General features: G+C 37.7%; 2 protein-coding genes and 2 long non-coding RNA genes across 5 annotated transcripts; 2 read left to right on the top strand and 2 right to left on the bottom strand.

Moving 5' to 3' along the window:
- Positions 1-904: 904 nt before the first annotated feature.
- Positions 905-1722, bottom strand: LOC122216683. Its single transcript, XR_006201043.1, has 2 exons — positions 1556-1722; positions 905-1028 (listed from the first exon to the last, which is right to left on the bottom strand). It is a non-coding gene; the product is annotated as an uncharacterized LOC122216683 (long non-coding RNA).
- A 111-nt stretch (positions 1723-1833) lies between these two features.
- On the top strand, positions 1834-67837 carry SRFBP1 (serum response factor binding protein 1). The gene is made up of 8 exons (XM_042933811.1): positions 1834-1988; positions 12238-12326; positions 13360-13432; positions 50355-50426; positions 60694-60775; positions 61560-62268; positions 63968-63996; positions 67586-67837. Exons 1-8 carry the CDS (start codon positions 1953-1955, stop codon positions 67768-67770), a joined length of 1275 nt encoding a protein of 424 aa, XP_042789745.1. The 5' UTR covers positions 1834-1952; the 3' UTR covers positions 67771-67837.
- Positions 67838-73742: 5905 nt separating this feature from the next.
- LOC122216743 lies at positions 73743-77557 on the top strand. Its single transcript, XR_006201091.1, has 3 exons — positions 73743-73837; positions 74960-75103; positions 77427-77557. It is a non-coding gene; the product is annotated as an uncharacterized LOC122216743 (long non-coding RNA).
- Positions 77558-91140: 13583 nt separating this feature from the next.
- LOX (lysyl oxidase) lies at positions 91141-106050 on the bottom strand. Of its 2 annotated transcripts, XM_042933812.1 has the most exons (7): positions 105332-106050; positions 104862-104970; positions 103115-103252; positions 101247-101403; positions 98310-98405; positions 97336-97451; positions 91141-93302 (listed from the first exon to the last, which is right to left on the bottom strand). In XM_042933812.1, exons 1-7 carry the CDS (start codon positions 105954-105956, stop codon positions 93296-93298), a joined length of 1248 nt encoding a protein of 415 aa, XP_042789746.1. In that variant the 5' UTR covers positions 105957-106050; the 3' UTR covers positions 91141-93295. The 2 variants fall into 2 exon arrangements, with proteins under 2 accessions (XP_042789746.1, XP_042789748.1); XM_042933814.1 differs by lacking the exon at positions 91141-93302 and having other exon boundaries at positions 97332-97451.
- Between the last annotated feature and the right edge of the window lie 38129 nt (positions 106051-144179).

Genomic DNA, 144179 nt, shown 5'->3' on the forward strand with positions numbered 1-144179 from the left:
GAAAACACTACAGGGCCTTTAAGAACTACAGACAAACTTCATATTAAGAATACATTTTCTGAATTATTATGGAATCATAAAAACACCTTGTCCCAAGTTAAAATACATATTTTCCATAAAGCTCTACACTTATCTTTAAGATGCCCTTTCCTATGTACTTATGCATGGAGTGCCTACTACCTACCGAGGTTGAAGAAGCCATTACATTCCAGGAGTTCAGCTTTAAGAAAGAGAAACAGATGACTAAGGAGACAATTACAATTTAGTGTATGGCTTATTAATGGCAAAACTACCTTTGTGCAACATTATTCAAAGAGGAAGTCAACCATCAATGATTTGTGCCCAAATCATACAATAAACTAAAAAAAGAAGAAAAAAAAACAACCACAATACAAGTCTGAGTTAATGTAATTTGAATACAGAATCATCAGTTAAGAGCACAGACTCTGGACACAGCTGTCTTTTTTGGACAGAGGCGCCTAAGGAGGCCTAGCTTAAATGTTCTTTCATCAGTCTTAAAATTGTCAATTTTATCTGTGAATTTGAGTTTTGTAAGTGAAGTCCAGTGTGACAATGAAACATATCTCAAGGGTTTAGTCCTGGGTCATTTTTGGTCTTGCCTCCCACATATTCCAGTTGGATTCTCCGGCTTCCCACTTTCCTGCCTCTGCTCAGCAACTGCTGCCATCTTGTTACAAAACACGCATCCTACCCTGAGTCCTGGGGTACAGGTCCCAGGCACCTGTAAAGGTCTGCACTAGATTCACCAATATGCCTGTGCTTGACAGAACACTACATTACATACCAAATAAAAACAAAGGACAGGTCAAGAAACACCATTCAAGAAATGAAAAAAACAAAAACAAAAACACCTTTTTCCTACTTTTTCAATGAGGGGTCTTACATTTTCATTTTGCACTGGGCTCCGCAGATTTATGTAACCATTCCCTCAGTCCTGTGGCAGTGGTTGGCCCCAGCTAGGAAACTATGGGTAAGACCCTTGGCTCCTCCGAAGTCAGTTTCCACATCTGTAAAATAAGAATAGTTCCTATCTCATCGCATGTCTGTATTTTGGAGATAATTCATGTAAAGCTTTTGCCCCAGCCTCTGACCCATTTTAATGATCAATACTACCAGGTGTTAAGTATTAATTCAAAGATTATCTAATTCAGATTTACTCCTTAATGTCTCTTCAACCTGCAGGCAAATACTTCAAAACAGTCATTCCCTTAGGCAGTTGCAAACGTGCTTTTAAAGTTTTCCTCAAATGTTCAATTATTTGTTTCCTTTTCTAAAGGGAAAAATCTATTTAAATCTACTTAAACAGTTATTACTATTATTATATTAGTATTAAATCTATTTAAACGTTCGTTACCTAAATTCAAACCTTATTACAGTGTGCAGAAAAAATAGGTCCACGCTTCAGCTATAGTATGAGCCTGGGGGGCGGGGGGGGCGTTGGGGAGAGCTGCATCTAATTAGGGCTCCTTGTGAGAAGCGCAAGAATGTTCACAAACCCCAGATAAAAATTCGGTGCAAAAATTGGTCACTCAACTGTTCCTTTCATAAAACGTCTTTTCACTCCCCACTGGGACACAAAAACAAGGTCTTTAACAGCCGAGCCAAGTCTACCAACAAATATAATAAAATAAATAAGCATCTTAAAAAACTCCCAAATTTGCCAACAGTTAGAGCCTCCTCTAAGCCACCTGCGCAGGCTCGGTTTCCATAGGAACGTGCAGTTCCGGCGCGTAGCACTTCACTCCGGAAGTCGTTCCACTCACTTCCGTTCTGTCCCTGAAAGAGTCAATCTCCCTTCTCCTCAAGCGTCGTTGCGGAAGGTTGGTCGGTGAGTTTTGGGCCACAGAGCGTGCCGTAGAGGGGCGTGGCGACGCAACAGCGATTTGATTCGCAGAGTTCACGTGCTAGTCGCAGCGCTTCTTGAACCCACCATGGCTCAACAGGGGAGTCTAAACCTCAATAACGAGGTAGGCGCCGAGGTCTGGGAACTTGTGGGACTGCCCTTTAGTACCCTCCCTCCCCCCACGAACGGGTCTTTGGGTCTTTCTGACAGGCGCGTGGTCTCCTGGGGGCGAGGGTAAGGAGTGCGGCTGAAGGAGCCGCTGGGTGGGCCCAGGCAGGTTTACCGGAACTCGGAGCCTGGTCACAGTAACTTCCCTTCACGGTTCCGAGGTGGCTGAAGCAAGAGACCTGTCTCTTGCCCTTGGGCCCCATGAATTTTTATCTCTGAGACGTTGGGAGTATCATTTAATCTTTATGGTAACTGTCCGCGTTTGTAAAACGAAGCTCTTGATCCTACTTTCTTCGCAAGGATGTTGTGAGCAATTAATTGGAATATGGGAAGTGTTTGCACGGTGCTGGACAGCTAGTAAACTCTCATTAAGCATTACCTGCCTTTTATCGGGTGCTGAAAGTGAAGGCGGGAGGTTAAGAACTATAGCTTATACTAAGAGATTGCTGATCTACAGTGAGATCGTGTCGTTTGTAAGGAGGTACACTCAATACCACGTTTCTTATTGCAACTACTGTCCCATTTCTCTCCTTTCATTTACAGCAAAATTTTTTAAAAAGTTGTTTGTACTTGCTGTCGCTAACTCCTCTTCTCTCGTTCTCTCTTAAATTCAGTCTGAAACCAGGTATTTGCTCTTATCACTGCTAACATATCGTGTCTGTGTCACTAGGCTACCATTTCTAGCGCTATCCCCTTTCCAGTTTCTGGTTCTATTTAAGGAATCATAAGACATCTGAAGATTTAAAGTAAGCTGGAGAAGCAAGAATCAAATGAGGACCTCCCAGCTAATGCAAAGGAGGTTTTTTTTTCCTGTATTCAGTGGCTCTGTGTTTGCTATGAGCATGATCTACTGTTCACCTTGCACAGTTGTGTGTAGACATACTTTCTATTTTCAGGCAACCTGTAGGTTGCAACTCAGATAGGAAAGGGTAAGCAGCACCCGCCTATGGTATAGAATAATGCCCAGAAAGACAAGTAGTGCAGAAAAGTTTCCAAAGAACGCTAAATGAAGTGATCATTCTTTGTCTTTAAGGATCTTAGACTGGCATTGCAGTCAGTGATTCACTGAAAGGAAAAAGGCATTCCAGGCAAAAGGACTGGTGTAAACCAAAAAGGGATGGTAGTAGGGACCCCCTTGGGTAGTATAGGGCTAGGTAACTCTCCATTGATGAGAACGTGTGGATGAAGTAGGAAATTAAACTAAAATATATTACATACTGCCCTACTTCCAGGTTAATGAGTCTAGATTTCACTTGGCAGTGGAGTACAGATACATTGAAGGGGGAAATCCTGAAGATCTTAGCATATATTTGTAAACATACATTATAATTTAAAATAAATGGGAGGGAAAATTTACAAAGGGAAAAACAAGCATAGAGTTGTCCGTATAAAAATGGCAAAATATCCTGAAATTTAAGAAAGACAGCCAATTACAAAATATATATATATATATATATATATATATATATATATATATAGCAAATACAACAGATAAATGGCTAATGTCATTACTGTTAAATAGGAGTTAGGAGAAACCGTCTCATAGAAAATTGGTAAAAGAAATGAAATAACTCCTCCAAGGAAGAAATGTATCAGAAAAAGAGTTCACTATCTTAATCCATTACTTTTTCGTTACCGTCCCATCCCAGTCCAAGTTATATCTCTGACCAGAACTGCTTACTAGCCTTCCAACTATTTTCCCTTGATTCTTCTCTCCCTCTAGTCTGATCTCCATAGTGCAGCTAGAGTGAGTGCTCGCTTCAAAATAGAAATCTAATCCCATGATTCCCTTGCTTACAGCCTATTTGATGGCTTCCTGTTGCTTTTGGTAAAAACCTGCCTAAACAAGACCAGTCCCCTCTCCCCCTTCTAGTACACCACTGCCTCCCACCCCACACCCCACTTCAGCCTCACTGGCCTTCCTCTACTAGGAAGCGTCGCACTCTTAGTCCTCCTTTGGGCGTATTCTCCCTTGTACCCAAAACTCCTTTTCTTCTCATTAGTCCATTTCATATTTCTACTTTACTTGTTATTTTCTCAGGAAAACTGAGTTTGACTTTATCCTTTTATCCCTTCTATAAGCGTTTGTAACTCCATTTACTTTTTAGCTCTTACAATAGTTGCTTAGGGTATATGTGTGTGAATGTGAGAGAGGTTTCTTATTTCCTCCATTTATCTGGAAGTTTTTTGCTCACCATCATATCTTCACTACCCATCTGTTCAGTGAGTAACTCGAGCCATCATTTTTATGCTTCTTAATAACTTAGATTAGCTCTCCCTAACTGAGATTTAGGAATTCAGGGATCCAATAACTGCCTGAAATTATATGTAAATTGGTGTTTATATGTGTGTCTCTGGGGGGGGGGGGGGGGGAAGTTCACAGGTTTCAACAGATTCTCTCTCTTTTTTTTAACTTTACTTATTTTGAGAGAGAGAATGTGCGAGCAGGGGAATGACAGGGTTAGAGAGAATCCCAAGCAGGCTCCATGCTGTCAGCCTGGAGCCTGACACAGAAATGAATCCCATGAACTGTGGGATCATAACCTAAGCCAAAACCAAGAGTCAGACGGTTAACTGAGCCACGCACACACCCAGATTCTCAAATGTTTATAAATCTCTGGTATTATTTTTGTGATATTGATACTCATTATCTGTGCAAAATTTTTAAGGCTTTTTCTTTTAATAAATTATGTGGCCATCTAATTTATAGCATGTTTAATTTTCCAAAATATCTTTTGTGAAAATAAAAAGCCTGCCTGCACAGGCACCTATTGTACTGACTTTCATTGTCTTCTACCCTTAATGTTTTTATTCTTTTCAAAAATTTTCCAAGGAGAAAAGCTGACATTTATAGACGACTTCCTGATTCTCAGTTCTTAAAATAATGTTTATTCTTCTTAAGTATGTAAAATCTTCCCTTTTTAATTTTACCTCTATTTTTCTTTTAAAAAATCACTTTATACTTCACTTTATGATTATTTATTACATGTTTTATCTTGACCTGTACTTTATGTGGAGTTCAAAGTGAGACTATCTAACTGACTTCTTATAGCAGCTTCCCTGACTTGAAGCATAGTACCTAGTTTGTACAGTTAACAATGAGTAAATAGTGTTGGGCAGAGGACAGTATGGATAGCTCAACCTGAGGTACTTCATGTTCACATGAACGATGGAAATCTCCTAACTGTAGACTTTTTTTTCCTCCCTCTCCATTGAACTAGAGAAAGGATGCACAATTGGAAACAATGCCCTAGCATGTAGTAAGTACACAATTTGCAAAACTAGTGCTGGATTTGCTCCAGTCATCTCTTTCTTTAGGCAGCAGTGACATGCACAATCAGAATTAGGAGGTGAAACGATCTCATTATGAACTTTAATTCCATAGGGGGGCCAAGGGCCTTTATGTGAAACAGACATTATTTTGTTTCTGATAGCACATTACCAAGAAGCTCATTAGAAAATTGCTTTCTACCTCCTCTTAGATCCTAAACGTGAAACAGAATTGCCAGAGAACAAAGTGATTTGTCTCCACGTATTGTAAAAGATAAAAATGTCAAGAACCGTGTTTGTATGTGCTTTTGAAGTTGCAAAGCTTCTATTTCGTAATTGAGTGTGTAGTCCTTTTTAATATTTTTTACTGAAATAGTAAATGAGGGTCTGTCCAAAAGAAGGAACTGTTTTCTGTTCTGTTGTTAAACTATTCTGAGAAGTTGTGCTAGGTGGCAGCATATGCTCAATGATTAAGTTATAATCACCAAGTATTCTAGAATTTTTAAATTGTTGCTTGTCAAAAATAAAAAAGTATAATTCAACAGTAAATTATCCAAGCGGCCAAATTAGAAGTCCTCTGTATAATTAATACCATAATAACTAATAATAAGTTATCATATCATAATTAATTGTATCAAATATGAAATTGTTCAGTCATATGGAAAATGACATAACAAATGTCCCTATAATCTCATTGTTGTGTTTAGCAAGTATCAATGTTTTGCCATATTCTAATGCTTAATTCCACTACCTTCTTCTCTGTTTCAGAAGTAATTATTATTCTTTCAGTGTTATTTTATTATCTATATGTTTAATTTAGTAGCATATTTACCAGCATGTATTATGTTATGTGTACCCACAGTACACGTATATGTTGTATATTTTTATACTTTACGTGTGTTACTGTATTAATGCAGTGTCATACCACATGTATTGTTCTAAAAATTACTTTTCATCACTTTTAGAGTTTACTCCTAATTATACTTGCATATGTCCTGCATTGATTTAGAATACCACATTGTTTGTGCTTTATTTATATGTATTATTTTATGTCTAATGTAGCATTTTATAGGAAGGCTGCTGTGAACGGTCCTGTGCGTAGCCATTTCCTATTGTTGGAGATGTATCCTCTGGATAGATTTCCTAGAAATAGCATTTTTATCAGGTGTTGCCAGAGTTCCCTCCAGAAGGAGTACACCAGTTTGTAGTCCTCTATCAATAGCACGTGAGAGTGCCTATTTCCTAACAGCCTCATGGACATGATGTGCCATGATTGTGTGTGTGTGTGTCACGGTCTGATAGATGTGTAATGAAACACAGGTATGCTCAGATTTTTCTTAGCACTGCAAGCTCCCCTAGAGCAATACAAGGTCTAAGGAGCAATTGTTTTCTAATAACTATGGGATTTTGTTATAGGTTAATTTAAATGCATGACAAAGTCAATGAATTACCAAAAGACGCTGGCTAGTAGTCTGGTTCTCAGATAGCTAACAAGGGTCAATTCAGAGTAGTATTTACTTTTATCTTGGGACCGTAGTTTGCTCTCAGCTTTATATATCAGAAACTTGGTATCCTTGTCACCCCAAAAGTATAGCTCACTCTTTCAAAAGCAAATTCACATTAACCATAGCTTATAAGAGTCTGTATAAGTGAGAAAGCTAGTTTATTAAATGCATCTAATGTAGGACAGTAATGCTTACATTGCAAAAGATTCTTTCACTGCTGACCTCCACTGGCTGCACACAGTTCATTGTTGGGCTCTGATACATGTGTCCCCATAATTCAGTTATTCCAGTACAAATTGTATTACTCGTCTCTGAACTGGGTAATCTTCTTTGGAATCTCCTTGAATGAGACACTGCTAGCTTTTGCTCTTTGTGACTCCCTTTCCTTTGTTTATGTTGATTCTTCCCCATGTGCCCACATGTCTTTCCTCAAGCAGGTGTATTAGCTTTCCACTTAATTTAGTTATGATCTTATTTTTGTACTGTCTACCCAAGAGTTGACCCAAGTTACGTTAATGTGTTAAGATTTTACCAGGTTAACTGAGAGCATCCATATGCCTAAGTTCTCATTGACACCTCACTTTGAGCATATGCATCAGATATGTGTGTGTGTGTGTGTGTGTGTGTGTGTGTGTCCTTTTCTTCTGCTCTTACAAATTAAATACATTCTTTTGCTGCTTGGAAGCCCTCAGCTTGGATTTGGCAGTCTTGCTGGTCATGACCTACAGATTTGTCCTTCAGTTTCTTTCTTCAAGCTCTTTCCTTTTACTTTTTCTCCTTTTTATTTCTTCTTTGTCAACACATTTCATTTCCATTATTATGCCTCTGTTTTCTCCTTGTTGTCTTTACTTCTCTTTCCTTCCTTCCCTCCCAGACAGTATCATACTTATTTCACATTTCTAGCAGTGATAGTTCTGTTTGCTTTGGGTTGGGAAACCCAAGAACATTGCCCTTAAGTAGTGCATTGGCCTTCTGACAGTATTGAATGTTTTAGGACTATTTGTTGACTTGTGGGTTTTCTGTCAACCAACTTCATAATTCCTAGGTGCAAATGAATTTTGCATTTGTAACTAAGAGGCTCATGGTACCTGTTTGTCACTTTTGCAAAAATAAAGTTAAGTGCTTGAAGAAAATGAAGTGCTTGAGGCAAGCAGTTGTGAGAAAAATAAAATTATAATTCCATTGTTACATAAAATGAATGTACTTAGTTTTCTAATATAGTAATGACATTTTTTTATAGCTTCCACAGAAATCCTGGAAAAGTCAATACGTTAGAGAAGCATTTTTTGGTTTTGACATGAAGCTACACACGTAAAGCATTCCCTTTTCATTTAGAATTCCCTAATGCAGTAATGACGAACATAGTACTTCTTAAATTGGAGTTTTAAAATTGGCATCTAGCTTTCCCATGGTCGGAACATAACTGAGGACCAACTCTGCTTACTGTAGTTTCTTAGTTACGTTTGGCTCACAGCGGATAGCAAAAGAGCATATAATCACTTCATGCAACTTCAGGGTGCAGCAATTAGAAACAGTTGTTAATATATTTTAATGCATAATTTGTCACTCACTATCGATTTATAAAGGACTTTCAAAAAAAATATATCCTAAACTCCCACTTTGCTGTTTATGAAATGTAAGCTTTTCTCACTTAAACCTGGTCTAAATGGCTTTTTATTTGTACAAGTAAATTTTTTTTTTTCAATCTAACTTCAAAATAAATTCCAAAGAGGTTAGCATATCTAGTGGGAAAAAAACCTGATTACTCTGCACTTTGTTAATATATTATACATATGAAACAGTGAATGAACAAGTGAGTATTGTAGACTTTCTGGTCATTTATTTAACACATGTTTATTGAAAACTTACACTATACCATCACTATGTTAGCTGTTAAGACGTAATGTTGACTAAAACCAGACACTTGATCCTTATGGAATTTATAACCTGGGAAGAAGACAAATTAGATTGTAATCAGATTACAAGTAAAATATTAAACTTAAAATAATGGTCATGATAAGTTCTAGTAGCACTCTTTAAGTGTTTATATAGGCGTATTGTGACCCACTTAAGAAAGCCAGAAAAGATTTTACTGAGAAATGACAGTTGAGCCAAAATCAGAAGGATAAGAAAGAGCATGCCTACCAGAGGAAACAGCAAGTGTAAAGGCTTGGTAATAGGTGGGAGCATGGTGAGGACCAAGGAATAAAAGAAAGCCCGTGTGCCATCCTAAGATAAATTGGAAGCCACTGAAGAGAATAAAGTAAAGGTCTGTCATCAGATCTCTGTGTTAAAAAAATGTATTCTAAGTTGTGAATAACTGATTGGACAGAGGCAAGAATGGATGTAGAGAAACCAGTTAGCAGTAACTCAGCCAGGAGAGCTAGGAGGTCAAGATAGGGGGAAAAGCAGTACAGTTTGAGATATAATTAGGAGATAAAATTAACCCAACTTGGTAACAGATTCATTGTGAGGGATTTAGAAAAGAGAACTACTTATAACGAGCCCGGGGTTTATAATTGAACAAAAGGATTGTTCTTTTCCATGAAATATGAAACAACAAAAAGAATCCATTTGGGGGTGAAGAACATGAGTTTAAATGTAAGTTGTAGATGAGTTTAAGCATGCTTAAAAGGAACTGTCAAGTAGAGAGTTGAACACTTAGGTCTGGAGCTAAAAGAAATCTGAGCTGAAGGCAGAAATTATTGAGTCACCGTTGTTTAGTTGGCAAATTACAATATACATAGGTAAGATCACTTAGGGCTAACAAGTATATTGTGAAAAGAAGAATTGGTTTAGGATTCCTTTGAACTTTATGACTGGTTTAAAGTGGATGAGCCTTCAAAGAAGACCAAGGTGGAGTGGCTAGAGATGATGGAGGAAACCCAGGAGAGTATTCTGTTATGGAAAGCAAGGGGAAAGTGTTCCAAGAAGGAGAAAGTGGTCAACAGTGTCAAATGCTTCTGAGACTTCAAGTGAAATGAAGCCTGAAACATTTCCGTTGGATTTGAGGGACTTTTAAAAATCATCGGTGTCTTTTGTGACAGCTCTTAGTGGAATAATGGGGATGGAAATCCAACTGAAATTATGTGATATTCAGAGGTGGAGATAGGGAGTTTGAACCTGTCTGAAAGCTTGGCTCTGAGGCATTTGTAGAGAGAAGGTACTCCTAGTGATCTTCATAGTGAGGATGTTTTGTCTGTCTTGTCTCTAGTGAAAATGAGTCAAGCTTGAATAAAAATTAATAGAAACAAAACAATTAATGGAAACATCCATGTAAGAGATTGACAGAGTTAGAGTAAAGGGACAGTCTATAGTAAAGGTTCTAAGAAGGCAGAAAAGATGAGATCCAAAACACAACTAGAACATTACCATCAGATGCTGTGTAGGGGAATTTCTTACATTGTAACTTTATGAATAGAGGATAATTTGCATTCATGGTGGTAGGTGGTAGAAAGATGATGGATCCCATCTGATGTTCGTCTTCTCTAGGAAATTGGAAAAGAGAGAGGAAGAGGAAGGTCTCTTGTTTTAGAGAGCAGAGGTTTAAAATAGTCATTGTGGAAGGAATTAATCAAAAACGTAGGATAGGAGTTAAGAGTATTGGGCCCATTTCAGTTTAGTTGTGATGAATTTAAAGTAGATAGAATGTATTTCCCAGCTATTGGGGTGCTGTGATAAAGAACTCAGGATATTGTTTTCATCCAGGATTAACTAGAGGGATTGCTAAAAGGAGGGATAGGGGAGTTTCAGGTATTCACAAGTGTTGATGATGCATATGACTTGAATAAAAGGAAAGTTTAAAAGAAGAGGACTAATCATATGAGAGAATGTATAGGGGTCAGTGAACTGGTGGTTACAATGAAGTAAAAAATGGTTGTAGTGGTTAGACTTGAAAAAGGAAGTTAATAGACATTGTGGTCTTAGTGTGGAGTATTTGAATTAATGGGTGCTGAGATAGAATAGTTTAGGTCATAAAGAGGAAATGAAGAAGTAAGGATATAATAATGGCTAGGTTGTAACATGGACATCTACGTCACCTGGAATGGTGGAAAATGTTAGGGCAGAAATAAATTGTTAAGTTGGTTGCCAGTATTTTCAAGGAATAAGCAGGTGAGTTGTATTGAGGGTAAGAGAATAGCCAAATGCAAGAGCCTTGAAGAGACAGGATTATGTTGATATTGTTATTTCAGTAAGGAGAATTTGAGGGATTGTATGTGCCAGGCATTCTTTCAAGGACCAGAAAGCATCATGTAAGTCCCACAAGGCCCCTGTCCTCTTGGGAGTGCCCAGAGCATTGAAAATGATGGCCACTTGGGGTGCCAGGGTGGCTCAGTCGGTTAAGCATCCGACTTCGGCCCAGGTCATGATCTCACAGTTCATGAGTTTGAGCCCTGCGTCCTCCGTGCTGACAGCTCAGAGCCAGGAGCCTGCTTTGGATTCTGTGTCTCATTCTCTCTCTGCCCCTTCCCCACGTGTGCTCTGTTTCTCTCTCTCTTTCAAAAATAAATAAACGTTAAAATTAAAAATAAAAAGATGGCCATGTGAATAAATAGAGACAGTTCACTGAAATAGATGCTGCCTACAAAGTTTACTAGGGATGCAAACGTCAGACGGGTTATCTCTATCTGAAGAAGTCATTGGAAATTTTCTCAGGAAAGATTTTATCTGAACTGAATTTTATTTAGTTCTTAAAGTGGAGAAGGGAAGAAGGGCATTATAAGGAATGATATATGACTCCTAATAATGATAGACGAAATACAAACTCAGAATGATAGCATCGTGTTGTACTAAGTACTGTTATAACATGTAGTTCTTCATTATTAGAATATTTCCATTTCTTGGCTGATCTTTCTGTTGTTTCATTCTTAGAGTTCAACACTCCTCTCTAATAGGATGATTTAAAGCATCTGTCAGTGTGCGTGCGTGTGCGCATGCCCCTTGTGTTTTTCACATCTCTTTTAAAGTTATGCTTGAAATTTGTTACTGGAAACAAATGCAAGGGATGCTGCATAAATAAGGAAAATGTTACCACTTTCACACGTTTGTTTTTGGTAATAGGAACACTCAGTAAATTAAATTCCTACCATTATAGGTGAAGCTCTGTTTTAAACCCAAGGGTACCAAGATGAATATGATGCTCTCCCATCTCAGGGAGCTCAAAACACAAGTGCAGTATTAAAATACTAATCACCGAGAATGCTGTGACTTTTTAAAAAATTGTAACTCATTTCTCTTAAGCCCTCAGACACATTTTTAGAATGTTGATTTATTGCTTCAGTGTTGATGGAACAAGTTGGATTTCATCTAACTGCTTAAAAATTCAGTTAGAGTGACTAGACTTAATCTCTAATATTAAGATTCAAAATAAAGTGTGTTTCTCCTTGAGTGAAAAGGATACCTTTCTAATTTTGGTTTCATTCCTCAAAGGTTGTGAAGATGAGAAAAGATGTGAAGAGAATCCGAGTGCTGGTTATCCGAAAACTTGTCAGAAGCGTTGGCAGACTCAAGTCAAAAAAGTTAGTCATTTGAAGTCATGGTCCTATGACTAATGAAATGTCAGAAGTTGTTTTTATTCAATATTTAGAAAATCTGAGGGTGGGACCTGGAGGAATAATTAAGTATCTTACTCATGCAGCACTTTTTTTTTTATACGGAGAGGGGGTCTGAGTGGGATACAGTGTGCTATGTCAGCACATCCTCACGTGGTCTGGGCCACGTTTGTTTAAGATACACGATGAATTCTGCTGTTCTTGCAGAGCTCTCGTTTTGGAAGCCTTTGCAGAGTGAAAGTCCTTCAGAGTTACTTACGTGTTTTATGTTATTAGAAGTTATTTTAAGATGTTTGATGTCGTTTAATAAATCTGGTAATACCTTGAATCAGTAATAAAAATTTTATAGCACTTTATCCATTGAATTGCTACATAAGTTGAAATCTTTAGAACCTTGTGGAAGTCTTTATCAAAGCATTGTTTTCCATCAGTTTTTTAATATTTTGAAACCTCATTGTCACTAATATTAAAGTAAATGTGTTACTTTTAGTTTTTACTCATTAAGCATGAATAGTCTTCAGATATTTTGCTCCTGCTTAATTTTTTGTTCTATCATAAATAACCTTTTACTCTGATATAATCAGGTATTTCTCTTTCTGTATTCCTTTTATTGCAGAGAATAAAATTTTGTTGAATATAATTGTATCCAAACTTTAATGGTAGCTCATTAGCCTATGTTATGTTAAATGCAGTGTGCTGTTAATCATTTGATTAAAAAATATTATTTCGCCTTTCCATTAAGGAGTTAAAAGGCATACTGTCTCTCAGTAGTAATAGTCATTAATATAATGCCAGATAATGCTTATAATTTGCCAAAAACTTGGGTTTGTTGATGGAATCGGGATATGTGTTATGCAGTGGATGTTCAGGACAATGCAGGATAATAGTGCTTGTTATTTAAAGACTTTTGGTGCTCTTCTAGAAAAAATGAAGACTTATTATGATGTGAGTCTAAAATAAATGCTTTTCCTGGCTGTACATTTTCATGTAATTTTTACAGGGGTACTGAAGATGCACTGTTAAAAAACCAGAGACGGGCACAACGATTGCTTGAAGAAATTCATGCAATGAAGGTCAGGCCTTGTGTGAGTGTGAATATACACGTGTGTTTCCATGTCTCCTCTCAGCCTGCTGTGTGTGTGTGTGTGTGTTGTTATTTGAATATTATTGCTGTTTGAGACTTATTTTTATGGGTCTCTTTGCTGAAGAATGTAGCACATTTACAAAATTGTATGTTTAAGCTTACATTTTTCCATGTTTTTTACTGAAGTTGTTAAAGCATTAGAATAATTTGCATCGAAACTCTGCCAAACTAAACTCATCTATGTTTAATAATGCCTCATGCCTAAGATTTTTATTTTTACCCAAACTACACACATCAAGTCCACGTTAAGTTCTAGAATTAAAGCGTTTATGCTGTTCGGTAATGCGGATGGTGATGTTGGTGGCTGACATCATGCTTTGCCTATTGCCAATTCAATAAATTTTTGTGTGGTGGTGTCAGCATTTTATTCAGCTCTGTAGTAACTTGAAATAAAATTAGTGTTGGACCAAAATGATCCGTATTTTTGTTTCTTTCAGCCAGACTCTTCACTAGCATAATTTTTAGGTCTTCTCACTGCTCTTACTTTGTGGAAACTTTCATTTACCAAATGACATACTATTAAATGTCTGGGAGACTGTTTTATTGCAGAACTTAAAAACAACATTTGGTACCAGCAATTATCTTAATTGCAGGGTCATTTTGCATGTATGTTTGACTATTACGTTTTGGTATATCTTCCAAGTTTTGAGATAGATAAAAGAGCAAGAGATTTCTCTAACAGTATTCTAATTGAGTTAGGTCATCAAAGCTTCTCACCATTTTTTCCTTTTGAAGGGATTGTAAAGTGTTTTATAACAAAGTTATCACAGTTAATCTGACTAGAAATAAAGGTAGGACATGATTCTCCTTTGGTGTGAATTATGTTTTTTGTGGGGTAATTTTATTTATGTTCACAGGTCTACAAAAATCATGGAATTCATTTGATACATCTTTCCTTTCTCGTAGTTTTAATCCCCGTTTTATCAAGACATTCAGTCAAAATATTCTGTATGTGACTCCTAATTATTGTTTGTCTGACTATGGATTACACATCACATAGGCCTTTCCATAGACCTTTTTTTTTTTTCCTGTGAAATTCCTATGAGAAATAAAATCTTTCGACATTTTTGTTTTGAGTGTAACACTGAGATAGGAAATTATGATTTATCCCATTTTCTCTTTCACTTTCTCTTAACCAAGGTCCTTACTAAATTACATTCCTTACCTAAATTTTTCCCTGTAATTTCTTCCAAATAGTCATTTTTGCAGTCCTAGATTATTGAGATGCTTTGAACTACTGTATAACTGCTGATTTTATTTTACCCTGGAAAGGATGTTTTGTATACAATAAGCCTATATGTGGTGTATGAAGTTTGAGATTAAAATATATTCATTAATTTTCCCTTCTGTAGCTCTCAATGATAAATTTAGTTTAGTTAATTAAAAAGAAAAGGCCTATTTGGTCTGCATGTGAAAGTTGTTTTCTGTTATTCTTAAACCTCATCAGCAATAGGAAATCAGGCCCAGTGATAATTAAAGTTTATAGGTTTACAGAATTGCTGTGTCATGACCTTGTGTGTTTGTTTTCCTAGATTATATAAGACCGCTATGGAATTGTTGGCTCATAGAAAGCTAAAAGTTATCACCTGTATGTTCTTTGTATTTGTAAAATTAATAGTGTATATATTCTTTGAATTCTTGGTTCTAGTGGTCTAGATTGGTTACTCTGACATCAACTTCTTTCATAATGCTGCTTAAAAACTGGATTACATTTAAATTTAAAAAACAGACTAAAAAGTGTACTAGAAAGACTGTATGCTTTCCTTACATTGAAATTTCTCGCTCCGGATTCTTCTACACAATCAGTGTACTTTTCTAAAAGAAGCAAGTCGTAGAGGACTTTTCAAAACTGAAAGGTCATCTGTGATTTCTTAAGGAAATGTTCATCATCTACATGGAAGTATCAAAGAAATAGCTACAAAACAGAAAACTTACAGTCTCAATTAAATTTGGAGAAAACCCTCTACATAATTGTTTTTCCAGATGAATTTTTTCTTTAGCTCCTATACCACTACATTTTTATAGACTTGTTCATGACATATCGTCCTATACTTGCCTTCTATGATAATAGGGTATTTTGTTGCAAGCTGACTTCCTCAAGAAGAAAACCTGAGATATTTTTAGAAATGGGAGTTTGCGTTTTCTGGCCAAGAAAAAAAAAAAAAAAAGTCCTGATCTTTATGTTACTTCAAAATCATAGGTTCTAATTTTATAGACTGTAATGTATGAATACCAGGTCTTTGCTGTCTTTGCTAATAGTATTCATACTTTTAAAACTTTGATGTAAGTACTGTCTTCTGAAACAGCTCCTTTTTCTTTGGAAGTTAAAGTAGCTTATTAACTTTTACAGATTCTTGTTAGCTAGCCAGAGAAGGAGATAGTAAAATTAAGACATAACATGCAGCCAACCAAAATGCTCAAGGAATTCCTTCTTAAGTAATAAAGGTAATGACTGGCTTTTACTGAGCATTTAGTATGTGCCAGGTACTGTATTGTGTATTTTATATTCATGATTTAATGAAGTTGACATGATTATTGTCTCAGTCTTACAGAATACAAAATTGAGGCTTAGAGAAATTAAGCAGGTTGACCAAGGTCACACAGCTATTAGAGGATGGGCTTCCTAACTATTTTGAAGTGAATGGAGGTAGCTTCTTGATGGTGCTGCCTCAGTAAGTTAAGAATTTCCTGAAATACATCTAGATTCTGCTCTCCCAGATGAGATAATATAATAAACACGGTAGCTGTCCTCTAGAGGATTAAGGCCCAAAGACGTGCAACATGTTTTCCGTTTCCTTGATTCCTCCCAGCTAAATATGTTCAGTTACCTGTGTCTGCATGTCTTTTCTTACTTGTTTCTCACTGAGGCTGTTACTCTTCCCCGTGCCAAGTATTCCTGGACACTGAGAACTTGCACGTTCTAGGAGACCTTATCCGGCCTGCTGCCCTTACTTCTCTGTTTTAAAACTTTCTAATTTTGTTTCATCCCCTATTTTTTACATGTTCAGGGCTCTTACTCAAAGCAGCCTTTGAGCTGGCATCAGCTGTTAGGATCGCCTTGTCTCTGGCTCCTTCATAGCCTGTTTCTAAGTGGTTGTCATTGTGGACCACAGATAGGAAAAATGTGTAGATTATGATAATATTTATGTCATATCATTTGAATTTCACCGCAACTCTGTAAATTAGGCATATTCCTATTTCAAAGGACACGTTGAGAAGAGTTCTGGGCTACATACACCCACTCAATTGCAGGCTTATCATCATATATTTTCATGTGTTAAAATTTTGTGATATTTCTGGTTATGTTTGCTTTTTAAAAATTGGTGGAGAAATCTCGTGTACTTAGGTTTTAGTTAAAGTTTTCTTCTGTGAATGCTTAAAAAGAAATTTTGCCATAGGATAAAAGATGCCTTATGTTTCCTGTAAGTATACTGTGTTAACTATTTTTATCAAATCAATAGAACAGTTCACTTATTCTAACATTTTACTTTTTATTTAAATTCATCTTAGATCATAATTATTTTTGATGTTTTCATCTTTTGCTTATAAGCCAGTACAAAGAATCAATCAGACACATATTAAAGATCTTACCAACCATCCAACTTTACTAATAGTTGCAAGGATATGCAGTCAGAAGGCACATATCTGGAACAAGGAGAGATATCTGGAACTCTGGGCGATGCCCCATGTCCGTCCTTTCTACGTCAGGCAGGCACTTTCTGGCCCAGAATAGATGAGGTCTTTAAATGAGGAAGTGTAGTTATTACCTCATAGCAGAGAGCACATAGATTTTGAAACTTGTCCGTTCTATTCCCCAGGGTTGTATAGTTTAAGTGATTTTCTCCAGTGGGCCATGCCTCATAAGTCTGTAGATTTTTGAGTTTGTTTACTGTAAGCATCCTTAACAGGGGACATCCTACTAAGAGCATTCCTCATGTAAAGATTTTCCTCTTAACAAAAATCACTAATCTGTTTACCGGAGGACCAGTTAACAGTATATTATTATTAACAAGTACATTAAACTCCTTTACCTACTTTTCTTAGAGTTTCTTTCTGATAAAGTGAATGGATCCCGGGACAACTGCTTTAATTCTTCCCGGATTTGTAATAGTCTTTTGGCTTCCTTTGTTTGTGCTTCCCTCCACCTGTTGGGAGAATGTTTCAAACCTATAGAAAAATTGTGATTGTGCAGTATAATAAGAATAATGCTACATTGTGTCATATCCATGTTTATTGGTGATGTTGAGTTCTAATCATTTGGTTTGGATGTTGTCTCAATTTCTCCATTTTAAAGGCACCTTTTTCTGTTTGCAATTATTAAGTAAATTTGTGAAATTACAAGTTTGAGACAATATGAATATCTTATAGTCTTTCACCCAGTGATAGATGTTCTGTGGCTAAATCAGTCAACGGTTTTTTATTGTTTCTGTTTCTCTGCTGAGATTTTTTTCTCTGATAAAATTGTAATTCACTGAGGGGAGTTTTTACAAATATATGCAGGTATGTATCATTGAGGTTATTGATAATAGCCATTTTTGCCTCTGGAGAATGCAGGTGTTTCTGTTTTTTGGTTCTTCATATGAGGATTTTACCCTGGACATAATAGAGGTCAGATAGTAGAGATTCTGGGTTTGATTGGTTTTCTGCAAAGAGTGGTTGTATTAGCAGTTAATTTTTTTGGTTAGGCTTTATCCACAAACTTTGTTTCTTAGATAGCAGCTCCACCTCAGTTCAGGTCTTTTCTGCTTCAGTGACCTGCTTGAAACTGGCTCTTCCACATGTTCCCCTGCCACTGCTCTTGAACCGTAACCATGCAGACTGCAGTTAGCCTTGGGCCGTACTCTGAAGAGTATACTTTGAAGAGAATGTATTTATTTGTAAAGCTTCCCATCTTTACGTTAGCTTAGTCAGCTTCCACTCCCTATCCATATTTCTGCTTTCATTTACTCCCTATTACCTTCAGGCAGGGTTTTTTCTAGCATGTCCAAGCTTTATGGCTGTTGCTGGGGGAAGTGAGGGACAAGGGAGTTAACTGTATGATCTGTTAGTATCTTAGTCTCCTACCCAGAAATGAAGGTATCCAAAGCTGGAAGTAACTGTAACTAGCTAAGGAAAGAGACCTGAGCACTCCAAGACAATGTAGATTTACATCTTAGAGAGATGAGGAAGAATAAGTCAAAGAGACTGAGAAAGGATAGCCATAGGAGGAGAAAGAACCAAGAGAGTTTGATATCTGGGAAACCAAAAGACTTGTTCAACAAGGGAGTGATCATCTAGGTGTCTTTGTTAGCAGTGGTAGTGGTTGTGTTTTCAAAGTTAGCAGTATCATTTTCAGTGTGCAAACTCCATTATTTGATGATGATTATTGAGGAGTTTTTTAAGTTATAGTTCTTCTGCGGCCTAGCCTACTTTGCAGAACCATGCTGATCGCAACAAAATGGGTTTTGTTCTTACTCCTGCGATCCTGAGTATGCCTTTCCTCCTCCCTGTCCCCATCCTGTTTTGTACCTATAAAAAGATGTCTGACAACTCTGAAGGCTGAATTTGTTTCAAAGCCCTGTTTTTCTTCAGTTCTGAAACCTAGAAGCTGCAGACATTGGCCCAAGCATGGAAGAGGTATAGTGTTTCTCTTTCTCATTTACTTCCCAGATTCCTTGAATATGTGTGCCTTATGATCTTTTATGGCTCCGGGGTCTGCAACAATCCATACTGTGACTTGAAAGTAACTTTCATAAATCTGTACTTTTTATTAGGTTATTTTTCTGTAGTGCATTAAGGAAATCAAGTAATAAATGATTTCTTGAAACCTTTAGGTTAACTTTAAAGATCCCCAATAAAAACTCAGCATGGTATTCATTCATAAAAGGGAGAGAAGTAACACTCTTCTCCAAAACAGTTTCGCCATCCAGGCACCGATGAGAACAGTTCCACCTGCGGGACTGTTTAATTTTTCTCCTTTATTCCTACTTGTCCCATCATATTTTTGCTTCTTTTTCCCTTGTTTGCTTTTCTTTTTTACGGTAGCTCCTGGTAGTATCTGTTCTGGTGGACACTTTATTGAATAGATAGCTTATAAAATAGGTGAACAGGGAGACTGAACGAAGTCAGATTCAGTGGCTCTTGCACTAAGGTAAATCTGAAAAGCATCTGTTGCTGGAGAGGACATCAGTCATGAACAAGCAGTCTTATCCTGCTGAGCTGAGTAGGTTTTTTCTTTCGATGCTTCTGCCTACTTTTTCGTTAGAATGTAGTAAGAGTTTTTCCACCCCTGTCCTTAGGCCAAAAGAAAAAAAAGTAAGGATAAATTGATAACTAAAAAATGGAGATCTAAGTTGTAGAGTTCAACTATAATTCATGTGATGAACTTGGACCTCTCTCTAGGCTTCCGTTTTGCAACCATCAAATGAAGAAGATCAAATGGATTAAGCTTTCAAAAAGTCATTTCTTGCTCCCACATTCTTTTCTTTTATATGAATTTGCTTACTCGCAACTTTTACTTTCCTGTCTCTTTCAGGCATGAGCAAGAGTGCCTTTATAGCTTCATACTGAGATAGTATTTAGATTTTGAAGTAGTGTAATAATTGGAATTTCTCTTTTAATTACAGAGCAGCAGTTGACATGTTTTGACATGTTGTCATGATACTACTTACACCCCTTAGATACCTATTTTACTAAATCAGCAATTCCTTATTTTATATTTTTGGTAGAGTAAGGCCTTTCTAGACATTTACCCTTTTAACATCTAATTTTTTGTGATGGTAATAATTGTTTTAGATACAATCTTCCTTGTACTTTGGTATTTAAAAAGTGACATGTGGTGATTCTAAAATTTATTATAGGTCTTTGTTTCTTCAGAAACTAACTCCAGACTGATAGTTTGTTCTCATTGGTCTTGAGGGGGAAGTTGTTTTTGTTGTTTTTTGTTTTTTGTTTTTTTCCACTTTCTATTCAGGACCCATCCCTCTTAATTTGCCATGTCCCTTTTGTCTCTTTTATTACTTATGCCTTTTTTCACCAATAGCTTCAAACTCTCCCTCTTTCTGTTTGTTCCTCAGCTAATAAACTTGTTTAGTCTGTGCCTGAACACCCATCATCCTCCTTTAACTGCCCCTCAGTGTCTTCTTTTCCCCTTATTAGAATAACATCTTTGTTCCTACTAGTATAGCCTCTGTGACCTTGACCTCCTCAGTTCACATTCCCCTGGTAGCCACTGAGTTTCGCTCCTCCCTGTTCCTCCGTTTCTTTGAGTAGCATTAACTCTTATCTGTATATTGGCCCTCCCCTTCAGTTCTTTCTTTCTTTTTTTTTTAAATTTTTTAAAATGTTTATTTTTACGAGAGAGAGAGAGAGAGAAAGAAAGAGCGCACGCGCACAAGCAGGGGAGCGGCAAAGAGAGAGGAAGACACAGAATCTGAAGCAGCCTCCAGGCTCTGAGCTGTTAGCACAGAGCCTGACAAGGGGCGGGAACCCATGAGCCATAAGACCATGTCCTGAGCAGAAGTCAGATGCTTAACCAACTGAGCCACCCAGATGCCCCTCCCCTTCAGTTCTTTCTTTAGCTTCTCACACGGCATCCTGTAACCCAGCTGCTTGCAAGTTGAACTACGATCACTATTCTGGACACTATAATCTCTCTTTGATGCAAATCTTTCGTATAAGATATGCACGCTTATATTAGCTCCACTTAGGTATTTGTGCATGCACTTGAAATTCAACATTGTACATGACTCACAGAGCTAAGCTACAAAGGCCTTTTGTTAGGATTGTGGAGTTTCTTAAGAAGCCTAAGGGCAAGAACGCAGTTTCTTGCTGGGGACTATAGTCAGAATGTAGAGAGCTCTTAGAAACTCAGCTGGTGGAGTGCCTGAGTGGCTCAGTCAGTTAAGCATCCGACTTCAGCTCAGGTCATGATCTTGTGGTTTGCGAATTGGAGCCCTGCATCAGGCTTTGTGCTCGCTGCTCAGAGCCTGGAGCCAGCTTTAGATTCTGTGTCACCCCTCTCTCTGCCCCTCCCATTGTCATGCTCTGTCTCTCAGTAATGAATAAACATTAAAAAAAAAAAAAGAAAAGAAACTCAGCTGGTTCTTACACATGTTTCCTTCTTGCCCCTTTTGCCTCCATTTTTTGCTCGTCTCTGCTTTTCCTCATTTTCCATCCCTTCACCCACTTGTCCCGTTGTTCTCCCTCCCCTTCTCTCTGACTCTCCAGACAGCTTTCACTTGTACCATAGAGAAGAGATGGTGGCTGACCAGATAGTCTAAAAGATGTCAGTATATGAATATTGACCCTAACATTTTATGACTCACCATGACTCTCTTATTCAGGTATTCTCTTCTGTTCCTGATTTTGGTTTTGACACTGTTCATCTAGTTTCCTAAGCCAGAAATCTAGGAATCCTTTTGCATTCCCTTCTCCCTTAGTTACCTGCTGCTCCCAAATCTTGTCCTTTGTCAAATCTGTTGTCTCTTTTAAGTATGTAACCACTTTTAGCTTGGGTGCTTATTCTTTCTCACCTTGACTTCCTGCATCTGGTCTCACCTCCTTCAAATCACATTTTTCACTGTGATCAGTGACCTCTCTAAAATGCCGATGTGATCAGGAGTCTCCGGTGTGGCACACAAGGCCCTGTGTGATCTGAACTCTGGCTCCACTTCTCCTCTTCCTCTCCCTTCCATGTACCCCATACTTCTTGTGCCAGCTCTACCAAATCCCAGACGTATCAGTCCATTTCATGCCTCCTTGCTGTTGATCAGGCTTTTTATATATTCTCTGTCCTGAATAGACTTATTCTCTTCTTTAACACCTAGTTCTTAGGTTCCTTGCTTTTGGAAACAGTCTCTCATACCACCACTCTGACCCCAGAATTATTCACCACCTCCTCCATACAGCCCCCTTACCTTGTATGTATTTCTTCTGTTGCATAGCAGTACATTCTCCTTTCATGCCATTCCTACTACTTAGACCTTAAGAAAATTAGCGGTTTAGGGCACCTAGCTGGCTCACTCAGTTAAGCATCTGACTCTTGATTTCTGCTCAGTTCATGATCTCACAGTTGGTGAGTTGGAGCCCCACGTCAGGCTCTGCACTGACAGCATGGAGCCTGCTTGGTATTCTCTCTTCTCCCTCTCTCTGCTCCTCCCCCACTTGTGCATTCACACATTCTCTCTCTCAAAAATAAATAAACATTTAAAAAAATAGCTATCAGTCCTTAAGGAAAAAAAGAAGAAAATTGGTGGTTTTATTCAGTTCTCTCTGTTCCCACACCTACTAATGTGTGAGGTACATAGTGGATGTTGCCTAGCTAGCTGACTGAGTGAATTTTAAGCATACTTTTTTACTTTTATTGGGTTGCTCTGTGTCTTTGTAGACAAGTAGAACACTCACCCGTTATTGAGAACAGTCTAAAATCGTAGAGTCGTTTTTAGTGTTAAATATCAGCAACAGAAGATGAATAGGCTCTTCATTTCACAGTCACCTTAGCCGTTGCTCTTGGACCATTTTCCATCTAATTTAATTTTTTTTAAGCCAGAATTTATATTGCTTCCAAGGCAGTGTAGGATGCCTTGTATACCCAACTTGTGGTATTTGAAATGATAAACAGGAAGTCATAGCGGTATTTTAAAAGATCAGTATATACCGCTCCCCTCACACTCATGGAACAGCGTTTAGAAACAGATCATGACATTGGAATTTCAGTTTGCTTCCTGGCATGTGGTTTCTGCAGCTTTAAGCCAGCTTTCTGAGTAAGTCATATTCCGGAAACCCTTAACAGTATTGCATTATTAAGCTGTGTTGATAGGAAGATAGTGTATCAAGTCTCTGGTGGCCTTAACAGATTTTATTTTTATCTTTTAAGTAAGAGTATTTGTGGCAAATAAAAGTGGTGCCCATCCTCACTTTGAACCTGCTTACTTCTGCTTGAAAACGGAGGATAAGTTAGAGGTTCTTGTTGGCAAAAGTGATGAATATGTGATTATCATTTACTGAGTCACTCTACACACCTAATTTAAAAAAAACTGATTTTGGAATTGCTTCATTCGAGATCAGCCTAGTTCAAAGGCTCCTGAGTGGATAAACAGGATTTAGGAGTAGGAAGTAAAAAAGGAGTATCCCATGACCTTTTAAAAAATATTTCTTATTTTTGTATTGTTTTTATTTAATTTTTTAAGTTTTGTAATTCTGGAAATTTGAACTTACAACCTTGGCAGAACATTCTTACTAACTGTGAAAGTACCCAAAGCCCTTTTCAACTATTAATTTTAAAAATTTGGACAACCAATAGTACTATCATAATTCCAGTACGAAATAATGTGGTGTTTGAGAAAAGAGGCAAATATTACAACATACTTTGTTGGAAACACACAATGGAAGAGAACAGGCCCTAGAGAAAAGCAACAATAAGAAGAGTAAATAACGGGTCTTGCAAAATAGGATTTTCTTTTTTATTTAACTGAACGTCACCTGAAGTTTGGTTAAATGGAGACAAATCACATCCAAACGTTTACACTCCTAAACTTGAACACATCTCCAACTTTGCTAGATTTCTATCGCAGTGCAAACCTTGTATTCTTTTTGTTCTTTCCTACGTGTTAGAATAACTGGTATTAGGGTCTCGGCTCCTCAAAGAATTACTATTTTATGATCACAAGAGAAAGTATTATTTTAGCTTTTTTTCTTGAATATGAAGAATTTTATTTTGTGTTCTCTACTTGCCACTAAATTATGTAAGCTGTGTAGTCTTCTAAGAAATAACAGTAATTCTAAGGGGAGTGATTGTTTCAATTGAAAATGCTTCTTTAGAAATTACAATAAAAATATATAGTTTACTTCCCCCCCCCTTTTTTATAAACACTGCCCAAACCCTTTATAGGGTGTTCCATTTTATGTACTGGTGAGAAGGAGGAGAGGGAAATACTCACTTTTCTAATTATTGATATCTGTTAAAACTCTGTATTAAAATAGAACTTGTAGGTTTGGGTTTAGTTAACCAATAAAAATTATTCTTCTGTTCATCACAATGTAAGATAGCATCCCAGTTTATTAATGATCATTTACCTTAAGATCCATAAAATTTGTAAATTTTACAATAAATTCTGTATTACGTGCTCAGGTTAGTTAAATAAATTTTGATTGGGAACCTCCTACTGTGTATGTAGATGGATGGATTTCTTCTGTCAGGGGACCTACTGTTCTGTGGGAAACAAGCAATAAGCGTAAGCGTCTGTTTAGGATACATACTCTTCCAGTATTGTAACTACAGAGTTGTAGAAGTACAGAAAGGGATCAGTTAATTTAATTACTTATAGGACTTAGGAAAGACCTTACTGAATGGGGGACACTGAGTTGCAGCTCTAAGAATAGATAGGATTCTGGTTTGGAAAAGGCCATCTAGGTAAAGAGAGCACATTGAGTACAAAGTATACAGGCCTAAAAGTACATGGTGTGATTTGGGACGAGTATTCAGTTCTGTCTTTTATAGTATTTTGCCAGTTGAATTGCAGCTTTTTCTTTGTATGTCACCTTTTTTGAGGATAAGACCTTACCCAGTGCTAGTGCACTAATTGGCAAAAAGCAGACGTTCAGCCAAGGACTTCTTGAGTGAATTAATGTCCTGGATGGAATATGGGGTGAATGGAGTCACAGACAGTTGAAGATAGTAATCACAGTGGTAGATGAAGTTACTTTTTAAAGCTGTTTAGGAAACGTGGATGGCCAAAGGTTTTTAAGTAATCATATTTGTTTTCTGGCAAGACCAATCTGAAGGACCACGGAAGATTGATTTAGAGGGAAAAGACATTGAAGACTAGCTAACTAGACAGAAAGCAATGACTGACTTCATTTTTTCATGTACATTTACTTAACATGTCTTTACACAAGGTCTTATGCCATGTGATTCATTGTTCCTGCTCTGCAAAAATCTTAACCCTGTCAGAGAAAGGATCTGGGACACACAGTTCTAAAAACAGGCTGTAAGTTACAATGGGTGGTTTGAAATTTTTTAAAGAGCAAGAGATTGCTTTTAGCTAGAAGGTTTCCTGGGAAAGCTGACAGTTTAATACAAAATATTAATGTTACTTATTAAACAAATTGATTATTTCTTTAATATTCTTTAATTGAAGGATAGATAGCAGGATACAATGCAACAACTTCATATCCCAGACTTACTTATTTCTAGCACAAGGAAGCTCACCTTGGGATGTAAGAGCACCGCTGCTCATAAGCAATGTAATAATAATGTTAGTTAGTTGTGGAGCACCTACCCCGCGCCAGGAAGCACTTTGCTGCAGCCTACATGTAGTATCTCTCATCTTCGCAGTATCTCTCCAAGGTTCCTCTTGAGCTCCTCCATTTTACTGATGTGGGAACCAGGGTTTAAGGGATAATTGCTCTGTTCAAAGTCACACACCCTTGATAAAACCAGAATTCAATCCAAATCTGTCAGAACTGGTAGTCCATGTGTTAACACTTTACTAACCTAACCCCCTAAAAGTATTAAATATATAATTTTATCAAGAATGACTACGTATGGTAGAGAAATGTGCTTGTGCATTATAGTTTGAATGATCAATGTTAATAGAAAAGGGAAAGTAAAGATGAGATATCATCATTGCCTCTTGGGGGAAAAAGTTTGGATCGGTTCATATTTTGACCTAATTAGAGTAGTTGGGCCTTCCTAAGGATACAGAGTGCCTCAATATCTATAAAAGGTCTTGTGTGTGATTTTAACATTCAGAAATATTATCTGGAAGCTAAAGACCAAAATAATTCCCTTGAGACCGTGAGTTAGTAACAATGATTCGGTTAAATGGGAAAAAAATTCCCATTTCTTGCCAAATTTGGTAGTATAAAAACATTGAGTGTAACACGACTCCAGTATTAATTGGTATAGGCTTTTTAAACTGTTAACACATAATTAAGAAATGAATATGGATTTCATTATCATGTGCCCTTGAAAAAGATTACAGAAACTTGAGGATTCTAGGGAAAATACTTTGAAGGAATTTTATAATAACAAATAGTTTGACTTCGTTGGGAGTTTGAAAAATTTTCTCTCATTCTTTTAAAAACCACTCTTTTAATACATTCCTATATTCCTTCTAGCACAGCTGTATATCTTAGTCATAACTCCGAAATTACAGGAAAATGCTGGCTCAATCACCTCATGTAATTTCCCTAAGTCTTTCTGATGAATTCTCAAGGTGATTCACTGTTGGGGAGGGAAGAGGGGGGGTGGAATGTGCTATAGACCTATGTAATTGTCTATTGAGTTTGAGGTTTTCTTTGTTTCTGGTTATGGTTGGGCAAGGAAAACTAGCATGAAATATTTTCGGAGTAAAAAAGCAAATACAGTATGTTCATACCACACTGTAATTTTGTCCTCTTTTTCTCTGATGTACTGAGTAATAACACGTACTATCTATAAACCTCTCACTTTTACTGATTATTTTTGTTCTTAACACGTTATCCTGAGAAGACATAAAAATTAAGTGGTTCTAAGTATTTCATTTACTCCTTATAAATTGACCACGATATGTTCTTTTAAACAAAGGAAAAAGAGTAAACCTTTCTCCCCAACGCCAGCCATTTTGTTAGAAAAAAATCTCTACAGTGAAAAAATCTGCCTCCTCGGGCTTGTTAGAATGCAGAAGTGCTCTTGGTAGAATCTTCAGGTTGATGTAAATGCTGGACCTTATCTCTGACTATCTCTGGACATGTTAGAAGTGAGTAATTTTATGTGTTAGGAAGAGTTTAGATTTTTTTTTCTTTTTGTCTTAAAAGATATATCCCATTTTGATTGCTTGGGTTAAACAAGCAATTTTGTCTTGTTTTCTAAAACGTATTTCTGCTGTGAGAGCTAGGACTAGGTAATGACAGGATGGTTTTGGAGTTTCATTTGGCTAAATTATTTGATACTTACTGTTAAGTGAAATGCAAGTCTTAGAAATACTGAATTATATCAATTGTTTTAGTGTTTGCTCCCTGAGATTGTAGTTATTTTTGTATCAGTAATTTTTTTTCCTATCTTGATGAAAATAATTTATAGTAGAAAGATGTATGCAGTTTAATTTTGAGAATATGAAGATGTAATTTTAAACATGAAAGTCAACTTGGAACTGAAGTGAGACAGTACTATTTGTAGACATTTAGTAATTCTTTAACTGGCTGCCAGCAGAAAACCTGACACTAGTAAAATTTCCCAGTAGTAAGACTGATTTATTTTATTGTATCACTCTCCTGCTCAGGAGCCTAAATTAGCTTCCTCTGGTCTCCCACACCAAGTCTAATTCCTCATAGGTATTAAAAGCTTTTTTGTCACTTGGCCTTTCTCATATTGAGCAGCTTTCTCTTTCATCTCTATTTCTGTCTGCATATAACAGTCACCATTATATTTCCCACATGTACTTGGTGCATTCCTGTTTTTATGACTCTAGCTCCGAAAAGGCAACAGTCATCACCACCTCACACACACTCTTAGAAAACTAGAGTGAATCATTGTCACAGCCTTCACCAACCTCACAAACAGTGGTTTGGTTGGGGGAGGCAGGGGATAAATGCATGAAGATTCATGCCTGGGGAAATAATATCATAATGGATGGGAAATATGTACAATTTGAGAACAGTCCCACAGCCATTTGTATCTTTCTGTTGTTCCCACCATTGAGAAGTACAGTCCTAACCAGAAGTTGCCCTGCTTAACTTCATCTTCATGCACAAAAGTACTTAGCTAAGGAGTTTTTAACAGTGTGGTGCATTGTATCTTCCTTTGTGTTATCAGTTCAGGTCATTTGGATGTTACTTTGAAAATTAAACTCTCTTTTTGGTTGGCTTTTATTAAAAAAAATTTTTTTTTAACATTTATTCATTTTTGAGAGACAGAGAGAGACAGAGTGCGAGTCAAGGAGGAGCAGAGAGAGGGAGACACAGAACCCAAAGCAGGCCCCAGGCTCTGAGCTGTCAGCACAGAGCCTGACGTGGGGCTCAAACTCACGGACCGCGAGATCATGCCCTGAGCCGAAGTCAGACACTCAACCAACTGAGCCACCCAGGCGCCCCTATTTTTTTTAATTGAAGTATAGTTGACATACAACATTCTGTTCATTTCACGTATACAACATAGAGATTCAACATTTGTACACATTATAAAATGATCACTGTGGTAAATCTAGTTATTTTTTTGTCATCACACAAACTTATTACAAGTTTATTGACTATATTTCCTATGTTATACTTTTCTTCCCTGTGACTTCCTTATTGTATAACGGAAAGTCATAGCTATTAGTCTCCCTCACCTATTTCACCCATCCTTCCACTACTCCCCTCCCCTGTAGCAACCAGCAGCTTATTCTCAGGATTGATGATTCTGTTTCTGTTTTGCGTGTTCATTTAGCAGGTTTTTTAGATTCCACGTATGAGTGAAGTCATACGGTATTTGTCCTTCTTGGTCTGACTTATTTCACATAGCATGATACCATGTAGGTCCATCCATGTTGTCTCATACACATCACGTCTCCTTTATCCATTTGTCCATCAGTAGATACCTAGGTTGCTTCCATATCTGGTTATTGTAAATGATACTGCAGTGAACTTAGGGTGCATGTGACTTTTCAAATTAGTGTTTTCATTTTCTTAGCAGAATTGCCAGAAGTGGAATTGCTGGATCATGTGGTAGTTCTATTTTTTTTTTTTTTTTTTTTTTTTGAGGATGCTGTTTTCCACAGTGGCTGCACCAGTTTACATGTTCACCAAGAGTACATGAGGGTTTCCTTCTCTTCATATCCTCATCAACACTTGTTATTTTATTTATTTATTTATTTTTCTTGATAATAGCTAATCTGACAGGTATGGTGTAGTATCTCATTGTAGTTTGTCATTTCCCTGATGGTTAATGATTTTGAGCATCTTTTTAATGTACCTATTGGCCATCTATAGGTCTTCTTTGGAAAAAAAAAACATCTATTCAGGTCCTCCACCTGCTTTTAAATTAGAGGATTGATTTTTTTTTTTAATATTGAGTTTTAGGAGTTCTTTCTAATTTGCATTTTAAACCCTTATCATGTATGTCATTTGTGAGTGTCTTCTTCCATTGTGTAGGTTGCCTTTTTGTTTTGTTAATGATTTCCCTTGCTAAGCAAAAGCTTTTTGGTTTGCTATAGTCCTTGTTTCTTTATCTTTGCTTTTGTTTTTCTGGCCTATAGGCTGATCCCAAAAAATATTGGTGAAACCATTGTCCAAGAGCTTACTGCCTATGTTTTATTCTAGGGTTTGAGGTCTTAACATTTAGGGCTTGAATGCATTTTGAGTTTTGGTTTTGTTTGGTTTTGTTTGTGGTGGAAGGAAATGGTCCATTTTCATTCTTTTGCATGTAGCTGCCCGATTTTCCCAGCATTTATGGAAGAGACTGCCTCTTTCCCATTGTACATTCTTGTGTACTTTGTTATAGATTAATTGACCATACAGCATGGGTTTATTTCTGGGCTCTCTATTCTTTTTCCATTGGTTAAGTGTTTTTTGTGCCAGAACCATACTATTTTGATTACTATAGCTTTGTAGTATTGTTTGACATCTGGAAGTGTGATACCTCCTGCTTTTTGTTTTTACTCAAGATTGCTTTGGCTACTTGGGGTCTTTTGTGGTTCCATACAAATTTTAGAAATATTTGTTTTAGTTCTCTGAAATATGTGATTGGTATTTGGATAAGGATTACATTGAATCAGTGAATTGCTTTGGGTAGTATAGACATTTTAACAGTATTAATTCTTCCAGTCATGAGCATGGTATAACTTTCCTTTCATTTGTGCCATCTTCCATTTTTTTCATCAGTGTCTTATAGTTTTCAGAGAAGGTCTTTCATCTCTTTGGTTGAATTTAATCTTAGATATTTTACTCTTTTGGTGTAATTGCGATTGTTTTGTTAGTTTTTCTTTCTGATAGCTTGTTATTAGTGTGTAGAAATGCAACGGACTTTTTATACGGGCCTACCTCGTTTTATTGTGCTTCACTTTATTGCATTTCACAGATACTGCATCTTTTACTAATTGAAGGTTTGTGGTAACCCTGTGTTGAGCAAGCTTATTGGCACCATTTTCCAATAGCATTTTCTCACTTCACATCTCTGTGCCACATGTTGATAATTCTTGCAATATTTCAAACTTTTTCATTATTATATTTGTTATGGTGATCTGTGTTCAGTGAATATGACTTGCTGAAAGCTCAGATAATGGTTAGCATTTTTTAGCAACATTTTTTTTAAAATTAAGGAATGTACATTGTATTTTAGACATAATACTATTAGACACTTAATAGATCATTTGATTTCCTTTATTGTGATATTAATTTTATGTCAGTTGTCTAGAACCAGACCCACAATATCTCCAAGGTATGCCCATATTGATTATTGTATTCTACAACTTTACTGATTTCATTCAGTAGCATTATTTATATCAGACAAAATAGATTTTAAAACAAAGACTGTAAGAAGAGAAAAAAGGGTATTACCAAATGATGAAGGGATCAACCCAACAAGAAGATAGAACACTTGTAAATATTTATGCACCCAACATAGGAGCACCTAAATATATAAAGCAAATATTAACAGACACCAAGGGGGAATTTGATATTGACAATAATAAGGTAATAGTAGGGGACTTTAATAACCCACTTACATCAATGAATAAATCATCCAGACGGAAAATTAATAAGAAAACACTGGCCTAGAATGACACATTAGACCAGATGGACTTAATAGATAAATCAGAACATTCCATCCAAAAACAGCAGAGTTCACATTCTTCACAAGTGCACATTGAACATTCTCCAGTACAGATCGTATGTTAGGCCACAAAGCAAGTCTCAATTAATTCAAGAAAAATCATATCAAGCATCTTTTTCAACCACAGTAGTATGAAAGTAGAAATCAAATACAAGAAGAAAACTGGAGAAAACACAAATGTATAGAGACTAAACAACATGCTACTAAACAACAAGTGGGTCAGCCAAGAAGCCGAAGAGGAAATCAAAATACACCTTCAGACAAATGAAAATAGAAACACAATGCTCCAAAATCAATAGGATGCAAGAAAAGCAGTTCTGAGAGGGAAGTTTATAGCAATACAGGCCTACCTGAAGAAACAGGAAAATCTCAAAACAAGCTAACCTTACACTTAAAGTACCTAGAGAAAGAACAAAGCCTAGAGTTAGTCGAAGGAAGGAAATAATAAGGATCAGAGTGGAAGTAAACAAAATAGAGACTTAAAAAAAAAAACACAGTAGAAAAGATTAAAGAAACTAAGAGGTGTTTCTTTGTTTTGTTTTGTTTTGTTTTTTTAGTGTTTGCTTATTTTTGAGTGAGAGGCAGAGTGCACATGGGGGAGGAGCAGAGAGAGGGAGGGATACAGAATCTGAAGCAGGCTCCAGGGTCAGAGCTGTCAGCACAGACCCTGACACCAGCCTCACACTCCTGAACCACAAGATCATGATGTGAGCCAAAGTCTAATGCTTAACCAACTGAACCACCCAGGCACCCCAAGAAGTGTTTTCCTTCAAAAGATAAGCAAAATGGGTAAGTCGTTACAAAGAGTCCTCAAAAAAAAGGGACAGCCCCCAATAAATAAAATCGAAAATCAAAGAGAAGAAGTTAAAGCACATAGCACAGAAATACAAAGATCATAAGACTGTTTTGAATAATTCTGTGCCAACAAATTAGATAACCTATAGGAAATGGATAGATTCCTAGAAACCTACAATCTTCCAACACTGAATCAGGAAGATACTTAATATCTCAACAGACCAGTTGGTAGTAATGAAATGAATCAGTTATCAAAAAACCCCCTACAAACAGAAGTCCTGGAACAGATGGCTTCACAATTCTAAACATTTAAAGAAGAGTTAATTCCTTTTTTCCTCAAACTATTCTAAACAATTGAAGAGAAAGGAACTTTTCCAAAGTCATTCTACAAGTCCAGCATTACCCTGATAGACCAGACAAAAAGACACTACAAAAAAAACACACAAACTTAACAGGACAGTGTCCCTGATGAACAAAGATGCAAAAATCCTCAATTCAAAATATTAGGAAACTAAATTTAACAGTACAGTGAAAGGATCATATATCATGGTCAAGTGGGATTTATTCCGAGGATGAAAGGGTGGTTCAGTATCTGTAAACCATTCAGCATGATACACTACATAAGTAAAATGAAGAATAAAGATTATGGTTATCTCAAGAGATACAGAAAAAGCATTTGACAAATTCAGCATCCCCTTATGATAAAAACTCTCAGTGAAGAGGGTAAAGAGGAAACGTGCTTGAACATAATGAAGGCCATGTGTGACAAATCCACAGCCAACACACCCAGTGATGAAAGTTTGAAACCTTTCCCTCTAAAATCATGAACACAACAAGGATGCCCACATTCACCACTTTTATTAAACAATACTAGAAGTCCTAGCCATGACAGACGAGAAAAAGAAAAGAAGGGCCTCCAAATGGGAAAGGAAAAAATAAAACTCTCATTGTTTATTGTTGTCTTATACTACACATGGAAAACGTTGAAGTCCCCAATCTTTGTTTTAAAGTCTGTTTTATCTCATACAAGTTTTGTTCCCCCAGCTTTCTTTTCATTTCTGTTTGTGTAGATTATCGTTTTCCATCCCTTCACTCAGAAGTGAGTCTCTCCTAGGCAGCTTATAGGTAGGTGTTATTTTTTTTTTATCCATTTATTCATCCTCTGTCTTTGGTTGGAGCATTTAGTCTGTTTACATGTAAAATAATTATTGGTAGGAAAATAAATAAATAAGGTAATTATTGATAGGTATGTACTAACAATAATATTGTATTTGGTTGCCTTTTCACTCAGTGCCTGATATTCTGCACAATAGAAAACTCAGTAATATGTTTAAATATTCATATGCATATCTGTTATAAATAGGTTTTTAAAGAGGCTATAGCAAAGAACATTAAATTTTCTTTTTTTTTTTTTTTTTTTTTTTTTTTTTAGTTTTTATTTATTTATTTTGAGAGACCACATGAGTGGGGAGGGCAGAGAGAGAGAGACAGACAGAGAGAATATTCCAAGCAGGCTCCACATAGCCAGCACAGAGCCCAGCATGGGGCTCAAACTCACTGTGAGATCATGACCTGAGCTGAATTCAAGAGTTGGAGGACTAACATACTGAGCCACCCAGGCACCCCAAACCATTACATTTTTCTAATCAGAATGAAGATAAGTCTTTATCAAAGTTGTTTGTGAATTTTCTAGTTTCCTGTTTTTTATCCTTTATCTAACGTTAATGCTTTAGACTTTGTTGTTAGTTAATTTTTCATTTCAGGTTTAAGAATTTGAATTTCAAAATAAATTTGGCAGTGTGTTCATAACTTTTAAGATGTGGAAAAATATAATTAAAAAAAAACAACAAAGCCATTTGTGTCATTTCCTGAAATGTTTAACAAGTTGGGTTGATACGTTTTTGTACTCTCGTCTGTGTGTTTCATCTTAAAACTGGAAATATTTCCTATATGACTGCTGTGGGGATTAAATAAAATATGCAACATCAGTCTTCCTATCATAGTACTCTTTTAATATTTTTTTAAGATTTTTTAAAAATTTTTTTAATATATGAAATTTATTGTCACATTGGTTTCCATCAACACCCAGTGCTCATCCCAAAAGGTGCCCTCCTCAATACCCATCACCCACCCTTCCCTCCCTCCCACCCCACATCAACCCTCAGTTTGTTCTCAGTTTTTAAGAGTCTCTTATGCTTTGTAAGATTTTGAATCTGTAGTTTTTTACTCTATATAAATGACAACGAAATGTTTAAATTTTAAAAACTTGTTTTTTGTAGAGAGACAAAGACAGCATGAGTTGGGGAGAGGGACAGAGGGACAGGCGGGAGAGAGATGTACAACACGGAGACCAATGTGGGGCTCAGTCTCACAATCCCAGGATCATGACTTGAGCCAAAATCAAGAGTCAGATGCTCAATCGCCTGAGCCTGAGCCACCCACGCGCCCCTAGAGAAAATATTTAAGATAGCTGTTGCCTTTAATAGCCTTTTGTAAAGTTATGCTAAAACTATTCAGTGACAGTGTTCTTGAACAGAGATCTCTTAGAAATCCACTATACTACACAATCCATCATCATTGTCCACGTTGCGTCGTGACTTTAGACCAGAAGCTGAAATCATTCTTATTAATTTAGTTAGTACTGCAGGATTTAAAAAAAAAAAAAATTACCTAATATTATTTAGTCCTGTAATTTGCCAGAAAATTTCGCATACTTTTATAATGTCCTATCTGGGCTATTCTTACGACCAAGGCTCTTTATTTCAGGTCAACAGTAATACATTAGGTCTCTGCTTTTTTATGCCAGATGCTCTGCTACTGTATACAAATGTAGGAATTAATATGTTTGCCCTTGAGAAGTGTATAAAGAGAGAGATGGACATATGAACAGAATTTCAGTACAATGTACAAAACACTCATAGATGTATCAGAGGAGGGCCATTTAATATAGCTTTGCGGATTCAAGGAAGGCTTTCTGTAGCATGAAGCTGAGCCTTTAAAAGGTGACTGACTGTGACTTCACAAGTAATAAAATGTAGATTTAAATTTATATTGCTTTATTCTTAGTTTGAAAAGGTTGTGAAGGAAGTACTTAGAGAACCAAGAAATACAGTTTTTAGATTATTTTTCTAGTTTTCTTACAAGAAGTTCTGTGTTAAGTTCGATATTTATAGTCACATCTCAATGTGGGCAAGAGTAAAAATTAACTGGTGGGTTTTTTTTTTTAATTTTTTTAAAATATTTTATTTATTTTTGAGAGAGAGAGACAGAGTACGAGTGGGGGAGGGGCAGAAAGAGAGAGAGAGACAGAGTCTGAGGCAGGCCCCAGGCTCTGAGTTGTCAGCACAGAGTCCGACGTGGGACTCGAACTCATAAACTGTGAGATCGTGACCTGAGCCAAAGTCAGATGCTTAACTGACTGAGCCACCCAGGCACCCCATTTTTTTTTTATTTAGAAAAATAAGAAGTAGTAAACTTGAATGAAAGACATAGTTATTAAGTGTACTCTCTGCCATAGTTCCTGAATAGGGACAGTGTTTGCTGGCAGGTCTGGATTGTGCTATATACCCAATAGTGAGATAACAAAGATCTTTCTTTAACAATTCATAATACCTAGCAAGCATGTATAGCTTAAGTAAGTATTTTTTTAGCGTTTACCACATGCCATGTGATTTTCTAGGCTCCTGTGATACATCTGAGGGGGGGAAATTTAGACAGAGTTTCCTAATCTTTCATAACTTCTTTTTTGGGAGAATTGAGGAAGGCAACGTATTTTTTTTCTTCCAAATTTTTATTTAAATTCCAGTTAATACACAGTGTAATATTAGTTTCATGTTTAGAATTTAGTGATTCAACCCTTACATACAATACCCGGTGCACCTCACAACAAGTGCCCTCCTTAATCCTCATCACCTTTTTCATCCATCCCCCCACCCACTTCTCCTGTCATAACCATCAGTTGTCTATAGTTAAGGGTATGTGTCTTAGTCCTTGTCTCTTTTTTTCCCCCCGCTATGGTCACTTGCTTTGTTTCTTAAATTCCACATATGAGTGAAATCATATGGTATTTGTCTTTCTCTGACTTATTTCACATAGAATAATACTCTGTTCTCCATTCATGTTGTTGCAAATGGCAAGATTTCATTCTTTTTTATGGCCGACTAATATTCCATTGTGTATATATACTACAACTTTATCCATTCCTCAGTCGATGAACATTTGGACTCTTTCCATAATTTGGCTATTGTTGATGCTGCTGTAAACATCAGGGTGCATGTATCCCTTTGAATCAGTGTTTTTGTATTCTTTGGATAAATACCTAGTAGTGCAATTACTGGATCAAAGGACAATAGGTATTTTTAACTTTTTGAGGAACCTCCATACTGTTTGCTACAGTGACTGCACCAGTTTGCATTCTCACAAGCATTGTGAGAGGGTTCCCCTGTCTCCACATCCTTGCCAATACATGTTGTTTCCTGTGTTGTTAATTTTAGCTATTCTGACAGGTGTGAGGTGATATTGTAGTTTTGATTTGTATTTCTCTGATGGTGAGTGATGTCGAGCATCTTTTCATGTGTCTGTTGGCCAAGGGAAGACAACATATTAAGTTAATTATATATCATGCTAATAGATAATGTGCAATGGAAAAAACAGAGTAAAGTAGGAAGGATTAGGAGAGATGATGTGAAGTAGCAGTTTGATAAATGAGTCTGGGGTGCAGAAGAGATTTGGATTAGAGATAGTGACTTTGGGGAGTTGTTGACATTTATGTGATATTTCAAGTCAGGAGACTGGATGAAATCACTAAATACTAAATACTAGTGAATAGAAAATTACCAAGTACAGAATCTTGGTCCACTCTTAAGCCAGAGAGGAGAAGGGGAACTAGCAAAGGAGGCTAAGATAGAACAGCCTAGACTGTGGGTCCTCTAAGTCAAATGAAATTAAGGAGAAGGAGGAATTAATGTGTTAAAAGCTGGTGATTGTCAAGTAGGGGAAGAGCCAGATGGTACTGATACGCTGAGTAAGAGGAGTACTGAGATCTGTTCATGAGATTGAGCAACATGGAAGCCATTGGTGACTTTCACAAAAATATGCATAGGGGAATAATTGGGGGCAGAAGCCTACTTGCAATGGATTTAAGATAAAGAGCTTTTGGAGATAACTAGAGTTACAGTTATATGGTTCCCTAAAGGCTAGATTTCCCCAGGATTCTTCTGATAATTACCACCTGTCTCAGTTTAATTTTTAATACGGCATCATGTCACTCCCACATGTGTTCTGTTTTGAACAACAAATTATGCGGTCACTGGGTTTATGATCTCTTGCTGTCATTGTTTTATTTGACACCCAAGTTTGACCAGTAGTATCCCTTCTAAGCTGGCTATGTGACTTTTGAGAGAATCATTGTCTTTTTGAGAGAATCTGATTAGTTCTTCCTTTTCTGGCATAACAAAATGTTGTAGGGATTATACATTTCATATTTCCAATCTATAATCAGCCATTTCTCTAAGAAGCCCTGCTTCATTTCAGTGGCATTTAGAAACCAAGAGTTGAAACATGGATAGATTTTAACTGGAGACCAAGGGAGTGTAAAAGGTAGGTGACCGATGGCAGAAAGGCATTCCACAAATAAAAACTGAAAAAGCAGACAGTTACTAAAGATACTGACACTGGAGGAGGTAAAATTTTTGTAAATGTTATGTAAAGCTGGATGGCCTATGAGACCCTTCATAGTATATAATTGTATATACTATTACTGTATATATTATATATTGTTATATAATATAATAATTATACTATATACACTATGTAGTATATATAGTATATAATATATATTTATACTATATATATAATTATATATTCTATAGTATAATTATATATACTATATAGTATATAATAATACATATAGGAAAGATACATGGAAACCAGATAATGAAAGAGTTTGAATATAAGACTGAAGGTCTTTGTCTTTGTTCTGTATTCAGCATATTGACACAATGGGCCTTGGAAGTTGTTCGGCCTGGAGGCTGGAAACCCAGTTAGGCTGTTACAATACACATAATCCATAATGAAATCCTGAACCTATGGGTAGTCAGAAAGAGGGGACCAAATTCAACAGAATTACAGGAGAGAAAGTAAAAGGCGGGGAGGGTAGGAACATAACAGAAGCATGACGAAGAGGCCCACAGTGTCAGATTACTCTAAGCTGTCTCATCTGAGTAGCAGAGGCTGGAGATGCCATTAATTGCAGTCGGGAACACAGGAATAGGTGAAGGAGGAAGATGGAGATATTTTATTTGGAAAAAATCCTTTGGCAGTATGATGACAGAGTATACCTTATTGAAGTTCCATCTGGTAGAAATGTATTTAGGAAACAGTAGAACAATATTTAGGAACAGAGTTTTTTGTTGTCACTGAAGGGTAACCATAATGAGATTTCCATCTGGAAAAGCATGAAGATTTGGATGTCAGTAGCTCTCACGGGTTATTTCAGATTCTCTATTTCAGAGAAATGCGTTTCTTTCCTCATTTCCAAATAGACAAAAAAAAAAAAAAATCTTTAAGAATTCAGACTTCTCTTGTCACCCTTTAATTCCTTGTGTCCAGTATTAGCCCCTCATAAGCTAAACATACTCCAATTTTAATCACATTTTGGAGAATACAAACATATTTTGTATTTTATTAAGTTAAAAGCCCAACTTTAATGAGAGCCTCTTGGAATTAAAAATGTCAGCATGGTTACTGCGTCCAAGTTATTTTTGTCTTGACTCAGTCTCCCTCCCCACAGCCTGATACAGAACAGTTTGGATGCAAACATACTTTCTCCCTTGAGTGAGAGACAACACTACACTGGTTATCTAGTTTTGAGTCAGTATACTCAGTACTCTGGAGAGAACAAAGACAAGGAGATAGCCAAATAGTCAAAATTGGGATTACCTAATTCCAGTTACATTTGCTATTTTGAATATAAGCAAAGCAGTAGCATGCAGCATAGTCTGGAATAAAGGAACTGGAATATTCTGGTGAATCTTATTGGTGGATGACTACTTTTAATGTAGGAAACTTGAGCAACTTTAGTTGAATGTGATTAGGAAAGAATGAAAACAATTTCTAATATATCACCACTGACAGGATATGGCAAAAAGCAAACTGTGGGGATTCCACGCTTAGCTCTATTGTAATTCTTTGAATGGATCTCTTAAACTTTCTTGGATTATCATTTCTTCTTAGGCTCATTGATTCACTAGCATTCATAATAAGAGAAGCTGTTATGCTCAGTTACAGATTATTACTGTTCAAGGATATCAATTAAGATCAACAAAAGGAAAAGGCACATGAGGGGAAAGTCCAGAAGACACCAGGCATAAGCTTGTAGCCTGCATCCTCTCCCAGTGTAGTCACATGGTCACACTCCCAGCAATGTTGTGTGACAACACTTGCAAAGAGTTGCCAACCAGGAAACCTCACTTGAGTCATGGTGCCCACATTGTTGGGAGCCAGTCACGTAGGCATGAATTAATCTGCATGACTGTCCTCCTCAACTGCTAAGACTTAAGCCTCCCAGAGCAAAGACATAGCCACCATCAATCACATAAACTATCTGATCACATTGGTTCTATGTGTACATATCCAAGCGCTCTGAACTCATCCCAAAGAGCTAGTCAGTGGCCAGTCCTGAGGATAAACCTTTCTCAGTTACATGAAGTTTGAGCATCCCAGGTCTGCTGAGTTAGCCCTTTCCTGCATGGGGGTAGAATTATTCATTAGCTTAAGTCTCTTATATTTCCAGTGTTTTAAGGAATGGATTGCTAACTACTCTCATATAAATTGTATAGAATTTAATGCTTTATTTAATGTTTAAAATGGTTTGGATAATTCTATTTGAAAGCTTAAATAAAAGAAATTATACTGATGCTAGAAAATAAAGCTGGATTGAATGTCTAACAGTAAAAGAAGGTGTGTCTTGCACAAGTCAACACAGAGCCCTGCTCCCCTGACGAATGAACTCCCAAGTGAATAAACTCCAAGATTTTCAAACTTCAGTAATTTTAAGGAAACCTAAGGAAAAGAAACTACTTAAGCCCAGTTTCAGAAGCTAAGTTTAGTTAGTATTTGATTAGTAAATCACTGATCATTTTTGTTTCTCTTGTGTTGGTGATAAATTTAAAGACCTTTTTTTTTTCAAAAAATGAAAACCCTTCATAGGATTTCTGTACTGTTGAGTAAAATTGCTCAAGTTTTGCTTGTCTAATTTAGTGTGAGTCTTTCTTGCACTCATTTTAAAGTTGTTTAGTGCAGTATTCCGTATTTAGCACCTGCAGTATAACTGTGGTATCTTCATTTTCCCATTATTTATCCGTGATCCGTGGTTTTCTAGTTGAGAATGGTTTCATTTGTGGTTTTTTGTTTTTTCTTTTGTCTTTTGTAACGTTTTTCCTTTTTTTTGGGGGGGGGGGTCATTTAATGTGTTAGGCCATACTTATTTGACTCAGAAATGTTCAAAACGTTTTCCTAAATTGAAATATATCTAGGTATTTTTTCCCTAAGTCTGTAGCATATGACTTTGATACAAAATCAAATTTCCATATGGAGTAATGGATTTTGTTCTTTTGAAATTGTAGAATATTTGAGATGATTATATTCAATCTAAAATAAAGACCTTTTTAAATTTTTTTCTCATCGTTTTTAATGTTTTTATTTATTTTTGAGAAGAGAGAGACAGAGCATGAGCGAGGAAGGGGAGAGAGGAAGAGGGAGACACAGAATCTGAAGCAGGCTTCAGGCTCTGAGGTGTCAGCACAGAGCCCGATACGGAGCTCAAACTCACAAGCCGTGAGATCATGACCTGAGCTGAAGTTGGACGCTTAACCAACTGAGCTACCCAGGTGCCCGGACCTTTTTAAAATTTAAGAGAAATACTTTTCTCTGCAAAAAGGCTTTGGAATTTATTTTGTATGAAAGAAAGCTAAGTGTTCCTTTCTGGTTAGTCATTTTATATAGAATTAACCCCATACACTAGAAATATCGTAGTGCAAAATTATCATACAAGCCCTGAACTGGTGTGTTTTCTTTCAATTTCTAATGAATATTTTTTTCACCATGTTCATGTGTGGTGCGTGCAGGGACCAGATAACCTTTCAACACCAAGTACATATAAAATACATTACTTAGCTGCTATGTAAAATATCTGTTGCTGGGTGTAAAAATGGATCTTAGTTTTACAGTTGGTATGAAATCTTTTCTCAGAAAGAATATAAATCTTTTAGCTGGCTTATTAGCTAAGGTAGTTTCCCACCCATTCATAATATGATATGTAGGTTTCAATGAGTCCCTAAGTCATATTTTACCTTCTCCTATTCTCCCAGTTATTTGTTCTTACCTTTGCTTCATAAAGAAAATGCCCACACGTGCAACTGAAACTTTATTCGCAAATCCTGAATTGGCCATTTCTATTGATAAGAGATTTTACTGACCTCCTTTAGATTTTCTCTTTTCTCACTAACAAATAGGCATTTTAAATTTCTTTACTCTGGTCCAGTCCTTTCAACAAATGTCTTATACTGGAATCTAGGGGCAAAGATGTGTAAGACACTTTTCTTAACCTGGAAGAACCTTACACTCTGTGTTTTTCATTCCTTTTTTATATCAGGAAAATGGAAGGCAGAGGTTAATATAAGCATAACTTATTCGGTGACTGTTTTGTATAATGCCTAAAACCATTTCGTTTGGACTAGATAGCTTACTACCTGGCCATGTTAAAGTTTGCTTCCTTCTTATGTTCTTGAAGCAGAACTGTTCCCAACAAGCTGGTTAGAATGTACTTTCACTTCTGAATAGTTAGCCAAAAAGCTGGAATTGTCTCATCTCTTTATTGTTCAAGCCTCTAAATATCATTTGTACTTTCAGAGCTCTCTACTTTTTTAACTAAATTAAGGCTTTTTGGAGTTTTATCCCCAAACCTTGCAATTTCACTTGTTTTTCAAACTTTTGTGGGGAGCCATTCATTTATAACAAAGAGAGTAGATGTATTGTCAGGTAAGACACACCACAGCGGAAAATCCTAAAAATTACCCATCATCCAAAGCATTCTTTGAAAATTGTCAATTACTTCAAATTTTAAATAAATAAATAAATAAATAAATAAATAAATAAATAAATTCCCTATCTTCGCAATTAAAATCACTGATCTAGTGGACCTTAGTGGAATTTGCTATAGCAACTGGCTTTCATAATCCATTTGAAGTGTAATTCATTCTTAAAATATGACTAAAATCATATGGCCAAATTACAACCTATTTAGTTTTTCATACAATCCAAGAAAAATGAAAATGTTGTTTAAAACTTCTCACTTTAAAAATGTATTAGAGGGGACTCTTGAATGGCTCGGTCATTTGGGCATCAGACTCTTGATTTCTCTCAGGTCATGATCTCAGGATTCCTTGGTTCAAGCCCTGTATTGGGCTCTGCACTCCCAGCATGGTGCCTGCTTAGAATTCTTTGTCTCCCTCTCTCTGCCCCTCCCCTGCTTGCACTGTCTTTCCTTCTCTCTGTCTCAAAGTAAATAAACAGTTTTAATAAATAAATAAATAAATAAATAAATAAATAAATAAATGTATATTAGATATTCTGAGTCAGAAAGTACATAAATCTAGAATTTAGAGCAATGAGAGACAGTTTGTGAGTTTTGAAAGTTTAACATGAACTTCCCAAGTAAACTCCACAACACACTCTGAGAAGGATGCAAAAAGGTTATGGGTTAAATTTCCTCTTACCATGCTGAAGGGAATACTAACATTTGAGGTGCTATCTATCCATTTGTGATACTACATCAAGAAGAGTCTTATTTAAAAGGCAGTGCCTGATTTCTTGTGAATAAACATATGGGAAGGGAGGATAACTTCATAATATAATATTTAATGGTGTTTTTGCATGGTCTAGAAAGACATTGGATTTATTAGATTCTCCGTGCCTACTTACGATAGCACTAAACCGAAATTTTAGTTTGGGTACAGCATCCCTACCCATATAGGTTTGCTATTTAAACATGATTTAAAAGTTTTGTATGAACTATAACTTGGGAGGTAGCATTCCCTATGTTGTCATGTGGTTACATTTAAAACTAAGGCAATAACCAACTTGGCTCCAAGAGTGAGTATTGTCATAAGGAAAGGTTAAGCCATCCATATTGCATCTTAATTTACTTTGGTAATTTCATAACTTGGTATTAAGATACTTAATTCTGGGCATTATTTATGGTACATTGTGCTTGTCCAAATAATACAGCGTAATGAATTACTTTGTAATATGAAGATTGGTAGGAGATAGAAAGTTTGTTAGTTTCCTAGTGCTGCTGTACAAATTATCACAGATTTGATGGCTTAAAACAAGAAGGATATTTTATCCTAGAGTTCTAAAAGTCAGAAGTCTTAAAACAAGGTTGTCAGCAGGGCTGTATGCCTTCTGGAGACCCTAAAGAATCATTTTGCTGCCGTCTTCAGCTTTTACAAGCCACTTGCCTTCCTGCCCTCATGGCCCCTTCCTCCATCTTCAAGGCATGTTTGGGAAGCCATTCAGCCTAGTACAGAATGTGTAAATAATAGGTGCTTATGTTGTAAAACTAGGGGTTTATTATAACCCTAATTTGTGTTTGCGGGTTGTACTATCAAAGATACAAATGTAAACAGTTGTCCTTCTTCATTCTGAGAATATGCTCCGTACTTAATAGTCAATTTTCAAAGGTGTTATATTCCTAAAAAGCTCCCTTAGTTTTGATTGCAGCATTTGTTAAGTTTATTGTCTACTATGTGTCTGGGGCCTTTGATATTTTGCAAAACAATGGATAAGATAAAAAGCAGGTACTCTGGTTCTTGCTGTTTGAGTAATAAACTGTCCTTTGTTTCTGGCCCAGGAGTTTTGTGTCTACTGCTGTCATCCATCAGACTATGCCAGGCTAACCTGTTAACTTTCAAGGAGGGTAAATTCTCAGACCCTTCACAGATCTTGATAATGGCTGTTGTTTATAATTAGCCCAAAAAATGCCCAGTCTTTTTTAGTGGCAACATTTCTTTAAATATATTCAACATTGTTAAATTCAGATCAACTTCAGTCTGTACTTCTCTTTTAAGTGTATTGTGTTTATTTTTTTTTTAATTTTTTTTTTTTTAACGTTTATTTTTGAGACAGAGAGAGACAGAGCATGAACGGGGGAGGGTCAGAGAGAGAGGGAGACAGAGAATCTGAAACAGGCTCCAGGCTCTGAGCAGTCAGCACAGAGCGCGACACGGGGCTTGAACTCATGGACCGCGAGATCGTGACCTGAGCTGAAGTCGGACGCTTAACCGACTGAGCCACCCAGGCGCCCCGTATTGTGTTTATTTTGAACCTTTGTAACATTTTCCCTGTAGTAGTTCTGAAAGACCACAGAAGTTGCCAAAATTACCTACTGGGATTGCTCAGCACCTCACATTTATTAAAAAACATTTATTTTTTTGTGTTGAAAAGTACATCAAACACAGCTTATAGAAATCATTACTGCTTCATTTAAAACTAGAAGGTTCTTACACAGTAGCAGGTTCTTATGATGTTCAAATGGTCATATGACATTGGAAACCATGAAATACGGTTTACTTTTGTGTTAGTTTTCACATGAATGCTTTTAAATATGGTGAAGATCTTTTGGATTACATCATAGAAGCAATAAAATAAGTAGTGATCTAGTAGAAGCACTAATTAATTGGTCTTACCACAAAATAACTATAGGACCTTGGACAAATCACATGATTTAATTGGGTCTTCTTTTCCCTTTGATAAAGAATTGAACAAAGATAATTTGGGTTCCTTTTAGTTTATTTAGCATTTGTTCATTTATTTTCGTACCTTATTTTTATTTATATAGTTGTTTTAACAATAAAAACCACTTTAGGAGTGCCTGTGTGGCTCAGTTGGTTAAGCGTCTGACTTCCGCTCAGGTCAGTCTCACGGTTCATCAGTTCAAGGCTCGCTTCGAGTGAACTCAAGCCCCACTTCAGGTTCTGCGCTGACAGAATGGAACCTGCATGGAATTCTCTGTCTCTCTCCCTCCCTCTCTCTGCCCCTTGCTTATTACTCTTTCACTCATGCCCTCTCTCAAAACTAAATACATTTTTAAAAGATTCAGGAATCCTCATTTCATTAAAAAAAAAAAAAAAGAATAAAAACTACTTCCTATAAATTCCAAAATATAGTGTTTCCTTATTAATTTTCAGAAACCCTGAAATTTCTGTTTATATTTTCCCTTTCTGAAGAGTTGTTTGAGGATTTTGTTGTTTTTTAAAAAATTCCTGGTAGGAGAGCTTTTTTGTTTATAGGTTGATTTTCTTTAATTCCTACTTCTTCATTGTGATCAGGGAGTATTCATATTTTGCTTGATAATACTTACTTTACTTTGACTTAATATTTGATCAATTGTTTAATGTTCCATGTATGCTTGAGAAGGTATAATTTGTATTATAAGAGCATAATGTTCGTAACAAATCCATAAGACAGATAGATATACCTTATTAGGTTAAGACTTTCTAATGCCTTTTTCCTCTTATTTTGAGATCTGTTGAATGGAGAGTGTTGTGTGAAAGTCTTCTGTTAGTAACGTATTTCTATTTCTCCATATCCTGTAGTTTTCTGTTTGTCTTGTTTCATTTTTTCTTTTTTTTTTTTTTTAATGTTTATTTATTTTTGAGACAGAGAGAGACAGAGCATGAACGGATGAGGGTCAGAGAGAGAAGAAGACACAGAATCTGAAACAGGCTCCAGGCTCTGAGCTGTCAGCACAGAGCCCGACGCGGGGCTCGAACTCACGGACCGCGAGATCATGACCTGAGCCAAAGTTAGGCACTTAACCGACTGAGCCACCCAGGCGCCCCATTTTTTGTCTTTATCTAAATTATTTTTTATCTGATACATGATCTCAACTCTTGTTTTCTAATTGTTTCTATTTGCCTCATGTATCTTTGCAAATTCCTTTATTTTTAGCGTTTTTGAATAACATTTTTGTGTGTCTCATATATATGGCGTAGACTTAGGTTTTGCTTTTTGATCTAGTCTGGACATCTTTTCCTTCTAGTAGGTACATTAAACTAATTCACATTAAAATATACTCCTTGTGTTCTCAACTCTGTCATATAATATTTTACATTCTAATTATTGGGTATTCTATGTTGTATTTGTCTAGATGTCTCTTTTTGCAATGTTTAAGAATTTTGTGGTATTTAGAAAGATACATATTTTTGTTCCATGGTTTATTTATCTTTGTATTTACATATTTTATATAGTGCCCTTACTTTCCCATTTTCTTATGTAATATTTTACTTTTCAGTCCATTTTAAACCCTGTCCTTTGACTCCTGCATATTACCTAAACAGTAGTCAATGAGTGATCTTATTCTACTCTTCCTTTCTCTCCTATTTTTTCAACTGCATTTTCATCTTACTTAGATTATGTCAAGTTTACCTTCAATTCTTTATCCTGTGCCCCCATATTTGTTTTCATTATAGCTCGGCAAATAGATACTCATCATCAGTCCTTCTACCAAAGTTATCTCTTGTTGGCCAAAGCTTTTCCTCTTGAAGATTCCTCTGGAGAGGCAGATGTGTGCAACATTCTCTGAATTTTTGCAGGTTCAAAACTTTTTCCTGTAGACTTGATACTTGTAGAGCAGCTTGACTAGGTATAAAATCCTTGGCTTGAACCTGCTTACCTTGAAAATGCTTCTCTGAACTCACTTTGAATATTATTCTTGATAACAACCTTTATTTTCTTACTCTTAAACTAAATTGTTATTTTTGCCTCCAGTCTCTGAAGATTTTTTTCTTTGTTTTTAATGTCTAATGGCTTTACAAAGATAGGTTGCATTATTGATCATTGCAACTCATTTTAGCTTTTCTGTTTTTTAAGTTTTCTATTGTTTGTTTTCCCAGATTTTTAGAATCACAGTTTTAAGTATTGGTTTCTTTCATTGTTTTGTTTTTCATCTTCAGAGATATCAATTATAGATATGTGGGATCCTCCTTTGCTGTTTTCTTTATCTCATTTTCATTTTCTTGGTAGTTTTCTTGACTTTCTTCAAAAATTATTTTTCTTTTTTTAATGTTTATTTATTTTTGAGACAGAGCATGAGAAGGAGTGGGGCACAGAGAGAAAGGGCAGAGGCTCCGAAGAGAGCTGTGCACAGACAGCAGAAAGCCCGATGAAGGCCTTGAACTTACGAACTGTGAGATCATGACTTGAGTTGAAGTCGGGCACTCAACCAACTGAGCCTCCCAGGTTTTGGTTTTTGTTTTTAAGTTTATTTATTTATTTGGACAGAGAGAGCATGCAAGCAGGGAAAGCGCAGAGGGAGGGGGAAGCAGGCACTATGCTATCAGCTCACAGCCAGCATGAGGCCCGAACTCATTGAAACTGTGAGATTATGACCTGAGCTGAAATCAAGGGTTGGATGACGCTCAACCAGCTGCACCACCTAACTGCCCCAGTTGATTTTCTTCAAGATGCTTTATTGAATTTTTCTTTGAATCTGTTCTCCATCTCTGAGATGTTTTATTTTTCTTTTCTTTTTATTTCCTAAACTTTATCAGCTGTTCATGTATTTCTTTGTTCTGCCTGTTTCTGTTCTTAGTGTCTTAATTTCTAATTTTGCATATTTTTTGTATAAATCCAAATGTTTGTTTGAGACTCCCTAATACAGTTTGGAGGGTGTTTACAGTTTTTGTTTGTTTCATAATTTTAGGAGAGAATCTATGAAATAAAGTGTTTTTATTTACATTTTCTGTTTTCTTCTTTCCTTAATTTTATATGAATTTAATTTTTTTTGAAATCCTAGCCATCTGGATCCACCATATATCATTTTTTTAATGAATGTTGATAAGGAGGAATTAGTTTACCTGTCTTTTCTTTTGTCTCCAAAGGGCCCTTAATTTCTCTCTCTTTCCTCCTTTACCTTCATCATTATATCTGAAAGGAGGAACAAAGCCCCTATTTATCTGATTCTGTGCCTGCTTCTTGAGGCCCCTGCCTTCAGAACCACTTGATTTCAAGTCCTCCCTTGTAGCCACTGCTATAAATTACCAAGTCTCAGTCTTGTATCCATTTTGACTCTCTGTAGTTTTTGTTTTCTAGTGGTGCTTTTTGTCTGTCATTCGTGTATGTCCTTCACTCACGTTTTTTTTTCTCCCAGTGTCTTCTTAATCTTGTATTCCCTGGCTTTTTGTGTGCACAAGATTGTGATGCAGTGAGTGCTCTGTTGAATTTGGTGTTAAGTTTCTCAACTTGATGTTTTGAAGTTTCCGTTATCCTGTATCTCCTAATAATGAAGAAGGCATGGTTCTTGTAGTCCTTGTTGAATTTATTCTTTAGGAAGGAGTATGTGGATGGTTTGAGATTTAGGCAACATCATTCCCTTCTGGAAGCATTATGTTCATATTTGCAATAAAATTTAACTGATTCACTCTTTAGAATGACTTTTTCACTTACAGAGTAGAAAAAAGTACTTAGAGCCAGCCATTGACAAAAGCAGGGCAAGTCTTAAGATTTGGATTTTTTTTTTTAGCTGTACTGTAAATAATTTTACTGACGTTAAACTACCTCGGGGAAGCTAATCTTTCATATTAATTCATCAGTTCCTGAAGGCGTATTATGTATACATACACACACACACACACACACACACACACACACACACTTAAAAGTAAGAGTCTTTTTATGCTGTTTATATAGATTTTTTAAATATTTATATTAGTGTACAGTCATATTAGTGTATATACAATAAGAATGAATATTCTCAGAAACCGTGCTTTCTAATCTTTATGACATTGGATCATAATTATCAATATTTAATTTTTTTTCCATTTTCCTCTTTCCAAAAACATAGTTTTACACAGCTCTTTAATATAGAATATGTGGACATTTTTCAGGAGATACACAAGTCAGTACGTACAAGGATATCATTCTGCTCCTATTTATTAAAAGATAAAAATCAGAAAATATGTCCAATAATAAAAGTTTGGTTAAACAAATAAGGACAGTGATGTAAGAGAATGGGAAAAAAAAAAAGGATAAACATTTGCCCTGTCATTAGATGATAAAGCTAGCTCACAAAATGCTATGGTTCTATTTTTATTTAAAATATAAATTAAATCATTTTCGTGTAATAGTACCTACACAGTTTTTACCATATCACACACGTCTACCTCACTGTCAGTCAATGTTGTTTTAAAACCAACTAGCTGATTTTTTATTTAGCTGTCTTCTCAACAATATTATGAAAAAAAAATATGCAAATGTTCACTGTATTTTTTCCTGCACAATAGAATAACTTGATAGCTGTTAAGAGAAACTTCATTTTTGTATGGTCTAAAGTCACCCTTTGTTACTTAGTGAAATGTATATCAAACTTAAATTCTCTTAAAGAAGCATGTAGTAGAGTGTGTAATAGAATTGTAACCATGTAAATAAACAGTGCTAGTAATTTTACTTATTTTTTCTCTGCTTTTCTGTTTTTCAATTTTCTAAAATAAACTCTTTGCATAATATAAAAGTATTGTGTTGGTTAGATTTTTTAATAAATAATTAAAATTAAGTATTTCTCTATAAAGATTTACATTTTGATATAAAATGATATAATTGCCTATGTCCTGAAATGTCATTGAAATAAGTAATTTCTTTGAATCTTGAAATCTTTTTTTTTTTTTTAATTTTTCTTTTTTAACGTTTATTTATTTTTGAGACAGAGAGAGACAGAGCATGAATAGGGTAGGGGCAGAGAGAGAGGGAGACACAGAATCGGAAGCAGGCTCCGGGCTGAGCCATCAGCCCAGAGCCTGACGCGGGGCTCGAACTCATGGACCGTGAGATCATGACCTGAGCTGAAGTCAGACGCTTAACCGACTGAGCCACCCAGGCGCCCTGAATCTTGAAATCTTAAATTAACATTTTGAATTATTTTAATCTTATTTCAGTTAAAGAGTTTTTATTATGCTAGAGATTTCTTGGCACATTGAATTTTCTGGCTTCCTTGGAATCTGAGTGTAATTATCTTAGGAGGATTAGCTCTTAAATTCCTTTTTCTGTGGTTTTTCAGAGTATGATAATTTATTACTATGATAGGAGTTATTCTTGTCTAAAAACTAAGAACTTATTTAATATCAAATTTCTTAAAAGCAAAACATGGGAAGGAATGTACCTCATAATAATTAGTAATGAATGATGCTTTAAAATTAGATTCATAACTAAAATTACTTTATTTTTTTTATAGGAATTGAAACCTGATATAGTAACTAAATCTGCTCTCGGTGATGATATCAACTTCGAAAAAATCTGCAAAAAGGTATATCTATAATTGGTTGACTTTCTTTTTCTTGTCACCCTTTTCCTTGAAGAGAAAACTTACCAACCAGCCAGTTACTATTAATGTATGATGATTTTTCCCCACTTGAGCTCCAATATTGCCACTAAAAAAATATTTTATGGTAATTTATGAATACTACTTTGCTTGTAACATCACGCCTTCAAAGTCCTCAAAGGTATGTTGAACTTAAAATGTGGCATTTATGTGAGACAATTAGTCTCTTATTCTTACTAATGAGTACAAAGAGTATTTTTATTTTTTTCCAAGTAATTTTTGTTACTAATTTATTTAATCAACATATTTACTGCTCTGTGAAAGATTATTTTTACCCCTGTTTTTACAAATGAGGAAACGGAAGATCAGAAAGCATGGAGTGAGCTGAGTCAAGGAGACTACTGTTATGTGGCACAGTTAGGACTGCAAACCAGTTCTGCTCCGTACTATTCCCCCCCCCCCCCCCCCCCCCGCTTTCTCTTTCCCTTCCTGTTTCCCCTTTTTCATTTCCACTCACTCTGTAGTGTCTACATATAAGAGTTCCAACCTGAAAACAGATTTTGGATTAATTGATGTTTTTGTGTTTTTCTATTTTCACTTTCATTGGCATTTGTTCTAACCCGTATTGCTTCTTGTTTCATGCATTTGTGTTCATTTTGCTCTTTTTCTAGTTTCTTAATGTGGAAACTTCAGGCCCTGATTTTAGACCTTTCCTCTTCTGTAACAGAAGCACGTTGTGCTATAAAGTTACCTCTAAGCACTCTTTTACCTGCACCCTTAAATTTGGTATGTTGTATTCTCGTCTTCTTTGAGTTCAAAGAACTCAATTTTTCAAAGAACTTAATTTTCCTTTGAAACTTAATCTTTGACCTGTGGTTTAATTCTAAGTGTATTGTTTAGTTTCTGAGCAATTAGGGGATCTTCTAGGTATCTTTTCATTACTGTTCCCTTTATGATCCATGAGCACATTTTCTCTGATTTTTATTTGTGTTATGGTTGAGAACGTGCCTTACCTTGGTGAATATTTCCTGTGCACTTGAAAACGATATGTTTTCTCTTGGGATCAGTGTCCTAAAATGTCAGGTAGGTCACTTTAGTTGTTGGTGTTGTTCAGGTGATTTCTTTCTTTACTGATTTTCTGCCTACTTGTTTTATTGAGTGCCAAGAGACACGTGTTGGAATCTCCAACTATGAATGTCAATTTGCCCACTGACTTCTCTACAATTGGTATGAGACATGTCAAATTTTAAAGCATTTTTTTAAAAAATGTTTATTTATTTTGAGAGAGAGAGAGTGCACACACAGATGGGGTAGGGATAGAGAGAGAGACAGAGAGAGAGGGAGAGGGAATCCCAAGCAGGCTCCATGCTCAGCACAGAGCACTACACAGAGCTTGATCCCATGACCATGAGATCATGACCTAAGCCAAAATCAAGAGCTGGACTGAGCCACCCAGGCACCCCTGAATTTTAAAGCATTTTAAGATGGTAAGAACATAAAAGAGTTTTGTTTGTTTGAAGGGAGGGAGAGTTTGTTGTTGTTGTCATTGTCCAACATTAACCAAAAAAAAAAAAAACACTTAAGTCTTGAATGTGGTTTTACAACAGCCTATTTTGTAGCAGCATAATTTTACAGTAATTTTTCATAGGATTTTATTCATGAAGAGAAGGAAAAAATATGACCCTATTATGGTTTTAAACTGTAGTTTGGTCTGTATCTCAGGCATAATGGTGACATACATGTTAAATAGAATAGTGATAACTGTAAAAATATCATAGAATGTATTTTTGTTTTGAGAGTTTAAAAAAATAATCTTTTAAGATTTTACTGAAATAAATTTTTCGAACTTTCTGGATGCTAAATTTGAATTCTAGAAGTATTTCATTAATGTTTCACTTACGGTGAGACTAAAAAGCAATGTAGTATCCTAATAATAACGTTTCCATTTAAACTCTTAACAGTAAAACTTGGCAGTATTTGAAAATACCCACGATAAAAAAATCCAATGTTTGTATTTTTTTTTTTTTTTAAATCTTCCTAGCCTGATTGTTTTCACTTTGGAAGGTTAATATTAGTACACGTGTCATGTACATTTTTTAGGAGTGCCTGGGTGGCTCAGTCAGTTAAGCGTCCGATTTTTTATTTCTGCTAGGTCATGATCTCATGGTTTGCTGGATCAAGCCCCATATCGGGCTCTGCACTGACAGCACGGTGCCTGCTTGAGATTCTCTCTCTCTCTCTCTCTCTCTCTCTCTCTCTCTCTCTGCCTACCCCTGCTCACACATGTGCGCGTTTTCTCAAAAAATAAATATTTTTTTTAAAGCACATCAGTTTTTTAGAGTATCTTCTACGTACAACCCTTTGTTCAGCTTTTCCATTGTGTGAAATATCTTTTGTCCAAAAAATGAGGAAACAAATGTCTATGTTAGCTTATCATTGTTACTTTGTATAAGTAAAATCATTTGCATAGGACCATATTTGTAGTCATGAGATTTTTAATAGCAGTTCAGGTAAAAAGTTTAGGATCTCACTGTGAAGTGTCAAGTGAAACCTGATTATATTTTTGCCCTGTTAGTACCTTCCTCCAAACAAAGGAAGGGAGGATGGGAAGGTAGAGAGGAAGGGAGGAAAAATTGTTTTATTTCATCAAAGTTCTTGACGGAATCCTGCAGGGATTTAAAGCCAAGGGAGACTGCCCTGCTTTAGAAACCATTTCAGATTCCTCCCAAGCTATTTGATTTCACCTGTTCTGTTAGTATTTTATTTCATTTGTGATGTTCTTCCACTGGATTTGGTTCTTGTGTATGAAAATTTGCTAATTTTCTATAAAATGAGGCAGATAGCAGTGTTGTGGAGGGAGGACTGATTGTTCTTCAGTGTGTCATAGAAAAGCTACTCATGGGGCGCCTGGGTGGCTTGGTCGGTTAAGCATCTGACTTCGGCTCAGGTCATGATCTCACGGTCTTTGAGTTCGAGCCCCGCATCGGGCTCTGTGCTGACAGCTCAGAGCCTGGAGCCTGTTTCAGATTCTGTGTCTCCCTCTCTCTCTGCTCCTCCCCTGTTCATGCTCTGTCTCTCTCAGTCTCAAAAATAAATAAACATTAAAAAAAAAAAAAAAAAAAAAAAGAAAAGCTGCTCAGTGGAAGATAACCTCACAGAAATGAAGTCTGTTACCTAGAGCTCTGCACATTTGAGGCTGTCTGATGAGCAGAGCAGAGCAAACTAATGTGTGTAATATCTTACAACTTGCACAGTTCTTCCATATACAGTCTTATCTCAATTGATCTTACAACAGTGATCTCATGTGGAAAGCATTCAGGTGTGTATATGTGCACACACATGGGTTTGTGTGTGTGTGTGTGTGTAGTCGTAATAGTGAAATGCAGAAAAGGGGTGGAAAGGTTAAGTAGGCAGTTAATATGTATATGATGAAATTTTAAAGCTAGAGAGTTGAAGGATGATAATTCTGACATTTCCAGACAGCTGGTGCCAGAATTTCAGGAGCTTCTCAATTAAAAACATCTGTTGCTTGCAAAGCCATCAGCCGGGCAGTGTGGAATATAGGAAGGGAATAGGAGACACAGAGTATTTTCTAGAGGAATATGTCATCTTCTGGGGAGTAAAAGATAGTTATAGTAAACAACCACAGGATAAGGGGAAGCAAATTAATATCTGTTAACATCTACTAGTTGCCTGACTCATTAGATGCTTTTTATATATTAGCTTTCTCTGGGAAGATGATAATAATTCCATTTAACAAATGAGACACAGGGGCCCAGAAGGGTCAAAAATACCCCTATAGTCAGTCATTAGCAGATGGCAGGTCCAAGGTCTAAACCCTGGTCCTGCCCATAAAACAAAAGTTTAAGAGAAAATGCTGGAATGGGTCCCCTGTCGGTCAGACTACATCTTGGAAACATGGTGTCCTAGGTTTTATACAACCTGAACAAATCTAGAAAGGTCTCCCGTTGCCTTAAGTGTGGACTCAGAGCCTTAGGTTGCCACAGTTCTTCTGAATCAGCTGAAAGGACTGGTTCATATTACCTCCCTAGATATTTTTAATAAATACAAACATTCATATATCTTTAGGTAAAACCTAGAATTGAAATTAAGTCTAATTAATGTCAGAAACATACCAGCATTCTACTTCTACCACTGCATTAAGAGTCCGTTTGTTCTAGGCAGCATTTCACAGGAATGAATAGTGCATGTAAGAGAGCTTTTTCATTTTTAGACTGTTGTTTATATTCACATGTACATTCTCAAAATTCCTTTCAGAATTGAACACCAAATGCTTGTGTTCATAATAAATACCCAGATGCCAAAATAAAATTTTTCCATAAAAAGATGAGGTGTTTTCCCTTTTTTTATGTAATTTATTTGAAATGGAAGAATCTGGAGGTGTGTGAAAACCACAGTTTCCTGAGAATTTTCCATGGCAAATGTTGTGTCAGTGTTAAATAAGGAAAGCTGTGGTTCCTTCACACATCCTCTAATATTGTGAAGGCTTTTTTCATGCAGGTGTAAAAACTGTTCATAGAGAATACGTAGCATTTTAAGCTTCACAATAAATGAGTTCATTTAAATTTAAGGTATATGACTGAATTTCTTCTATAAACCACCATAACATTTTTCATCTCTCCAAGGAGGTTTATCACATTCACTTATTTTGTACATTATTGTCTTAACCTTTGAAATTAGGGCAAGATTGTGAGCCTCGGAAGAGGATGTTTGTGTCCTTAATGTGTAAGTCCGTGCTTTCACATATTGAGGCATGTTTATATAAATGTAAGTATCAGTAAATATAAAGAGGGAAAACGTAAGTGAGGCAGAAAGGTGACCAGTAACAAAATAAGGAGGGGTAAAGGATTTGAAGGGTCTCATGGCAGCTTCTGCCCTGCTTGTTCTTGTGAGCTCTTACACCTCCCCCAGTGTCCTCAGCAGAATGGAGACCTGGCGGCTTGCAGCGGAGACCCAGGGCACTGCCAGCGCCACGAACCTGCACCCACTCAGTTCACAAGCCTCTTTGTTCATAATTATGTTTGATTCCTTTCCAGAAAGCTTGGAGGGGGCTTGAAGGGGAGTCACAGAATGAGAGAAAAGTGATCTCACATACTTTAGAAGAAAACTGATAGAGAATACTAGACTGAGTTCAGAAACTGGACTGTGAGTTTAGCTTCTTCCCAACTTGCTGGGTAATCTTGAAATCAAGTCAGGACTGTTTAGTCTAATTATTGGGTAAAATCATTGGTCTGTATTCCCTTTACCTCTTGTTAAAATTTGAATTCAAAAACATTGAATGAATTCAAATTGCTGTATTAAGAATAAACTTCAAAAGAAGTTTAAAATGTTAAATTTGGCATTGTTTCCTTAGAAATAAAGTTTATTTAAATGGTTGTTTTCGCTTATAAAAGGTGATATTTTTAACTAAGACTTTTTTAAAATCAAATATTTTAAGAAATACATGTGTCACATTTTTTATTGGTCTAACTGAAATCCTTAGTATTGATAAAGCATGTAAGTATGTATATGCCATTAACAGTTTTTCGGTTTGCCCTTTTTCCCAGTTAGAATTCTACTCCCCAAATCATAAGCTACTCAGATTTGCAAATTAGTAACAGACCATCAAGAACAGATCTAAATTAATTAAAAACAACTGGCAACTAAATGTAAGGAAGTTTGAAGGACTAGATGTACCTTAAGGAGATCTGTACAATGCATTCTTTTTACAAAGATTGCTGGTCAGCAAAGGGAAGAAGCTTAAATTTCTAGGAGTTTCTGCATTCTGGCTACTGTTGATTTGCCATTAGTTGCATGGCTTTAGACAGGGCACTATCTCTGGCTCTGCTTTTTTTTTGTTTTGTTTTGTTTGTGTTTGTTTGTTGTGTTTTTTCATTTCTCTAATAAACTCTTCCAGATCAAACATTCTGGTAATGCATTTTCAACCCCTTCCAAAGTCCTTTTTGTGTCAGATCTAAAAATGACAGGGCTGATCCTCTCAGTGTTCAATTTCATTTTGCCAGAAAAATGAAATGTTTTGTGCACCTTCACATACTCACCAAGATTTTCATGAAATTTCTACACTGTATTATCTCTTGATGTTTAAGTATTCTTAAATAGCTTTGACATTTTTTCAGATTTCAGTAGAACAGGAGTACTTTGTTCTCTAAGATATTTGGTGGTGGTGTTAAGTAGCTGACCTTATCAAAATTTCCAGTTTATAAAAATTAGAAGTAATAAGGACATGTTGAAATGTATATTTGCAGATATCATAGTGCACAAAGTAGGTTTGTCACATTAACTACAAGACAGTGTTATTGTTAAATAGATTTACAGCTAAATGAATGAGAATTTGAGGAACTATTTCTTTTCTTTTTGTCTACAGATGCTGATATAGTAACTTTAAATACTTTGGTAAATTTTTTTTTTATTTTTTGTTTCTAGTTTTATTGAGATATAATTGACATATAGCAAACATTGTGTAAGTTTAAGTTCTACAATTGATGGTTTGATACACATATATATTGTGAAAGATCACCATAATAAGGTTAATTAATTAACACATCTATTACCTTATATAATTAAATTTTTTTGTGTGGTGAAAACATTTAAGATTTACTCTTTCAGAAACTTGCAAGTATATAATAAAGTATAGTTATGTATAATCACCTGGTGAGTATTGGATCTCTAGATGTTCATCTTTTAACTGGAGGTTTGTACCCTTTGACCGAAGTCTCCCCCTCCACCACTTTTCCTGCACCACTAACACCAGTCTCTGGCAACCAACAATCTGGTCTTGTCTCTGTGAGTTTGGGTATTTTTAAATTCCACCTATAAGTCCTACTATGCAGTATTTGTCTTTCTCTGTCTGATTTATTTCACTCATTGTAATGCCAACCAGGTTCATCCACATTGTTGCAAATGGAAGAACTTTCTTCTTTCTCATGGCTAAATAATATTCAGTTGTGTATATATATGTGTATATATATATGTATATACTTACATATATATGTATATAGACACCACATTTTCTTTATTCACTCCATTTATCAGTGGACTCCTGGTTGTTCCCATGTCTTGTCTATCATGAATAATACTTCATTGAACACAGCATCTCTCTGAGATAACTGACTTCATTTGCTTCTATTTTTAATTTGTTTAGGAGCCTCCTCTGTTTTCCCTAGTGTCTGTACTAGTTTTATTCTCACCAGCAGTGTGCCAGGGTTCCCTTTTCTCCTCATGCTCACCAACACTTGTTAGCTCTTTTGTTTTTGATACTAGCCATTCTGACAGGTATGAGATGATCTCTCATCGGGGTTTTGGGTGATTTGCATTTCCCCAGAGATTAGTAATGTTGAGCTTCCTCTCATGTACCTGTTGGCCATTTCTTACTTGGAAAAGTATCTGTTCAAGTCCTCTGCCCATTTTTAAATCAGATTTTATTTTTATTTGGTTTTATTTATTTGCTGTTGAGTTGTATAAGTTCCTTCCATATTTTGGATTTTAGCTCCTCATCTGAGATATGGTTTGCAAATATTTTCTCCCATTCTGTAGATTGCCTTTACACTTGGTTGACTGTTTTTTATGTTTCGCAGCCAGTTTGTAGTTTGATCTTACCCCACTAGTTTATTTTTGCTTTTGGTGCTTGTGCCGTTGGTATCACATCCAAAAAAAGTTATTGCCACAACCAGTGTCATGGAATTTTTTTCCCTACGTGTTCTTCTAGGAGTTTTACAGTTTCACTTCTCACATTTCATTCTTCTTAGTCCAGTTTAAGTTAATTTTTGTGAGTGGTAAGATATGGGTCTCGTTTCATTCTTTGGCATATGAATATCCAGTTTTTCTAATACTGTTTATTTAAAAGACTGTCTTTTCTCCTATCATGTATTCTTGACTCCCTCATCAAATAGCAGTTTACTGTACATGCAAATGTTTATTTCTGGGTTCTCCTTTCTATTCCATTAGTCTATGGGTCTATTTTTATTTTAATACCATACTATTTTATTACTAAAAGTTGGTACTATAGTCTGAGATTAGGAAGCATAATGCCTCCAGCTTTGTTCTTCTTTCTCAAGATTGCTCTGGCTATTCGGGGTCTTTTGTGGTTTCATACAAATTGTAGGATTTTTTTTTATTTCTATGAAAAATGCCATTGGCATTTTTATAGGGATTGCATTGAATTTATAGGTAGTTTTGGAACTACGGATATTTTAACAATACTAATTTTTCCAATCTATAATTACAGATACCTTTACAATTATTTGCAACCTCTTTGATTCGTGTTATTAAAGTCTTACCAAGTTTTAAGTGTAAAGATCTTTCACTTCCTTTGTTGTATTTATTCCTAAGTATTTTATCATTTTTTATGATACTGTAAATAGGATTGTTTTCTTTATTTTCCTTTTAGCTATTTCATAGAAAAGCAACTGATTCTTGTACATTGCCTGTTTAAGTCCTTCAAACACAGTTGACTTCAAACTGCCATCATCTTGCACATACTAATGTGCTCATAAGTTTGTATTACTAAGGGAAAAAAAAGCTTTATATTGGTCCATTAACAATGAAGAGTAAATTTAAAATAAAGACATTTGAGGCTGACAGCTCTACGTGACACCCTAGTGAAATGTATTCACTTGTTTTATGAGATGTTTATCGAATCCAGCCTGTTACCAGTTACCGATCCAAGCACTATGTCTGTAGCAATGAGGAAAACAAAGCCCCTGCCTCACAGATTGGAAAATACCTTCACTGACATGCAGTGCTAAGTGATGTGAAGTAAATAAAGAATTATGGCAAGTGTTGTGTTAGTTCAGATAACATTTGAGCAGATATATGAATAATACGAGATGATCAGCCATGTATATATTTGGGAGTATACCATTCCAGGTAGAGAAGAGCTTATAATGGAATAGCCTAAGCATCAGAAGGCAGTAAAGCTTGAAGAAGAAGAGATAAGGACATACCATCATCTGGTTACCTTTTAAAAACTCACTGTGATGCTATATGGAAAATCAGGTGTAGGGGAGCAAGTGACCAGGTTTGAGGATATTTCGTTGGTGCTGCAGGTGAGAGGTGTCAGTGAATTGGTCAAAAGTCTTAACAGCAGAAGTGGTGAGAAGTGACTGGCCCTGAATCTATTTTGCATTTGGAACTATAGGATTTGCTAAAGGAATAATTGTGAGCCGTGAAGGAAGGAGAAATGTGATAGAAGAATTCTTAAAGTTTTAGTTCTGAACAACCAGCAAAATTGAAATTACATACAGTAAGATAGGAAAGACTGAAGAAGTAGCTTTGGGAAGGATATCAAAGAATTCTCTTTTAATATGTCAAGCAGGAGGTTCATACAGGAGCCTCAATCTCAAGTTAGAGTAGCAGTTAGAAATTTGGAAGTTGTCAGCCTACAGATGATATTCAAAGAAATTATCCCAAATCATTGGTTTTTCTAAATTCATAAATATATTAACTATTATATATAATCAGCTTCCATTCAGGCATCATCAAGTTTATGAAGTGTTGGCTATCAGCCAAGCACTGGTAGAACATTCTGAGAGTACAGTAGAGATATTCAGACATTCAAAATACAGATATTTAACATCAGATAATTTCTATATCTCTGTTAACTGGAATTTCAAACATTACAATATTTTGAATCACCCAGCTTAGTACTAATATGTTATTTGGTTCTTTCATATTGATTTAGTCTATTTTTAACTAGATTTTTAAGCTCTTTGAAAGCAGGAGCTCCCCCCCCCCCCCCCCCAATCACACAGGATGCCTACCACAGTTCTGGAAATATACTAAGACCACAAAGAATATTTGTTAATGGATGACATGATAATTTTTTTAAGTTTATTTGTTTTGAGAAAGAGAGTATGAGTGGAGGAGGGGCAGAGAGAGAGAGAATCCCAAACAGGCTCTGCACTGACAGCACAGAGCCTAACCCTGGGCTCGATCTCACAGACCATGAGATCATGACCTGAGCCAAAAGCAAGAGTCTGCTGCTTAACCAGCTGAGCCACCAAGGTGTTCCTGATTAGATGATTTAATTGTTCAGGGCAGTATTATTTTTGTCACCATGAGCTTTATTTTTTCTTCATCATGGATTATACAAGTGATTTATCTAATGAGAATACTGACAAATTCCTGTTACCTAGCTCTTCGTTTTAAAAAAAATTACGATAGATTTTCTTTTATTCACTTCTTAATAGTACTATCTGGCTTTTATTCCCATGTTTATTATTTCAATTTGCAGCCTGATTCTACTGCAACTGAAAGAGCAATTGCTAGACTAGCAGTGCATCCTCTTCTGACGAAAAAAATAGATGTGCTAAAAGGTATGAATTAAATGACTTTTAAGCCATGTACCTAAATGCACTTGGGTATATGATTCTGAATAAATGGCTATTGATTTATTTATTCTATGGGTTTTTTTTTTTTCATTTTGAGGACCTTTTATAAATATCTCCTTCAAATATTTTTAAATGTGGTAAGGTGCCTGATAATATGGAAGTTATCTGATGTCTAATGAAAAATTAAATCTGTATTTTTTCCTAAATTCTAATATATAAATATGTATGTATTTATATATATAACATATATTCATGGTAAATTTGAATACAATTGGTTTGCTAAATATTAATGTAATTCATAATATTACTTTTGATGTGGCCACGTACTCACATAATTTTCATTATTATAAAATGCGTTGAAAGAATTAAATGTTGTCACAGATTAGAAGATATTTATTTTTATGTTTGAAAGCACAATTTATAATGTGCCACAATCATATCAACACAATTTTGCTAAAGAAATTGAAGTGGCCATTTTATTTTTCTTATTTGTATTCAGTGAAGTTTCCACTATTTTTCATAACTCCAAGGCCTGAAAGGATGGTTAATTTTAGAGTTTTAAATTGAATACCTCTGAGCATTTCTTCTCAGTTTGGTTTTTAAAGTCACTAGAGTTCTTCTGTGGGTTCAGATCTATCATATATATTTAATGTAATTGCAGTTCTCCTCTTAAGTATATCCAAATAGTTGAAGAAATACTGTACTGAAACAGTTATGTTTTATTATCTGTTTTAATGCTGAAACAAGTCATGTGCTATTTCTTTTGCAGCTGCTGTCAAAGCTTTTAAAGATGCAAGACAAAATGTTGTTGAAATTAACTCATCAAAGAATGCTTCAGTAGAAAATCATTCCAAGGACACTTTGTGTTCAAATGATGATGCCAGTAAGTTACAGCATGAAGGAACTATTGTCAGTGAGCAAAAAGAGAAAGAAGCCAAAATATTGGCAAAGAAACCAAGAAATTCAAAAGAAAAAATAACCAAGATGGAACATGGACCCAATGCTGTAGACATTCCAGATTCTCCATCAAAGCCTTCTGAAAGGGATTCTGTAGTTCCGTCTGAACCGCGGAAGACACCTGCTGACCCAAAAATGAAAACAATAAGTAAAACTAAAAAAAGGAAAGGGTCCGATAGCTCCCTTGGTGATAATAGTGATGGAGAAGAATTACAGGAAGAAGAAAAGGAGTATTTTGATGATAGCACAGAAGAAAGGTTTTACAAACAGTCTTCAATGTCTGAGGATAGTGACAGTGGTGATGACTTCTTCATTGGGAAAGTCAGACGGACACGAAAGAAGGAAAGTAGTTGCCATTCTTCAGTTAAGGAACAAAACCCCCCCAAAAAAGTGTTACCTGAAGAAGATCTACTTGAAACCCATCAGAATATAAGAAAAGACAAAAACCCGCCAAGTACAGAATCAAGGAAGTTTGAGTCAGTGTTTTTCCATTCTTTATCTGGATCTAAAATCTCCAGAAGGTAAGAGTATTTTTTCTATCCTAAAATAATTATTAGTTCTTAATTTTTTTAAAGATAAGAAATATCTGCACATCCTAACTACGACAGAATCTCTCCCATACATACATGTAGTTTATAGAACACATCCTTTGTTTAGACTTGGCCCTTTTGAATGTTATATTCGGATCATATTTACAAATACACATATGGGAGGGTGCCTGGGTGACTCAGTTGGCTGAGCATCTGACTCACTTTCAACTCAGGTCATGATATCACACATGGTTCTGGGTTCAAGCCCCATGTTGGGCTCTGCGCTGACTGGAGCCTGCTTGAGATTCTCTGTCTCTTTGCCTCTCTCTGCCCTGCTTGTCCTCTCTCTCTCAAGATAAATAAATAAACTTTAAAAAAAAGGGGGACATCTTAAAATAAAAATTTTAAAAATACCTAAATGGCAGTGCCACATTTATCCTGTAGCCAGGTAATTTGTCCAGCTAATTTAAGTTTATCCCTTAGATGACCAAAGTCTTCAAACTTTGAATTTGCTTTTGATGAAAACCTTTTGAAAACGTCTCACATATCTTACTCTTTAAATAGAACTTTCTGAAAAGAACAGTGGGCTTTGGGGCACCTGGGTGGCTCATTCGGTTAAGCATCCGACTTCGGCTCAGATCATGATCTCACAGTTTGTGGGTCGAGCCCCGTGTCGGGCTCTGGGCTGACAGCTCAGAGCCTGGAGGCTCTTTCCGATTCTGTGTCTCCCTCTCTCTCTGCCCCTCCCCTGTTCACGCTCTGTCTCTGTCTCAAAAATAAATAAACATTAAAAAAAAAAGAAAAAAAAAAAAGAAAAAAAAAAAGAACAGTGGGCTTTGTTTTTGACAACCCAGAGCCATCATTATTTTAAACATCAGTCTTTTTCTTATGAAATGTTTGCTCTCACTGAGCTTCTCCGGACTCCTATGTATTTGGTAATGTTGCTGCCTCTGTCCCTGCTATTCACCACCACTTTCCACAGCTCTCCTGTGATAAGTCAGTAAGTTTAATTTCATTTGTAATTCTAATCTGGTAGGAGATAGCTTCACACAGTTAGCTTATTTCTTCAGTAACAGCTATTTTCTTCAGAAAATTGTTTTTGTAAAGTCAAGGATAATTTTTAATAGAACAGAAACTTGTGATGTTAACATTTTCCAGGGCAGTAAGTGTAGAAAGACACACAACCATATTTGGAACCTTAAAATTAATTAAAATCGTTTTTATGTGTCCCAAACCTGCCTCACAAGGCTCCATTTCTTTTCTCACTTGAGAATAACATACCGTTATCCCTTCCATCTCTCACAAAATGTAAATCTTAATTTTTGTTACATGTGACTCTTTCCTGCTTTATGAAGACTTTCGAAATTTTTTGTCTGGATGGTCTTCAAGAGTGGAGACAGTACATATGTAACCAAGATAGGATATTTTATGACCAGAAGTCCCTGTAAGAAAGTGGGGTGAGAAGGAAATTCACATGTTTCTGTTGTAATATTGGTTGTAAATACTGATTGTAAAATCAAACTTTGATATAGCTAAAACTTGGGGGGGGTTATCATTTTTTTATTGATTGGGGGGATGAGGGAGTGCGATAGTCCTTTGAGTTTTATCCCTAGTTTATTTTATTTTATCTTTGTAAAGTTATTTATCTTTTTAAAGTCCTAATGGTCTTTTCTTCTTTTGGAAATTACAGAGAACAGGCTCCAAAAAGCAAAACCCCAGGTATGTATTACTGGCTTCCTGCCCTTTCTATACAGTTAACTGATACTTTTCCAGAATGGAAGGATAAAAACTCCGGGTTGCTTAATAGTCTGAATGAATTATGTACCCACAGAAAGGGGAACAGAACATATTCTAATTATCAGTGTGATTTTTAAATTGTAATTGGTTTTTCTGTTGTTGTTGTTATTACCTATCTGTGCCAGGAGGAAAGGTGTAAATAAAACTTACCAGGACATATTGGCTCTATTTGATTTCTCTTGAACTGAGATACGTTATGTCTTAGCACCATACCATTAAATATTCAGTAACAAGTATGTTACTTTCTGGGTTAAGAGTAAAATCAAAGTATTTTCACGTTAATTCATAACAAGTCAAATTAAATATATTTGGGTAGTCTCATTTCTATACTTAATCCCCGACTCTCACTGGCTTAAAATAATGAAAATCTATTTTTCACTCACATCACAGTCCACTGTGAATTGACAGAGGGGCTGTGTTTCATAGAGTAATTCAAGGATCAGGCTCCTTTCATCTCGTAGCTCCTTCCTCCTGCAGTTTCCTTTTGGCCAGCAGAAGGGAAGAAGTACATGGAGAATTGTGCACGAGGTTTTCATGGGCCAGGCCAGAAAGTGGCAGGAATCAGTTACACTCACAATTCATTAGCCACAATTCAATTATATGGTGCCATTTAGCCACAGGGGAGCTAAGAAACGTTGTCTAATTGTGTGGTTAGGAGGAAAAAAGAAAGTGGAATTTCTTAAACACGTCCCTCACCGGATGTGAGAGATTCCATTTCACTGCCCCTCCCCCAAACAGAGCACACTTCTCTCCTTCCCAGGGAATCCACCTCAGAGTCCCAGCCCAGCATCATCCATCCCCTGGATGAGGCGGTACTTTCCATCCGGTTTCCTGGATGGGACTGCCCCAAGTTTGGTGGCCTGGCCACTTAAACACAGACTGCCCGTCCCCAGCTCATAACCAAATATTTAGTGGCAGATCAGGGACAAGGTAACCACAATATAAACTTCCAGTCAGTTAAGAGAGAATTGGGAGGCATATAACATGTCTACCACTACTGAGCAAAAATTGTAGAGGAGCTGGAGGAACTTCCTTATCCATTGTTCTTCCTGGCTTCTGACTGTCTTCTTGGGAGGTTTTTGTTCTATGGCCACACCTGAAGCAGACATTTGGTATAATTTCCTTGGGGGCTGCACCAAGTGACTGGTAAAAACATATGGTCCTGGAGACCGTTCAGAGTCTTTAACATTCAAGAGAGTTTTTTCAGCCCAGACTTAGGGTTTCTCTCACAACACAGGTCCCTCCAAAACTTAGTGGATTTCTGACTTCTTCATTTCCCGTTAGTCCATCCATGAGCTAGTCACCACACCACCAATTTTTTCCTAGAGCAAGTTGTCAAACTTGCTTTCTTTATGTTTGAGGGTATTTTTTCCCCACCCCAAGCATCATTCCATGTGTCTGCTGTGTTGAGACTCTCAGGTTTGGTTGAGAAGGCCATACTCTACTCTTAACTTTGCTCTGGGGCTGAATCTCCAGAGGCCTTTACTGCTTAAAATCTTAGTCTCCCGTCTAACTTTCAAAGTCCAAAGGCTTTTCTTAACCTTAAGTTAGTTCCCAGATACCTGGATTCTCTGTTGCTTTCAGTTTCTGTCTGTGAGCTGGCCAGTTCTTTCCTGGACGCTGCTCTTTTTTGTAGTCTGTTGCCAAAGAGCCATCAGTACACTAATTCTTTTATTCTTTCCCACCACCTACCCTGGTGTTGGGAACTCCATAGGCATACAGCCTGCCTCCCAGGTTCTCACTTGGCAACAGTGAGAATGGCCACAGTTCTGCCCATTTCATTGGCATGGGAGATGTGCCCACTTTTCAGCCTCGGGTATCCATTTCCTTACCACCTACCACTGAACGGCCGAGCCAGTGCCAAATGCACATGTTGTGATGGCTGCATCCTCCTTCCGAGTGGCACTTTGCTCTTATTCGTAGCAGACTGGCTGCTGTAGCAAGCAGCCACCAAATCGTGGTGATTGAATTCTCATTCGTCACAGCCTTTGTGCTCTTTGCAGCCTCCTTCCATCTCGTGCCTCTGGGATTTCTCTGTGCTCTCTGGGAGCAGAGAGAGAGAAAGAGATTAAAGGATCGAATGTGAGGTTTTTCTGATCAGACCTTTTGTTCACATGTCTTTGGCTATAACTCAGCTTCATGGCCTCATCTAGCTGTGGTCAGGATGGGGAATGCATCCTGGCTGTGCACCCAGGAGGAAAAGAAAAGTAGGTCTGACAGACACGTGGCATCTGCCTCATTTACCTTGTATTCAGACACAGAGTAACTGTAAACTGCAGGCACCCCCCACATTTTCCCAGTGAGGAGACCCAAGTGGAAGGGCTTTTGTTTTTTCGCTTAGCTTATATATTTATAGAATTTAATTTATAATGTGTTTACACCTACAAATATACTTTACCTAATTATCTAAAATATATATTAGTTTAGAATACTGCCTTATTTAAATCTCATTTTTTATGAAGCAGTTTCTTTTAACATTTAAACTCTTTGTTCTTCATCACTAGAGCCACTCTGAGTATTATATCAGATTTTTAGACCACATGTGATTTGTGTAGCATGCAGGACGTTTTGAATTCTGTGTACAATAAATGTTTTGGAAATGTTGTCCCAAACTGTGTGCGTTTGTGTAATGTTACGACATTTACTTTTTAAGGAGATCTTGAGAACGCTTTTGACAGTGAATGATATCTAAGTTGCAGTGGAGAAATTACACTTCCCATGTACTACTTAAAATCTCTGTTACATTTTTGTCTCCCTTTCCCCCACCCTCATTCTATAAACATGCATTAATTCATGTCTTTTCTGGCTGATGGGTTTCTCACAAATGCTACTTTCTTGTTCAAAATAATGTAGTTTTAAGTATCTTATAATTTAAGAGGATGTAAGGACTAGAAGCAACTTGCCACCCTTGTATCTGGTGGATAATTTTATGATTGAAAAAGAGCTTTGTCTTAAATTGGAGTGAATTTAGTAATTTATCTCATAATAATTTTATGTTCAATAACAAGGCAGTGGAATCAATCAGTAGCCCTTTAAAAATTCATCTCTCCTCCCATCACCATGGTCAGATCGAGTATTTTAGTAAATACATGTGAATTTTCTGGCTACATCATACACAGATATCCTAAACTAATGATGTTCCTTTGAAAATATAAGATGCTCTTTTCTTTTTTTTCTTTTTCTTTTTTTTTTTCTTGGCCTTCCATGTTGTCTGCATTGTTTCCTTTCTTAAACTGTTTCCTCAATGCAAATAAGACAGCACAACATACATGAGGAGATACACAATAAACATCTGTTTAAAATATTAGAAGGCATGTGTCCCGAAATTGCCTATTCATATGTATATTACAATTTCAAACTATTCCTGTTAGACTTAGATTTTAAATTGTGGTATATTCCATTGAAGTAAAATTAAATTCCTTCTTTAAACGCTGATGTGAGAAAATGAAATGTCTTTCTCTTGTATGGTCTTTAAGCATTTAGTTTTCACAATTTTGCTTTCTCCTCCCAGGTTTTCGGCAAAGTGAACTTCAGCTCAAGAATCCGTTTAATAAGAGTGCACAGAGAGGACTTGAAAATACAAAACAGCAGTCACAGCTGCCTCTTCATCCTTCATGGGAAGCAAGCAGGAGGCGGAAAGAACAGCAATCTAAAATTGCTGTGTTTCAGGGGAAAAAAATTACATTTGATGATTGATTAGGACTTCTTTCTGTGAACCAGCCTGTTATTAAAGTTATGTTTACATAAGCCGTGCACAAATCAAGTACATACTTAAATTGTTTCTTAATAATATACCCGCACTCTTCCCTCTGTGCAAGAATTCTGAGATCACAACTCTCTCGGTCTTGGTCATGTGCACTTATCATGAAGTGAATATGACAAGTGTAGCTCTTGTTTCTTGCCTTGAAAATGAATGTTTAGGAGATATATTTTACAGTGGAAAATATGAGGAAATTATAGTTATTTAAAATAGATCATCTTTCCTAAGAGTTATTCTTAGCAAAACTAAGTTAACTTTTATTATGGGTATGAAGACAATAAATTATAAAAATAAATGTTAATTTTTATTATACTTTTAATGATTTGTGATCTCTTTGACTTTTAAAATAAGTTCCCAGTTTTTGATTTCTGAATTTTATCTCTAGTTTTTAGGAAACATACGTGTTTTAGTGTAGCAACATGACCAAAAAATTGGTTATATATGTCACTGCATAGAAATACTTGTTTATATCAAGAATGTATAACATGTAGTTACTTTAATGTGCTTTTATAGAAACATTTTTTTTTGTGGAATCATGGATGGGAATTTATTTATAAGGACAAATTCTGAAGGAGGTATGATTGAAGGAGCATTTCCAGAGAACTGAATGAGGTTATGAGATGCCTCACAGGGGAAGGGACTACTCTCGCTATACAGTACTGTTATTTCAAAGGAAGACAGGATTTTGAAACTCCTTTCAAATGTTTCACTTTGGCTTCTCTGGAAGAAATTAAAGGTTCTTGGTTAACTAACTAAAGATAAGGAAATTCCTTGTTGCTGTTAATGGCAGGAAAAGGCCTCTGGTTAGCAGAAATTCATAAGCTCTGGAGAGTCATTTCTGTCATTTTCAAGAGCTTAAGAATTTAGATAACTAAAGCAATGGAATTCAAGAGAGTATACAGAAAGAAAATTGTTTTTTGCTGTTGAATGCAAAATTTACTTTCCCTGCTTTAAAAATTTTATTTTGAGATGTCAATTATATAAAATTAAAATTAATTTCCATTGAAATTTTAATTATGAAAAATTATTACAGGAAAGGTGAAAGAAAAATGTGTCCATGCCTACCCAGGTTTAGCCAAATTGTGACTTGGAGAGTACTGTCCTCCAGACCACCAAGTCTGCCCTAGACTTCTTATCCTACTGCAAGGAATTAGGGCCCAGCTACAGGGTTAGAGGGAAGAGCCCACACAAGACACAAGACCACTGTCACTTCCGATACTTCTGACACTTCTGCAGGTTTGGAGGTGGGGGTTGTGGGGGAAGGGTTCCCCAAACACCCTTAGGTTCAAAAATTTGCTACAAAACTCCCAGAACTAACTGAAACCTACACACACACACACACACACACACACACACACACACACACACTGAAACCTATTCAGAGTTACTGTTTATTACAGGGAAAGGGTACAAATTAGAACCTCTCAAAGGAAGAGATGCATAGGACCATGTCTGTGAGGGTTCTAACTAACACAAAGCTTCTGTTGTCCTCAGGACACTTTACCATCCTGGCATCAGTGTGCTTAGAGTTTGGCCAGTGTTAGAAGCTCACTCAAGTTTTGGTGTCCAGAATTTTTGTGGTGGCTGCAATATGTAAGCATGATCAGTTGATTGCCCAAATGATTGTAGCTAGCTGCTGCCCTAAACAAAGAGACTTCTATCAGGTATTCCTCAGATTACCTCCAAGAAGCCAAGTGGCAAAGGCAGTTCTCTCTTTGGGCAAAGCCAAATTCTTTACTGCACAATATTCTTCACCCAGGTTCTCCAAACAGTAACATTACCACATTTGCTTTATCCGTGGCTCTCCTCCTCCTCCTCCTCCTCCTCCTCCTCCTCCTCCTCCTCCTCCTCCTCTTCTCTTCTCCCCCCCTCTCTTTGCCATTGGTTTTGTTATAATATTTCATTTGTCTTCTTATCACGTTCAGGTTTTTCTCTACTTCCTTGAACACGTGGGACGTTAATAGCTGTTTTAATGATCTTGTCTGCAGTGGCTCTCAGTTTTGGGGAGTTTTACCCTTAGGGAACATTTCACAACATCTGCGATATTTTGTGTTACATCTAGTGAATATAGGCCGGGGATGCTAGTGAACATTCTACTTTGTATACAGCAAGAAATTATCCATCCCAAAATGTCAGCAGTGCCAAGATTGAGAAATCTTGGCCTAGGGTTCATTTGGCTCCACTCCAGAGGCATTCCCTTTCTGAGCATCCTGCCTGATGCTTTGTCTTTTATTTAGCAAATCCTTTTGTTATATCTGGTGAGATGAGAACACAAACTACACCTGGCCCTTTGTAGGTTGTTTCACAAACTCCTTTCTGGTGAATTTTTTCCTGGCCTTGGCAGATTCCTCATACATTGCACAGATCAGTCTTAAGCCATAGGCTTGACAGGGTCCTGCCAAAGATCTCCAGAGCACTTGTTTTCTGTTCATCTCCTTCTTCTCTAGTATTTTGCTTCAAATTCTAGTCACAGTAGTCTATGTAAACTCCGAACTCTGTCTCTTCAGTAAGGCCACTGAGCTATTCTAGGGTTCCTTCCCTCAGCAGTGTAGTTGGAAACTCCATGCAATGAGCTAAAGCGCTCAACTGGTTTGTTTTCTTTCTCTGAGTTATTACTATATCGTACTGCCTTTTGTCCATTGTCTGAAAACCTAAGTTTTATATATTTTATCCAGTCTTCTAGTCATTTAATGTAGAATGGCCAGTCTGATTCCTATTACTATATAATGGTCAGCATTAGAAATCCATTGTTTATTTTGATGTTCAAATTGTCCTTAATTTGGCCAGTCGGAGCCTACTCAGGCTGTCTTGTGTCCTTTTGCTATCTAACAGTGAGAAAGATGGTTCTCCTTATCCACAGTATATTTACTTATTTTCTCAACCCTAGAATACACAGAAGTTAGTTTCAAAATTGCTAACTGATGCCTCTGCAAAATACAAGTCTGCTAGCCAAAGTTCAGTATAGTTTTAGAGTTCTTTTTTCTTTAGCTCAAGGACAAATGGTCTCAAAACGAAGTTTGAAAGTTACCCGAAATGATGTCAGCAAAAATGGTGGAGTAAAGACATACCGGAATTCTCTCCCTAAAAAGCAGTGAGAAAACTATATTGTCAGAATCAACCTGTTCTGAACTATGGAGTTAGCCACAGGTTGACTGCAATCCAGGGAGTATTTTTCAGGAAAGGATGCATCTTGATAGGAACAGTGATCTTTGTGACATTTTAACTTGCCCTATTTTCAACTTCTCACTCCTCAGATCCTTGATAGTTTTGAGAACCAGCAGCTCACAATCATAGTGAAAACCAGCACCCTGGCAGCCACTAGAGGAAGAAGAACAGGGTTGGACCTGCTTCAAAGATACATTCACTGAGAACTGTCATTATTTGACCAGTGTGGTTATCCACTGGAAGACCCCACTTGCAAGTCTGTCTTGACCAAGAACTTGCTCAGTGTGAAAAGCCTGTTCTCCTGATGTCACTTATCAAAAACTATCAGAGGTAATTGTTTAACATCACATCTGCCTAAGGCAGTGAATAACAGTTGAGACAAATGCGTTTATCAAAAAGCTTAAAAGGAAATCTGGAGAATTCAGTATCCTTAGGGACTTTGATAAGTTTTGACATTTCTTGGAATTAAGCAAGTCATGTGCATGCATAGGGCTGTGTCTTTGTTCAGGAAAGAGCTGAGAAGGTGCTAAGCTCTTAACTTCTAGCTGACCTTGAGGTTCTACTCAAGCAGGAAATGAAGGCTCAGGTGGAATTGTCCACTTCCTGGCTAAGTGCTGAAGGTGTGCCCCCGTACACACACACAGAGCCTCTCAGCAAAATTGGAGAAGTGTTGATTCCAGCATTGAAGGAAATCTCTGTCCAGTTATTAGTGTACCACTAAACTAATGAAGCAGAAACTTCAGTGGCCATACACAACAAAGAATCCAGACTTGACAGTTTCACAAAAGTACATTTAAACGACAACAAAAAACAGGAACAACAAGCCCTAGGGAGAGAGGAATATCTGATTTTTAGATTTGCACCATTATATTACTTAAAATGACCAGTTTTCTAAAATACTAGAAGACCTGCAGAAACAAAGTATGCCCCATATACGGAGAAATAAAAGCAAACAAACTGTTCCCCAAGAGGCCCAGACTTCAGAATTATTCAACAAAGACATTAAATAAACCATTTTGAGATGTACAAAGAACCAAAGGAAACAATGTTTAAAAAACTAAAATAAAATCTGAGAACACAGTCTCACCATATAGAGAATATCAACAATGAGATAGAAATTATAAGAGAAAAAAAAATTAGGAATTGAAAAGTACAGTAAATGATACGGAAAATTCAACATAAGTGGCCAATAGCAGATTGGAGCAGGCAGAAGAAATATTTGGTGAAGCTAAAGATTGGTCAATTTTTTTCCTATTTAAAAAAAAAAAAAAAACAATGACAATGAACAGATATTCAAAGATGTGTGGAATACCATCAAGTGTACCAACAAGCATAATGAGAGTCTCATGTGAACTGCCTTTTCACTAATAGCTGTAGACCTTAAAAGAATTGAAAAATGTTCAAACAAAAAGTAAAACATGAATGTTCATAAAACATTATTCATAATAGCCGGAAAGAAACAACCCAAAAACCATCAACAGATGACTGGATAACAATAGTAGTATGTGTATGTATATATATACACACACACACACACACACACACACACACCATGGAATACTACTCAGCCATAGAAAGGAATGAAGTATTGATATATACCTTGACTTGAATGAACTTTGAAAACATTGGGTTAAGAAAGAAGCCAAACAAAAACATGGTTCCACTTACATGAAATATCCAAAATAGGTAAATCCATAGGGACCAAAGTAAATTAGTGATTACAAAGGGCTAGGGGAGGGAGGAGTAGTGACTGAATGACCGCTAATGGATATGGAGGCATTCTTTTTTGGGTTGGCGAATGTGTTCTGTAATTGGATGGTGGTGTTGGTTGCACAATTTTGTGAATATACAAAAATCCACTGAATTATGTGCTTTAAGAGAATGAATATATGGTATGTGAATTATATTTAATTTTTAGAGTAATAACAGTAAAAAGTGACCTGGGTTAGTGCATTTTCCATGCCTTCCTTCCATGTAGTAAGTACATCATTTGAAATGAACTTTAGTTCACATGTTTCTGATGTATTTTCCTTAAAGGATTTTTCTTCCATCCTTGGTAATTTTACTTTATTTTTTCTTCATGTGTGTGAAACATGAACATTGTTCCATAGTCAGAGGTGCACAAAATGGTATACTCTGAGAGATGGTGGCAACTCCTCTTTCCAATTGTTTCTTTTCTTTTTACCCAATTCCCACCCATTCCCTCTAGATAATCCATCTCATTAGTCCCTGGTGTATCCTTTCTGTGTTTCTCTTTGCACAGATGAATAAATGTGTATGTATTTATTTCTCCTTTTTTAATGCAGAAGTTAACACTCCTAGACGATTTTATAAACTACTTTTTTCATTTAAAAATATATCCTGAAGGATAGCTGGGTAGCTCAGTTCATTGAGCCTCCAACTCTTGATTTAGGCTCAGGTCATGATCCCAATGTCGTGGGACTGAGCCCCACGTCGGGCTTGGCGCTGAGCATGGAGCCTGCTTAAGATTCTCTCTCCCTCTCTGCCCCTCTCCCCTACTCACACTCTTTTTTCTAAAATAAAAACAAATAAAATAATTAATTAAAATGTATCCTGGAAATCACTGCAAATTTGTCCATAAAGATTTTCCTTATTTAAAACAAAGAACAACAACTAAAAGAAACTTTCTAGTACCCCATTAGGTAGACTTGTCAATTTATTCAACCACTCATCTATGTTTGGGTGTACAAGTTATTTTCCCTGTCTTGCAGTTACAAAAAATATTGCAAAGAAAATACAAACAACGGTATATGTTTTCATATTATTGGAGTTCTCTCTTTGGGATTTATTCCTAGAGTGGAAATGTTATGTCAGAAGGTAAGTGCATATGTAGTTTTGTTTGAAAATTGCCAATTTTCCAACATGAAGGTTGTGCTTCAGTACAAGAGAGAGGCCTGTTTCTTCACAACTTCTCCATTGTGGTTTTACTATGTATTTTCTTATGGGTATAGTTGGATACTTTTTTCAAAATTGTTAAATACTTTATACATCAGGTTTTGTGAATTTTTTTCATGTCTTGTCCTTTTTTCTACTAGTGAGTTTTGTTTTTGACTTTTCCCCATAATTTTTAAGATTTATTTATATATTACATACACTAGCCCTTTATCTCTTAACGGGTATTGCAAGTATTTTTTCCCAGTTTGTTAACTCTTCTGATTTTGTGTTATTTACTTTGTTTTTCTGTCAAAGTTGTTTTTCTGTCACTTACTGTATGTAGTCAGATATTTCAGTTTCTCCTTTTATTTCATTTTTGCATATGCGCTTGAAATCATGGAAAATCTTTCCCTATTGTTTGCTTCCTACTTGATCTGATGTCAGTGTTGCTATCCCTGCGTTTTTAGTGTTCCCATTTTCCTGGAATACATTTGTCCATCCCTTTATTTTTAGCCTTTCTGAATCATTCTGTTTTATGTGTGTTTCTTCAGTACAGTATATAGTTAGGTCTTCATGAGCTAAGCTCAAAATCTTAACACTTAATAGGCAAATTCAACCCATGCACATTTGTTGATAAGGCAAATACGTTTGCTTTCAATTCTGTCATCTTCTACTGTAATTATCATACTTATTATTTTACTTTCTCTTCAAACTAATTTCTATTAAAAAATTAGTTTTGTGTTTAGCAAGATTAATATTTCTGTTCTAGTGGTTACACCTTAATGCCCATTGTCACATTTTTTTATTCACTGTGTTGCCCATGTTCTATTTCACTGTCTAAATTAACCTTTAATGAGCTTATTCTAACTTCCCTCATCTCATCTCCATTCACCTCCCATTTCTGGTTGCATTATTTTTACTTAATTGGAACCTACAATGCATGATATAGAGCATTATCGTATAACATTACTCTGCTTCTGAGATTAGTTTTAATCTTAGATTTTCAATGAAGTGCTAGAGTTTTCCAAGTCATTTTTTGTTTGGATTGGGTTTATTCTCTAATAGATTCCTCAAGAAAGGACTCATGGAAAGAATTCTTCAAGTTCTTGATGTTCGAAATTTTTTGTGGTTTTCATATGTTAAAGGATTATGGGTGGATCCACTGATTCTGCAGCTCTTTGTGGCAGCAAAACTCTTCTTGCATCTTTGGTGAGTCTTGTTTGGAAGACTTTTTTTGCCCCACCCCCATGTAGGATATCTATCTCATAGTCTGGGCACACATTAGCTTCCTTACTCTTACCAGAGATACAGGTTTTTTTCTTTCTTTTTCATTTACCGTTCCCCAACCCACGGTGAGTTTTTACCTGTGCCCTCTTGACAGTATCTGATGACCTTACAGTGACCTATAGTGACAAGCTTTTTTCAGTAGGGAGCAAGAGTCCTTGTGGGCATTTGTGTCCTGCTGCAGTACCCTCTCCTTTCAGGCTTGTACCATCAATGAAAACTTTTTCTCCACTCTGTTCCCCATCTGAATCCTGAGTGCCCAGTGTAGGCCCATGGAATCCCCATATTCTGCAAATGTATTAACATACGTAAATAGAGGTCTTTTTTCCTCTAGTACTCTTTATAGGTTTATGTTATATTTAGCCTTTAGTTTGTCTGGAACTTACCCCTACGTATTCTGACAGATTGGTATGCTCCTTAATTAAATCAGTTAGTACGCAACCAACCTGTATTTCTCAGCATCACTTGAAGTTAGGTTGAGGTCCTGTGACTTAAGAATTGCTTAGTGGAATGTGTGTGGAAATTTTGTAAACCACTTCCAGGTCCAGCCCACAAACTCCTCTTCTGTCCTCCACTCTTCTTGTGTCCACCCGCTGGATGTCAATTCCCAGCAAGACACTAGAAGACACCATTTTTAAAATGAAGGAATAGCCATCAGCCTAGGAACCTAAGTAGCTATGAGAATTCTAGTCCTCTACTTATTCCTCCACTTAGGCCGATTGGATTTAAGTTATATAACAAACACCTATCGTGTTCAATCAGCAAAAATTAGAGATTTCGATAGAGATTTTGATAGAATAAGTATCATTACTCTCAGAAATGGCTGGTGGAAGGAGGGTGCTACTGTAAAAATAAAATAAAAATAATTCCAAAGTACTGTACATGGCATTGCCCCCACAGACAAGACGGAAACTAATATCCAGTATTAGAAAATGAGGTTTGTGTAATGCAATGACAAAACAGTTTTTAGAAAGGTCATTTACAATTACTTGGAATTTGAACCTGAGCCCTTGATCCCATAGCTCTAGGGAAAGGCTAGAAAATGTAATGTTGACTTTTATGACCTGCATTTATCATTGTGATAGAAAACAAGAGATGGGATGTGACAGTAGCCTGTTAGCCTGCAAGGACAGAAAAACAAAAAGTAATAGGATGAAAAAGCCATTGCTTCTAGTCCCAAAGGACAAGAGATTATGCACAAAAATCCATTAAGACTTCTGGCTACAGCACAGATCTGAGTAACAGTGGCATTTCCTCCTAAGGATGATAGCTTTAAGACGGGGCAGAGGAGGGGGAAAGTAAGTCAACCTTGAGAATTATATTTAGGAAAGAGCTTTGAAAGTGCTATGGGCTTATGCAGCTGAATAGATCCCCTTTCTCTCAAAAACAATAACCTGCTTATTTGTAATGCCAAAAAAAAAAAAAAATTGCAAGCCTGGACTTGACCAGCTTTTGGATGTTCTGTCATTAAAAGTATTTTAGGGCTCCTACACTTGTTCAGGGAAGATATGGGTTACAAAACTTTAAAGTCCTCCAAGGAGAGTCAGTCCCCATCATGTATCTCGAATGTGCTAATAGACAAAAAACCTGCTAAAGAGTAGATTCAGAGCTATGAAGAATGTTGAACAAGTAGCTCCTCCCAGGTAGCCAAGTTGAAATCAAGGATATGTTCTTAATGCTGGAATAGGGGGAACTAAAAATTCCTGCCAGAAGTTTTTTGTAACTACTATAGACCAGTGCCTTCTGTGTGTCTCTGCTATACCTTATACCAGATGTAGTTTTTATTACAAGTTTATCCTTGTTTCATCATAGTATGTTGGGCCAGGTGGCAGTAAAGACATTTCTGTAACTGTGTTGTTTGTGCAAGTATCACTGAAGATCAAGGAGCCATATCCAGAGCTGATGGAAAGAACCATGCCATCATTCAGAGATCTTGCACTTGAAGCTGTTTGCAGTAACTGGATAGAACTTTGGGTTGTCTCCCTTGAAAAAAGAAAAAGAAAGAAAGAAATGTGTTCCAGTTGTGGTAGAGGATACTTGGTAACCAGAAAGATGTACTGTGTCAAACCTAAGTGCTCACTTCATCTACTTTGTTTCCTTAGGTACCTGGCTAACTTCCATTTGCCAGCCTATTGCAGTGAGGCAAATGTTAGCCAATGGAATGTGGGTAAAAATTATTACATGATGTTCACCTCCCCACAAAATGTTCCAGGCAGTCTTCCACATTTCTTCCCTTGTTTTCCAGCAGGGTGCTGACATCTTGGGCACCCTTGCAGGATCGCTTTTGAAGATGAAGTTTCCATCAGCCAGGGTCTTTGCATGACTGCATGGAAGAGATAACCTGAACTTCATCCAGCCACCTATTGAACTTCATATGAGCAAGAAGTGAGTGAGTATTTGTTTAAGTCATTGAGATGTAGGATGTGTATCTGTTACTCAGCTAGGGTTATTTTGATACATGTATAATAAGTGGTGGTGATCTAACTATTCTGTTTTTCTAATATGAATATGAATTCTATTTTTGAGTAGTTGGGCCACCCTTTCACTACTCATTTGAAATGTCACCTTATAATTACAGAACTGCTCCTAGCTCCTAGCTCTCTTTTATCTATCTCTCCGATCCAGTATTACACCCTAAATTATTATAGCTGAATGGATAAAGAATTTGTGGTATATATACACCGGAATATTACTCACCCATAAAAAGGAATGAAATCTTGCCATTTGCAACGACGTGGATGGAGCTAGTGAGTATTATGCTAAGCAAAATAAGTTAGTCGGAGAAAGACAAATAGCATATGATTTCAGTCATAGGTGGAATTTAAGAAACAAGACAAATGATCATAGGGGGGAAAAGAGAGACACAAACCAAGAAACAGATTCTTAACTAGAGGGAACAAACTGAAGGTTACCAAGGGGGCAGTGGGTGGGGGGATGGGTGAAATAGGCAATGGGGATTAAGGAGTGCACTTGTGATGAGCACCTGGTGTTACCGTAGGTAAGTGTTGAGTCACTAAATTCTGCACCTGAAACTAATAATTACACTGCATGTTAACTAACTGCAATTTAAATAGAAACTTAAAAAAAAATCAAAATCAAAAAAAGCATTACTACAATAAATATTTTAAAAATTATTATAGCTTTATATTTTCCCTAGATACTCAATACCCTGGTTTAATCATTGATCTTTTTTTCTTAAAATTTTCTTAGCTCTTCTCAGGCCTTTTCTTTACAAACAGATTTTAAAAGTAGCTAGTAAATTTTATTTTCAAAAATTATGTTGGAATATTAATTTTGATTACTCTGAGAAATTGTGACTTGGGAAGTACACAGGTTCTCTTTATTCTCTAGTTGCATAAAATGATAGGTCTGTTTCCATGAATGGGCCTAAATTCTAGACTTGTAGAAGAAATGATACATACAGGAACATGTTCAGTAGCCTAAGTATGACGTCATCATGCAGAAATTAAGTAGCCTTAAGTCAGACACTGGAATGTTGTTTGTACTTTGAACATGTGTTTCTCTTCAAGGGAAAACTTGTTTTGAAAGAAAGTCATTCTCCATGTTGTTTTCAGGATTAAATTAAAAGGATGTTTTTTAGTAAAGACAGCCAAAACTTAGAGGGTGAGTGAAGGAAGGAAGGTTATTTGTGTTTATTTTTAAACTAAGCATGGTATAAAAATTCAGTGTTTAGCTTAACTCCCCCTATCATGGACCAAAGTTCATAGTCCTCACATATACCAACAACAACCAACTTATTTGTGTCTTAAATAGATGTGGACTAGTTCTGAATTTTGTATTTTCATTGTTGGCACCAGTTGTGAAGAAGGAGAGGTTTTTCAGGCCCTATCAAATTTTTCAGATTTTGTAAGTGCTATAATTGCACGATTAATGCATAGGATTTACTTTATTTGGTGCTTGCATTTGTTTTCTCCACTTTGAGATTGGTCCATCCGTCAGTATTTCAGGTCTCTGCTCAGATGTCATTCTGTCAGGGAGAGCTTCTCTGACCTGCCTTTGAAAACATCAACTGGTTATTCCAGCCTCCTCACTTGATTTTTCTTCTTTGACTTCCACCACGTTAAAGCTATACTTATATAGCTGTCAGCCTCCCCACCTTTGTGAGTGCAAAGACTTTGTTTTCTTCTCTGTCATGTTCCAGACTTGACCAGTGCTTAGTATATAGTAGGTGCTCAGTTAGAGATTTGCCTTTTGAATACATATGCTATAAATATATGAATAAATACTAGTTTGAATAAATAATCATGGCTATATACAAGTTTCCTCAGTTTATTAATGACTCCTGTAATTGACTAGCTGCAGCTCCCAGTTAGGAATCTATTAGAGGAACCCGAGTAAGAGATAGGATGGCTTGGACTTGGGCAGTAACAATGGGGAATGAAAATGGGAGAGAAGGTAATGTCTGATTATAGAGGAGAAGGTATGAATTAATCTATGAAAAGTATGAGACTAACTGAAGTCAGAAACCAGTATGAATTCTGGGCAGCCTTAGGAGCCCGTTTGACGTCCATTGTCATTAATTTGAAGTCAGAGAAATTAGCACAGCCATTTGAATCTTCATTTCTGTGACCTGTTTTTTGGCCATAATTATTTGCGCCTGGTAGTATTTTTTGTTTCTGACTTGTAGGAGCTCTACATATGTTCAGGAAATAAGCCCTTTGTCTATCGTGATTTGCAAAAAACAAAAACAAAAACAAAAAAACAAAATTCATCTTATCGTTTGTCTCTTGACTTTGATTTTTTCCCAAACAGTATATGATTTTACTCATGTTTTAAATTTTATTAATGTTATAAATGGTTTATTCATGTTGTAAATTCTTTAACCTTCTAACTGGTTATGGTGGGTGTATGGGAAGACTGTGAATTTCTGTATATCATTAGTTTCCTCAGCCACCTTATCGAACTCTCACTGTTTTTCATAGTTATCCCATCATTTCGCTTCCATTTTTCCAGGCTCAGAATTATATCATTTTAAGATAGTGATCATTTACTTGCTCTTAGTTTTTGTAACACTCTTTCTCTTGCCTAACTGGAATGTCCAGTACTTCCAGGACAACATAAAATAATAGCCCTGAGAGTGGACCTCCTCTCTGTTCCCGACATTAATGGGAATACTTCCAGTGCTGCCTATTTAGATGCAGGTAGATATGTCTTAAGGTGTTAAGAACCATTCCTCTTACTTAGGTGTATTTTTGTAAATCAAGAGTAGATGTTGAATTTTATCAAACACCTTCAAGCCATTTATGAAAATGTTCTATGTGATTTTAGTGGATAGAATAAGTCTGAAAAAATATTTCAGCCTGGTGTATTTTGACAGCTTTCCCTATGTTTTCTATGTTAATTTTTTTAGATTTTCACCTGAACTCAATTTATATATACATTTTTTTAAGTAACCATTTTATTCATGACATATTTTATTTACAGAGCTAAACAGTGTAATCTCTGATTTTTAAAATGACCTCTGCACATTTGGGGTAATTCACCATCAGCCTTTAAAAATAGAATGGCCAGTTATTTTACCAATAAATTGGCTTTCTTTAGAAATAGCAGAAGAATTGCACTTCGGCACATGCAAGCTATGGCAAACCATAGGCAAGTCCAGAGATCAAAGGAAAGGAATGTTACTTTATAGAGAAAAGGAGAAAATTGGGAGGCGCTACTTTGTACACAAGTCCGTTGGAGGGAAGTGAGAATTCAGGAGGGTGATGGCTTCTCATTGACTCAGTTGCAGTACTTTCTTATTGTCTGAACGTGTTGCTGGTTGAGGAGAAATCCTTCCTCTCTCCTGCTGGAGCAGTACTGGAGGCTTCTTCCTGTGGGGAACCCAAGGGGGTGAGAGCTCCCCCTTCTGTCCTCCGATGGCACCTTAAATGAGGTTTCTTCTTTGACTCAGTTTCACAATTCTTTTGTCTTATTTTGCATATCTGCTTTATACTTTCTAGATTAATGGTGTACATAAGTAAGATACATAGTTTTCTCTTTGTGCTCTCTTTTAACCATATCCCACAGACTCTGATACATCACGATTTCTCTGCTACTGGTTTTCTCTCTCCTGTTTTTCAGTTGCTTTTCAAATGTGTTTTTGTTTTGTTTGTTTTGTTTTGTTTTGTTTTGTTTTCCCCATTTTCCTTCTCTGCTATTTTGGAATTTCTTTTGGTAACTACTCTTTAACTTTTAAAGTGAATCTTTTCTTAAAATCTAAATTAATTTCATTAAGCCTACCAGAACGACACATGGGCCTCATAGATTTAGTCCACTTTGTTTTATCTTGCATGTATTTGTGTCAAATATTTTAGCTCTGCCTTTTGATTTTTAGCTAGAATTAGACAATATCAATATTGTTTTATTCAGTATTTATGTAGATCTCACATGCTTACCAGATTCTTTGTTCATCATTTTTCTTCGTTTCCAATGTTATTTCTAGTATTATTAACTACTTCCTTAAGTACATATTTTTCAACCTTGTACAAGTGAGGATCTATCACTAGTAAGCTTTCTAACTTTTTGTCTGTCAAAATAATGTCTTTATTTTAATCTCTTTCTCAACGATAGTCTAGTAGAGGAACTAATCTTGGCTAGTTATCTTCTTCCGCTACTATGAAAATATATCATTTGTTTTCTGACGTAGTTTCTATTGAGAAGATGGCTGTCAATCACATTGTCATCCCTTTTAGGCAATTTTGTGTGTCAGTGATTCTTTGATAATATGAAATATTTGTATCTTTTAATAGAGGTTATCTTTATGATAGTAATTTTATATGCTCTACTCAGTACTCTGTTGCTTTAGAGCAGGTGTCAACAAACGTTTTTGGCCGCTTTGGAGCTTATCTCTGACAGCTACCTGACTTTGCTGTTGTAGCACAAAAGCAGCCATACATAATATGTAAACAAATGACTGTATTTCATTAAATTTTATCTGCCAAAACAGGTGGTGGTATGCCTGAGTTAGCCACTGGTTCTTATGTTTCGACCCCTGCTTTTGACAGTCTATTCTGAATAATGATTACATTAATATATTTCTTCTTCCTTTCAGCATCCTTTCCACCACTGCTGGATATGAGTTTAGGGTTTGTTTATGTTAATAAATCTCAGAATAGACAGATGGATATATTTATCAGCTTTAAATTACATATTTTAACCCACACTATGAAAATATAAAGAAGTAGCAAACGCATCTTTTCTTTCCCATCCCTTCTCAACCTTAGTTAATTGTGCCATTTTAACCATAAGGTTTAGAGCATTTACATTCTGTTCTGTCACCCTATCTTTGTCGGTCAGGTGACTTGTTGAAGGTCACATAGCAAGTAAGTGGTTGAAACCAGGATACTAGGTGAACTTGGATAGCCTGTGTTGTTAACTACATCATGCTGCCATGTTTTTTCTGAAGCTTCGCTAATCTTGATACCTAACAAAAATTATGGGGGGTTGAGAGGAGCCAAATCATCTATAAATGTGGATGTGAAAATGTCAAACCTGCAAACCAAGTTCTCTATATTTTTTAAAGTTGTTCAACATTATCATGGTTAATTCAATTCAAATGTTATTGAATTTAATTAAAAACATCACTCCAGTAAGACCAATAAAAAAATCTTTTTTCATCCCAGTAAAAAACTGGAAGACTCACTAATCTATCCCATTTCTAAGCAAAGCACTTAAAAATTTAGGAATAGAGGATAACTCATCAACATGAAAACAGGTATCTTAGACTGATAGGCAATATTGTATTTAATGAAGAAATATTAAAAGTTAGAAACATAACAAGGATGGCTATTATTATATTGTTACTACATTTCTATTTAACATTGTACTGAAAGCTGAAGCCAGTACAGTTTGAAATAAAAGAAAAATGATAGGTGCAGCTAACTTGAAAGGAAGAAATAGAATTAATATTGGTTTTTACTACCGCCTCATTATAGGATTTTATTCAGTTCCAATGTGACTGTGGTTACAGTCAGAGTTTGGTATGGTTTGTTGTTTTAACGCCCTCATCTTCATACGAAGGATCCAAGTTCCCTTATTCCTTTTCTTCAGGAGAACCCACGGCTGTCCAGGATTACTGAGTGACCGGTTATTCGTAGGGGAAAAATCAGAAAATCTTTCATTTTGTCCCTGAACCTCTGAAACTTTTTGTTCTTCTTCCTTCTGACTATTTCCTTCTCCGTGTTGACTTCCACTCTACCCTCCCTCTGACTCTTTTTTCCCCTTCCCGTTTTATCTGTTCTTTTGGGGACAGAGAAAACAGCCCCCCAAGTGTGCCTGAAAGAACTCATCTGGCACTTTAGGGCTAAGGTTTGTTTTGAATCTTGTCTGCTGAGTGAATATGAATTGGGAGTAGAGAAATGACCCATTAAGTGTAAATGAGAGAGAAAAAAGGATAAGAAATACTCTGAACAGAACAAAATAAACACTAAGACGTAGTTCTGCCCCATTTGCAAATAGGAGTCTCTACATAGCACGTAGGGTTCTTCGACAAGCACTCAGTGAGTATTAGCTATTCTTGCAAAACTCATCTGGCTGCCAATAATCACTTCTAACCATTATCAATATTTTAGTTACTTTTCTTATAATTAAAATTTTTTGGAGAAAGTATATTTCAATCCATCTAGCTTAGGACCAAGAACTCACTACCATTTGGCAAAGGACACCATGATTATCAAGGCCATGTGGGGGAGGTATTATTACCCCAGAAGGAATTAAGGTGCTCATTTATTTTAAAAGCAAGAACACACACACACGTGCACACACACACACACACACACACACGCAGAAACACAAGGTGTTAACCATGAAAGAGTAACCTCCAGTGCAAGTCTAATAAGAGAGCATGCATATACGTGAATCTATAAAGAAGGTGTTTACCTTAAGCAGTAGAGAAGTAAAACTCCTGCGTGTTCAGAGCACAAGTACTTTACTCTTGCAGAGAGAAGAGGTGTAAGGGGAATGGACATTTGTCTAGCTTGGCTAGAAGGGAAATGCACATAAATGGTAGGGTATACAACCGATGAAGTGGGGAATTGGGGCCAGATAAAGGCAGGTCTTGAATGTTGTTAGGGTTCTTGCGATTTAGTTAATAGGAAATTGAGAAACCAAATTTAAAACTGAAAAGTCTGAGGAAGAAGAAAGCTATGGACTTGTGTAGAGATTTAAAGCATGTAATATATCCAACCTGCCAAGTGTCCTTAGCTTTCTTGCATTTCCAGTAACTGACCTCTCTGAAAATGTTCTAGGTCAAAGTTTTCCCATGATATTTCAGATCAACAGATCATTTGTGTAAGGTTAAAATTACACTTGACAATAATGGGGGAAAAATACACACGCACGATAAAAACAGCTCCAAAAACAACGTTTTGGCTTTGCTTGTGAAAGAACACAGCACCTTAAATGTCTTTCATAAGGTTCCAAAATTATCTCAAATTACAAAAAGGAGGGGGGAAAAAAAGGTCAGTTATCAAGTTTCATGTTAAATGTTATTTAATTTAATAAAGTACATTAATGAAAGGAACAAGTAGTTCATTTCAAATGAGAGACCATACGTGCCATTATGGAATTCTCTCAGCTCTTCAGAAAAAGTTACTGATTCTGGTCATTTGATAATAGATCTAGCAGTGATCATTAATGGCTGCTAAAATGAGTGCGTGAAAACATGGCGGGGAATTTTACAGTGGATGCATCAGACAACACTGAATCCCCAGATCATTCTTACCATCACAAAAAGAGAGACGGCCGGGGACATCCTGGGCTTCCTCATGGGATGCAGTTGTGTGGGGCACACTACCACCTGTCAAGTCTTCTTGCTCCCCCAGATCAAACCCAGCCCCTATCTGGTCACTCCTCCAGAATTTTTATAGGATATACAAAGAACAAAGGAGTGGATTAAATGACACCACCAGGATACAGTCGACAAAATCTAGAATGTAGAAAATTCTGAGAGGATAGGTATCCTATAAAAATCCCTATTTTTTCATACATATTAATAGGAAGACAAAGGAAAAATGATAAAAAAGATGTTTAAAAAGAAAGACTAAAAACAGATTATAATCAAATTCAATGTGTGGTCCTTCTTTGATCCTGATTTAAATAAACCAACTCAAAAAAAAAAAAAAAAAAGAAACAAGTCATGAGACAGTGTTTGAAGTTTGAATACTAACTCGATTTTTTCATGATATTAGAGAACTGTGAGAAATGGGTATTTTTTATTAATGGCAACGAACTTAAATGATTTCCATTAAAACAGGATGGACATATTGATTTTGAGTAAAGGTCCAAAATATTCTGATAGGGTAAAGTCCCAAGTCTTGGATTTTTTTTCTTCCTTGCATTTTCAAATGAGACCAGTGTCTGAGGTTAAAGTACTCACACTGGCCTCTTGTTGATCACTGAGAAAGAATCCCTGAGGACCCCCTGTAGCTAAATTGTGAAATCCTGTGCATGAGGAGAGAGAAACGGAGAGTATGTCATTTTTTTCCACAGAATATTCTCCTGAGAAAATTGGGGAGGTGGGGGTAGGGAATAAAGCTATGTGTGCCTCACGCCTGATAAGCCTTCTCAAACTCTGAAACAATAACAGGATAACTCCCTGTGGACTAAAAAGCATCCCTGGTCAGCCTGGACCTTGGACACAATCTTGGCTTGGTAGGGAATTTTCCAGAGAGCAGGTTGCCTAAATTAGGGAAGAAGCCACACCATGTGTGTGTTTTTGTTCCCATCCCTCTGACCTCATCTCCTTAGATCTCTGATCTGCAAAGCAAATGTAGCTGAACCACCGATGCTCTTGGAATCAGGTTCAGAAACCTCTGGGATGAGCTGTCACACCTTTGCACCACCCCCGCCTCTCCAGCATCAACCACACGTCAGTTTTTCTATATCCTGGATTAAAAAGAATGAATGGGGTGACTATTGAGAGATAGATGAGCATAGTTCACTGCTAGTTACTGTCACCCAAGGCTCTCAATACCACTGCAGTTATTCCAGAACACTGGTATGTTGCCGCGCTTTTTTCTGAGTTTTCCCTCTGACTTTTTTCCACCACTGAACTGTACCCATGCTACAGGGACTGTAAATGTGTTAAAAGCACAATGTAACTAATAGAAATAAAGAGTGCAATGCCCTCTCCCCAAGGTACTGCTTCCAGAGACAGCCTCTCACTGATGCTCAATGATTAACAAGAAAATAGAAGGATGGGAGAGGGGTCATTGGAAATGGGTAGCACCTGGGGGAGCAAAACCTTAAAAGAATGGCTTTTCCTCTTGTTCTTTTCCTGTTTTATCTTTGACTCCACCCTCCTTTTTGCAACCCCACTGTGTTTGGATAGGAAGGAACTAAAGTCTTCTCACTTGTAAGGATAAGCCTCCCTCCTGAAATGTCCTACTAAGACTTCATGAAACACAGAAGGTGGGGTGAAAGTGAACAGGTTGTTTAGACCTGCCAGTAGGGGAGGAAGGGCAGTGTTGAAAGGGAGAGCAGGACAGCACTGTTTCCTTCTGGAGGAAAAATCAGCCCTTAGATACTGATAATATGGGATTGTCTTTGCAGAAATCAGTTGAATGACTAGCTGGAAGAAAAGGTCATGAGTTGGACCATATAGATGTTGATTTTGTTAATCTTTTTGTTAGACATAAATAGGGTGGCTTGCTGGCTCCCAGTAAACTTCTCATTGACAGTACCCATAATAATTCACCCCTGCCTCTGGAGCAATCATTTTCTTTTCCCTCACTTTCCTTTCACACCCACGCATAAAGCCAAAATGCAGTCATGTGCTTGGATGGGAGCAGCCGGTCTCTTGCCTGACGATTCATCCTTGACTTTGGTGATTGAATAAGAAAGAGCACTTGACTCAACCTAGACCTGTCATAATATTCACATGACTGAGTCTGAGCTTAGGAAATACCTTCCCCAGATTTTCAAACTTGAGCTACAGGTTATTGATATTTTCTTTCTGATCAGCGAGCCAGGTAGTTGTGCACCCAGATTTGTATCCGTAGGCAAGAAGGTTTCCATCCTCATGAAGAAACTAAAACCGAGAGCCTGAAGTTGACATATAAATAAACAGAGAACAGGCAGTAAGAATGTGGCCTTGATGGTGTTTGATTTCCTGATAACAGCTGCTCCTTCAGCAAACCCTAACTTTGCTTTTCCTCTTTTTGGTTACATGAGCCTATGAATTCCTTTTTGGACTAAGCAAGTTGGAGATCTGTTTCTGTTACCAGAAACCAAAGGGCACTAAAACAAAAATGAAGTGATCACAACTACCAGATTGTTTATTTATCCATGAATGTTACCTCCAGCAGCACCCTAGCTATAGATTCTCATAAAAGGTTTTTTTTTCCCTAATACCATCCCTCTAAAAAGATAATGTCATTGTAATAACTAAAAATGGTTGACTTGGATGTTTGCTGTGGTATAATTCACTAGTTTGCAAATAACTCGTTGGTAACATTGGCTCCAGATATCTGCATTCGTTCAATAAAGATAAGTGCAATGAAGATCCAATATTATTTGAACCGTTTGCAAAAAGGAGTTGTTTCTGACCCGTCTCTACCATTATATTTGTCCTTAGTCCTTGGTACATACAGTTGTCATGACCGCTGAGTTGACTTGGTCTGTAAAGTTACTGAAAACTAGCAGTGTTCTAACAGTCCATATTCTTGGTCATTGTATTGATGGTTCATTCACTTTTTGGTTTGTGACTTTTCTCTCTCTCTCTCTCTCCAGATTTGGTGCCTGTTACCCATAGTTAAGCAGTGAATTATTGGCAGCAAATTATAAATATATGCATATATCCTTCCAAGTCATTCATTCCCAATCCTGTTTTTCCCTGTCCTTGTTGAGAAATATTAAGATTTACTTGAAATTTACTTAAATGATGCTATCACATATGAAATTATTTCAACTATACAAAATGAATGAACCATGAAGAAAATGATTAATTCGCCCTGAATGCTATAAACAACTAATATCTGGGAGAGGAGAGATTTTAATGAGGAGTATCTAAAGCATTCAAATTATTGGACAGATAGGAAAGATGTATGTTTCCTTCTAAAACAGAACATGGTTTAGAGACTGAAATGATGATCTCCACTGAAAGGATCCTATTTAACCATTAGGTTTTTAGAAAGCAAGGCAAGCAATGAATTTGTGGGTTTTAAGTGTTTCTGTGTCCCACAGTCCAAATACTATCACTATCATATATTTGTTTTTTGTTTTTGTTTTTGTTTTTTATTATTATATGAAATTTATTGTCAAATTCGTTTCCATACAACACCCAGTTCTCATCCCAAAAGATGCCCTCTTCAATTTGTTTTAATTAATTAATAAATTATCTCATTTTTATGAACTGGTAATTACTTAGTATGTCATATGCCAGAGTTGTCCAAGATAAATGGCTTAACAGAATAACAAGTGCTGTTTAAAAAAAACCAAAAAACAAAACTTTTGTGGCAAAACAAATGTGAGAAATACTGGATAACACAGACAAATTGATTTCTTTACTGCAGGATCTCTGAGACTCTTTAATATGCTAATATGTATTGGGAATCTCCACCATAGAGATAACATCTCCCATATCTATTTTTCTATGTGATTCTTTCTGAGTAACAGTATCTTGCAAAATTAGAATTCTTCTATACATGCTTTAAGTGGTTATTCAACCTCTCTGTTAATCCTCTACTAATACCTGTGGCAAGGATTAGAAATATTAATAAATGAGTGTCATAAGACAGGCACCTTTTCTAACACAAGGAAAGGTCCACTCTCCCCTGTCTTTGTTTCATGAGCTTTTGGTTGAATGAAGAGTACTCAAAACACTGACCACTGATGAGATAAGAGAAATCATATTTTTATTAATAATGAAAGTGTGTTCAGATACTTTGCCTTGAGCAAGCAAGGGAAGCATGAAATTTGTGGTGTCACTGAGAACAGACTACTCAGGTCTGCAACCTGCTGGCCACAAGCCTACATCCATTTTACCTGCAAGAGCTCATTAAAGGTGAATTGTGAGTTGATTTTGCAAATTGTCCCTCCAAAGCACTTGTCCACACTTTGGTGCCTGTTTGTCCTTCCAGGTTATCAGCTCCCAGGCTAATCTGATACACCTTTAGATAAGACATCTGTGATAGCAATGATTCTCTTTATATAAATAATTTGTAGCTTGAGTTGGATAAGTCCCCTAGCAGTATATATATGCTCATGTATATTTCTTATAAATCAGAGTGTGGTTGTTCTCATAATGCCTGCTGTGCATCCTTAGAGAGGTTAGGATCAATTCATGTGCAAGTTTCTTTTTAAAACATCAGCTACATTTTTATCCATCAGAAACAAGTTTCAAGCCATGTGAGCTCGTTAAACAATTTGTTAATACAAAAGGCAACTAAGCAAAACCACCAGCCATAGTCATGGTTTTAAGATTTTAACCTAAAATGAAAATCATATCATTTATTTGTATTTAACAACAAATGACCACTATAGACACTTGAAATCATTTATTCAAGGCATTTTTACATAATCTTGCAATCATAGTATAGGCATATAATAAAAGAATGTGAGAATGTAAAGAAGAATATAAAGCCAGTGTCTGGGCATTTAAAATAAAAGCTCTTTAAAAAAGTTACAGATGTTTTACAAATAGGATTCCTGAAAAATTTGGAAGAAACTAAAACTTCATCAAAAACATTACAATACCAAATCACATGTCATTTAGTTCATAGCAAGCAGTTATATATTAATTAAATGTTTCTATCTTGTGAGCTAAGACTTAATACATTTTACATTCAAGTTGAAATATTTCAGCACCATTCTGGTTTGAAGGATAAATGAAATGCTTTAAGTGTTCAAAAGTGGCCCAGGCCTTTGGGTAGTTGGGAATGAGATAGAGCTGTTGATTGAATATGCTGATTGTGAATATGAATTCTGAACATAAAAAATCCAGAAAAGGGGCAATTTTTACTTATCAGTTACTATATAGTTAATACCAAAACAAGGTATTTTTAAATTACATTTTCACACAGTTTGCTAAAGATGAATTCTCAGTGCCATGATCATTTTAGTGGACTGCATTTCCTTCAGAATCTGAATGTTACGAATGTTTGTAAGTGTGATTATCCTATGAGATTTCACAGAGAAAAAAATTGTTCATTATTACAAACAAAACATAGTGAATAATTAGATGATAGAAATTGTGGATAAAATTACTATGTAAAAATATAAAGATTTCCTGGAAACAGGCAATGGATTCTTGTGGATACTTGTGGATTCGTATGTTATAGTACTGTTGGGAGACTGAATCCTAGCCTCAAAGGTCAAGACATCTTTAATGCAGACTGCAGTCTAAATAATTATGAGGCTACTAACATGGCATATGGAAGGAGTCAATAAGTTATTTTCTTATTTAGTCCTTTTTTTCAGAGTCTTTATTAGTTGAAAAGCCAATCTCTTTCCAGCACTCCACATTCTTGGGATTATTTCTATCTCCTTTTTAAAAAATATTTTATTTGGAGTTTGGTAAGGCTGGATTATGTTTTTTGTTTAAATTTTATTAATGAATAACTTTGACCAGCTAATCACTATATGTGAATTTTTGTGGTTATTCAGAGACAAGATCCCTTGAGGTTCAAAAATATTGAGTGTTAAATCAATACTTATGAGTTATTCGGGAGTGTTTAAGGGTAATGGGAGGAAGGAATATTTACATAAGGAATAAGCAAGAAAGTTTAGCTTCCTAATTGAAACTTTTTTTTTCTCAAAATCAACCAAATAGTAGGCTTTATATTTAAGAGGCAGACATTTCAAGGATTGAAAACATAGTTTTAATTATTAGTAACACATACATGCATATAGCTATTTATTTTAACTTATTTTTTTAAAATAAAATATGGTCATGAAAAATAATAGTGCTAAAAAAAGAAAAATTTCAGACATGTACTTATAGTTGTTAAAAATGAAATAAAGTGGACCTAAAGGGAGATAATGACATTTTTAATACTTCTTGAGGTTAGGGGACAGTTGTTGTTTTTTAATATCCCAAGGCCTAGCATGTAAGCACCTGGCATGTAATTAGGCCCTTGAATGATGATGGATGGACAGACAGATGGAAAGCTCCATGAATGATAGTAAATGTCTTCTCATATGTGTTCAAAGGCCATGCTATAATTTTTACAAGGATAAGAATCTCAATGGCCTTAATCTGTAGATGCCAGTCTGGCTCAGTATTAATACTGACAGTAGTTTTGTTGTGTTTTTTTTTTTAAGCAAGTATATTAAAATATCTCTATTAGAAAAGATAATAATTTGAAAGGATCACTCTACAGTCTTAAAACTAAAAAACGCAACATAAGGCAAAGAGGTACATCAAAGAAGCTATTCCGTAGCTCAGATACTAGCTCAGTAAAAGTTCTGGGTCTCTATCAAGCCGCATTCTCTGTTGGTAAGCGTGTGCCCTGGTAGAGGAGGATCACATCGGCGCCTGGACGATGGTCCATCTCTAGCCCCTCTTGCCACGCTAGGCACTAGTGAGTAGGGAACGATTCTTAGTAGTTGGTGTTGACTTTACGAGTCTATGACGTATGATATACGTGACATAACAGTGAGGGATGCCACCTCACTTTTAAATTCTACCAAACATGTCCTGGCACTGGAAATCCCTTGCTTGAGATTTTAATACTGGTTCATGTAGGAAGACTTCTGCCTGAGCACCACTAACTTAAAAGTGTCATTTGATTTCTCTCTGCACCTTTTGGATCTAGGGGGGAAAAAAAGGAATCTTCCAAATTTTGTTGTGGCACATGGTTTCACAGTTTGAAAATAAAATCACAGCTGTCTCATGGTGCAGCACAGCCCTTCGTTGTACAGAAAGTATTCTCTTTCCCTTATTCACCAACCCCTCAAGTATGTAGTGTTACATGCTTTGCTAATTTGGTTTACACTTCAGACACACAAGAAAAAAAAAATGTATGATTGATTCCTGGATGACCTGATAATGTTCCTATATCCAGATATGATGTTTTCTATTCTGGATAATTAAAAAAAATTTTTTTTAGCATTCTTCATTTTAAAGCATTCTTCATTTTCTACATTAAAAAAATGTAGAAAAGTTGAAAATCCTAAGATGTTTTTCATCAATTTTTTTTAAAGTATTTGAGAGACAGTTGTGGTTTTGGGGACTTGTTTGTATGATTTTTATGTCAACAAGGAAAATATTTTTAGCTAATAGGTCCATATACTTAAATGCATACATAGTATCTCTGAATGTATCACATCTATCATCAGAATGACTTCCCATTCACACAGTCGTCCTCCGTATACCAGTCCCCAGAATGGTGATTCTAAGAATGCCACTTAAAAGGTCTCTGCCCATAGGAAAATTAAAGAATTGAGGCAGCAACAGTGAATGTCAGACAGGAGTTGGGCAGCTCAGTTACTTAATTTGTTCCAAAACAAAGCTGACTTAAGTCAGAATGAAATGGTACACTTAAACAGAAAGACAGGAGTTTACTAATTTTAAAATGTAAACATAAATTTTATATAGGGATGTAACTATCTGAATACATATGTTGCCATTTCTCTGCTATATGATAATATTTCTTGACACCAATGGTAATATGTTTGGTCCTTCCTCAGCACCAGATGTGTCCGTATCTATTCGCACAGTAGGAACCTCCTTTCTAAACGGATCTATGCTAAGACATATACAAGCCAGTTATTGCTATGGTTTACTGAAGTTTCAGCACTTAAGAAAATTCTCAGTTCATAGTAATTTTGGCTCATTCACTGAAATGTTATTTTCACTTTTACACTGTAATTTCTGAAGGAGCCTAAGAAATTTGGATTTCCTTGAAAGGGCCACGTGTACATCTACAGAATGGAAACACTGTGTTCATTCGCAAGGTAATACAAATAATAATATTAAAAATGTCCCAAATAATGCCAATTTAAATGTCCAAAATCCAGTTATGTGCTTGGGTGTAAAAGAGTCCAAAAAAAAAATTCTTTTGTTGTTTTCTGTTCTGTTTTTGAAAATATATAAGTCCTACTGAAGTTAATCTATTTTTTCCCACTTGAGAACACCAGGCACTGATTTATCCATTGGGAGTTTTGGCTTGCTTTCTAATACCTAGATTAAGAAAACAAAATAAGACAAGTTATTAACTTGATAATATTATGAATGAGTACAGTAGACACGTTTAAAGTTGACCCTTAAAAAAAAAAAAAATCTGTAGCAGTTTCTCTCCACCTAAGCAACAGTCACCGTATGAAGTTACCCATGAATACACTCTTTTAATACTGATTTGAAGGAGGTGACTTTGTTAGTAGCTTTGTTAATAGAAAGTGTATGTCTGGTATCTACAGACTTGATGTGTAGAGGTAAAAGAAACAGCCTGTAAAAGAACGGAGAGTAAAGCAGGCCTTATGGGACCAGAAGCCCTGCCCAGATGAGTTCACTCCAGGGAGCAAGTACAGTGTGTCCACCTAGACGCAGGGTCTTGGCCTCTGCACTGTCCCACGTTACTCCTCTCTCAGCACAGTTTTGGATGTAGAATGATGCATTCATAGGCAGATACAGGGTCAAAGCCAATCAATGAAATACAGTATTTATACTATGATCACAGATCCCCACATAAAGAAAATAAGCAGTCTTAAGTCACAGACCGTCAATTTCCAGATACTAAGTTTTGTGAGTGGAGAACTTAATCACAGTATCATAAAACTGAACTGGGCCACAGTCACTGGGTCCATACATTTTGTTTACAGTGAGGACAATGAGGGAGAGAGGCTATATCAAAGGCATACCCTGTCTTACTGGGTAGTTTTTACACACCAATGGAATACTCTCCAGTGTTTGATTAGCATGAAAAACAATCTGTGAACCGAGAGATGGTATGTCTTTAAAGAGTTAAAAACAGTAGGGATTCCTGGGTGGTGGCTCAGTCAGTTAAGTGTCTGACTCTTGATTTTCATTCAGGTCATGATCTCATGGTTCATGAGATTTAGCCCACATCAGACTCTGTGCTTGGGATTCTCTCTGCCCCTCCCTGCTTGTGAATGTGCATGCATGCATGAACTCTCTCTCCCAGTCTCACTCACTCTCTCTCTCTCTCAAAATAAACATTTTTTAAAAATCATTTTTTTAAAAGTTAAAAAAGTACTATAACATTACCAAGGGAATCAGGTGCAGTGCCACTTACAAGCCACCAGACTGACCCCATGGCTTTAGGCAAGTTACACTTCTTGATCAAGGAACTTCAAAGACTCCCCATGGCCTTCAGAATGAAGTTCAAACTTTCTGGCTTCCTCTTCAGTGATCCCTTTGATCTGGTCCCAATTTAGCATCCTTTTAGCCCAGTTCTTAACCCCATGAAACACATGCCTTAGCCACAGAAGAAGACTTGGTTTTCCAAATCTGAACCTACAGTTTCTTCCTGCCATGGGGGGGACCACTGATATTAACTCCTCTTGGCATGCCCTTCCCCAACTGCCCCCTGCAGCTCAGTCCTCTTCAACCTTCAAGGCCTAGTTCAAATTCTTTCCTAAAGCCAGTCCTGAATCTCAGCTAGAGAAGATGGCTCCTTCCTCTGAATGCTTATCCCTAGCAAGGGAGACCAGAAGCAAAAGTCCTAACAAAGGAGGCAGGCATCATTCATCTGAAGGCAAGGCTTCCTCTCTCGAGTCAAGGTCTCTGCACATCTCCCATTATTATCCACCCCTTGAGAAGTACCATCTTGTTATCTGATTACATATCACTGTAGATCATTTCACCTTCTCACATTTCCATCTATCTGATCAATACTACTTATTAAAATTTTACCTCAACCAGTCTTGCACTTTAGTTACAGTCAATGACAACTGGTTTAAAAAAAGAAAGAAAGAAAGAAAGAAAGAAAGAAAGAAAGAAAGAAAGAAAGAAAGAGAAAAATAAAACAACTCTGTGCTAGAGCAATATAAAGGTTTTTTTATTTGTTTCAAACACCTGGCGATAACCAATTCAATAGATTCTACTGATGAAAATCAAGACACACTCTGTGCTACAACAGTCACATCTCCAGACCCATTCTTAGCACAAGGTCAGCCTTTGTACCTGCAAAGTCACCTGGCTTGTAGCAGAGATCCTTCTGTTTCCCTGCATTTTATTTTACCCCTTGTGGAATTTTCAGAGTGTAGCTCTCCTACAGTTCTATGTGTCTTTCTCTGAGCCTCTCAATTCCACATCCTAAATTCCCTGAAAGAGAGGGTCATTTCTCTACTATCCAAGCATTGAATGAGAGGCTACTTGGTGGCAGGTTTGTACCTGGGTATATACAGTGATGGACAAGAGACTGCGTCCCAGCCATAACGGGACAGATAGGAGACAGACATTACACAGCAGATTCACATGTAAAGTAATTGAGAATTCCTGTCATACAGTTCCAAGGGCACACAGTAAAGGGTTAGAAACCGTATTTATCTTTGCATTAGTCTTTAATAGCTAGTTTAGGACCTCAGTGAATCCACAGTGCAAAAGCAAGAATGCCAACAAATAGAGAATGAGTGAATAAGGAATCATAAAAATTGAGAGAAATTAATTAATGTATGCATTTTACGCTATTTTAGTTTAGCTTAAATTACACTGATGTGGGGGCACCTGGGTGGCTCAGTTGGTTAAGAGTCCGACTTTGGCTCAGGTCATAATCACACGGTTCATGAGTGAGTTCAAGCACTGCATTGGGCTCTGCTGACATCTCAGACCTGGAGCCTGCTTCAGATTCTGTGTCTCCCTCTCTCTCTGCCCCTACCCCAGTGCTCTGTCTCTCTCTCTCAAAAATAAGCATATTTTTTTTCCTTTTAATTACACTGGTGTGCTAAGGATTTTCAGTTATCCTTTGATGAACTCCATACAATATGGGCCATACGCCCAGCCAGGTTTTCTGCACTGTGGGCATGTTCCCAAGAATACATTTGATTATCTTTTCTCGGTGCCGTCCTTGTGCCGTCCTAGGCTGCATGTATCTGTAAAGCCGTGGTGCCATTTGTAAAGCACAGGCTCGACTCCCTTACAGAATAAGGAAAGGGCTCCCTCTCAGGTGAATACAGCCTGAGCCACAGCGCACGGCCCAGAGCATGGAAAGTGGGCTGCTCTGAACCCCGCACCTCCTCTGGCCAGGAGCCCAGGTGTGGGGGAAAGCCTGCACAACTGGGTTTGGGTAGGTCTGGGAAATCCCACAAACCACAGACTTACGTGGGGCCAACCAACCACTGTCCTGGGCTGTGTATCAAGGAGAAAGGGGTATTAAGTGTGGGTTTGCAGTGCAGTTCTGTGACATGTTTCTACCGTGGCCCAGTGGCACTGGTGCCTCTCCCACCTGGACACTTTCAGTATCATTCCAACAGTGTTTGTATGATTGGGAATGTAGCACTCCCAGGTCGCACAGGTGATGGTTCGGGTCCTTAAGCCAGTACCGCCAGAGCAGGCAGGGCTTAAGGGATCGCGCAGGGCAGAGACCAGCAGGCCAAACTCCCTAACCTTCCTTCAGTTACTTTCATCACAGCACCACCCCTGTTAATATTTATGTGCTGGGAGTCCCTCTGAGCTTGCATTCAAAGAAGAGTTTCGGGGCTAGGAAAAGTGTGCAGGAACTTCCACACACGCCTCCCTTCCTAGGATATTTCTCTAGTAATTGTGGTTTTAGAACTCAAATTTGTAAAATCTTGGTTTTGTACAGAACAGGCGGTCTGACCTCTTCGGTGGAGTACTTTAAGGCAGTGATTTCCAAAATGTACTTTAAAGAACTCTAGGAATTTCTTCAGGGCTGCTTCATGGACTCTGGTGAAGATTGAGGAAATCCAACTGTTTGGGATCCCCCAAGGTCACCCACACTGCATATGGCCTGTTTTACATATTCATCCGCCCCAGGGGCTTTGCGGGTAAACAGTCTGTTCTGTGTGTATATCCTGTCCTGCAAACTCAGCTTTAGGATGATAAAAACCAGAGGACATCTGCCCTCCCCCTTCTCCACCATCATTAAAGGAAGATCAGCTCTAATCACGGGATAGCACAGACTGCTTTCCAGGCAAGCTGCAGTAGTAGTAGAAAGAGACACATGTATAACGCCTGTCAGTGCGCTAAAACGCTTTGAGAACAGAATCAACTAAGCTAGGCAGTTAGGACTCACGGTGAAATTGTGCAGCCCGAGGCATACGCATGGTGTCCCGTGTAGCGGATTTCACAGCGCACGACATTGTTAGAATAGTCTGATTCCGGCACCAGGTAGCTGGGGTTCACGCTGACCTAGGCAATGTAAATATCATCCGTGTTTCAGATTTCATCAGCAGTGTTTGCTGGTTAATAGCTTCCTATTTCCACAAGGCTACAACAAGGAAATGCGTCAACTTCATCAAGCAGGGCGGGGGGTTAAAAAGTGAGGCAAGTGGTCAAACTCTGGAGAAGTTACAGAAGGCGGCCATATATTTTTCACTGAAGTTCTTAAAATAACTTTTTCATATACGTATGTTGGTTTAGAAATATTTCCGTATGCCTAGGTGGCTCAGTTGGTTAAGGGTCAGACTTTGGGGCTCAGGGTTCCAGCCCCATGTTGGGTTCTGTGCTGACAGCTCAGAGGCTGGAGGCTGCTTTGGATTCTGTCTCCCACTCCCCTGCTCACTCGCTTTTGCTCCCTCTCTCTCTCTCTCTTGCCTCTTTCAAAAATAAACATTTAAAAAAAATATTTTGGGGTGCCTGGGTGGCTCAGTTGATTAATCGTCCAACTCTTGATTTCCACTTAGGTCATGGTCTCACAGTTTGTGAGTTTAAGTCCCACATCAGGCTTTGTGCTGATAGTGTGGAGCCTGCTTGGGACCCTCTCACTCTCACTCTCTCTCTCTCTCTCTCTCTCCCTCTCCCCCTCCCTCCCTCCTCCTCTCTCCCTCTGTCTCCCTCTGTCTCTCTCTGCCCCTACCAGAATATCTGTCTCTCTCTCAAATAAACTTCAAAAAAAAAAAAAAAAAAAACACTTTTTAAAGAAATAGTCCTATGAGATATATAATTGTTTGCAGGGTTGTGATTATTTAACATTGGCTTCAGAAGGGGAGGTCCATTGAGTTGCAATCAAAATAAATTGCAGGTTTCTATTTTCAAAGGTCTCTCTACCTTTAGAATGTAGTTTCCAGGCTTTACATCTGTAATATCAATCCATTGGCAGTCTATGTCTGCATTATAGGTATCATAGCAGCCAGGACTCAACCCCTAGAAGAAAAAAAAATTTAAAGATTATTTAAAAAGATGGCATAAGGTTAGAACATGTTAAAGAATGTGCTTAGTAGTTGCAAATTAAATTTTAAGTGCGTACTTACTTAAGAGTTTGACATAAAGCTACACTTCTATCACATTTCCTTTGAGAAGTATATATTACCCAGCCTTATAGAACCTCCAGCTAAAAAAACACAGGACTAATATAAGTAGTAGTACATCTAGCTTCTTGCACGTTTCATCAGTTACCAGTGATAAATACACTCTAAGTGACAGGACAGGCCTCCACCAAAATTCTAGAATATCACCAGTTCAGGGATAAAGGCCATGTAATAATCCCCTTAACTCACACAACCTCAGCTCAACTAGCCTTTCCAGTCTCTCTTGGAATTACCCTCCTTCACTCTGAGTGCCTGGATTTTATAGTGTTTGTGCTCTCATGCTCTACATTATAATTGTACTGTATAACAATTTATCTCACTAGAGATTAGAAGCTCCTTTAGGGTGGTGTCTATGTTGCATTTTTGAGTAGCTAACATTTATGAAGTATGTATCATGTGCCAGGACCAATCTTAAACATGTTACATCTATAAATTCAATGTTCACAACTACAGGAGTACAGGAGCTGTTATTATCCCCATTTTACAGATGAGGAACATGAGGCACTGTAAGGTCAATTAAGTCACTCAAGGATATATAGCTGGTAAGTGGCTGAGATGGTTTTGAGTTTAGGCATTCAGGAGTCCAGGATCCCTATTCTTAACCAGCACATTATTTATTCTCTCTCTCTCTCTGTCTCTCTCTCTCCCTCCCTCTCTCTCACATTGTCACTGAAATATTTTATTAAATTAAAGGGATGAATGTATGCCTCAATGAATGAATACCACATCACTCGAGTTGCTAAGATAATCACTTCAATGAGGAAATGAGTGCCTTCTACCGGCCTGGAGGAGGAGAATTCCAATAAGGTACAGTCCTTGATCTCCAGAATGTTACAGTCTAGGGAAATCTGTTCAAATTGGAGTCCATAGGTATATTCTTGATGCGATTAGCCCCTTCTTGAGGAAATTTAACTGTTATATTTTCATCCGAATACTAAATTTTAAAGCATATGTTGGAATCATTTTAACTCCTTGTTGCCACTGAATTTCAGCACCCAAAATTTCTTTGGTGCTTAAGATCACCTTGTTACCAAAAGAGCTTTAAGAGCTCTGAAACTGGTACATCAGCTGGCAGAATTTAAGTGATTAACTTTGATTATTTGAACTACCACACCAAGAACAGGAATTTTTAAGGCCATTAAAAAAACAAACAAACAGGCATTTCACATATTCAAAGTCAAACTGTAAACACAAATGAAATGTAGAACCTTAGCCAACATTGTCTAAATTCACTGTTTGGTTTTAGCAAAAGAGAACCATTGGTTACATTAAATTAATGAAGTTAATTTAACTGTTTCTAGTTTCATGTGTGTTGAACATGTAAATTTATTATCTAAGAACTTACAAGTTAGATGAAAGTATAGATAAAAGGAAGTTATATCTATTTTTATGTTTGGGTACATTTAAACTACATTAAAATACAACTAGTCTAAGTTATCATTGGGGCTTTGTCAGAATTTTTTTTTCCCTTTAAATAAAGTCTGTGTTGAAGAAACATCGGTCTAGTGAAAAACACGAATACAAAAATCACTTGTAATACAAGACCTGGTGAACAGTGTTTAAACAGGACATACAACATGGAAAGTAACTGATGAGAAAGCTACCATAAATAATGAAATGGGGTCACCCCAAGGAGTTGGAAGACTAGAAGTCTTATAAATACCTACAGACCTAAATTCAAATATTTCGACAGAGAGCTTTCCAGAGCGCCTCTTTTCCTACATGGAGGGAATAAACTCCAGGTGCCGTGCACAGGCAGGCGGCTACTGTGGGGCCGGAGATTGCCGAATGAAAAGGGAACCTCTCTGCCCACATATGTGTAATGTGTGGGTAGGTTACATCTTCTATTTGAACAATAAGTACTGCCTCCAGGGCATGTAGAATTGAACCTTTTGCCTCCTCCAATTGCTATGGTGTTTTAAGCTCAGAGAAAGAAGCAGTGGTGACATTTAGGTCACCAAAAAGCTTCCTGCCACAGCCCTAGAATTTACTCCCCAAGATACCAGCTGCTCATCCCTTTGTGCCCTGCCTGATGTACATTCACTACTCCTTGCCAAGATTCCGGCTAGAGTAAAATTATAATGTCCTTTTACAAATGAGGGCTTCTTATGGAAATACTGGCCTGGCTTTTAACTGACACACATTTTCCCGTTATAAGGCATACACACTGCTGAGGTCAGCACTATTTTTAAAAATCCATCCAAGGGACATCTGACATCAATTATACTGTAGTTTAAATATATATGCGTGGAGAAAGAAACTGTGTCCTTCTATTCTTATTTTCATGCTTAAAAGAGACAGATTTTGAGGAGCTTTTCAAGAAACAGGTTTCTCTTTGTTGGCGAGCCCCAATCACCATTCTGTTGCTAACTTAATAGGTGGAGGGAGGAATGGTTTTGAAGGGGAGAACACAGAGGTGTCTTTTCCACAGTTACTTACCAAGCCAGTTACAGAATACAGAATGAGTGCAGATACTGGAAACCATTCGGATTTTTTCAGAGGCTAAACCACTACTTTTCATCGTGGAGCATAGCGATCATGCACATTGACCTTCTGTGATGAGGAAATGCTTTAAGAATAATTCAGATCACCAAGCCACCAATTTCCTTTTCCCAATTATTTTCCATCCTGACCAGATGACCCCCTGTGGGTTCCCGATTTCAGGCAGCCAACCTACCTGTGTGTGGGCAGTACATGCAAATCGCCTGTGGTAGCCATAGTCACAGGAGGTGTCCTCAAGACAGAAACTCGCTTTGTGGCCTTCAGCCACCCTCCTCTGGGTACTGGCATCGAGTAGGTCATAGTGGCTGAATTCATCCATGCTGTGGTAATGTCTGATGTCCCACACAACACAGAGACAGAACATACAGAGAAAGCCATGAGGATTTTAGATGAATTCCCCACTGCCTCCCACACTTGTTTTCGCATTAAAATTGAGATCAAGTTTGAGGTGCCTGGGTGGCTTAGTGGGTTGAGCATCCGACTCTGATCTCACATTTTGTGAGCCCATGTCGGGATCTGCACTGACAGTGCAGAGCCTGCTTGGGATTCTCTCTCTCTCTCTCTCTCTCTCTCTCTCTCTCTCTCTCTCTCTCACAGTAAATAAACTTAAAAAAAGAAACTTACAGAAATTGAAATAAAGTTTACCTTTTTTTAATGTTTATTTTTGAGAGAGACAGAGTGCGAGTGGGCGGGGGGGCAGAGAGAGACAGAGACAGAATCTGGAGCAGGCTCCAGGCTCTGAGCTGTCAGCACAGAGCCTGACGTGGGGCTCGAACCCATGAACCATGAGATCATGACCTGAGCTGAAGTCCAACACTTAACTGACTGAGCCACACAGGCACCCCAAGATCAAGTTTATCTTAAAGCCAGATTCATGCTAGCTTTCCCTCCCCACCCCAGGGACAGCGATCTAACTTTGCTTTTAGGAAAAACAGACTTATTTTGAGCATTTTGCTTTCCTATTATACCCTGTTTCATCTTTGGATATTTAATAGAAATAGACATTAAACTATCTGTGTTTAAGTAGACCTTGCCATATGCTCTCTAGTATATTTCTTTTGGCTGCCAGTACTCATGTTTCATTCCAAATAAAAGAAGAGCACTCTTGGGAGGTTTCTGTGAGTTTTTAAAAAAGTGAGTTCTCACATATTTAAAACCTTTACTCAAATACAAAGGAGAAATAATGGTGTGTTTTCCCCACCACTGTTATTTAACTAGTGTAAACTTTTATTTATAAATAAAATAATTCTACTTGATCAGAAAATTGGGTGTTCATATCTGTTTTTCTCATCTTGTTAAAGGAAAGGTGCTGAGCTGTTTATCTTCTCACAGAAGGAAAGAACGAGAAAAAAAAAAAACGTTCAAATTGCAGAAGGTTTAAGGGGCATCCTTCAGAATTTCCTGTCATTAAATACCTGGGCAAGTTACCAAGCGAATTATAGAATTGCCTAATGTAAGGATCTTTAAATTCAGGACAGAACAGGCATTTACCCTGGGTTTGATACAGGCCTTGTAAAACAGAGGTCAGTCCTTGTCACTTCATGGAGTATATCATCTCTTTCTTTGCAATTGGCATATAAATCCTTCTACTAACAACTTGCGGTCTTTCTGAAATGTTATCTTACTGTAGATGATCTTGGCTGTTGTTAACAAGTTTTTTGTTGTTGATATTGTTGTTTTTAGAAATCTTACCTGTAGTATGTTGGAATAAAATTCTCATGAAGCCCACTGTTGTATCCTATAGCAGTTTTAATCAGCTGGACTTAGAGTTTCCATTTTAAAAGATAAAAGGATCTTGTAGCTAATGTATTTTCTTAAATACAGATTCCCTTGATGATGTCACATTACACAGAGAAAATTCTAAATGTGAAATACCCAACAGCAGTGTTCTCCCTCTTCTATAAAAACTAAACCTTGGCATTTTTCACCTCCAGGACCACCTGAAAAAGGAAAAAACAACTCACAAGTACCCAGGAGGCCCGTCCACTTACTGGTGACAGGAGGCCCGCCCACTTACTGGTGACAGGAGGCCCATCCACTTACTGGTGACAGCTGTGCCACTCCCAGGAGTATCTTGGTCGGCTTGGTAAGAAATCTGACGTCCCTTGGTTTTTCACTCTTTGGGGGAATCGCAGCAACACCCTGTGATCGTAATCTCTGACATCTGCCCGGTATGCTGAGCTGTGATTTTGAAAAAGGAAGCACTTTAATTTCCACAGGATATTAACTCAAGACAAAGTACAAGCAAAACCTTTCCAGTTTATAATGGCGACTGCCTCCCACCCCCCACTAGACTATCAGTTGCAAAAGCCCAGCGCATTTTGCTTATTTTGTTTACTGCTGAATCCCCGGGTCCCAGAATGGTGCCTGGCAAGTGGCCCGATCTCAGTTGTGAATGTTTGTGGAATGAGTAAATGCATGACAACTAGGGACATCTGCAGTTAAAAAGTGAAAAAAAAAGTAACAAAATCAGCATTAAATGTGTATGCGCGATCAGTAAATTCTGTATTTGTAATCAGTTCTTGTTGAACCACATGAATCAGTAGAAATGATTGCAAATTAAAAAAAAAAGAAAGAAAAAAAAAAGAAAAAAGTATGCCCTTATTAAGAACTTTGAATTTTGGGGTACCTGGGTGGCTAAGTAGGTTAAGCGTCCCGACTTTTGGTTTCTGCTCAGCTCGTGATCTCATGGTTCTTAAGTTCAAGCCCCACATTGGTCTCTATGCTGACCCCACCGAGCCTGCTTGGGATTTTCTCTCTCCCTCTCTCTCTACCCCTCCCCTGCTTGTTCTCTTTCTCAAAATAAATAAATAAACTTAAAAAAAAATTTTTAAAGAACTTTGAATTTAACATTGTTTCTTCTTAAAGTGAGGAAATAATTCTAAAAGCATACACCCAGATTAGATAAATAATTTTGTAACTTTGCTATCTGCAAAACAATGGCATGACTGTAATAATATCATAGGGAGAGCAGCGGAGTAAGTGATGCGAGACTCAGGAATGAAAATGGTAACTTTGGCTTTCTTCTCTTCCTTCCGCCTGACAGTTACAGAGGGTCAAAGTGGGAGAAAGATCCAGCTGAACAGATCAACATTACTTTGCTCCTTCTAATATATGTTGTGTGGATATATATTCAAATACTACTGAATATTTTCACTTTGCACTTGAACAGTTTTTTTATGAGACCTATCAAAACATCGTTTGCTCCCTCTGCTGGTTTCCCAGCGGCAAAGTCAGAGGATTCCATTCCCCAAATTGCTATGATTTTATTTTAGGACGGATTCAAAAACAAAGCTCTTGCTCGGGCTTATTCTGGCTGAAGTAATACCAAAACAATGAAGCTAAACTGTGGCCTTAAACAAAAGAAGAAAACCGAAGCTTTGCTCTGAGGGCTGCCACACTAGCAAGTTAGCCCTCCGTTTTTTAAGGGGATATTAACAAGCTCTTCCATTACAATATTTTTTTCCACGTTATTGTACAGTTCTTTAGCTCCAAAGTATGAGGATCTTGGAAAAAGAACATGAGATCCCAACTCTCCACCGTAAGGGTGTGCTCCACCTCCCTGATTTGTGGCAGAGTTTGAAAGACAGAAGAACCCACAGACATCTTCAAAATGTTAAACACTCTCCATCCAGGTCAGCATGCCCAGCAGACCACATTCCGCATTCCACTTGCCCCATTTGCCCAACTCTTGTCTGCATGGAACAAGAGCTGTGGGAACCAGGCACTTGAGCAGCGCCTGAACCAAGACGGGTGCATGTAGCCAGGCCAAGGAGATCCTTGTCGGTACCTGGCCAAGCAGTTTTCCTCCGCTGCGCATCTCAGGTTGTACATGGACATCTTCTGCACGTACGTGGAAGCCTGGATGTAGTATGGGTCTGGCACCAGGTCCGGGAGACCTAAACGTCACCAGGCGATGGGGGGGGGGGGGGGCAGGGGGAGAGGTAGCAGTGAGACAACCCAGCCCCCCACCCCCACTCCCCGGCTTTGGGTCCCTCCATGCCCCTTACCCTTCACCCTTCTCCCAACCGGGCTGCGGGTAGCAGGAGAACGGGACGCCCTGGGCTGCAAAGCAAAGTGGAAAGAAAGCAGGAGGGGCTGGGAGTGCGGTTTGCACCAGATTCCAGGGCTGCCTCTGCAGGCGCAGGGGGAGGGATCGGATCTTCGGGACTCAGGCCTGCCGCGCCCAGGCAGCCACGTCGGGGAGCCAGAATTGGGGAAGGGGTGCCCGGCTGCTTCGGGCGACTTGGGGGTCCTTACCGTACTGGAAGTAGCCGGTACCGTATCCGGGCCGGTACCTGCTCCCAGGCCGGGGCCTTTCGTACGTGTCGTAGTAGTTGTAATAGGGGTTGTCGTCGGTGTACTTGTAGGGGTTGTAGGGGTCGTCGCCCACCATGCCGTCTACGCGGCTAGGCGGCCTCAGGTTACTGAGCGCCGGGCGCTCTCCTGGCTCCGTCCCATTGCCGTCGCGCGAGTCCCCAGCGTCGCGGGCCCCGGACGGCGAGTAGCCGGCTTGGAACCAGTGGCGAGCGGCGGGTCGGGGTCGGCCGGCGGCCCCCGACGAGCCCGGGGTCCGCTCCCGTGCTGCCGCCGTGCGGTTGCGAAGCAGCAGGATGGGCGTGCGCGGCTGCGGGACGGCGGCGTTGGCAGCGCCCGGGGCGGTGGCGCCCGGGTCCCTTCGGCGCTGCGGCTGGTACTGCGAGCCCAGGCTCAGCAGGCTGAACACCTGCCCGTTGTTCTCCCATTGGATCCGCTGGCGCCAGGCGGCCGGGGCCGCCGGCGGCTGGCGAGGGGGCTGTTGCTGGCCGGCGGCCGGCTGGGCGCAGCGCAGGAGCGCGCAGAGCTGCAGCGGCCCGAGCACGAGCGCGGTCCAGGCGAAGCGCATCGCTCCCTTTGCTCGGTTGTCCCCACTCCGGGAGGACGTAGCTCGGAGACCAGAAAAACGGGGCCCAAACGTGAGAGAGAGGGACAACTCTCCAACCGGGGAGGCGGGCGCAGCGCGGGTAACTCAGTCCCCAGCGAGCGACGCCAACGGTGGGCTGCAGACCCTCGTCCGGTACAGGCGGCTGCCGGGACGTGGCACCCGCCCGGCTCCTTTTTCCCAGTCCTTCTTTCTGGAAAGCGACGGGGAGCGGCGCGGCGGCCCCGGCGAGCGGGCAGCGTCTGGAGTGAAGGAAGGAGGAGAGATTTTAAACTTTCTGGCACGTTTGCAAAGTTACACAAGCAGTTCTGGCCCGGCAGCCCCTCCGCTATTTGTTCACGTAATGCGATTGGAAACGTGCGAGGCGGACAGCTCCTCGCCTCTGCCCCTCCCTCCCCGTCCTGTCCTCCTCCCCCCAGACACGTTGCACAGGCAGCGTTAAGGGGAAAGAACAAAACGGAACACACATCCTGAGACACACTCGGCTTAATCTGGGGCGAACATGCAGGAATTTCAAAAGACTCAGACAGACGAAGGCAGCCAGGCCGTGGGGCGACGCCAAAATATGCACGAAGAAAAATGCTATTAGGTCACCAGCCCTGGAGAGGCGGGAAGTCGGGAGGTGGGGAGGGTGCTGGGGGCGAGAGAGTCGGGGAAGAGGGGGCGGGGAGGGACGATTGTGACTAACGTTTATCCATAAGGAGTTAACCAGACAAATTTCCCAATGCATACTCACTCGCTTTTATGGGAAGCGCCCTCGGCAAATAAACCCTGAGATATCAGATTTTGTTTTTCTGTGTGTAGGTAATATGAGAAATGGGTTACAAATTTGTTTCCTACAGTGAATATTTTAATAACCAAAAGTGAAATTTTGCAGGGAACCAAGCCATCTAACGCTGAAGGGATGAATAAACCTGTCTCTTTTTCAAAATGCCGGCCTGATTTGTACTGTGAGTGGGAGTGAAGAACCATCCTTCTTCTGGACAGTGTCTCCCAGGATATTTCAGCAAGGCGAGCTATAGCACTCAGAAGGCAGCTTCAAAGAAGCATTTTATCTGACTTTTCTCCTTGTACGACTATTTAGGAGGATAGACTTTGGAATTTATAATTAAATCACTGTTTGTTAAATGCTGAAAAGTCCCATAAAACACCCTATGGTGTTTGTTTGATCTTCCAGTGTAAACAAAGCGGGTGCTGAAGAAACAGCCTTGGGGTTCAGATTCTGGTAAGGACAAGGGAGTAGGAGTGGCCAGGCAAGAATGGGTGGAAGATGGGTTGGAGGTAAGTAATGCCCACTGGAAAGAGATGTTTCATGGAGCAGTTATTCACATAGGAGGAAGGGTTTAGGTAGTGTTGGAAGCATTCAATGAAAAAAAAAAAAAAAAAAGAATCTTTAACCAGCCTGATTTAAAGCTGTGACTCAAAACCAGGCTTTAATAACCTTTTTATTGGTCTCATCATTGAGATGTTGTCTACATATACTTCATTATTCGTCTGTCACTGTTGGTCTCTGTCTCTCTGTATTTAACCACCACATTTAAAAAAAATTTTAATGTTTATTTATTTTTGAGAGAGAGAGACAGAGCATGAGTCGGGGGGTGGGGGCGGGGAGCAGAGAGAGAGAGAGAGAGAGAGAGACAGAGAGAGAGAGAGAGAGTGAGAATCTGAAGCAGGCTCCAGGCTCTGAGCTGTCAGCACAGAGCCGGTTGCAGGGCTCGAACTCACAAGCCACGAGATCATGACCTGAGCTGAAGTCAAACACTCACCCGACTGAGCCACCCAGGTGCCCCTAATCACCACATTTTGATGATGTGGTGGACAGCTGCTGACTCGAATGCCTACCATCCTTCCTTCCTTCCTTCCTTCCTTCATTTATTTGTTTATTTATGTGTTTATTTATTTATTTATTTTCTGGTAAGAGCAACTGTATTTTCCTTTGGTAAAACTCTCCTATTCAACTGCATGGTGGGACTTACTGAGAATTCATGAGAGTTTTGCCACTTCGAGCAATGGCAGTGAGATCCGAGCTTGGCTCATCAAACCATCTCCCTACAATTGGATTATGAGCAGGGGACACAAGGGTCAAAAATGTTGGAATTCACCCTTCCCACTACTGGAGAAAGTTTCTATGACTTCTTGCTACACAGACTGCCCTTGAGCTGTTTCAGGCCAGTACCTTCCAAGAACTGATTCTTCAGCTTTTCCTGAAGAATCACACACACAATTTTTCCAGTGTGTGTGTGTGTGGCTGTTATGACATGGTCAGAGTCAATTGCTGTTATCTGCCACTTAAGAACCATGGCTGACACTGAAGGGGGTTGTGATTGGTTCTCTCAGATAATCAGATCTCATGACTCTGCACCAAACATGATGGGTATAGTTCTTTTTCAGTCAGGCTAGATTTGCTCTGCCCATGACTGCACAGCATCCTTGGTTACAAAAGAGTTTCAGATGAACGCTTCTCAGTGGATTGGCAAGTCTATTGCTTATATGATAAAGGCAAAAATGCAAGTGGAAATCCCACTGATGGCAGGTGGACAGTGCCGCATCTCTTTCTGAAAGTCAGAGACATTTTATAGACTTTCTGCAGTGCTTAAACTATTCAATTTCTCCAACCCCCCTAAGAGAAGATGGATTAAAAAGAAGAAACAGGTGTATATAATTTGGATGGACAGGCCGAATGATGGGGGAAGCAGGAAGGGAGAGAGTATAATTTGTAATCATCTCTCATCTGCCCATGAACAGCTTATTCCTCAGGAAAGAGTCTCATAACTGCCAGTGGTTGACCACACATCGCTGAGGCAAGATCTTTTCTGTGAGATGTGACCGTCGGATTGGCAGACCAGAGCAGCCCTTAATGGGAGGGTAGACAGTTTATGCTGGATGTTGAGTAAAATACTCTTGTTTCCCATCCTGGTGCTCAAATAAGAAAAGCTGTGTATCTTCGGACAGCTGATTTACTTTCCCTGGCTGTTAGTTATCTGTAGGACTCAAGGGTTAACCCAAATTCTCTCTGAAGTGTTTTTTCCTAGCTTTAAAACTGCTGATTTTTGTGTGTCTAAGTAATTCCAGCAACTTTCAATTCATTCACTATAATGTTGCATTATGATTATTAATATTTCATTAAATTACTCCTTTAGTTGGACTTTAAAACATTGGATGTATTTTATGTGAGTTAGAGTCTGCAGACTATCTTCCCTTTTTATAGATTTCCCTTCACTGAAATTCAGTCTACATTTTTGTTTTACAAATATTTCTTGAATACACTTATGCTCTGAAGTGTAATATATCATAATGCTGATTTACACTCATGAATACTCAATGAATGTCAACTGATGCACTCATTTGGAGAATTTATAGCTGAATGAGGGTTATCATTTGTTTCAAATTTGCTCTAACAGACTTAAAAATTCTTATCAGTACAAGTATAAATAACTAGAGTATAAATAACTAGAACAGTAGTGGTATGCAATCTTTATTTTTGGTATTCAATATTTATTTTTATTTTCTTTAAAACACACACATAGTACTTTAGGGGAGAAGACACATTACCCTTTGTCACCCATCCTAATGAGATGTTTACTTAGTTTTCTCTCTCTTCCACTTTCTCTAAACTCTCTGTGACTTAAGACTCAGCCAGGTGAAAACAAACATATGGCTACCACATGGGGGGACAATGTAAAGTGTGTGCAAGCCCTATAGGAGACAGTCTAACCACACATTGTGCTCTCTGTTCAATGACAAAACTATTATTCACAAAATTGGAGAAACCACACTTCCTTCTATACACTGAAATAATAACAATAATGACAATCACAACAACAACAACAACAACAATGGTAGCTACATCAAAATACCTTTAGCATTTTAGTTTTGCTAAGAGCCATATCTGATTCCACTTTGACCTTGGTACTTTCTTTTCGTAGACAGTTCTGCATATGGCATATACCATATGCAGAAGAATGTTGAAATGATACTAATTCTCTTTTTCTATTCTAGGCTATCAAAGTCAAGAATTTATTTTTTTTAAGATTTCATTTTTAAGTAATCTCTACAAACAACATGGGGCTCAAACTTACAACCCTTCAATCAAGAATCGCTTGCTCTGCAATCAAAAGTCGCTTGCTCTACTGAATGAGCCAGCCAGGTACCCGATCAATATCAAGCATTTAAACAGAAATATTGTTTGGCCCATTGACCAAGAAGTGGAATTTGCCCTAAAGCTATGTACACCATGTTTGTTAACTGTATTTATAGTTCTGGGATAATTCATATAAATGGAAAGTAGAATTATGCAAGAAGCCCAAACCATATAACAGTGCTGTTGAATGACCAAGGCCAGAACACTAATGCTATAGTCAAAGAACTCAGGCTGAGCATTAATTCTTTTGTTTGGGGCTCAGGAAGCTCATATCAAACTTGTTCTTTGGTAAAGACGAATGTGCTTATGTGCTTTGGGGCCACGTCCCTGGGAAGCACCACAGGGAATCAAATAAAGAAGGTGGGAATTTGGAGGTGCGTAGGGGAAAATGAGGAAAGAGGGAAGTATGCCGTCAACACAAGGTGGGTCTTGAGAGGTGAATAAGAGGCACATTTTTAACAAGTAGTTCAGAAAGGGTAACCAGAGTGAAATCAAGAGCTAGAAATCATTTGACTTGGAGTAAAATGGAAGAGAGTGAGTTCGCCTTAAAGTTCACAGTGTGCTTGTTTTCTCTCCTCATTCTTGTCTTATGCCACATTACCACCTCCAGGTACTCACCCAAATATAAAAAGTAGACAGTTGGTACACACTTGTCTGTGTGTCAAGGCGGAACTGAAAAAAAAAATCTGTAAACAGACTGAGTAGAAGAATTCCAGAAATTATGAATTTTAAATATATCTTGTTTGGTTACCCATCCCCTTGGGCCACCTAGGGAATGGAAATGTGGAACTTAACCCTAGGGAATGGAAAAGGATTTCATTCTAGTGTCTGTCTGCATATTCATATGTGATTAAGTAAATAATGGTAGTCTTTATAACAAAATGGAAAAACGAGAAGAGATGAACTTATGATAGGAGAATGGCTCTTTGAAATTCACTGAACCAGAGTTCACAGTAGTTTGGTTATATTGACCACAAAAATGAGGGGTCAGCCAGTTGGCAAAACTGCCCATGAGTGAAGTCCAAGTGATTTGACTGGGCCTGATGGACTGTCCAATGGCAAAGAAGCAACTCTTCGTCTCACCGTGCAATGTACTAGGCTCATTTCTGTTTCTAACGGAGAGCCCACCGATCTCCTCAGTCCACGTCCTGGTCTATTAGCTGCCCCTCATCTCTTCCCGCATTCTACCGTCCTAGAACCCTGGAAGTTACTGAATTTCATATAACCTGGGTGTGATCCTCTGAGAGGGTGGGTTAGAAGTTGGGAGGACGTTTATGCTTAACTCGGGCATCTCTTTCTTTGCCCATCACATGCAATGATTGCAGCCGACCATGAGTCATCTCTCTGTTTTAACTTAACCCTAGGGTCCGGAAGAACAAGACAACAAATTACTAACAACCTAATCCAAATTATATGGAGGGTTTTTTTTTTCCTCCCCTGCAAAGAAATAGATCTCAAAACATTTGAGAGTGTTATGCGTGTTTGGAGTAGAGGCAGAGTGGAAGGAAGATTTGGTGAGGCTATGAAGGAAAAAACCTGTTTCCTGATTTTACTTGACATCAGTTTTGAGAATCATAGTTCTTTCTCTTTTTGTTATTATTAGAACACTACTCATTTAAACCATCTACTTCCTCTTGATGATATAGCACCTTCAGCACAGAATCAAAGCTTTATATGTAATGGTTCTTAAAGCAGTGGGAGTCTCTTAAAGCACACCCAGTTAGTTACAGTTAGGACATTGTTGTAAACATGGGGGGTTTTTTTTTGCCTTCTACCTGTTTTATTTTTGTACCTTTCTGCTGTTTCATGGATCATAGTAATTTCTTCCAGAAGGTAGGTGATAAAAAGAGAAAAACTGAAATTCATAAAGTCTTTGGTAGTAGTGTCTCCTACAGGTCATCTAATGGCCCTGGATAGTTTTTCCACTCCTCTGGACAGTTTGACCACTCAAAGACCACTCTTTGAGGAGTGGTAGAAACTGTCAGTTTATGGGACATGTGTATGGGAACCAGACAGGTTTTTCTACACTGACCCATCTTTTATACTCTATTGTCCCTGGTCTATGTAAGTTTTTGCAAGTAATTAGTACAGGGGCCTGTAACAGTGGCATATTGAAAAATATTAAATGTAGATAGTAAATATCAAGTGAAAAATCTTAAATGAATACATACATCAAAATGATCCACAGCTAAGGAATCGCCAGTGCTGGAATGATTGAGTTGACTACCCAGAGCCTTTCCACACTTGCTAAATTGTTCCCTAGCAGAGGAAGGAAATAATAAGGAAATATGCAATAATAAGAAAAATAAGCACCCTCTCTAAAAGGACAATACCTGTCTTCTCATTAATAAGACACATTTCTATTTCTTGTCATTAACTACGTTTTTGGCACAATGCATAATGCTTAAGGGCATTACCTCATTTTATCCTCACAATACCCCAGTGAAAGTAGTTGTTAATACTTTGATTTAATGGATAAAGGGCTGAATCTTAGAGAGATTAAGTAACGTGCTCCGTTAAAAACTGACAGAGCTGGACCTTGAACCCAGCTCTATCCTATGATACACATTATATGAAACTCTTGCCACGTGAGGTAGAAAGGAGGTAAGTATCAATTTTTTGGGGATTTTCAGTGTGTTAATTATTGGAGAAATTAGGCTTATTAAAGGTTACACGATAAGGAGATTGTGGGCAGGCCAACTAAATGAGTAGATGAGTAGTGACTACTTACCTAGTACCTGTAGTTAAATGGCTTTGGAATAGGTGTGACATACAAGTCAACTGGAAGGTGGCACATAGTAGAAGGAAGCTGGGTGATGGAGACCGACAGTCCCTGGAGAAACTCTTACCTCTACTATTTACTAGTAAGTAGTTCTTGGACGAATTACTTTATTCTGAGACTTAAGTTACTCCACCAGAAATAAAGATAGTAAGTCCTACCTTTCAGGATTGTTGTGTGGATTAAATGTAAGTGTATGGCAGAGATTCTAGCTTATAGCAGGCACTAAGTACATAATGACCATTGTTACTACTTGGTACTTGGGTATTCAACTTGAAAAGTCAACAAAGACTATTTGTATATAGACAATCAAGCTAAAAGGCTTTCTATATATATAGAAACAGAAACAGTCTTTACTTTCTAAAGTGCCCATTTTGTTACTTCGGGGCATGAACATTCCTTGAAAAAATAAATTTTATTGAGATATAATTTAAATAAATTAAAACGTATAATTTTTAAGTGTATACTTTGAAGAATTTTCACAAATGGTATGCCTTTGAAACTGGCACCACACTCAATACACAGGTTATTTCCTTATTATTTCACAAAGTCCCCGTGAGCCCACTCCACCCTTGCCCCAGGAAACCACAGTTCTGAATTATTTTTTCCACTTAGACTAGTTTTATCTCCTCTGGAAGTTCATATTGTTGGGAATTATACAGAGGGTACCCTTTTGTGTCTGTTCCTTTGCTCAGCATGTCTGTTAAATTCATACATATGTTGCTCAATCAGAGGTTCATTTGTTTTTCTTAGTGAGTAGTATTTCATGCTATGAACATACAATGATTTGTTTTCCAGATCGGTATTATGAATAAAGCTGATATGAGCATTCATCTACAAATAATTCTGTGGATGTATTTTTCATTTCTTTGTGATAAATACTTAAGGGCAGAATTGCTGCAGCTTTAGAGTAGGTACATGTTTAATTTCATAAGGAACTATTAAATATTTTTATAAGTAATTGTATTATTTACCTTCATAGAAGCTACATAAAAAGTTCCCATTGTTCCACATCCTTGGCATCCCCTGATAGCTCAGTCTTTTTCCATTTTAACAATTGCCTGTATAATGGTATTTCATTGTTGTTTTAATTTGCATTTCTTTAATGACTAATGATTTTGAGCATTTCTTTTGTGTGCTATTTTTCATGCGCTACACATTTGTGAAATATATGTTTTGACCTTTTGCCCAATTTTTAATTTTTTTATGTTCCTTCTGAGGAGTAAGAGTGTTTTATATATTCTGGATACAGACTTACGTGAGACGTATGTATTACAAATATTTTCTCTGTGGCTTACCTATTCATTTTCTTAATTATGTCTTTTGAAGAACAGGAGTTTGTAATTTTGATAAAATCTGGTTTACCAGTTTGTTTCTTTTGTGGTTAGTGCTTTTTATATCCTGTCAAAGAAATCTTTTTCCAGCCCAAGTTCACAAGATTTTCTTCCATGTTTTCTTCTAAAAGCTTTATGAGTTAACTTTATCTGTAGGTCTGTGATCCATTTAGAAATATTTGGGGGATATAGTATGAGATAGGAGTTGAGGTTTATTTGTTTCCACATGGATATCCAGTTGATACAGCGTTATTTTTTGAAAAGACTATTCTTTCTCTAAGAGGCCCCTTGACACCGATTTCAAAAATCAATTTGCCTTAAATGTGTAGATCTCTTTCTGGACTTCTTACTATTTTTCACTGATGTATTTACTTATTCTTATGCTAGTACCACACTGTCTTGATTATCATAGATAGTAAGTCTTGCAATTAAGTAGTGAAAGTCCTCCAATTTTATCATTTTTTTCTAAAAATATTCTGAGTGTTTTAGGTTTTTTGCATTTCTACTTGCACTTGAGAAACAGCTTGTCAATTTCTACCTAAAATACTGCTGAAATTTTGACTGAGGTTGCATTGAATCTATAGATCAGTTTGGGGACCATTTATATTTAAATAACATGAGTTTTCTAGGGCTGCCTGGGTGGCTTGTTTGGTTGAGCGTCCAACTCTTGATTTCAGCTCAGGTCATGATCTCACAGTTTCATGAGTTCAAGTTTTTGCATCAGGCTCTTCACACTGATAGTGTGTGTGGAGCCTGTTTGGGATTCTCCCTCTCTTCCTCTCTCTCTGCCCCTCCCCCAGTTATGCTCTCTGTGTCTCTCTCTCTCTCAAAATAAATAAATAAAATTTCCAATCCATGAACATGGTATATCACTCCACTTATTCAGGTCTTCTTTAATTTATTTCAGCACTGTTTTGTAATGTTCAGTATAGAACATTACATTCGTGTCTTTTGTTTTAAATTTATTCCTAAGTATTTTATGTGTGTTGAGGTTATTGTAACTGAAAATATTTAAATTTAATTTTCTTGTTGTTTGTTGCTAGTTTATGGTAATACTACTGATTTTATAAATTGATTTTTTAACTTCTTAAAAACTTTTCTTCTTTAAGATTTAGGGAGCAGAGTAACAAGACACTGCAGAAGAGGTGTGATGGATGTAAATAAGAGAAAGAAAATATCAGGAAATACCCAGAATGATTCTATATAGGCCATTTTAGGAAATAGGTAATGAAAAAAACAATTCCATATCAGTTAACTTTTGCTATATAACAAACCAACCCAAAACATTGTGCTTAAAAGAATGCACATACTGTTATTTCACAATCTTTGAGTTAGCTGAGTGGTTCTTCTGCTATTTTCACATGAAGTCACTCATATTCAGTTATATCTTTTTCTCAGAGATATATATGATACATACTTTATTCTGTCTGTGAATGAATCATTTTATTGGGGAAAATAATTTTGACCATAAAAAAATCTATTGAAAAAAACATGAATAATTCATTTCACATAATCAGAATATTGAAAATGGCCAGACGTTTTCAAAAATATTCATTTGTTCTTTCATCTAAAATATTAATACTTCAAATAGTTATGGTAATTCATTAAAAGATAAAATATTATAAGGTGTTATAGTTACTTTTTAAATAATTTTAACCCCACACAGAGTAATTAAAGAGTTTCACAAGAGGAGGAAGGAGCAATATTTATATATATGAAAGTTGTGCTTAATCCTGGAATAAGAAGGAAATAATTTTTAAATGAATGGTTAATAATACATTAATACATATGGATCTATTCCAAAACTTTTAGTATATAATATGTCTAAACATTATTTTTCTGCCCCTTAGTTTTTCCTTTATTGTCATTTATCTTAATAACCACAGTCCCATCTGGCTAGTCCAGATACCAGGAAGTCATCCTGCAAGTTGCTCTGTCCTTTACCCTCAGTATGCAATCCACCAAATTGTTCATTGGACCTGCTTTAATTTTTTAGGCATTTACTTCTCCCCATCTTCATTTCAAATGCCCCTGTCCACATCACCAATTGTCTCTCTCTTAGGCAATAACTTCCTAACCAATTTTCCCATATTCACCCATGCCCACCATTCACATATTCCATACAGCAGCCAGGATGATTTTATTACAAACACACTTCTGACCATATCATTCCTGTCATTACAATGGTTTAGGAGAATCTCACACCCCTTAAGATAAAGTGGAAACCCCATGCCTCATGGACCCTACTCTTGCCTACCTCTCGGGTTCAAGGGTACCACCACCCCCTTCTCCTCACAGTGCTATGTCCTTTACACCTGCTACTATTTGTTGCAATTTCCAGGCCAAACTGCCCTTTTTCCAACAGGACCTTTTTTACATAAACCACACTTCCCTCTTCTTTTTTGCTAACCAGCCTCATCAGTTCCTTCAAGTCTCAATTCAGAATTTCTTTCTGGAGACTTTCCCTTAACCTCTAGACAATGTCAGTTCCTTATCTTTTGCACATATATAGTATACTGCCCTTCTTTGTAAAGCTGGCCTCGCCTGTAATTACATGTTCAGTGTCTGTCTTCCCAACTGAACTATCATTTCCATAAGGATATAAATTTCATCAATATATTCATCCAAGCTGTTTATTTCCATCTGTAGGAATGGTGACTTTATGTATTGTGTATGGACCAAGTACAATATCTGTTCTCAATACATGTTAATAAGCATTAATCATAAGAATACTTTGTCTCAGCTTGGTATGGTTTCAACAAACATGTATTACACTCCCAGAATCAGTGTACCAAATGAAAAATCCCTTCAGTTGTCTCAGCATGGGAACTTGTGTTTTCTCACTTGGGAGAGAAATGGGCATAATTTAACCAGACTAGTAGAGCATCTGCTCCAGAGGTCTTGGGCTGAAGCAATTGGAAGCTTAATCTCACTAAAATGACAGGGTCTTGGTGGAGGTGAATGGGAAATCTTGCCCAATACTTGACCACACCAAGCTGACTTTAGTCAGGCTCTCACATTTACATGTACCAATACCTACATGTTTCTTAACTTAAAAAGGGTAAGGGTAACTTAACTGTAAACAAAGCAGTTCTATAATAAAGAATTTTAGCCTTATCCTATTTAAATTTTCATTTATAAATTGAATAATTCATTCAACTGAACTGTTATTCACATCTTCTTAGGACATTTTGGATATTTTGTGCACTGCCCTTTATTGAGAATGGTGTTTAGGCAGCCATAACTATCACATAACTATGTGATGAATTGTAAATGAGATGAGAAGAAACTTGAAGATGATCTAACAGTAAACTGCAAAGCTTATGTGGCAAAATACATGCATGAGCATTGAGATAGGGTTCCTAAAAATGCTGTGACTTGTCCTGGGAAATAACAAAGCCCTGCTAAGAGCAGTTCCAGCTGTATTCCAAATGGTGATATTTTCATATGTGAAGTGCTAAATGATCATTTAGTGATCTTTCAAGCAAACCACAGAGGAAATCCACAAATTACTACAGCAGAATTTGTGTTGACACTTATGTACACAATCAAATAGGCTTTTCTCTAAGTGTCTCCATTAAAGGCTTGCTTTCAAAATGGAAAAATATTGCCTAGAAGTAGCTATAGGAACAAAGAGTAAACAGAAACAGAAATTACTGCTTTTTTTTATCAATACATTTTTACTGTGCTATAACCTTGTACTAATAATCAGTTTTAGGGCACCTGAGTGCCTCAGTCAGTTAATCGTCTGATTTCAGCACAAGTCATGATCTCATGGTTCGTGGGTTCGAGCCCTGCACCAGGCTCTGTGCTGACAGCTCGGAGCCTGCAGCCTGTTTCAGATTCTGTGTCTCCATCTCTTTCTGCATCTCTCTCTCTCTCTCTCTCTCTATCTCTCTCTCTCTCTCTTTCAAAAATAAACCTTAAAAAAACAACAATCAGTTTAAATAAGTGATTAGTGAGAATGAATTGACAAAATTTGCTCATTTCTGTATTGATAAATGGGTATTATTATTAAGTCATTTATTTCTGGAAGAAAATAATATACTTTGCTGATGATACTAAGGGACCACTAAATAAAATACTGCTACAATGTGCTGCATTATTCTGAATCACCTCTAACAAAAAGATTTTTCTGTCATGCTGGTGCTCTAAATTAATTTCTGAGAACAGAGATCTGTATTAAATATTCAATGTTTATTTCATATTGGCTAGAGATTGAGACTGTGTGATGTCTAAAGAGATTTTATAAGAAAACTGTCTATGTCTTAAGAATGTACCCCCTATTTTGACATTTTCCTTGGAGATTGACTAAAGTTTCTAATTGCTTAATTGCTATTAGGATGATTGACTTTTGTTTATTGAATTGACATCCTGCTGAGTTGGCATGGAGCCCAAGTTCTATTTGAGTCACGTGTTAAGGACCACTTTTTAGAATTTTGAGGCTAGTATATAATAATTACTAGAACTACATACTTACCCCATGCCTGCCATACTACTAACAGAATGGTTATAAATGAGAAAATGGTCCCAAAAAAGTGTCAGTAGTTTTTAGAGTAATACTGAAAGCCAGTGAAATGTGGAGACGTACTGGGCAAAATGTCAATTTTGGGGACAGGATGCTCTCATGTAGAACTAGATTTATGTAGAATTGTAATGAGGGGATCTCTGAGCTTGGTTTTTAATCCATTCTAAACAGACTCTCGGTTGCTTGGTATTTGTCTCAACTTTTTGTAACAATTTTTCCTGAAAGAAAAGAAGACAATAGCAGACATGCTTTTATTATTTATTTATTTATTTATTTATTTATTTAAATTTTTTTAATGTTTATTTATTTTTGAGACAGAGAGAGACAGAGCATGAACGGGGGAGGGGCAGGGAGAGAGAGAGACACAGAATTGGAAGCAGGCTCCAGGCTCTGAGCCATCAGCCCAGAGCCCGACGCGGGGCTCGAACTCGTGGACCGCGAGATCGTGACCTGGCTGAAGTCGGACGCTTAACCGACTGAGCCACCCAGGCGCCCCTATTATTTAAATGTTTCTACTCCCCTTCTGAAAATTTCCTGTCCTCAGAACATGGCTTCCACTGGGACACTTGAAGTCAAACAGCTTCTGGATTTACTGATGCAGGCTGCTTACTACTAGGAATTTGAGAAATTCTTGGGAGGTGTCTCACCAGGAACCCAAGAAGTGGAATTTTAGGTGTGGCTAGCAAATGACTTAAAACTGCTTTAGTAGACCTCCTTGCAGACAGAAAAATGTTTTCTATAGGTCTTGTGGGCTTGAAGCCACACCATACTTTCCTTTCCATAGTGGACTTCCTCACTGCTCAGGAATGAGTGTATGGCAGGATGGAGTGTTGCTGGAGGTCATATGTCAAGTTCCTAACTGTGAGTGGGGAGAAACTGCTCTTGCGTTCCTACAGAAAACCACTGAAATGAGTCATCCTCTAGGGGGCAATAGAGTCTGATATAGGCTCGTAATTGCCAGGATCAAGTTCCTGAGGGAAGGACTGATTAGGAAGAATTGTTAAACAGCCTTAGACTGGAGAATACATTAAGCAGGCTTCATGTTTACTATAGTCACTCAGAATCTCCTTGAATGTTTGTGGTTAGTGAAGTAGACCATGAGCTGAGTGTAGCTGCCCTACAAGAGCATTACACATGAAGGAGGCTAAACCCCAGATCTAGGGAGGACTTCAAGAGAAAGGGATGAGGCAAGGCTGACTCAGCCTCGTTAGGCGCGTTGTTTTATTTAAAGTGAGGTTTCTAACCATATCTTACTAGAGGAGTGCCAGGTTGGGAAGGGTCCTCCTCATTTAACAGCAGTATAATTTTCCAGCTACCCAATTCCCTACAGTTGATAGTACCTAGAATAGGAGAAAAAGTGCTCTGGACCACCTCTGATTCCCCAAAACTTTGATGGCTCTTCATGGCCCCATACTGTCTCACTTCTGTTGGTGCAGGTTATCTAGTGGTCACATGCCCATGTAATAGAAAGAATTCTGTGAAATCACCTTTATCCTCGTGTTACTGAAAATAAGGACACTGGGTGGGCGTTAAAATCCAACTGCTGATGCATCTACTTTCCAGTTTTATAGGAGAAACTTAAATGGACACAGGCGTGCTACACTTTCCTTAGCACATGGTAGTAACCTGTCTGACCCAAGCAAAGAAGAAAACCAGGTTGGCGTGTGATGCCTGGTGGTGGTGAGTTGTACAAACACATATGGCATTCTCCTCTTGGTAGTGGGAATAAAGATCTAAGTGGGCCAAAGGTAACAGAGAAAATAGAAGTGTGTACTTGGCAAATATCCAGAGACTCCCTCATCGCTTTGTTCTCTTCCAAGGAGAAAAAAGTCTTACTGGTTGCATCTCATTTTCTATGCAGAGTTGGAGTGATGGGATGATTCTTATGAGAAAAATAGTCAAAGCACAGGACAAGAGTAAACGTGACAGAGGGAAAGTGATGCAGCAGGGACGGTCTGTCTATGCAGCTCGAGCTGTTGGTTATAGACTGGGCGCAGGGTCCGTCTCCTCCAGAGGAGGAAGATGAGAGAGAGGATAGCAGTGGAAAGACCATGCTGAGGGGCTGAGATGAAATTTATAAAGAGATGAGGAGTAAGAAAACTATCCATTAAAAAGAATGTTAAGTCATGTGGCTTGTATTAACAACACACTATCTGTTTGTAGGCATTTTCCCCCACCGAGAGACTTACTGAAGATTCCAACTGCTTTTATTTACTATTTGAAAATAGGCCATTTGGGGACAGGGACTCAATTACATTTAGATTATAATTAAATAACATACTGATTTAGAATACTATTATCTACTCATTTGCCAAAATTACTTCTTCTAGCTCTTTCTTCACTTTATGTTTTGATAATAATACACTTTCCTAAGTAGCAATAGATCTGAGAAATATTTTAGAAATGTATTTTTAAATCAATAAAAAAATAAAGTTCCAGCCGGGTATTACCAGGCTGCCTGCCAAGTACAGTAATTGTTACTTGTGGAATTTTCTTAGAATGGCCAAGGCATTTGACTCAATAACTAAAACTCTGGAGCGAGTAGCTGGGTGGAGACATTCGTCTGTTGGAAAGTTGGTGGGTAGGTCAACCCCATATGCTGGAAGAAGAGATTTATGGATTCACTCAGCACATCCAAGAAAAGGAGTATATGTTTTCTGCAAATTGAACATTGAATTTCACTCACCTATTGCTATTAGTTCCCCTTTTCTCTTAACCATTTCTTTGCCTTTTTTTCCTCTACTCCTCTTTTTGGTTGTTATTCTTTATACTAGAACAATACACTGTTTATTAACTTATACGCTTTTAGATGTGTAAGTACAAAGACCACAGTTAGTCAAGTTAAGAAGGGTAAGTCAATTATTTAACAACATACATGGACCGGGACTAACCCCAGAGCTGTGAGGAACTCGAGAAATGCAGAGGAATGGAGGCAGTGACAAGGACCATAGGCATCACTGCTAAACCACATGATATGGGCTACACAGTTCTCAGTCACAGTGTCCAAGTCTGAGCTTTGACCTTTTTCTCTCTGAATTTCCTCGTTGCCCTTTCCAATTTGGCAGTGTGTGGACCAAACCTGGGGAAAGGCAGACTATAAAGGTAAGCACCTCAGCAGCAAATGGTATATACCCTGAGCTCCAAAGGTCATTTCAAAAAGTTCACTTGTGAATGGGCTCTTTTATCTCCAAAGTACTCGTTGGCATGTGCCCAAGTGTAGAGAACAATTAAAGAACAATTTTAAATTTTAAATAGTTTTTCACGATTGTACCTTCTTGAGGTTCTGAATGTGGTTAGAGTAACTTTTGTTTCCTCCCCCTGGGTATTTCAATCTATTGAACATCTTTGTGAACAATTCATTTTTGCTTTTATTTTTAATTTTTTTTAAGTTTATTTCTTTATTTTGAGAGAAAGAGAACATGCATGTGTCCACATGATCAGGGTTAGGGAAGAGATAGAGGGAGACAAAGAATGCCACGCAGACTCTGCACTGTTAGCACAGAGCCTGATGTGGGGCTTGATCCCACAAACTGTATGATCATGACCTGAGCCCAAATCAAGAGTTGGATGTTCAGTGGATGGAGTCACCCAGGCACCCCTCATTTTTGATTTTAAAAGTCAAACCATTAACATAAGCAACTAAGAAGTACAAAGTCTTTCTCTGACTAATCCATACTTTAAAAAATGCTAAACCATGTAATGTGGTTGTGGGTCTCTCATCAGAGAATTTGTACATATGTGGCACCACTTGCCCAGGGACCTGGGTCTTTATAGGGGCACCTCTGGGTCTTTATAGGGGCACCTCTGGGTTCTCATCCATTCTATTTTTCCCTTGCACATAATCCACTTTAATATCCATTATTTTGGAAAATTGTTATACGTAAACAGGATATTATCTGGCTTCTTTGTCAGTTAATGTAAATAAAAAGATCAATACATTTTCTAGGAAACAGGTAAAACAAAAAATGCTCAAGGAAATAGGAGTCCTCCCTTACATCCGTAGTATCTGAAATATTTCCTTACCTCCTCCATTGAGACATAGGAAGCCTACCCTCAAAACTACTTTAAATAAATGTAAACATTATTTAAAAGGATGTTTGTAGAACCTTTCAGTTCATAAATCCCTAGAAGTTAATTTACTTTGCTTAGAATTCAGCCCTTGACCACATCAGGAAGAAAGCTCAAGAAATAGTTTAGGCTCAACCCAATGGCAGTTAGCTGGGAAAAAACATGGCGCTTAAGCCGATGCTAGGCTCAGAATGCAGCTTATTAACATTTTGTAACTGCGAGGCATCCAAGAACTACATTTATTCCAAATCCAAGAAGAAACGAGGTCATCTGTTTCAGGCTTGTTAGAATTTTGCTTGGGGATTTTGTCAGGGGTGCGGTTCCCCCTCGTGAGCCTTCCTGAACCGCTGAGGTAGGAAAGCTAACATCTACACCTATCAGAGCCCCCTGAAGCTGGGGTTAGAGAATTTGCCTCTGCAGTCAGATGGGCTGCACAAAACCCGACACTGGGGCAAGGCAGGGTTTCTCCCTTTTCCGTTTCTGCTGAGTTTGCTGGCAAGAGTGATGATGTGGTCACGGGATCGATTCTGTAGCTTTATGGGTCTAGGGCTAGTAGAGAGCCCAGGAGGGGCAAGATGGCTCTGGAGCCGACAATACTTTCCAGATCCCTGGACTGCTGCTAAGGTATGTGTTCCCAGAGCAAAAGCTCCAGGGACGGCTTCCAGATTCCCAGCTTTTCTAAATGTGGTCTAGGTAACGGCGCCTTTGGCGAGCCAGTGTTACAGAATCATTCTGAAATTATTGCTGGAGGCCAGGCTAGCATCCAATTCTCCATCTCTTTCAAGGATTTTATAAAGACCGAACTCCCTGCTTTAAGTTACATCCTGCTTAAAATGGAGAGTTTTCTGTTATCTCTGACTGTATCCTGATTGACAATAGCAGTGGAGGCAATAGGTTAGATATTTAGCCAATTTGGGGTTCACGGAAATGAGGACTGACTTAACCATGAAATGATGGAATAATAATAATCCACAGCACCTGGAATAAAGCACCTACAGAGAATACAGCTTTCATAACCGAGTGATAAGGGCCATGGCACAGTATGACATGAGGAATAGGGGTTAAACTGGCTACTGAAAAGTGCACTGGCGAGATTAAAGAAATGAGAAATTGAGGGCTTTAAATTTTCCACTCAGTATGGCTAGAGAGCCAGGGATTTTTTTAGCCTTAAACAAATTTTCTTTTTGTGGTTGTTGGTACAGAAATCAATCACAGAGTCTGACCCTACAGCCTGTCAAATTACTCCATAGGTTGAATTCAAAGACTTGCCAGATTTCTTATGTTAAAATCCATCGTTTGAGAGGTGGCTGGCTGGCTCAGTTGGTTAAGCATCCTACTTCAGCTCAGGTCATGATCTCACGGTTCGTGGGTTCAAGCCCTATGTCAGGCTCTGTGCTGACAGCCCAGAACCTGGAGCCTGCTTCAGATTCTGTGTCTCCTTGCTCTCTGCCCCTCCCCTGTTTGTGCTCTCTCTGTCTCTCTTCCAAAAATAAATAAACATTAAAAAAAATTTAAAAAATACATTGTTTGGGAAGAGTAAGTTTCTAATATCCCAAACTAAAGCCCCTGACCTTCCCATGACAGCAGGTACAGCTCCTTCTACCTAGTGCACTAGTCTTTCAGTGCTTTAAAAGCCTGTCATGACCTTTGCTGATGTAGTCACTCTTCCTGGGGATGCTAATTTGCCTCATGACCCATCCTATGTACACCACCATAAGTAGAATCTAATCTCAGATACCAGAGGGTGCCAGTGACAAAGCCACACCTTAGAAACAAATGCTTTGCACTTCCAAACCCTGAAAATTTTACTAAAGATGTAAAGAAATGTGCTGATGCTTACAAGATTTAGAGAACTCACCAGGAACCTCATTGCACAGAAGGATCTGGCCTGGTAGAAGAAAGAAATGGCTTATTGAAGACGGTGCTTCTGGTGCTAGATGGAGCTCAACTTCTTGTGAGTTGGGGTCTACATAGAAGAGGAAATGTCTTCCCACCAGTGCCCAATGTATGTGTGGTCTGGGCAGGAAGGGGGGGTACTATTCATGGTATGTTGAGGACCATCTTGCCAAATTGTTGCTTTCTGTCTCAGTATGACTGGGGCATGCAAAGCTCTGATTGGCCAGGTCTAATTGTCAGCCTCCAGTAGCGAACATGAAGTCCACTCAAAACACAGGGCTTGAGAATTGGGAAGATGGTAGTTCTCCAAAGGAATATGTGGATATGATTGCCAGAAGAAGGGAAAGCAACTGTTGTGTCATCCAGGAAGCTATTGCCCCATGTATACCACACACCATCCTAGTGCCTGAAAACCTATCACAAGCCACTCATAACTAATATATGTAAGCTTTGCCCCTTTTAAAAATGGTGAGCACGTTCTAACTTAGGGTTTTATCATCATTGTACAGATCCAAGGTTAAGTTGTCTGTCTAGACTAGTAGACATGAGACTTTATAGAGAGGTGTTTGGCCACTTTAAAGGAAAAGAAGTAAATCACGCACATGCTAAAAAATTCAAAAGAATATTCAAGGAATATTCAATATTCACTATATTTAATATTCAATATATTCAATATTCAAGGAATATATGATGAGAAACAAATTGCCCTTACACCCCGGCCTTTCAAGCTACCGGTTTATCTGCCACTCTGGTGACCCGGGGCCTGGGCTCAGTCCTCCTAGGGGGCATACCCCACAGCTGGCTGTCTCCCTTGTTTCCATCCCAGGGGCAAACCCAAGGTAGAGGGCAGAGCTGGAGTGAGCACAGCAGAACAGAAGGTGGTGAATTCCCTTTCTTGGAGTAGCTTGTGTGAAGAAAACAGGTGGACAGCCTGGTGAGAGGGAATGCCAGATCCCATCCTTCTCCACGGCTAAGCCGCCCTCAGGCCAGCCCTGGCTGGGAGCCCACCACTTCCTCCATGTCCGTAAAGAGCTCCAGAGACATGCAGGAAAAGCCTCTCTCCTGCATCTGCTTGGACACACCAGCTCTCTAACCACAGAGAGGCCGCTTACAGACACTTCCTCCAGATACCTGGTAAGGGCTGGGCTCCGATTGCCATAACCCGTGGGAGAGGGAAGGAGCCGGGGCCGGGGGCGGGGGGGCTAGTCTGACATGGCTTGAAGCCCCAGAATTCTATCTTTTGTCTTTTCATCTTCTGAGTATTTTCCCCAAGGCTCAGCTGGTCTTGAACACTCCTGCCAAGGAGTGACTCGGGCAGCCAGTAACCACATGAAAAACCTTGCCTGTTGTTTTGACACTCGTGGCTCTTGGGAAGATGGCAACTGTTGGAAAGGATTGTATGCACTTCTGAGATTTTATGTACCTAATACTTTAAAAATAGGCCCTGGGTTTGCTAAAGCGGATAATGTCACCTAGTTTGAACTTGATGAAAGCATAGAAAAGCAATTTAAACACTTGTATGGTTCTCCAAGCATAAGCTCATGGACAGATTTTTGAGAGGATCTGCTGAAACCTCCTGAAATTTGTATTTGATCACAGGTAAATGTGCATTGTTGTTTCAAGAACTTGATTATTAGATCATCAGGGCTGTAACTAATAACAAGAGTTTTACCTGTGCTTAAAAGTGAAATAAATAAGTAGGCAAAAATGCCTTAATAATAATAACAAGATCTCTCAGAAAATGGATATTGTGGTATTTTGTACTCAAACTAGTAATACAAGTATACTTTTTATCATAAGAATTCATAGTCCTTTCTGGATTTTTATGAGGTGCCCTATACAGGTAATTTGCTTTGCAATCTCTTTCTGCCCTAAACTGAAAAAATTAGGAATTAGGAAAGCATGTACTGATGCGATTAATAGAAAATGGCATCTGTGGTTCAATTTCATAGAATAATTTATGCAGTTAAGGAGAAGTGAGGGGTACTGGAGACAGACAGCAATGTCGAGAAGTCAGACACAGCTGGTGCCATTTCTGCCTCTGCTGCTAATTGCTGTGTACTTTGGGACAGTTACTTAACATCTCTGAGCCTTTCAGTCTTGTCTTCTATAAAATGGAGACAATAAAAACTACTTTGGAAGATAATCGAGGGGACAGTGACACATAGCAGCCACTCCTTAAGGGCATTGTTTATTATCATTAATAACAGGGAAGATAATTGTCAACCAAGAGCCAAATGTACTTTCTTTGAGTGTTAAATAATTAGGTTCCTAAACTGAAGTTGGTTCCAGTTGCTATAATGTAAATTAATCCATCATGACTTTGGAGTACAGAGATTTCTTTATATCCAGTAGGACACAAATAGTTGGGAATTTCTAGGTAATTTTATAATATGAAATCAGTGCTTGGTGTGTGGAAATATTACCCCCAGAGTTGGACACATTGTGTGTCCCTGAGCAAGTCTTTCAGCCACACTCTGCCACAGTGTTATTATTTCTCAAATGCTGGAGATGGGGAGCTACTTTCAGGCTAAAATTAAAAGACATCATGGTTTTGTTTTGGAAAAATCGATTCATCAATATGTTTTTTTTCCATGGCTATAAAAAGTATTTGAAAACGAAACAAAATAAAGTAGTAAAAAATCTTGGTATGTATTTTTTCCTTGGATAATGAGGCGCTCATTCAAGTGCTCTTGGAAAAGATTATTTTGTGCTCTGGTCAAGGTGGCCTACTTTTTTTGTGTTGAAGGGCTTTGCAATTAGAAGTTATTTGTATTTTCCCAGGGAGTGTCCACTTTGGGAAGAAAGAAAATTATATGCCTGAAGAATATGGTTGGCCAATTTATTGTTGTTTATGTCTGTGCTAGACCTAAAAGGAAATACATAGAATTCAAGTTTCTTTCTTTCTTTCTTTCTTTCTTTCTTTCTTTCTTTCTTTCTTGCATGGGAAAGGGTGGTACAAATATAGTGTCACATTTTGTTTTATGGTAGAATATGAATTCCCCTGTTTTAACATGTTTAGAGGTGAATTCTTTGAACTCACAGTCTAAACCAAGCCACATATGTGTGTGTAAGAAATGGGAGGGAGAATGAATCAGAAGTGCTTCGGTACAGGAAGGTTTTAATAAGTATGTTCTCCCTCTTCTGAAAGATTGCTTAAATACATTTTAATTTGTCTAATGTGTTCATTTTTTGGGGAAATTGTCAATACAAATAAATTCTCCCCTCTGAAATTATTTTTTACTCATAAGGACTTCTTTCTGTGCCCTGTACAGGAAAATCTGTTATCTCGGCCACCTGGTACATTATATCGCACAGGACTGTCATCCAGAAGAAGGTGTGACTGCAATTATCCTGAGATCGAAAGGCGTTTGCAACGGACACATGAAATAAATTGATTTGTAAAGTACAGGTAGTAGAGTCCACGAGGAATCTGTTGTGGACAGGATTTTTTCATTCATTAGTGCTAGGTGCCCTCTCCTGGTCAGTGAGAGTAATGTTCAGGAGCTTATTTCTAGATTCTGCTTTGCTAGGCAGCATGAGGTGCCTCCGCACAGGTACTCCATGCCGGGCTTCCTATGTGAGGAAAGAAACCTGAAGGTAAGTGACCTCATTCCGTACCACGTCCTCACCCTTTTGATCATCAGACGGTGTTTGCTTAGCTGTTTGTGGTAGGGTAATATTTTCGTTTGTTACCTGCTAATCTCTTCTCTTTTTCTCATGACTTCACCATCAATCGGAGAGCATCCCACATATGGCCTATTTGTACGTGACAAGAGTGACAGGTGGAACAGGAAGCCAGCCTTGGGCACTGAACACCTTCCCCACTGTCGCTGATACCACCACCTTTGTATAATAAGCCTCAGGAGCTTCAAACCCCAGTGGGGGGGGGGGGGGTGCAGTGAGGGGGGCATTCCAATGCCCCTGTGTGTTAATCTTCAGTATCTGTGAAAGCAGCTGAATTTTACTCATTTTACCTAGTTTTTGGCATGAAATCACGTGAGATCTATAACTGCAAAACCCTATCTTCATAAGCCTGTTTAAAAACCATGATTGAATTACGGTATCTCGTATCTCAACAGGAAAACACAATTTTTGATCACAGAGTTTAGCATACATACCAGGGTGAATGCACATGTCCTGTAGTCTACACTCTAGTCTAGGATAGAATTGAACTTCCAATCTCTTCTGAAAGGATGAGGTAAGTGTATTCCCCCAGACAAAGAACAGGCTCGCTTCCTGTTTGTTAAAACAAAGTAGTGGGTTCTCCAAGTTCACTGTTCTTTGGCTGTGATGCAGACCCACTGTATGCATTGAATCCAGTGAGCATATTGGGTCATACTGGGGGGACGTGGGGACAAGGGAGCCAGTGTAAATATGCTGAACCTCATGCTGCTTGCTGTGCAATGAGTCATAGCGTCCTGTGTTTCTGATTCAGGATCTCAAGTCTTCAGCCAGCGCTCATGAAATATAACAGGCTCATTTGTTAGTTTGTAAGTGGGGTAAAATCAAATCCCTGACCTGACAATAGCTTCCTCCCCAAGTTGTTAATGTTTTTATACTGTACCATTCTACAGTTAGTATTTTGCTGACCAATTCCAGAAGCTGATTAATTTATCTTATCAGTTTATCCCACTGTGATGAGAAGCTATTCTTGAAAATTAATTTTGAAGTAATGTAAAAATATGTTAATGTTATAAAAAGTGTATTTCCTATTAGAAAGCAAAATTTGGGGAAAATTTTAAGAAGGCATTCTGTACACCTTGTTCTTCCAAACAGGAAAATAGATAAAATCCAGCACAGATTGGATAAATGTTTGTTTCTCACACTAAGATTCTGAAAATGTATCTGTTCATTTACCACAGATAACCCTAGTGCCCACCGCACTGTTACTGGTACAAAGGAGGTCCTCCATTAATGTTTGTTTAATGAATTTATGAACAGAAATACTCTAGGGGCGCCTGGGTGGCTCAGTTGGTTGAGTGTCCAACCTTGGCTCAGGTCATGATCTCACAGTTTGTGAGTTTGAGACCTGCATTGGGCTCTGTGCTGACAGCTCAGAGCCTGGAGCCTGCTTCAGATTCTGTGTCTCCCTCTCTCCCTGCCCCTCCCCTGCTCATGCTATCACTCTCTCTCAAAATAAACAAACATTAAAAAAAATTTTTTAAAGAAATAGTCTAAATTTTGTTATTTCTGTGATAATAAGCCCAAGATAATTTTTTCAGTCACCATAAAAATGACTACCATAAGTAAATTACAAATAATGATGGGTATGGTTATGGGAAAGGACTCATTATTTTAAGATGGATTTTATTTTAACTGAACACATACGGTTCCAATGGTCTTTTCTTTTCCATTTTAAGAAAATGAATTAGAAGCGTAAGTATAATTATGCCTAAAGTTAAAACCAGAAAATGGAAGAGAAAAAAAATCTTTCTATTATGGAAAATTTTAAACATCAATAAAAGTAGAGAGAATAATAGGATGAACTCTCAGGCACCAACCATCCAGCTTCAGCACTTACCAAACATGCCAATCTCACTTCATCTGGAGACCCCGCACTCTGCCCCTGGATTATTTTGAAAGCAATTCGTGAGTGCATATCACTTTATCTACACATTCTTCAGAACAAACGTACTTGTTAATGAAAAATATAAAATATGCCAGAAAGGATAGATGATTGTCATGAACTTAATATTTCTAGTCAAAGCAAAGCATGAGCAAGAATGGGATTTCACCCTAAAAGGTACTATTACATTTTTGGTATGACCAGCTCTTACTTCTACTCAAGCAGGGAGAAATTTTTTTTAACGTTTTTTATTTTATTTTTGAGAGAGAGAGAATGCGAGCAGGAGAGAGGTAGAGAGAGAGGGAGACACAGAATCCAAAGCAGGCTCTAGGCACTGTGCTGTCAGTTGAGAGCCCAAAACGGAGCTCAAACTCAGGAACTGTGAGATCATGACCTGAACCGAAGTCAGACACTTAATAGGCTGAGCCACCCAGGTACCCCAAGAAATTTTAAAGTTCTCCTTGCTCTTTTTTTCCCCTCTAATTTGTATCACTGAATTTAGGATATATTGATGATTTCACTAGATCCACATTATTAAACCCAAATGAAAGCACTTCAATTTTAATAAAGCTTTCCATCAGAAGTAAGAATATTTTCCAGTTACCACCACTTTTAGGGTAAAATTGTTAATATTTGACCTCTGTGAAGGAAAATCCTAACATAATTATTTTTGTCTACTAAAACAGCCACACTGACGTGTTTTTAAAAAAAACTCCTGTTGTTATAATTTGTCAAAAGAAACAATTTTGGGAAGTGATGTTGGTGTGTGTATGTATTTGCGTGCTTATGTAAACACACAGTGAAAATGCCTTAGAATTGTAAGATAATGCTATAGTTTGTTAGCTTATGTTCAGTCAGCACACATAAGTTTGGCCATACCTGGTAAAATATTAAGATACTTACAGGAGACTAGCTGCATTTCTAAACCTCCTACGTTCTGCTACATTGGGCTCTTGGATCTCCCATGATCCAGTAACTAAAAGGTTAGAATGTAGCCCCATTGAGAACCTGCATGACCCTGTTCCTAGCATTAGGCACTTCCATGATCTGATTGCCTCACTGCTTGTAGATATTTTGAAAACCTGCTCAAGTTTAGAAGATGATATAGAACTGATCCAGGGAGTAGATAGAAATGTGGAACAAACTGTGGCAGGAAAAGAAGGCAAGTCCCAGAAAAGCAGGTTGGAGATAACTAGAAAGCCTGGCTAAGAGCTTCCTATGTACATTACAAAAAAAAAAAAAAAAAAAAAAAAAAAAGGAACTTTTTACTTCAATGTGAGAAGACCAGAAATAGATTATAGAGGTAATAATAAAAAAATTCACAGGAGGATTGTATAAAGAGTGCTAGCTTTTCTTCTCTTTTTTCTTTTCTTTTCTTTTTTTTCTTTTCTTCCCTCCCTCTCTTCCTTCCTTCCTCCCTGCCCTGCCCTGCCTCCTTCCCTTCCCTTCCTTCCCTTCCCTTCCTTCTCTTCCCTTCCCTTCCCTTCCCTTCCCTTCCCTTCCCTTCCCTTCCCTTCCCTTCCCTTCCCTTCCTTCTCTTCCCTTCCCTTCCCTTCCCTTCCCTTGCCTTGCCTTCCCTTCCCTTCCCTTCCCTTTCCTTTCCTTTCCTTTCCTTTCCTTTCCTTCCCTTTCCTTTCCTTACCTTTCCCTTCCTTACCTTTCCCTTCCTTTCCTTTCCTTTCCTTTCCTTTCCTTTCCTTTCCTTTCCTTTCCTTTCCTTTTTTTTTTTGTAGAGAGAGAACATCTTAAATAGGCTCCATGCCCAGCACGGGGCCCAACACAGAGCCCAATGCAGAGCTCAATCTCACAATGGTGAGATCTTGACCTGAGCTGAAATCAAGAGTTTGATGTTTAGCAAACTGAGCTACCCAGGTTCCCAAGCTCAGTTGACTTTGTTGATAAAAGATGCTGCTGGTCGGCACTGTAAAACAAAGGAAAGAAAAGAAAAAAAAATTTGCTTATGTAATGCAATATAAATTTGCCAAGAATGGTTTTGTAAGAAACTTTATTAGCTTATGACTACTTCATCCACTTGCCATGCTAACCAATATTTTACCTTCCTCTCTGGAAAGCATCCTTACTGGTGCTCACAGCTTTTGCTGAATGTTCATGGACATCAGGCTCTTCTCCAGGCTATCAAGCTCTTACCAGTTGAGGTAAATGCCTACCCGTATATAACAGCTGTATTCTTTCTCCAGTCTGTTTTTGTCAGCTGTATTTACAACTTTTATAAATTATTACATAAATTAGTAAAATTGATGGAAGATGTATTTACAACTTTAACTTATAAGTTACTATATAAGTTAATAAAATAAGATAGTTGTTCCCAAGAAAATTAAGTTGAAAGCTTTTAAAACACTTGATGGAGGTGAGTCACTAAAAACTGCATTTGCATTACATGTGGACAATTAGTGTAAAAAATTGGGATAGGGGAGAAAGATTGTACAGTCAGATTGCTTTACAAGCAATCTTCAAACTCTCAACGTTAAAGAAATAAAAATTAGAAACTATAGGTAATGCATGATGAAGAGGTTTATTTTAAAAAAACAGCATGTATTCAATCATTTGACCTAATGGCTACACATCAAAAGATTGTGTATAAATGTGTATGCATTTGCATAATAGTGAATAAATGTCTATTTTTAAATTGAAAAATAAAGTTAAAGATAAGCCCAATTTTTTGTGAATAAGTGCTTGAACTGAATTTTTAAGTTAATAACCAACTATCAATTCAGATTACATCAGGATTTCTAATGTATGTGACAGAACCAACTAGAAGTTAAAAGTATGAGTTTTGTTATAGTCATAAATGTTCTATATAGAACTATTTATAAGACTAACAGAAGGGACTAGAGACGCATATAAACGTTGTGTCTCCCGTGTACACTATTCGTGTTTGAAGAGGAGTCCGAACAAGAGTCTAATGTTTCATCCTCTCCTGTGTGGGAGAAAGTGCAAGAAAAAGGGAAACTGATCCAACAAGGCGCTATGATCTGTGTTTACCTGTTTCAGGAGGTTCTTGTTGTGCACTGGGCAGCAGTATGAGTTGCTCAGAGAGGGGAGTGGCCCTGGTGCTCCAGGATCTGGCTCTAGGCTCTGACTTCAGGAGATTGGAGGAATCTGCATCACCCTAAGGGACCAGACTTCTCCAGAGAGTTCTGCCCCAGAGGTGATTGCTAACACTTAGGAATGTACAATACAGTGAGGGGAGGGGTTAAAAAGTACACACCAAGACTCAAATCTACACCAAATGTGGTTTCTTTTTTCTTTAAAATTCTCTTCTTGCCTTGGCAACCCTATTCCTGCTGATGCCAGAAAAATAATGGCACTTGCCAATTAAATGCACGTTATTCCCTTAAAATTCAAAAATGTTAATCAGGGTTAACTTTCGCTTTCAAGATTTTGTGCTTCCTTTCTTTCTGCACACACTGGCATCTGGATATAAGGGGAAGCTAAAGCAGCCTTTGAACACCGGAAGAGGGCAGTCTTTCTCACCAGCTTTTGCTCAGATGCCCTCATCTTGCCTTGTTCCTGGGAAAGTGTGTGGTGTCTGCTGAGTTGGAGTGGGTCTTGTCTGTACTAGTGCTGTGGTGTTCTGCTGGCATGCATACGCCGGTGATCATGGATGTAGCCATTGTCTTTATTTACAGTGACCCCCGTTCCACAGTCTCCTGAGTCTGTGTGTCTTGTTCATGAGTGTCCCACCGGGAAACTCCAGAGTGTTTGCCTGCCTTCTGCACACAATATGGCAGGGTGCAGGATTCTGTGAGTCAGCTCAAGGTCCTTCCCTCAGCCTTCGCTGTTACTCTCTCACCAAACTCGATGTGGGGCTTTGCTAAGGAATGTATTCTCCCTGACGGGTTTTGTGGACAGAGACTATCAGCTCTTGAATCATCCCATGACCTGTTTGATATCTTTCCACTTCAGCCCAGGAACACTGACCCTAAGAGGTAAGCTGGAATACTTGGCCATGACCCCTTACCCAATTCGACCTTTCTTGGCTCTGATGCATACAAACTGGAAGAATCTCTCCTTTATTCTGTTGGTTTGAGCCTTCCCTCACACCATTCTTCATCCTTCGCTTTACTATGGTTTACAATAAATATGCTCAGACCTTCACATTTTGTTCTTTATATATAAAGGGAAGTTTAGGATTTACTTTTAAAAACTCTATTTCAACAAGGTCTGGATCTCAATGCTGTTATTTCACAAAAGACTCAAAAGAATTTGCTTTTAGACTCAACTCTGAGCAACAGCATTTAAAAAAAATTTTTTTTAATGTTTATTTACTTCTGAGAGAGAGACAGTGGGGCAGGGGCAGAGATAGGTGGAGACATAGAATCGTAAGCAGGCTGCATTCCCTGAGCTGTCAGCACAGAGCCCAATGCAGGGCTCGAACTCATGGACTGCGAGGTCATGACCTGAGCCGAAGTCAGATGCTTAACTGATTAAGCCGCCCAGAAGCCCCATAAGTGGCACAAAATTTGTGATAAAAAATTGTTTTGAGAGCCAGAGAAAGAAAAGAAACATTACCTAACTAGGAACAAAGACCAGAATTACACCACATTTCTTAATGAAACAATACAAGTGAGATGACAATAGAACATCTTTGAGGTTTTGAAAGAAAAAAAAAAAATGTGTTAGTTTAGAATTCTATACCCAGTCATGATAGTTTTCAAAAATGAAGGTAAAATAAAAACTGTCTAAAAGGTACAAATGCTGAAAGAATTCATCACCAAGAGACCCGTATAATATAAAAATTTACAGCAAGACCCTAAGAAAGAAAATAATAGTGCTGGAAATATGGATATACATAAAAGAAAAACACCAGAAAAGGTACAATTATATAGAGGCAAGTATGTAATATTTTTAAAAATTATTTAAATATCTTTAAAAGATAATGACTGTTTTGGCACCTAAGTGCCTCAGTCAGTTAGGCATCTAACTCTTGATTTGGGGTCAGGTCATGATCTCACAGTTCATGAGATAGAGCCCTGCCTCAGGCTCTGTGCTGATAGCACAGAGTCTGCTTGGGATTCTTTGTCTCTGTGCCCTTCCCCTGCTCATGTGTTATTACTCTGTCTGAATGAATGAATGAATGAATAAATAACTATTTAAAGAGTAATAGATGTGTAAGAAAAATGTATGAAAACAATAGTATAACGACCACAGGGGGAGAAATGAAATGTATTATTCTAAGGTTTTTAAACTATACATAAAATTGTCTAAGAACACTTGATAGTGGAATGTGATAAGTAAAAGGTGTATACTATAAATCTGAAAGAAACCAGTAAAATAACAAAACAAAAGGTTATAAGTAATAAGCAGAAAAAAAGGAGTGAAAATTGGAAACATAAAAATACTTAACTCTAAAGCACGGAGAGAGATATTGAAAACAACCGAAAATTTGTGACTACAAAACAAATAATGTAGGAGCAACTGAATAGATGCAGAAAAGTCATTTGAAAAATCCAATATCCATTCCTGATTAAAACTAAATAAAAAATACTCAAAACTCTCAATGGACCAGATATACAAGGGAACTTCTTCAACCTGAGAAAGGAGATTTACAGAAGAACAAACAAACAAACTACAGCTTACATCTCGCTTAATGGGGAAATATTGAATGTTTCCCCAAGGACAAGGGACAAAACGAGGAAGTCTACTGTCCCCACATCTATTCACCATTATACTAGAGGATCTAGCCAGTTCAACAGGCCAAGACAAATAAAGGCATCCAATATGAAAAGGAAGAAATAAAATGGTATTCACAGATGACATGATTATCTTTGCAAAAAACCTCTTGGAATCTACAAAAAAAAGTTTATAGAAATAATAAACAAGTTTAACACAGCTGCAGAATATTGAATTGATATACAGAAATCAATTGTATTTCTTTATGCTAGCAATAATCCATCAATGATCAAAATTAAAAACAGTATCATTTCCTGTTTCTTTAGATACTATAAGTCCTGAAAACTATAAAATGGTGTTGAAATTCAAGAAGAATTAAATTAACAGAGAGATACTGCTTGTTCACAGCTCAGGAGATGTTAAGATACTATAAAGATGTTAATTCGCCCCAATTAATGTATAGTTGCACTGAATCTAAAAAACAAAACAACAACAAAAATATCCCAGCAGGTGGTTTTGTAGAAACTGAGAAGTTGTTCATATGGAAATTCATATGGAAATGAAAGAGTCAGCCACAACACTTTTGAAAAAGAGGAACCAAATCAGGAGACCAACACTACCCAATTCGAACATTTATAAAGCTCCAGAAAACAAGGCAATATGGTATTGATTTAAATATAGATAAACTAATCAGTGGAACAGAGTAGATGGTCCAGAAACAAGCCCACACACTTATGGTCAGTTGGTTTTCAAAATGATACAAACACAATTCAAATTATCTTCTCAACAGATGGCACTTGAACAAATGGCTATCCATATGCAAACAAATAAATTTCAATGTATATTTCACACCACATACAAAAATGAACTCAAATGTACACTCTAGAACTATAAATTTTCCAGAAGAAAACACAGGGGAAACATTTTTTGACCTTGATTTAGGCAAAGTTATTTTAGATACAACACCAAAAGCAGGATTCATACACACAAAAAAATTGATAAATTTGACTCTATCAAAATTAAAAACCTTTATCTACAGTAGCCAAATTATGGAAACAGCCCAAATGTCCATCAACTGATGAATGGATAAAGTTGTAGTAAACATACACACACACAAACACACACACACACAATGGAATATTACTCAGCCAAAAAAAAAAAAAAAAGAATGGAATCTTGCCATTTGCAACAATGTGGTTGGAGCTAGAGAGTATTATGCTAAGAAAAATAAGTCAGTCAAAGACAAATACCATATTATTTCACTCATATGTGCAATTTCAGAAACAAAACAAAGGATCATCGGGAAGGGGAGAGAGAGAGAGAGAGAGAGAGAGAGAGAGAGAGAGAAAGAAACAGACTCTCGACTGTAGAGAACAAACTGATGGTACCCAGAGGGGAGGTATGTGGGGGGGGGGGTGGGGGATGGGTTAAATAGGTGATGGGGATTAAGGAGACCACTTGTAGTGATGAGCATCCCGTGTTGTAGGTAAGGATTGGATCACTGAATTTGTACACCTGAAACTAATATTATAGTATGTTAACTGACTGGAATTTATATTAGAATTTTAAAAATTTAAAGCTTTTTCAAAAGACACTTTTAAGAGAATTAAGACAAGTCAGAGACTGGGGAAAATACTTGTAAATCATTTATCTGATAAAGGGCTTATAGCCAAAATATATAAGGAACACTCAAAATTTGATAATGGATAAACAATCAAAAATTATAAATAGCAAAAATATTTTAACAGGCTATTACAAAATGATCAACCTCTAATACCAGATATTAGGAAGCAAGAGAAGAGGGTCTCATTTATAAGTTGGTGATTAACTGGTTTTTTTTTTTAAGTTTATTTATTTATTTTCAAGTGAGAGAGAGTGAGCAGGAGAGGGGTAGAAAGAGAGAGAGAGACAGAGAGAGAGAGAGAGAGAGAGAATCCCAAGCAGGCTCCAGCTTTGTCAGCTGACAGCACAGAACCCCAACGTGAGACTCAATCTCAGGAATGGAACCATGAGATCATGACCTGAGCCAAAATCAAGAGTCAGACACTTAACAAACTGAGCCACCCAAGTGCCCCTAGCATGGTGATTAGTGAGAAAGCTAGGTAGAAGGTGTTCAAGTACTGATTGCTTCAGTAGGCTTCCTCCAGCTAGTACCTCAGATGATTAGTCTGAAACTTCTGATACATGCATTACTGTTCTGTCTTCCTTTACATACTCAGCAACTTCTCAATTTTAGTAAAAATTAAATTAATTTCTTGGGGCACCTGAATAACTCAATTTGTTAAGCATCCACCTCTTGATTTCAGCTCAGGTCATGATCTCATGGTTTGTGGGATCGAGCCCTATGTTGAGCACCATGCTGATGGCACAGAGCCTACTAAGGATTCTCTTTCTCCCTCTCTGCCCCTCCACTGCTCATGTTCTCTGTCTCTCTCAAAATAAATAAACAATCATTTTAAAAAATGAAATTAATTTCTTTTCCTCTGTCCTACTAGAGTGCTAGACGAATGTCATCTTGCTACCCAAAGTGTATAACGGGCTAAGAGTTTATGCTTTTTTCTAAATTGCCATTTTAAAACTCTGTTTTCAAATCAACAAAAATATATTAAGGCCAATTAAGTATAATCTATCCTGCTGGCTATTATTAGACAAACTCACAAATAAGTGTAAAAAGCCATCTCTGTCATCAAAGAGTGGGAAATGTAGCTACAGCTAAGAAGCAAAAGTTTTCAATGAGAGAAATTAAGTAGAATACAAATTTAGAATAACTGTTCTTTACAGATGGAAGAGGTACTTCTCCTAAGGCACTACATGGTTAAATGTCCCAGGAACATTCCAGACCATGGTTGCCATGAGAAATCTGAGGTTCATCATCATCTGGGCTGTTTGGGGCAGCTTTTCTTGAAAGAAGTGGGCCCGAAATTTGGTCTTGGAGGATTGTATAACATGCACCAAATGTTTGGCTGGGCCTAGGAAACACACAATTGCTTTTAATAAATTGTTGGGCTGATGTTCTCTGTTCCGAGAGTCAATATGTTCAGGGAGTGCACTCTGCCAGTAAAAAGTCAGTCACTTTAGATGCTGCTGCTGGCAACCTTGCCAGTGGACGGCCCTTCTCCCTGGCCAACCACACAGTATGACCCAAGTCTAAAGGGCTTCTTCAGAAATCGCCCACCTGTTGGAACTAGAATGGAGGTACATGTTGGAGCACCTGTGCCTACCCATGTCTGGACGTGGTTATTAGTCCTTCATTGTCCCAAGTGGTAAACTTGTTCACAGATGTTACTGGAGGGAACGTGCTCAGTGTTTATGCAGCAAATCTGCTCTGAAGAAACCATTCTATGTTCAACTGAGGAAATGCCATAGTTATTTTGGTATTCCTTTAATTTTGGAAGCCTGTATTATTTGCAGGGCTGACCAAAAGGCTTTAAAAAAAATCCACAAATAAACATGAAATTCCTGTTTAATATGGTGGATGCTATTGGTTTTTGGGAAAAAAAAAAAAAGAATAGTCACTCTTGAACCCAACCAAAAAGCAAAAGCCCTTTCTGGTATTGACAGCCCAGAAACCTCATGACGTAAGCCTTATTTCTGAATTAGAACATCTCCCTCAAAAAGGAGGCTCTGCAGGAAGGCCCTTTCTATTCTGAACATTTCTGAAACTGGTAGCAAAGAGCAGACAGAGATAAAACAAGGCTAAGAAGAAGTTTCCAAAAATCAATCTCTCATTGGCAATCAAGGAATTTCCCCCTCAAAAACATTATCTTTAGCTCTTTTTAACTTAAGCCTTTTCTGAGCTGGATAAACAGAAGAGAGTACATTTGGGTTCTTTACCCATCTTAATGGCTAATAAAGTGTTTATTGTCTCCAGAAAAATAAAGACAAAGGAATAGTAATTTATAATTTTTTTCGTGCATGTATAACCATAGTCTTGATGAATCAAAATAACTCTGGAATCAGCTATCCTTTGATTAGTTTAAATGATAATTGATGTAGGGGGACCTGGGTCACTCAGTCGGTTGAGCAACGGACTCTTGATATCTGCTCAGGTCATGATCTCATGGTTTGTGGGATCAAGCGTCACATTGGGCTCTGTGCGGACAGCTCAGAGCCTGCTTGGGATTCTCTCTCTCCCTCTCTCTCTCTCTCTCTCCCCTGCTTATGCACGTGCTCTCTCTCTCTCGAAAACATAAATAAACTTTAAATGATAATTGATGTAAACCTCTCTGGGAGATTCTTACTTGGGGGCAGGTTGGAATAAGGAGGGGGATGATCTCTGATCTTTATCTCTGTCTCTGATCAGAGATCTGATTACCTCTGATCTCAAATTCCTACTTCTACTGAAGTTTTAATCTCTTCTCATCTGACTTGCAGTGTATGGACCCTGGCTTTTGCTTTCCTAAATACCACTGACCCAAGGCTGTGTGTAGAGGAGAATTTCCCAAAGATTTGGAACACACATATGGGTGCAGCAGCGTGGAGCCCTTCACAGTGAATGGTAGGTATCTGTGTTTATAAACCTACCCTAGACATTTCTATAACCAACAGGCCCTCATTTCTAAAATAAAGACCTGAACTCCCCTCCACAGTGCTGCTTTCACCCCCTCTCCTTTTAGATCTCATTACCCCTTCTTTAAAGTTTTACTGGCCCCAAAGCCAAGATCCTGTCATGTAGTTCCTGTCTCAAACTCACCCCAGACCAGTGCTATCCGGTAGAACTTTCTGTGATGGAAAATTTCTATAACCTGAGCTATGCAATATGGTAGCCACATGTGTCTATTGAGTACTTAAAATGAATAAAATGTCACATTTAATTTTAATTAATTTATATTTACATTTAGTAGCTACACATGGTATATTGGACAGCACAGCTCCAGACCATTCACTATTGACGAAGAGGCCACTTTTTCAGAACTGGACAGACTTATTAAAATATGTTTCTCAGCAAAGATATTTAAAAACAGCAATAGTTTAAAAACAGGAATATAAAAAAACAGGAATTTTTTTTTTCTTTCCACTTGCTAAATATCTGGTATGGTATGTGTCCCTGTGCATGAAACTTAGCCATAAAAATATTTTAAAAATGAGAAAAAAAACAACCCTCAATTAGGCCTTTATTATTCTGTTTGCGCCAGCCTCGCTCTCTCAAATACATCTTTTAAAATATATGCCTCTACATTTATTCAATGCCATTGTCCAAATATAAATTAGTAAATCATGATTCTGTGTTGAAGTCCTTGATAAATAACTTCTTAGAGTAGCCAAATAATTTAATAGATCTAAGCCATGGTTTTAAAATATACGATTTGTATTTCTAATTTTTCAGATACACTCCAGGTATATATGTTTTTCTTTTGTCAGTTGCATTTAAGGAGGTTTGGCATTTGATACAATGGGAACATGTGCTTGATTTAGGGCTTAATCTTCTTTCCTCTGAAATACTGAATATGGCCCTGCTAACGTACTGTCCTGCATCTAATTGTTATTTCTTTTTGTATAAAGAATCAGTTTTGGAGCACTGCAATTGTTTTAAAGGAAGTATTACTTGTTCCAGGAGTGTAGATTTTGTTTCACAATATGTATTTGCCTTCTACATTCCTTCCTTAATGTTTACTACAAATGTTAATCTTAAACAGATGGATTTTGTTTTTGTGATTGACTGTGCATTTAATAGATGTTGTGAACCCTTCCCTGCACAGAAAGACTTGTGCTTTTGAGCCAAGGCCTGGCATGGTATTTCCTTTCTGAAACACTCCCTTGTTTAGTTATTTGCTTGTTCTACCTTTACATCTCTTCTGCTTTTTTTGGCACCCAATTGTTCAGGTGTTTCACATGAAAACATACCATTTCTGTTTCTGAAGACACATGCCCAAGCATTTTCCTCTCGTGACTCCAAATTGCCACCTTCCTGGTATGTTTTCGTTCTCACTGGGGAAGTAATGCAATTGTCTTCATTCTGTCTCGGAAAAAGAGTTCTGCAAAAGGAACCTTTGTTATTAGACTAATAATTTATTTTCTATTAATGTATCACATTAAGGGGCGCCTGGGTGGCTCAGTGGGTTAAGTGTCTGACTTCGGATAAGGTCATGATCTCATGGTTTGTGAGTTCAAGCCCCACCCCGTCAGGCTCTGCCCTATTAGCGCAGAGCCTGGAGCCTGCTTTGGATTCCGTGTCTCCCTCTCTCTCTGCCCCTTCCTCGCTCACACTCTATTTCTCTCTCTCTCTCAAAAAGAAATAAACATTTTAAAAATTAAAAAAAAAATTGTCACATTAAGTAAATTGTCTACTTTTATCCAGTCAATAGTAGCTTGCAGTCTTAGCACCTTAACTTTTAAACTTTCAACTATAACCGTTACGTTATTTCGTCACCCACAATACATAATAATTGGCGTTTAAAATCACAAATACCTTTAGTACATGCTTTAATTAGAAAAGTAACATAAGCGCATGAATTTCAAATGTGGGCTAAAGAAGAAAATAACCCACAGCCAAACCATTCTAATGCAATCCTTATTTTATTTCTTTTTACATGCATGTTTTCACAGTTAAAATAATGATGTTGGTACAGTTTAGTATCTTACTTTGTAATTAGTTAACATTTTATTAGATGGCTTTTCCATGTTGTGAGTCTTCTCAGCCCTCTTTTTTTCATAGCCATCATTTCAATTGGCTACGTATTATTCTATTCAGCTGTTCACACTATAATTTATTTAAATAATCCCCTAATGATGAGCATTTGGAATACATCTAATATTTTAGTCTGATAAAGAAGACTCCTAGGAACGTCTTTATGCTTACAGCTTTTTACATATTTTGTTTAACCTAACAGTGGAATTATTTATCTGTTTATAGACAGTCTATCTATCTGCCCAGATCCATGTCTAGTAGAGTAAATCTATCCATATCTATTAGTACTTTATTGAGATAGTTAAATTTTAGAACCCTAACATCAGGCAAGGATACAGTACAGCCAGTTAGAATATTGGGAAGAGACAATTTTCTAAAATGTGAAATATATTAATTAATTTTACTCAATGTGTCCTTTTGAGCACTCCGTCAAGTAGTATTCCTGACATACCAAGAAGGCTGACAACAACCATGGGAGGCACCATTCCTATCTTGATGAAGCTTTCTTTAGTATAGGTGATTACGGACCAGTCTACAGACTGGCCAGTACTTTGAATGGGGAAATAGATGTCGTATGGAAATACATAGATAGGGCTCATCCCCTAATCCCAAAGTCTTGTAAGGCTTCTTAGAAGATATAACATTTATATAAATCATAAATAAGGAAATAACAAAAACCTAAGGTGGTATAAGGAAAGAGGGTAAATGTACTTCAGGCAGAGATAATGGCACATGAAAGAACATTAGGCAAGGAGTACATGTGGTAGATAAAAAAAGGAAAGGAAAATAGTGTGCCTGGAGAGGGGATTGCATGTAGGAATATTTGAACATTTCTTTTGCATTTGTTTTAACGGTCATCAATAATTGGATTTAATCCTTGATTTATCTATTGAGTTGATAATCCAAGCTTTCTTTCCCACAAAAGTATCCCTGTTCTAATATAAGGCAATGAATTAGAAGTCAGTTAAACTGCATCCTTGCCAGCATCAGATGGTATCAGTTAGGTTATTGTAACAGCAGAAGAATTTTAAAAGATATTATTTATGTTTTTAATGATCATTTCAAGGTCTATGGAGTGATTTGAGGGAAACTCCCAAGGGAAGATCTGTTCAAAGAGAACTCCCATAATTCTTTTTCTGAAGACTGAAATTCCTCTTGTTTCTTTCTCCTTTGGCTTAAAATATTGAAAGCCCTTATTAATTTGTAAATTTATTAGAGGAAAGGATTTCATATTTCTATTCCTTTCAGCTGTGAACACTTTATAATAAATTCTTTTTTCAAAGAGTTGTGTCCTTAAAGAATAGGTCACAGTAGAGTTAAATTTTGATTGTGACTTTTGAGACAGAAACAGTCCCTAATAAGGGTTTCCCTTTGGAATGTGAAAGCTCAGGTGTGGGTATTAGACTTCTGGAAGACTTGGGAAGCAGGGGTGGAGAGTGGACAGATTTTAACCCCAAAATGATGATGAAATAGTTCCAAATCATACCCTACTCACAAATTTTCCTAATCCCAGCCCTGTCCGGCATAGCCATTCTAGAGGAAAGTAGAAAATACCTTGGAAATGTAACTTCTTTTAAAACATCAATGTGAGACCTTTTTTGCTGCATGGC

The sequence above is a fragment of the Panthera leo genome, chromosome A1 (assembly GCF_018350215.1).
Source record: "Panthera leo isolate Ple1 chromosome A1, P.leo_Ple1_pat1.1, whole genome shotgun sequence".
Taxonomy (NCBI): Eukaryota; Metazoa; Chordata; class Mammalia; order Carnivora; family Felidae; genus Panthera; species Panthera leo.

Excerpts from the sequence above, each read along its gene's own strand:
- SRFBP1 (XM_042933811.1), top strand. The coding sequence starts at position 1,953 with ATGGCTCAACAGGGGAGTCTAAACCTCAATAACGAG. Across the intron at positions 12,327-13,359 it reads GGCAGACTCAAGTCAAAAAA|GGGTACTGAAGATGCACTGT; the intron begins GTTAGTCATTTG and ends TAATTTTTACAG. Across the intron at positions 50,427-60,693 it reads TCGAAAAAATCTGCAAAAAG|CCTGATTCTACTGCAACTGA; the intron begins GTATATCTATAA and ends TTCAATTTGCAG.
- LOX (XM_042933812.1), bottom strand. The coding sequence starts at position 105,956 with ATGCGCTTCGCCTGGACCGCGCTCGTGCTCGGGCCGCTGCAGCTCTGC. Across the intron at positions 101,404-103,114 it reads GAGTGGCACAGCTGTCACCA|ACATTACCACAGCATGGATG; the intron begins GTAAGTGGATGG and ends GTGGGACATCAG. Across the intron at positions 98,406-101,246 it reads CATGTACTGCCCACACACAG|GGGTTGAGTCCTGGCTGCTA; the intron begins GTAGGTTGGCTG and ends TTTTTCTTCTAG.